This window comes from Bubalus kerabau, chromosome 8, assembly GCF_029407905.1.
Source record: "Bubalus kerabau isolate K-KA32 ecotype Philippines breed swamp buffalo chromosome 8, PCC_UOA_SB_1v2, whole genome shotgun sequence".
Classification (NCBI taxonomy): Eukaryota; Metazoa; Chordata; class Mammalia; order Artiodactyla; family Bovidae; genus Bubalus; species Bubalus kerabau.
The window spans coordinates 90,758,617-90,902,795 of record NC_073631.1 but is presented as its reverse complement, the minus strand read 5'-3'; the positions used below and the strand labels follow the sequence as shown (position 1 = coordinate 90,902,795).

At 38.9% G+C, this 144,179-nt stretch overlaps 1 protein-coding gene across 1 annotated transcript; it reads left to right on the top strand.

Moving 5' to 3' along the window:
* The first annotated feature begins 57,582 nt into the window (after positions 1-57,582).
* On the top strand, positions 57,583-134,484 carry SLC13A1 (solute carrier family 13 member 1). Its single transcript, XM_055589511.1, has 15 exons — positions 57,583-57,681; positions 79,065-79,193; positions 81,172-81,308; positions 83,500-83,687; positions 84,278-84,335; positions 84,414-84,462; positions 102,761-102,918; positions 115,915-116,034; positions 120,812-120,910; positions 121,288-121,389; positions 124,498-124,604; positions 126,818-126,927; positions 130,598-130,759; positions 132,550-132,687; positions 134,347-134,484. The coding sequence occupies exons 1-15, from the start codon at positions 57,583-57,585 to the stop codon at positions 134,482-134,484; spliced, it is 1,794 nt and encodes a 597-aa protein (XP_055445486.1).
* Positions 134,485-144,179: the final 9,695 nt, after the last annotated feature.

Below are 144,179 nucleotides of genomic sequence, written 5' to 3'. Positions count from 1 at the left end.
TGTCCCAAAGAACCATTTTCTCTGTGTGAGAATTCTGGCTTATTTTACACTAAAAAGGGAGGGGATGTGATTGGCTGTTGCCAATGTCTTTGTTCTTGAAGCTGTCCTTGTAGGTCTGGTTGCAGTGTTCTTTTAAACCTCCAGCAAGACAAATGTTCTGTTTTGCAAGTTTTTAATATTTATGTGAATTGTGAAGTGTTACACCTTTAATGGTCTAGCCTGGTTGGCAGAGATTTGAGAATGGGTTATTATGTATATTTCAAGTTATGGGCAACCTTCTTTACAAAAGTGCAGAGCCTGAATGACTAAGCACAGACAATGAGATTTGACAGAAAACAGCAAAATTCTGAAAAGCAATTATCCTTCAATAAAAAATTAATTAAAAAAAATAAAAGAGAATAGGTCCAATATGGAGTCAGTTTTGTTCTCTGTTACAAGAGGAAGATGAAGTCAGAAAGCTTTAATTATTACCAGATTTGAAAATAACATTGTACCCTGAGATATGGAGTGATACAGTAAGTTGAAGGGGAACTATCAAGAGATCTGGGTGCAGGTACCTATATTTGCCACTTTTTCTTGGGCATATTAGTCTCTTTGGGCTCTTTGTGCTATTTATAAGATATGAAAATAAAACCATATCTTCTCAGGCCACTAGAGGCTGCATAAATCAAATAATATAGCATATGTGATTATAATTTTGTGAGTTGCAAAAATACTATTAAATATTATTATTAGTAGGATTTATGTTGAAAATAAAGTATTTTTCAATAGATCTGTCTTCTCCAAATATAACTAATATTTTATTAAGAAATTTATGACCCCAATAGCTTATCTTCACTATTAAATGGAAAATGTGATACCTATATTTTATTTCTCAAAATGAAAACATGAGAAATGTCTGAGACAGGCATATTTCTTTTATGGTAAGGAAAGATACTTAGTTGTTTGGAAAATGGTCCATGCTGGTGAACCTGTGCCATCTTTGTCATCTCCATAGCAACAGGCTCTGATGTAATAAGCATCAAACCTGATGGAAAAATCAAAAATAGCTCAGAGATATGGTAATGGGAGTTTATAAAGTTACTAGCAAAGTAAGAAAATTAGTTTATTTTAAATATCCTCTTTCACCTTTGTTCTTAATGTGAAATTCCTCTTTGAAAGTCATTTGTAACCATGGCTCTTAAATTTTATATACCAGTTATTCTTTTTTCTCTCTATTAAATAATTGGCTTTTGCAGAGTGAAGCATTTTGGGGATAACAAAATATAGCAGGCTGATCACTTCTGACTCATTTAAGCAAACATGTAGCCTCCGGTGCAAGGTAATATTCTTAGAGCCCAGCTATGGTTCTAAGAGTACACTCATCAGGGTCTCATCTCACTGCTCTTGGCTCTTTGGCTCCCACAGTTAGAGTACTGAGAAATGAGAGCTACCGATAACTGGACTATGGTGTATGTCCTTGTGTTTTAGTACTTTCAGTATTGATTTAATGATAGTAATAATAATAACAATGAATATTTATGTAGTGCAGTATTCTAGGAGATGTGTATGTGTTTTCATTTATTTTATCATTAACAACACTTTGTGAAATAGGTACTATTATTACTCCCTATTTATAAGAAACAGAGTTTAAGTAACTTACCTCCAATTGCATAGCTGGTAATGTTAACTGTTCTGTTTGTTTTATCTGGCCAATGGCAATTTATTTGGTTTTGTACATAGAGGATCACTATCTAACAATGATGATTATTGTGGTAATATATCACGTTTCCACCAGGTACGAAGAAGCCTTTAATACTTAAGTAGGCACAGAGAAAATAACTGAGAACTGTTTTTCCTGAGTAGGTACAAGCAGAAAGGGAGATGCAGTAGATTTTGGTTCAGGATAAATTCTTCTACTGTAATTTGCAAAAATTGATAACCACCATTTTTAAAGCACTTTCTATGTGCTGGGCAATATAATGCACAATGTATATTGGGTTAGCCAAAAAGTTCATTCAGGGTTTTCTATAAGCACTTAGAAAATCTGAATGAACTTTTGGGTCAACCCAATATGTAATATATGAAAATGAAAGTGAAGTCTCTTAGTTGTGTCCGACTCTTTGCAACTCCATGGACTGTAACCTATCAGGCTCCACATACATTTTATATATATATTTATATATATATCTCACTTAATTCTCACAGTAGCCCTTTATATAGGTGTTAGCTTCATTTTATAGGTGAGGAAATAGGGACAAAAGGATTTTGAGAGAATGATGGAATGATGAAACTGACCAATAATTTTTAGTGCTTTCAATGGAAAATTTATCATATTTGACGTTTGTCTTGCCTCTATCGATGCCCTGGACTGATAATTATTTTATACTTTGTGTATTTTGCTGTATCAAAGTCTCAGAGATTACCAAAAACATATGGCAAATATGCCCATGTGTTATTTTACATTCATTTGTTCATTCAAAAAACACACTTATCTGACACCAACTCTGACCATGTGCCATGGCAAGTAATAGAGATACAGAGGAGAGTAAAATATCTTCCTTGGCTTCAAGTTGCTCACAATTGAAGGGGTGAGATGATAAACAAATAATGACAAATAAAAATGTAGGATAGGCCTCTCATTGGGGGGCTTTAGGAGTTGTCAGGGAAGTAATGTCTGACAGGAAGTATTGGCTGAACAGAGATGTGAAGGGTGAATTGAATTTTTCCGGGCAGTCTGGGAGGGGAAGCTGATTTCAACCATGGGAATAAAAGTGAGATTTTAACATATTATGTGAAGAGAAAATAGAAAAACAAAATTGCCTTGTCTGAAAACTGATCACTCCTCTAAAACAAGTGATTTTTTATTTTTGTATTAGCAGTATTAATTTAAAAGCAAGCTTCTGATTTCTCAAGAGGATATACACTTGCAAGACCTTTTATGGCAAGATAAATCCATCAAGAGAATTGAGGATGATTTCTCATTGTTTTCTGCTTGTCACTCTTAAAGATATTTGTCTAATGAAACTATTTTTCTCTAAGCATATTTCAGGATTTTTTGTCATATATATTGCAAATGTAAGCATTTTAATTAAGAAGGTATTAATAGAAAGCTCAGGATACATTAAAATGTATTGATTGAGTTGCAAATTGACCACTTTTGATGATAAACTTCCCACCCAGGCTTCCTTCAAATTTCAATTTATCATTTTAAGACTCTGCTTAGATATTACTTCATTTCTGATCTTCCTTTTCTTCTTCTTTTTAAAAACTTTTAATTTTATATTGGAGTGCAGTTGATTGACAATGTTGTCATAGTTTCTGGTGGACAGTGATCTTCATTTTTTAATAATTGAAGGGTCTTTAGAAATGTTATCTTTCCTTCCCCGACTAGTGAAAGTACATGAAATACAGTTACTTCTTTCAGTTTGAGAAACACTGTCTTCCAAGTGAGGAATGCAAAGACACACTCAACTTTTTCTATTGATGTCTTTTGATGCAGCCATGTACAGTCCTAATTTGTCTTATTTCCTGTCCATTCCAATCTCTCCTTTTGTCCCCAAAACTCTTCCACTTATCCCTTCTCTCTTATCATTAGGTCTAAATCACCTGTTTGACAATCCTTCTTCTACTCTTGAATGTGGAAATTTATTTTTCCATCCTACCCAGTGCTTATGGTTTGATGGGTAAACTCTTTTCCAGAAACTCTCCCAAATGGCTATTTTAACTGCTGACAAATTTCCTAATCCCATCACTAATTCAGTGTTCCTGGGGATTTTCATAGGTTTGAAATCACAAACAATCCCAATCAATGACACTGTGTAAAAGCCAGATTTCTTGCCTGCTTATGCTTGTGCATGTGTGGGTTGGAGGCAAACAAATTTTAGCTGTCATAGAATCTTTTCATTTTTGAGCCAAAAATAATCTAGTGAATCTTTAATTCAGTCCCTTCATTTTCATAAATAGCATGCTGAAGCCCAGAATCTCATTGCAAGTAAGGGAGACCAGATCGGAAGGGAGGACCACAGGCTCCAACCTGTGCCACCACATCCCAGACTCTCAGTGCCCATCTGTTGAAATCAACTGGGCTTGGCCTTTTGTAAAATGTGTATTTTTTTTTTATTCTTTTAAAGAAATGGCTTGGAAAACACATCCAGTCTGGTATTTGACAGCATCTTTCATTTTGGTCTGATTCTTTTCACTGCAGTGCAAAGAAGTAGTGGAGATTACATTTCAAATTATGTTTACTGATGCCCTCAGTTCTGAAGCACTTTGCAGGTCAGAGAAAAAAGGCTTACATAAAAATTAGATTCTTAAAAGTAATTAACAAGCTATTTAAAATGCATTATTTAATACTCTGTAGGAAAAGGGTGAAACTCGAAAGAAATTGACTTTTACCCCTTCTCTAAGGGAAAGCCTCTTGGGTACCAGGGCTTAGAGAGTGAAATTCTGAATGATAGGGTTTACCTAATCATGATGCTTGGATAGCATCACCGACTCAGTGGACATGAATTTCAGCAAACTCTGGGAGATAGTGAAGGATAGGCGAGTGTGCTGTGATGCAGTCCATGGGACTGCAAACAGTTGAACACAACTGAGTGACTGAACAACAGCAACCACAACCATATTTTCATAGTGAACCCCTGTCATTTCCTTAAATATTTATCTCTTTTACTCTCTCAAGTCCTGTCATTTATACCAAAAATTTGAAGGTATTTTTTTGTTCTTTCTATAATAATTAGATAATTTTTCCTATCCTAGAAAGAACAAATTAACCTCTTTGTGCCACATACTCGTATGAGAATATTATGTAGGATTCCCAAATGTTCTTCTTTTGAGACTCACAACAAAGTGATAGCCTCATGCTGGGTCATTTTGGCTCCTCACTAATGTCCAGAGCAACCTTCTTCCTCTTGCTGTCTCTGAGATAGGAAAGCTGCATTTTTTTTTTTTTTTCTGTCCTCTGTCATCCCTCCCAAATAGAACACAGAAATAGACTTGCTCTCCTCCTCGGTAATTTCCCTTTGGTATAGAATTTCATTCCTGGTATTTGAGCAGTGATGAAGGATTTGGGTTACTCCCTCCATAGCACAATATTTCACAGGAGGGTGCAGGAAAAAAAAAAAAAAGAATCTCATACCTAATTCTCCATAACAGTTGCACGGGGAACAGAAATGCAGAAGTTAGAATCTAGGGAGGAAACTCAATTTGAAGTTTGGTAGGTTGCCTGCTGCTAAGGTGAACCGGGCATGAGTCTGAATGCAAGCTTACTTTTTGGATGTATCCCAGAAATGTATCTGAGGATATGAAAGCACACTTGAAACTCATAAATCAGCTACAATGCATTCATTTAACCACCTTAGTTAAGGAGGTGGGGCTAAACAAGTTTTTTCTGTTAAATGTGTTTTCTTATTTTTCCAATGTTCACTAGGCGTATAATACATATGTATGAACATAAATGCATGCATACATATGCCCCCAAGTGATCATTATGATCGGTTGGTAATTTGCTGCTTTTATGCAGGAAGCTTTTAGAGTGAAAGTGTTAGCTATTTTACATCTTAAGACAAGTCACTAGGGAGGGCTGATACTGCATTCTTTAATAATAATAGCAAACTACTCAGCAGGAGTTTGGAGGCAGAAACATATATAGAAATTATATACCCTCAATATACACTTGGATCTCATTTGGAGTTGTTTTTTTTATGGTGATTATGGAATCTGGACCTTAAAGGCAAGATTTCCAAAGTAGCATGTCCTCAAAAACAGTGATAAAAATGGCCTCATTTACTGTTGAATAAGTAACTTGTCATTTCTGTTCTTTATATTCTGTTCTTTATGTCAGTGAAAGACTAAAATTGTGGGGAAAAGGACTTAAAGAAGAGCGTGTACTTGAGTACATTGTAGACTATACTGTACTGGAGTAGACTGTAACAGCGTTTATCCAAAGATAGTTCAGCTCTGGTTTGCTCACATGACTAAAATACCAGCATCACTAACTGCTTCAGGATCTGAAGATAGTGACTGCAAGTCTTTGGGGTTGATGGAAACCCAATGAATCATATCAAAGTGACCTCCTTGGTACAGACTTCTTTTATGTTTCCTAGTAGAATTATTGGCATAGGAGAATGCAGTACATGTAGTAGTATTGAAAAGAAGAGGGTATGAACAGGTGAGAAGCAAAGTTTCCATCAGAAACTGCTGGAGTGCTCCAGAAGGCCCTGGACAATCTCTGAGGTTGCTGACATGGGGGTAAGGGGAATCATGAACACAATAGCTGACCTTGCAATATTCTAGCTTTTTTCTCCTGTATCGTAATACAGATGGAAACTGATCATGTATAGAGTACACACCAAAATTAAAGAGATTGATATTTTGGTACCTTTGTAGAGCATACACTGCTGCATACTGATTGGGAACTTGGGCTCTCGGGATGAATTACAGTCTTACTTTTAACAGTAAACATGTGGCTTCTAATGTGTTGTGGTTGTTGTTTAGTTACTAAGTCTTGTCTGACTCTCTTGCAACCCAACAGACTGTAGCCCACCAGGCTCCTCTGATCCATGGGATTTCCCAGGCAAGAATACTGGAGCAGGTTACCATTTTCTTCTCCAAGGAATCTTCCTGACCCAGGGATTCAAACCCACATTTCCTGCATTGACAGGCAGATTCTTTACCAGTGAACCACCAGGGAAGCCCTTGGTTTCTAATGTATTCAGTTCAGTCGCTCAGTCTTGTCCGACTCTTTGCGACCCCATGAATCACAGCACGCCAGGCCTCCCTGTCCATCACCAACTCCCAGAGTTCACTCAGATTCACGTCCATTGAGTCAGTGATGCCATCAAGCCATCTCATCCTCTGTCATCCCCTTCTCCTCCTGCCCCCAATCCCTCCCAGTATCAGAGTCTTTTCCAATGAGTCAACTCTTCACATGAGGTGGCCAAAGTACTGGAGTTTCAGCTTTAGCATCATTCCTTCCAAAGAAATCCCAGGGCTGATCTCCTTCAGAATGGACTGGTTGGATCTCCTTGCAGTCCAAGGGACTCTCAAGAGCCTTCTCCAACACCACAGTTCAAAAGCATCAATTCTTCGGCACTCAGCTTTCTTCACAGTCCAACTCTCACATCCATACATGACCACAGGAAAAACCATAGCCTTGACTAGACAGACCTTTGTTGGCAAAGTAATGTCTCTGCTTTTCAATATGCTATCTAGGTTGGTCATAACTTTTCTTCCAAGGAGTAAGCGTCTGTATAGTCTTTGGATTTTATGTTGGACACCCTTCTGCTGGGCCACCCAACCTCTGCTGGGCTAGGAGGTTGTCAAATGTGGACTCACTCATTTGGGAGGCCTTCATCAGGGAAATCTCTGGGTGATCCCATCTTGCTATTAGCATCCACCTCCTCCTCCCAGGGAAGTGGAAATAGTAGGGGCACAGTCTGAATACGTGATAAAAATAACAATTATACAGCTTTAGAAACTTTCACCAAGGAACCCCCTATGGGTGCTGGCATTTTAGCATGTCTGAAATATTGGCCAATATGATAAATTTCAGAGATTTCTGAAGGTGAGGGCTAGAGGTTCTTTAATGGATGCAAGTTTGAGACACTGAAAAACCTGCCTAGTTGGGAGGAGAAAGGGGAGAGAAGAGGTCAGGCTTGCAGAGGAAAGCAGGGCTGTGATAAAGAGGTTGGGGTTAATTCTAAGGGGAGAGAGTTAAGCAACAACATAATTAGAGCCAAGATCACTTGACTACTGTGTACAGAATAGATTGAGGTGGGGGAGGGAGGCTGAAGATGTGGATTAAGAAGACCATCAATAAGGAAGCCATGTTAGCAGTTCAAGCAGAGTGGTGACTTAGACTAAGGTGGTAGCAGTGAAACTGGGTAGAAAGGACTGGAACCAGGATATACTTCAGATTCAGAGTGTATTATTCAGACCTTAAAGGAAGTGTTATGACATTATGTTGGGAAAAATATTCAGGTTATTCAATATAACTGGGAGCCTATAATCTGACATTGATGCTTTCAAAATGTGGTGCTGCAGAAGACTCTTGAGAGTCCCTTGGACTGCAAGGAATTCAAATCAGTCAATCCTAAAGGAAGTCAATCTTTAATATTCATTAGAAGGACTGATGCTGAAGCTGAAGCTCTAATACTTTGGTCAACTGATGAGAAGAGCTAACTCATGGGAAAAGAGCTAGTTCTAACCCTGATGCTGGGAAAGACTGAGGGCAAGAGGAGAAGGGGGTGACAGAGGATGAGATGGTGGGATGGCACCCCTGACTCAATGGACATGAGTTTGAGCAAACTCCAGAAGAGAGTGAAGAACAGGGAAGCCTGTATTGTTGTAGTCCAAGGGGTCGAAAAGAGTTGGATATGACTGAGTGAATGAACAATAACAATAAATCTGACATTAATCACATTAACCCAAGACAAGAGGCCCTAACAGTCATAGCTGAGGTATACATAGTACGGTGATCTTGGCCACATTTATAACTTTACTTATTTATTTTTATTTCTGGCTGTACTGAGTCTTCACTGCTGCATGGGTTTTTCCATGTGGGCTTCCCTCTGCAGTGGCTTCTCTTGTTGCAAGTACAGGTTCTAGGGCACGGGGACTCCAATAGTTGGGGCACATGGGCTCATTACTTGCAGTTTCTGGGCTTTTGAGCGCAGGCTCAATAGCTGTGGCCCACGGGCTTAGTTGCTCCATGACATGCAGGATCTTTCCAGACTAGAGATCAAACCCGTGTCTCCTGCACTGACAGTGGATTTTTTTAGCACTGAGCCACCAGGGAAGCCCTCTTGGCAATGTTTAAATCAAGACTTATTGCCTTTCCTCAGTGCTACAAGCTTAGAATTGGATCCCCAATAAAGCTGGGGGATATCCACCCCCTTCTGCCTCATCCTTCAGAATGTCCCTTCTCCTATTGTTCAGAGTACTGGAGCTCTGACTCTTATGTGACCACTCAATCAGAGCAGACAGATTCCTGCCTGCCCTAGGCTCTGGTGTGAATACCTATAACCTGTGAACCCTTCTAGAAAAACTTGGAAACCCAGTAAGAGTGTTAGCATGTGAATCTTGACTTGTAAAAAAAATTTACAGTTTTTTATTGAATTTATCCTGGGCACAGAGATCTAAATGATGCCATCTCAAGCCTAAGAAAATCTGGACCATTTGGTTAAGCAAAACATACTTCATATGTTTGAATTTCAATTCATTTGAATTTCTGTTTGAAGCAAGAAAGGATCCAGATATTGAAATGTTGATACAGGATTCTTTGACCTAGGCTATGAGCATCAGATGCCAAGGTTCCCCCATCCAATTGACATTTTCTGGCTAATACTAACATTTATTTTTCAAATATATGTTTCATTTTATTCTTTATAGAAATACCTCAGAGGAAGCCTGGTTTTTCAAAAAGCCATAAACTTTTTACATCTAGACAGAAATTCTTTGAGTTCTATACAAGCTCCTGACTTCCTGTTTATCTTCATATTCCCTTGAACATCAGGGTTTGAGGCCCCCTTTTAAGGATGATAACCAAGGCTGATAAATCACTCACTGATCACTATATTAGAAGTAAGAAGAAACTAACTACCAATTGGTAAATTTAATCATTTTTCTTCCATAAAATATTCTTTCCTTATAGGCAAATAAGTAAAGAATTGCTGCTTTTTTTTCACCTCTAAAAATGATAATCACAGAATGGTAACAAGAAAGAAAACTTGAATATCCTTTCTAAATCTCTTTCAAATAAGCTTAGATTGATTTTTTTTAACCTAAGCAAAAATCAAATCTTTTCCCTTACCACAGTACTCTTGAACAAATTGACATTCACAGAGAGTGCTATTCCTGCGTTCTGAGAATTTTAAGTAAGTAATTAGGTCAGTAAAGTAGCCCATATACATGTGAAAAATCAGAGCCAATGGCCAGAAGATGATTCAAGCACTGAGCTCCTATTGACTGAATGACCTCTAAGTCTCTTGACTGGAGGAGTTCAGCCTTGGTTGGACATGAGATTCATATGGGAAGCTTTGAAAAATGCTGAATCTTGGGCTATACACCAGACCAGTTTAGAAGAACCTCTGGTTTTTGAGGTTCTCAATGGCACCCCACTCCAGTACTCTTGCCTGGAAAATCCCATGGACGGAGGAGCCTGGTGGGCTGTAGTCCATGAGGTCGCTAAGAGTCAGACACGACTGAGTGACTTCACTTTCACTTTTCACTTTCATGCATTGGAGAAGGCAATGGCAACCCACTCCAGTGTTCTTGCCTGGAGGATCCCAGGGACGGGGGAGCCTGGTGGGCTGCCGTCTCTGGGGTCGCACAGAGTCGGGCACGACTGAAGCGACTTAACAGCAGCAGCAGCAGCAGCAATCCCCAGATGCAGCCATGGTGAAACCACTGATGCATCAGAGTTACTTGGGTGTTTTCTCCAAACTTACATGAATTTGAAACTCTCAGGATGCGAAGTTATTTGGTGAATTTGCACAGAAAAGTTGGCACTATTTACTGCTTCCTGTCAGTAAGCAGGTGTGAACCAAATGATTGCTTTGAAGACCTGGGTGAAAAGAGCTCAGCATTATCTAAACAAAGCCTTCTTCTAGATAGGTCAAACCCACCCAGTTATTAAGTGGTGCTTCTTAACTAAAAAGAAGGAAAGACCTTGGGAGGACAATGAAAGAGGAAGCTTAGTGATTACTTACCTGTTCCGCCAGGTGCCAAGACACCTATGAATCACAGTAAGTGGATGAACAAACACTGGCCTCTCCAGAACTTGGCTTCCATACAAAACCCAGGGCTTCTGTAAACCGATAATCACAGGACAAAAGGAGGAAGCAGGAATTGTCTCTAACTGAAGACAAAAATCCACTCCCAACAGAAAGACCCTCCCACTCCAACACACACTCAAGACTGTTTCCATCTGGGGAAATGGACATGTGTGCACAGGAGGTAAAAATATTCTTTATAAAGGAATAATTAAAAACTATTTGAAGATGAAGGTCACAACTGAATTTGTTTTTCTCAGTCTTTCTGGAGTAAGCCAAATTATGCTGTGTTAACTGAGTAAATAGAGATTCATTTTAATAAATGAATAGAGAAATATTATTCTCCCTACCACCAGCAATGATTATGTGTTTTGGCCTCTGCTCTGTAACTACCCAAAACCTTTCAAAGTTATTATTCAAAGAGCACAGGTTAGCAGAGGATCTGTGTGGTTGAAACTGGTAAACATCTGGGAATCCAGGTGCTCGACATTTAAATTCTCTGTGGCAGAAGTGTTCCTTCATCATATGAAACTGTCACATTATTATTTTGCCTAATGATACCATCATTATCATATTCACTTGACTGACAAAATGCCAGATTCGCGCTCATCAATTTTCTGCTGTGCCTTTCCAAATCAAAGACCTTTATCTTTTTAAATCTATCAAATTAGCATGGTGGGCTCAGACAACAGAGATGGCGTTTCAGTTGTGATATTCAAAAATTATATTCCATCTTAGTCCATCACCATAATTCATGCGTTAAATTTAATGCTGCCAAGATTTAGCCATTTAAGCTTGAACTGTTCTGAATTTAATTCTGTGTGTCAAGACAAATATTTAAGTGTGACAATTTCAATCACAAGAAATAAGAAAAAATTTAGAGAGGAAGGATAAGAAATATTCTTATTATACCAATTGGCTAACCTACCTATATAATTATAATTTGTTGACCAAAGTAAAAGATTAAATTTGCTTTTCATGTAATTTTAAATGGTGCTTTGTCCACAGACACTTTAAAAGCAAGCATAGTCAGTAGGAAGTACATGAAAATAGTTGCTGGAGTTGAAGAGTCTCAAGTACTGTAACAAGTGATTTGGAGAGACCAAATACAAAGAGAAAAGCAAGATGCCTTTGTTGTTAGGGGTTTTGGCTCTGGAATCAAATAACATGAGTTTAAACCTTGGCTCAGTTATTTGTATGTGAACTGGGCAAGTTATCGAACTGTGCAAAGCCTTATTTCAGCAGCACTTAACTCACGTGTTTGCTGTCTGCCTAGAAGTCGACAACAGGTCTGGCACACAGGAAGTGCTAAACAATGATTATCTATTACTGTTAATAAAAAGATGTTATATTGAATTATATTACATGAGACTAAATGATATTTTATTCTTATAAAGTAATTTTTATTTCCGTTTATTGACTGGTACCCAAGAGGGATGAGTGGACAGACGGTATCTAGATTTCGGCTAACTTTTGAGAGATGCTTTCATAATATTCATGTAAATTAAATGAGGGTGATGAACTTATAACTAGATGAGTAACTACTTGACATCAGTGAATTTGAACTCAATAAACAGGATCTGCTTCAGCTCAACTGATGGCACCATCCAGACACCCACCAAGAGTAGAATCCTCTTGGCCTCTGAGAGACCTCAAAGTCCCTCCTTACTTCTCTCCTCAAGTTATTAACACAGATTTCTCCTAGTTATAATTGTTGGAAACCTCTCTAAGCATTTCCTTCTCTATTCCTCTCTCTTAGCAAAGCACTACATTTGCTTGGGTCTCACCCTCCCATTCTCCTGCCAGTGTAATCTGTCAAGTTTCTGGTTTAAGAGCTCCTTACTTTTCTAACAGTTTGCTTTCCCTGTCATCCCTTCAGTCCATAAGAAGCTTTTATCTTTCCTCCCGGTACAGAATGGCTGACAAATACAATCCTAGTATGAGAATTAACTAGTTAAAACCACGTTTTGAGCACGGATTTGATAAATTCCCAAATCATTAATTTTGGTTCCCTGGTTAAGTGTGGTATACACAAATCAAGAACAAGCCACATATATGCAGACCCTCTAATTGCTAATGATTCTTCAGCTCCACTGCATGAGACAAATGCAGTGGACTCTTGCTATGTATCTGAGAAGAGATCTCACACATGATGAAGACTAAAGTAGGCATATGGCAGTTAAAGGGGCTTCCCTAGTGGCTCAGATGGTAAAGAATCTGCCTGAAGTGTAGGATACCCAGATTTGATCCCTAGGTCAGGAAGATCCCCTGAAGGAGGGCATGACAACCTACTCCAGTGTTCTTGCCTGGAGAATCCCATGGACAGAGGAGTATGGTGGGCCACAGTCCATAGGGTTGCAAAGAGTCAGACATGATGGACGCATGAATGGAAGTTAAAAGCATGAACTGTGGGGTCAGACTGCCTTGTTCAAATCTGTGCTAGGTGTAACTCTGGGGGAAGTTATTCACTCTTTACTAGAGATGCTATTGAAACATCCATGTAAATTGTTTAGCACAGTACCTACTGTATTTTCAGCATGCTATGATTGGAAGATCAAAGTGAAGATTCTGTTCTATATCTCTGGGAGTGTTTCTATATGGGGATATGTATGTATGCTTTAATTTTCCCTTCAAGGGTGATCTCTAGCACAATTCCAAAGAAAGCATAAAACAGATGTGGGGGCAGGTCCTTTTAAAGTGTGGGATGTCTGCATATAAGGATTTATAAAAATCTAATTGCTAACGTGTTGGCTTCCCCCAAATTTCCATTCATAAATCATATGTATTCATTTATTTAAAATATTTTGACATATGTTACTGAGTGTCTACTATGTCTACTGTTCCACGCACTGGAGATAGAACAATGAACAAAACACAAAGTTCCTAGGGGAGGGTGGCAGGTGGTAAATAAACCAGTAAACATACAGTGGATCAGACTGCGATGAGTGGAATAGAGAAAAACAAAGCAAGATGAGGTATGTTGAATTTCCTCTTGTCCTTTTATTTCTTAATTAATTAATTGGAAGACTCCTGCCTAACTCATGTTTATTAGTTCCATCAGAAGAGCAGATCAGCAGCAGGTAACAGGACATCTCAATAAAATCAGCTGGGATGGGTATAGGATAATCTTGGACTGTCAGGTGGGACACATAGCAAAAACAACAGCCTTTTGCTTGAGGAATTTCTGAGAATATAGCAGTGTACTAATGAAATACATAAGAGACACTAAGTGAGGTGTTAGTCACCCAGTGGTGTCGAACTCTGCGACCTCATAGACTGTAGCCCACCAGGCTCCTCTGTCCAAGGAGTTCTCCAGGTAAGAACACTGGAGTGGGTTGTCATTCCCTTCTCCAGGGGATATTCTCAACCCAGGGATCAAACCCAGATCTCCTGCATTGGAGACAGATTCTTTACCCACTGAACCACCTGAGAAGCTCAGGGAAGACACACTAAAGTGTAGTAGCTAAAGAAAGAGCAATGCTAGAAAGGAATTTAGAGGAATGAACTGAATTGTGCCCTCTAGCACTTCCTAACACAAAGTTGCTTTTCCAGATATGAAGCTCAGCAGAGTCAGAAGGAAAGAAAGACAACTTTAAGTTTGCGTTAGAATGGACACTTAGGAATTGATTGCATTGAATAATTATGTAAAAGAAGTCCTGGATTTTACATAGGATGGTCTATCTGATGAGGCCTGACTATAATTTGGAATGAAAGCGGGAAGCCTGCGGAGGGTTTTTGAGTGGAGGAGCGGTGTGATCTGATTGCTGGATTGAGGGTCCCTCCACAGAGTACTGTGGAGAGCAGACTGAAGGGAGTGGGCAGGGGAATTGGGGTGGGGGGTGGGGGGATGGGAAGCAGGGAGCCTTATTAGGAAGTAATGGCTACAATCCAGCCAGAGTTGATGGTGAAAGCCTCTGGAAGTCGTGAAACAGGATCAGATTCTGGATGGGTGTTTTTTTTTTTTTAATTAATTTATTTTAATTGGAAGCTAATTACTTTACAATATTGTAGTGGTTTTTGCCATACATTTGCTGACGTGAATCAGCCATGGGTGTGAAGGCAGAGCTGACAGGATTCATGGCTGGATCAACTTGTCACAGGTTACAAAACTTCATCTGTGTATTAGTAGGTTGTCTCATTTAACACTCTTGAAAGCTGGGAGACAGCCTCTACAGGGCTGCCGCGTGGCTTTGAACTTGGTGTTATTACTCCCAGCTTCCTCTTCTTATAAGAAGTCTCTTTCCACAAGAGTTCTCTTAAGGCGCTTTGATCCCGTGCAACATCTATTTAAGGTCAGAAGAAACATCTTAATTGAATTCGTAGTGCCTTCCTATTACATACTCATTCCTTTGAGCCATGAGAAATTTCCCAGCCTTCTTATAATGTGGCTTCATAGTGTCCTGAGGAGAAAATTTTAACTTCTGCAGAAAGCTCACCAACTTCTTTGTCATTTGGTGATAGGTAATTTCTGCGGCTTTCTAACTCCATTGCTGGCTGGACTCCTCAGCTTCTACTCCTTACCTCCACCCCCGCCTCATACCTAGACGACCAAACACACACATACCCTCCGATATATCATCGCCTCCATTCAGAAAATTAACTTAACCACTTTAGGTGTAGTTTCCAGGTTAACAAAACAAATCAAGTGTATATTTTCTGAGCTGGAAGGATAAAGAGAGCAAAATATGGCAAAACAAAAAAAACCAATTACTCCTCTCAGAATATTGTCATTAAAACCTCAAATATCACATGGATGTCCTCTTTTGGTTTTACCTTTGTCTTCTCAGCATCAGAGAACTTTTGTTTTGCACTTTAAAAACACTTCTGGGATAGGGTTGGTGGGGAAGGGATGTGTGATGGAGTGATGGAGTCAGAGAGATTTCTAAGTAGGCAAGTTGTTTCCTTGAACATAATTAGAATTTAAAAAGCATGATGCCGATTTTTCTCCTCATTCTCCTCACTGAGGAATAATTGAAAATTAACAGCATCTTTACTGAGATCAAATATAAAGTGATTTCGGCTTAGTCCCTTATAAAATCAAGGTAATATCCATCCCTGGGATAAACAGTCCTCCAAACCCTGTGAATGAAAACTCAAATATGAACTTTTGCAATTTTGTTCACTTTAGGTCCTATTTTCTTTTTTATAACAGCAAGAACAGTGTGGGAGGGGTAATTGTTTAGTCTCCAGACAATCTTTCCGCTCACTCTGCAGCTCTGAGGCTCTGGCATGTCTTGTGAGGGGAGCCACAGAAAGCTGCTCCCATGCTGGATCTTGGCACATGGGATGCCTTTCTCCCTGAGCCATCATGGCACCAATATAAGGCAATTTGGCTGGATTGACTTCATCAGGAATAGAGCTGTAAAGTATTTTAGTATCCTCAGCACCGCCCCCCACCGCAAATGGAGAGTGGGCACAGGTCCCAACTCCTTAATGGTTATTACTTATGTGTGCAACTCTCTATTTTTTCATTTCCTCCTCTGGGAAATGAGTCTGAGTGGCTGCCTTGAAGTTACAGACAGGCAAGTTTACACAACCACCTTCCTGATTGTTCACCTCTCTACTTGGTTTCTAGAGACGATTAAATTGATGATGACTGATTCAAGATGATGTATGGCAGAGACCACCAAATTGTAAAACAATTACTCTGCAAAAAGAAAAGTTACAATGCAAAGCAATTTCCAACAGTTATAATTCAATAAAATCCCCTGAATATTAAAAAAAAATTGTTTCTGTTACTGCAGTACTTTGTTTCTGTTGGCCTAGGCATAAGTCACTACTGGAAAATGCCAAATCCTACATTTGGATCAATCAACAAAATGATTTTCAACCTCAGTGGTTCTATAATAATATTTTTTAAAGAAAATACCTTTCTGGTAGAAATGGAATAGAGTACTAATTTCCAAATGTATAAAACAAATAGATTGGGGGTGTGGTCAGTCAGCTATCGAATAAGAAGCTGTTCCTTACTCTGTAGCAAGTATTTGCTATAGATTCCATTCATTTGTTTCTGTGTGTTAATAATAGTCTTGTGGAAACAGTGGCATTCTCGAGTAAGGTAATATATTAGGTTATTATCAGCCACAATAATTGTGATAGATTATTTACAATATTTACATACTAGGCTTAGGACTCAGGGTGGGCAGAATATAATACCCTGCTTTTTAGTTTTGGGCTCAGATGATGTCTTGCTTTGTCCAGAGGGTTATCAGCAGACTTGAACTGTGATTGCATCATTGGCCTTGATCTCTTACTGTCATTGTCAAACTAGCCCCAGGAGGCTGCTGTCCCTTCACCCTGGGCCCCAGAATAACATGTGTGGAGACCAGAGCCCAGGAGCAATGAAGTCTAGCCTAGGCCAGCCACCTTAGGCTGTAAGTTGTTTGTATGTTTGTAAGTTTGTTGTTAAGCTTTTATGTTTCTAGGTGGTTTGCTATATAAAAAGGGCTAACAAATATAATAACAACATGGGTTGCTCAGTGGTAAAGAATCCACCTGCAATGGTGGAGACTTGGACACACAGGTTTAGTCCCTGGTTAGGAACATCCCCTGGAGAAGGAAATGGCAACTCGCTCCAGTATTCTTTCCAGGAAAACCCCATGGATAGAGGAGCCTGGTGGGCTACGGTCCATGGAGCTGAAATAAGTTGGGTACTTCTGGCAACAACAACAACAAAACCAATAACAACTGTTAATTGGACATTGACTGGTTTAAGGTGCTATACACATATTGTCCCACTTAATTCTTACCTTAAGCCTCTGGGTTAGACATCTAAATTTCGGAACAGGATATAGTTAATGTCAGAGACAATATTTTTTAAAATGTGTATTTTTAATTTTTTTTGGTTGTGCCACAGGGTGTGTAGGATCTTAGTTCCCCGGCCAGAGATCAAACCCATGTCCCCTGCATTGGAAGGGTGTAGTTTTAACCAGGGGACCACGAGGGAAGTCCAGAGCAAATAACTGAGCCCAGCCTTTTATGACTTCAAAGCCAGTGCTCTTAAATGCTTTCAGAATTAAGTAATTCAGTACAATTAGTAGATGAGAATGAGACCCTAAATCTGACCTTCTGGCCAAGACCCAGGGACCTGTATGATTTACCCTTCTCACTTCGTTTTCTCAGTGTGGTTCTGGCCACCTTGATATTCTTTGGAACCCTCAAACTTGCTCAAATTTTCCTCTCTCAAGCCTTCAAATGTGTCTTTTTTTTCCTTTTCTGTCCTTTTATGGCTGGCCATTTCCCATCCCTGGGATTCAGAAAGATCTAACAGACCATCTTAAGGTAGCCTTCTCTTCACTATTTTCTCTCTTCATCCTGTTTGTTTCTCTCATAGCATCACAGCAGTTTAGTTATCTTGTACACTTGCTTTTGCTGTTTCCTTCCCCCAGTGCAAGTCCACAAGGCAAGGCCATGCTCTTACAGACTGCAGTATCCAGAGCATCTAGAGCAGTGCCTAGGTGCTCAGCAAATATTTGGAGAATGAATGAATGAACCTATGAGGAATAGGACCCAGAGCATGAAGAGCAGGCTGGTGAGCGGTGAACTCCAGACCTATGTTGGACAACATGGAGGGCAACCGTGGATAACTAGAGGTAGAGTTAGGGTTTAGGGGGCATAGGACAGGAGGCAAGGCTGCAGAGATAAGGAGGAAGTGTCAGACAAACATTGCCTGCTTCATAACCACACACACACACACACACACACACACAGAGCTTACACTGCTGCTGTTGCTGCTAAGTCGCTTCAGTCATGTCTGACTCTGTGCGACCCCATAGACGGCAGCCTACCAGGCTCTTCTGCCCCTGGGATTCTCCAGGCAAGAACACTGGAGTGGGTCACCATTTCCTTCTCCAATGCATGAGAGTGAAAAGTGAACGTGAAGTCACTCAGTCGTGTCAGACTCTTCGCGATTCCATGGACTGCAGCCCACCAGGCTCCTCTGTCCATGGGATTTTCCAGGCAAGAGTACTGGAGTGGGGTGCCATTGCCTTCTCCGACAGCTTACACTAGGTTCTCAATAGACTTTATTCCTTGAGACTCTTTAAACCAGAATATATACTATTGAAAACACACACTAGCACGTGTATCATGCCTTTTCAATTTGAATTCTATCTTTCATTTCCTTAGGTTAGAGAAAGAGGTTAACATGAGAAACAAAAAGGAGAAGCCTCACAATAACCAATGCAAGGGGAACAACGCACCACATTGAATAGGACCTTGGGTGATTCCCTGTTACCCTCACACAGGATCCTAAGATGTGAGAGTAAAGTTCAGGCTGGAGCCCCACAACGCTGATGCTCTCACTGGTGATTTCCTTGGGGTGGGAATGGTAACTCTCATCACATGAGGAAGAAAGCAGAGCAAGATCTTGATAAGATGATGTGTGACAAAGTTCTGAAAGGGTTGGTTTCAAGCTGGAGAAGCACAGCAGGGTGAAGCTTGACTTTCAAATCTGACTGTGGGATGAAGTACAGATGGATCCTCAAGGATTATATTTTAAATGAAACCTCACTTCTGTTACCTAGCTATGTTGTTATTTTTTAGTTTCTGTGTAGCCCACCAGGCTCCTCTCTCCATTTTCCAGGCAAAAATACTGGAGTGGGTTGCTGTTTCCTTCTCCAGGGGATCTTCCCGACCCAGGGATTGAACCCATGTCTGCTGCATTAGCAGGCAGATTCTCTACCACTGAGCCACCAGGGAAGCCCCTACCTATAGCCCCTATACTAGCCATGAATTTCTTATTCCAAAATGCTACAAATTATGATTGATGAGGGTACCAGTTAAGAAAAACAGTTTGTTCCTGTTTTTCTCCTCAGAATACAAGGTTGTACTTACCGAATCTATTCATTTATTGATCTAACAATATTATTCAGCTCCTACTATCTTAGGCACTAAAATACATTATGATGGTTCAAGGAGTTGAGGACTTATGAGAGAGTACTGGAGAGTCTGTAGGGGGAGCATCTCTTACTTGACTTCTTAAAAGAGGGGAGACCTAGAATATTCCACTTTATTTTCCCCTAAAATAACTTAACAACTGTGGTGATATGAAGCAATATAAGAAGGGAGTATGATAGTTAAAAAAAATAAAGAATGACAAAGAATATTTTAGGATCTGCTTGTGGGTATTTTTAAGTATCAGAAATACATAGTACGAAATACTCGTATGGCACTTTTTACTTTGATTGACTCATTTCATCCTTATAGTCATCAACTTTTTATTAGCCCCGTTTTACAGTTGAAGAAACTGAGACACAGGAGTTTGAGGAGACTGTCATTATCACCCATCTAAGAAATGGAAGCACCACGGCTTCATCCAAGGTAGACCGGCTTCAGAGTCCACGCTATACCAGATGGTGAATTGACCAAGCCCTAAGGAACAGTACTTATGAGAAAGTTCCAGCATCCCCAAGTGGACAAGGAACACTCATCTTTTGACCCCCCATACATGTAAATCCCACTACATGAGATGTCTTGCTCTCTTTGCCTGGCATTATCCTTATGACACATCCCAGTAGGCGGCAAGAAGCCTCCTTTGTCTCCTCCAGTCTGGATTAAGTGTCATTCTATGTTCTATCATTTCTTATGCCTGTGCCATTCACCTTCAACTCACCTTCTATAGTTTATTTGCGTGTGTTGCTTCCTCTGGATATGAACGTCTTAAGGGTAAGATTTATGTCTTTGTGCTAGCTACCTAGAAGTTTCCTCATAAAGACCAGTTGTGAGGATTATATGGGATGGTACCTTTAAAGGTACAAGAAAGTGAAATTATTAGTTGCTCAGTTGTGTCCGACTCTTCGTGACCCCATGGATTATAGCCCATCAGTCTCCTCTGTCTATGGACTTTTCCAGACAAGAATACTGGAGTGGGTTGCCATTCCCATCTCTAGGGATCTTCCTGACACAGGGGTCAAACCCAGGTCTCCTATATTGCAGGCAGATTCTTTATGTCTGAAGCACCAGGGAAGCCCAAAGGTACAAGACGTGAGGGATGGTACGGGAGGAAGGTGGGAGGGGGGTTCAGGGTGGGGAACACGTGTATACCCGTGGCTTTGATGTATGGCAAAACCAAACAATATTGTAAAGTAATTAGCCTCCAATTAAAATAAATAAATTTATAATAAAAAAAGATTTCTTATTATTATCTCTCCAATTTGATTCTCTAACACTCTGTTTCATCTAAGAAGCTTCTTTACAACTGGTCTTTCAGTCTGGGAGCCCTAAGAGCTCTGGTCCACACTCAGGTCTTTGCATAGTTGCCTCCCTGCCGGGAGTGCCCCTGACACCCCTCTTTCCATGGTTCCAAGTAGACCATGTCTGACTTCTTATACTATAGACTCCACCTTATCTAGTCTTCCATTGAAACCACATTTGTTTCTTGAATTTTGTATCAGAATGAGCTGTTGTATTAATTTACATTTTCTTTTGCTGGTATAGAAGAAGCAAAATGATGAGATCTAGTGTGGTTTTGTTTGTTTGTTTTTTAATGTTTCTCTCCAGGTTGTTTGCTTAATTTCAAAGAGGATATTAAGCTAGGTACTCCAGAGGGGAGAGAAGAGAGGCTTATGCCTGGGAAGCTGGGGATTGGAGGATGGAAGAAAACATTTCCAAGCTTGGGATAGAAAGAGAGTATGAGTCCATCGGCAGGGGTCAGGTCCAGTTTGCTGGCAGTATTTCAGAAAAGGTTCAGAATTCTACTGTATCTCTGGAAATGTTGATACCTTGGAACTGGACTTGTTGCCTCAGCTAAGAGTTCAGGGTTCAAATGTGGTATGGGGGCAGCCTGCCCATCTAGGACCATATTGGATCAGTGACCACAGTGACCTCAGCAAACCAATCCCAGCCATGCCGACCCAAAATGAAGATTCCTCCCCATATTCCAGATCATTGAAAAGCTTCCCTGGGGATTTCTTTGTAACCTAAGGAAGAGAAAGGGGTGGCCCCTCAAAATGACTGTGATTGATTTTTTTGCCAGTCTGATAGGTTGGAAATTCAAAGGTAGGTTTAATTTTGTTTGAAGAAAACAAATTAATCTGACATTGCAGGCTTACCTGATTATAATTCAGATCTGCTATACTAATTTTTATCATTATTTGCAGCTAATATGTATTAGTTTTTTTCTTTACTTGTTTATAGTTTGTCTTACAAGATTGTACTTTCTGTGAGAGCAAGAAAGGGTTCAAGTAATTTTCTCAAATAAGTATTGAAATAATGAATTCTGCATATAACATGGTAGCTGTTCACTTAGCTTATCAGTGAAGTATACTTGCTAGACTAGAGTGTGAGGTGTTCTTCCTCTGATGCATCAGGAAAAAAAAATATTCAGAGGAAGAACAATAAGCTTCCTCTAGTTTTTATTTCTACTTACTAAGAAAAATGCCTACCAAATGACCTCTTCCGAAACATTGCTTAGGGCCTAAAATGTAACAGTCATTGTGGTGTGTGATCTGTTGTAAATGAACAAAGGAATAGTGGGGGGTTGGAAGGATAAAGAAGACATGGGCCAGGAATGAAAGAGCAAAGGGGAGAGGGTGAAAGGGCAAACTAGGGGAAGGATGCTCAATAGAAGCCTGAGAAATTCCTGAGGAATTGCCCAAGAATATTTTAGAAGAACAGAGTGAGTGAATTTAGGGAATAACTCCACAAAGAGTATACTCAAGAGTCCAGGAGCCTTATAGAGGCTAAGTCCTTTTCCACCTGTACCCAGGAGACAGTGGCCTATCATCTACCCTAAGACCTATGCCAACAAGTTCCCTGGCTGACACTGTTACACCAATATCTCACCATAGCCTGGCCAGTGGGAGCCAGGCCTCTGTCCAGCTCTCCTTGAAGACCAGATGAAGATGTTGAGAGACCCCTCAAAATAACAAGATTTTGATGTATCCCTTTAATGTAATTCTAATCAAAATATTTTAATGACTCAAACTTATACATGTGCTGAATCAGAAGATCAGACATTTGACTGTAAAATTCTAGATAATTGAATTGAAGTTGAACTATCTCTGCCATGTGACCTTACTTTGTTCATGCCTTTAGTAGTTCCTTAGTCTTCTTACTAGATAATCTGATCATCTAAATACAAATTATACACCAGGGCACCTAGGAGTCTAAAGGAGAGAACCTGAAAATCAAGTGGGTAGTGAGTGAAGAAGAGCCATACTTATATTTTTGGGGTCCCTCATCTGAATACTTCTGAGATGCCTGAGCTATAATAGCCCTGGTGGTTCCACAAGGAATTACAAAGAAGGGGAGTAGGTAGTATATTGAAGCACATAATGGAGTGACTGATATCTTGGTTGGGCTTAGGGAAGACTTCCCAGAAGAGGCAATATTTTAGCTCGAGCAGGGAAGATGAACAGGAACTGGTCAGAAATAGCATGGGAATGTGGGTGGAATCTGGTTTAGGGGATGTCCTAGATGGGTGTGAGGTCTTATTTTAGGTCATTATACACTTTTCTGTGTGTGTGTATATGCTCAGTCATGTCCACCTCTTTGCGACCCCATGGACTGTAGCTCTCTAGGCTCTTCTGTCCATGGAATTTTCCAGGCAAGAATACTGGAGTGAGCTGCTCTCCAGGGGATCATCCTGACCCAGAAATCAAACCAGTGTCTCTTGCATGTCTTGCAATGGCAGGCAGATTCTTTAACAATGTGTCACCTGGGAAGCCCACCTATCTCCACCTTAATATATACTGTAGTCTACATGAAGGGTTGATTGTTTAAAGATGCAGAAAAGGGATTTCCACTCTCAACAAGAAATTATGCACAGGATCAGGACTTTACAGTGCTCAAAACAGAAAATTAGAGGATGTAGGTGCCTATCTGGATTGTTTGTGTTTATTTCCCCTGGATTTGTCAATTCAATTTCAGTATCACCTGCTCAGATGTTCTGTTCTTTACAAATTATTAGTGTTGCGGCATTCAAGTTCTGAAGTTCTACCATGAGTACAGTGAGTTATGAGCTGTATCTCTAATACTGAGATGCCTCTGTGCAGAGTGGCCTTAAAACTAGCCGTTATCCTTGGATGCTCTGCGTTCAGCCACAACAGAGCCCTGAAGAGAAGCTGTTGGTGGAGGACCATTATTTCAACTCCAAGTAAAAATGACTCCAGGAACAAGACTTTCCATCCATTAGTAGTTAGTAGTGGGTTAATAGTTTGATCAATAAAAACAGGGAAAATATTTTGCTGTTGATTAAAAATATCTGAAAATGTGCATTTTATTTTTGATGACAATCCTAAACACTGGTCACAGAAGCTAGATCTATTTCTGCAAGAAGTGAGTGAAAAAGCACAAGTCATCCATCTGTGATTTCATTGTAATGAACCTGCAACTCTCTCTCTCTCTCTTGCCCCAAAGAAAGCTTTAAGTAGGACCTAGGGCAGCACTGGTTATGCGGAGGAAAATTACATTTTCCCCCTGTGTTAACAGTAAAAGTAAGGACAAGAATCCAAGAATTGTCAGGAAAAGGCTACCCCTCATTGGCTCCCCTTTTTTATTATTTTGATGGTGGTAAGACTGGAATCAGGACAAAATGGAGATGTGTGGAGAGGAAGGAAATTTTTCAAAATTTACAGATTACTAGTTAAGCTGAAATGGTCTTTTGGCACTCTCTGAAATGAGCTGTTGTAAGAGAAAAAAAAATCATTTGTTTTGCTTTCACTTTTGGCATTGCAAATGAATATCCCTTTAGGAAAATTGTACGTGGAGGGAGACTCAAAGAATCCATTGCTCTGTTCATTCAATGTGACAGGAATGAAAATGATTCTCCAGAAAACAAGGCAGGAGGAGTTGGATGGTATTTCTTGTTGCTTGTAACCTAATTTTTTTCCAATGACAGGATGATGGTGTCTGTTAACAAATATTTATTAAGTCCTCATTGTGTCTTGTGCTTAAAGTAACTGGGCAGGAATGGAAAGGAAGGATATTGGAATAAAGACGTAGACCTAATAAGACTCGATATGGTATCAACCCACCAGTGCTTTACTCTTACTAGAGAGCACCTGTCCATGTTTTTTTTTCTTCACGCAAGATCTGGCTTTTACAATCAGGTAGAATTTACTCTAAAAGGAAAGGCCAGAAAGAGAAAAAAAAAAAAAAAGTACCAGAGGAACGTAAAAATAACATGTATATACCTGGATGTTTCCAGACAGTCCATAGGAACCATTATCACGTATGGATTATGACAGAAATCTGGACCTCCCAGTACTGGCTAAGGAGTTCACCTTTTGATTCTTCAGATACTTTGGCAAGGCTTTCAGTTATAAATAAACATGCATAAACAACTACCCATGATGAGAACACCAAGGAATATATAATTGAATAATTACTGATTTTAGAGTTAATAATTTGGCATCATAATTGATATTGGATAATAAAATTGTAGGCAATGTTAAGTTCAGGCCTGCTAGTAAGTTGTTATATCTTTAAAATTAATATGGAAAATGAGGACACAGAAGCATTTAGTAGAACTATGGTGAACCATTTCCAAAGGATATTATTAACCATTACCAGACATTCTGGTTTTCAGAGAACAGAATCAGTTTATGACTGCTGTCCCGATATGATATTAATGGATTCTCCTTTAACTCTCCACAGTATACCAGTTTGAATAAAAAATTATACCTAATAATGGGTCATCATGACTACTGTAGAAGACGAATCTGAGGCGAGATGAATAATTTTGCATTCCACCTGGGTTGTATTTATTGAACAACCATTGTAGACTCACCAATGATGATGATGGTAGCAATGATAATAATAAGAACAGCAGTAATTTTAGCAGGTAATATTTATTTTGTGATTACTATGTTCTGGGTAATACACTAGACACTTTACATAATTAACTCATTTAATTTTTACAACAACCTTACAAAACACTCTTACTGTCTCTATATAGATTAAAAAAAAAAAAGAAGAAATAGAAGCACAGAGTGATAAGTAACTTACCTAAGGTCACATAGATAGTGTGTGTTGAACCAGAATGTTCAACAGAAACATTTTGATTCAAGAGCCTATTTTCCTAACCATTCCTGTTATTAAGAAGCTTCCTAATGCAATAGTTATGTTAGGAAGTATTACACAAGCATATGAAATAGATAACAGGATAATTAATGAGACAAAGTGAATAGTATTGTCTATTTTCCAGTGGTTTTTCCATCTGTGGAACTCAGAGTTACTGCAAGAAGTTTAAAAAAGTTATATAAAATATAATATATTGTCTAGAAACTAGATAATATGTTTACATGCATTTCTGCTATATTTTTGTGATTCATAAGTTGTATCTTAAAAGCAGTACAGAATTCAAAGTAGTTTCTTTTCTCAATCCAAAGAGATATTTCTTAAAAACCCACTAATTTCAAGTTTCTGTGTGGCCAGAAGCAAGGAGGATACTAGAAAATCAATAAAAGCTGGAAAAATGGATTTGCTGAACAGCCTCAAAGGCCCAAGTGAGGTTGGTGAGAGCTGAACAAATGTATATATTATTCTATTTGGGGGTCTAATCCTGTCCAGCTGATATATGGCTTTACAGTAGCACCAGGCTTGGAATGCAGAACATCAAGAGCAGACTATGTGAGAGGCTGGTGATAACAGCACTGGAGGATTCAGCCATGGAATAATGTGTCTTCCAAACTGAACCAATGGAATCATTAAAGGGGGAAAGATAGAAGAATAAGAGGTTTGAAAGGTAAACCTAGAGAGTACCAATTTAAGAAAAAATCAGATCAGATCAGTCGCTCAGTCGTGTCTGACTCTTTGCGACCCCATGAATTGCAGCACGCCAGGCCTCCCTGTCCATCATCAACTCCCAGAGTTCACCCAGACTCATGTCCATCGAGTCAGTGATGCCATCCAGCCATCTCATCTTCTGTCGTCCCCTTCTCCTCTTGCCCCCAATCCCTCCCAGCATCAGCGTCTTTTCCAATGAGTCAACTCTTCGCATGAGGTGGCCAAAGTACTGGAGTTTCAGCTTTAAATAGATTAAGTTAAAGGCAACTCAAGTTGGAGAAACATCAGATTTAAGATGAGGGGTACTATGAACTGAATGTTTGTGCCCCCCTACCCAAATTAATATGTTGAAACCTCAACCTATAATGTGATGGTATTTGAAGATGGAGCATTTGAGAGGTCATGAGGGTGGAGCCCTCATAAATAGAATTAGTGCCCTTATTATAAAAGATATGACAGAGATAATCCTTCTCTCCACCATGTGAGAATGCTGCAAGAAGGCAGCCATCTGACATCTAGGAGCCCCACCATGCTGGCACCCTGATCTCAGACTTCCCAGGCTTCAGAACTCAGAGATATAAATGAATATTATTTTAAGCCACCCAGTCTATGGTATTTTGTTACAACAGCTCAAGCTGCTTAGATCCAGTGTTTAGCTTGGGGTGTCAAGTGGCTAATGTGGCATGGAGATAAACAACTGCATCTGTGTAGAAGAATCAAGAATGATTACTTCAGAGATGGGCTTCCCTGGTGGCTCAGATGATAAAGAATCTGCCTGTGCTAAGGGTATTAATAGTAATGTTAGTCGCTCACTCATGTCTGACTCTTTGCAATCCCATTGACTATAGCCTGACGGGCTCCTCTGTCCATGTGATTCTCTAGGCAAGAATACTGGAGTGGAGTGCCATTCCCTTCTCCAGAGGATCTTCCTGACCCAGGGATTGAACCCGGGTCTCCTGTGTTGCAGGCAGATTCTTTACTGTTTGAGCTACAGGGAAGACCCTCTAAGGGTATTGCTGCTGCTGCTGCTGGTGCTAAGTCACTTCAGTCGTGTATGACTCTGTGCGACCCCATAGATGGCAGCCCACCAGGCTCCCCTGTCCCTGGGATTCTCCAGGCAAGAACACTGGAGAGGGTTGCCATTTCCTTCCCCAAGGCATGAAAGTGAAAAGTGAAAGTGAAATCGCTTAGTTGTGTCCGACTCTTAGCGACCTCATGGACTGCAGCTTACCAGGCTCCTCCATCCATGGGATTTTCCAGGCAAGAGTACTGGAGTGGGTTGCCATTGCCTTTTCTGTCTAAGGGTATTAGCACACAGCAAATGCTTGTTGAGTGGTTGTTTAACAAATGCTACTGAGGAATGTGACATGTTGATATTAGGGTGTTAAATCATGATGGAATTTGGAGATGCAAAACTAAGTTTGAAGATAAAGAAGAAAAATATAAATGAGTAGTTGAAGACATCTAGAAGACAAAAGTGAGTCTAGCAGAACAAGCAGGAAATAGTAGATGGTGGTGGTCACAGTGACTGGGAAAGGAGAATTCAAATGTTGCTTGAAAAGGAGAATAAATTTCTCCAAAGCACTCACAAAATCCTTGGGAGGTTTGCTTACTTCTTTTCTGCTCTTGCTGCAATTCAGTTTTCCATAACTGCTTTAGGTAATACATTCATCCTTTTAAAGCCAAATTTTATGCCTGTTGAATCATATATACTAAAAGGTAAATGGTGGGAGTGTTTATATTAAGTTCAAAGAATAAATAAATGAAGACATTTTTGTACATTTGTATTCCATTGTGCATTTATATTCCTCATTATTTTGTGGATGTTTTGTGATCATTCTCCACTCTGTTTGCAATGAGACATGGTGAATGTTCTTAATTGTCGTCGTCAGAATGATGAAACAGTTTCATATCACAGGTGTTGACGGCAGACAAATCTGTGGCTTCAGAAAAGGAAGTTCCAGTTTGAAGACAAATGAATGTTTACAAAAACAGAATAGATATTTCAAGGGTATTACTCTCCAATTTATAGGGGGAACAGTGCATGTCATTTCTGCAGGCCAGATTTAGGACATATGATATGAGAAATGTTTTCCATTTTGATTTCAACAAGAGCATTAATTGTTCTCTTGCCTTGTGTCTGGTGCAACAGCACAACCCTTCTTCCCTTAATTAGATTTCAGAGGGTTCAGAAAGGGCCCACGCCTGATCTGAATCGTTTCCCTTGGTGACATTATTGGATTTTATGTCAGCAGCCCAGAGGCGAAACCCATCAACCAATCAGCAAGTTGATACAGCATCCCTACTATGCAGTTGGCTTTGTGTTAGGTGCTCTCCAAGTGCCCACGATTGAATTGAAAACACAAAACCTACACATATGAAATAATAAGGGAGCAACAAAGGCCAAACCGGGTGGAGCTGACAGCACAATAGAAACTCAGAGCAAGGAGAGATCAGTGTGGGCTAAATAGCCAAAGGTTTTCAAATTATTATTATCAATGACTATCATTATAGCAGCAATGGCCAGCTTTTATTGAGCATTAACTGCTCACCATATGCCAGGTACTGTGCAAAGTACTCTGTGTGCCGTCTCTGATTTAATCCTCACAACAGCCCTTTTAATTATTCCCACTTAAAGGAGAAAACAACATACTCTTATTATTCATATTTTATACATGCAGATACTGAATCTTAAAATGGTTACACAAATTCAACCATGGTCACAGAGTTAACAGGGCCAGAATTCATACTAGACTGCAAATTTGTCTGACCCCCAACCAGTATACATATTAGCACAATATGTATTGCCATTCTTTGTAGAAGGAGGAAGTCCATGAAGTCAGTCTTAAAAAAATATATGTTGATTCCAAAAGGCAGCAGAGAATGAGGGAGGGCATTTCAACAGGAGGAATAACATACACACCTAGCTAAATACAAGAAGGAGCATGAGGTCTATAAGGGACAGAGGAAAACAGCATGTCCAGAGCAGAAAGGCGGTGGCATAAAGGACTGTGAAGGCTGAGTGGGTCTGCTTTGCATAGCGCTATGCTGGGAATCTGCACAAACCAAGGTGTGGAGATTGAAGTTGAGTCAGACAGAAGACAGGTGGTACTATTAAGAAATTAGAATAATGTTAGATAGCAAAAACTTTACATCAAATTACCTGACCAAGAGGCTCAGGTCCACAAGAATCAGAGTAACAGAACAAGAATAGAGTAGGTCATGCGTTCATTCACACTCTCCCTTCATTCACCCACAGGGTTGTACCCACAACACTCAAAACATTACACAAGGCACTGTGGAAATTAAGGAGATGATAAAGGCAGGCTTTCTTTCCTGAAGCAGTTTGCAGTCTAAACAGGGGTGTCTTGAGCTGGAGTTGTTAAAGTGTATAAGAATCAGGAGAAAATGGAATGGGAGAAGTTCTTTTTTTTTAATAGAAATATTTATTTATTTGGCTGCATTGGGTCTTAGTTGTGACACACAGGATCCTGGTGGGGAGTGTGGGATCTTCCGTTCTGGCTCAAGGGCTCTTCATTGCAGTACTCGGGCTTAGTTGCCTGATTTCATTTGGGATCTTAATACTTTCCTGACCAGGGATTCAACCTGTGTCCCCTGCATTAGAAGGCAGATTCTTAACCATTGAACCACCAGAGAAGTTCCACGTGGGAAAAGAACTTTGAAGGAAGACTAACGCATTCTGAGTGGACTGATGGCTCAGTCACAGAAATTATTTATTCATTTATTTATTCATAATTTATTCATTCAGTTCAGTTCAGTTGCTCAATCTTGTCTGACTCCTTGCAACCCCATGAATTGCAGTACACCAGGCCTCCCTGTCCATCACCAACTCCCGGAGTTCACTCAGACTCACGTCCATCGAGTCCGTGATACCACCCAGCCATCTCATCCTCTGTCGTCCCCTTCTCCTCCTGCCCCCAATCCCTCTCAGCATCAGGGTCTTTTCCAATGAGTCAACTCTTTGCATGTGGTGGCCAAAGTACTGGAGTTTCAGCTTTAGCATCATTCTGTCCAAAGAAATCCCAGGGCTGATCTCCTTCAGAATGGACTGGTTGGATCTCTTTGCAGTTCAAGAGACTCTCGGGAGTCTTCTCCAACACTACAGTTCAAAAGCATCAATTCTTTGGCGCTCAGCTTTCTTCACAGTCCAACTCTCACATCGATACACAACTACTGGAAAAACCATAGCCTTGACTAGATGGGCCTTTGTTGGCAAAGTAGTCTCTGCTTTTGAATATCTTATCTAGGTTGGTCATAACTTTCCTTCCAAGGAGTAAGCGTCTTTTCATTTCATAGCTGCAATCACCATCTGCAGTGATTTTGGAGCCCCCCAAAATAAAGTCTGCCACTGTTTCCACTGTTTCCCCATCTATTTGCCATGAAGTGATGGGACCAGATGCCATGATCTTAGTTTTCTGAATGTTGAGCTTTAAGCCAACTTTTTCACGCTCCTCTTTCACTTTCATCAAGAGGCTTTTTAGTTCCTCTTCACTTTCTGCCATAAGGGTGGGGTCGTCTACATATCTGAGGTTATTGATATTTCTCATTAAGTGATATTAACTAATATCAAATTGCCAACATCCACTGGATCATGGAAAAAGCAAGAGAGTTCGAGAAAAAATCTATTTCTGCTTTACTGACTATGCCAAAGCCTTTGATGATGTGGATCACAATAAACTGTGGAAAATTCTTCAAGAAATGGGAATACCAGACCACCTGATCTGCCTCTTGAGAAACCTATATGCATGTCAGGAAGCAACAGTTAGAACTGGACATGGAACAACAGACTGGTTCCAAATAGGAAAAGGAGTATGTCAAGCCTGTATATTGTCATGCTGCTTATTTAACTTATATGCAGAGTACATCATGAGAAACGCTGGGCTGGAAGAAACACAAGCTGGAATCAAGATTGCCAGGAGAAATATCAATAAGCTCAGATATGCAGATGACACCATCTTTATGGCAGAAAGTGAAGAGGAACTAAAAAGCCTCTTAGAGGAGAGTGAAAAAGTTGGCTTAAAGCTCAACATTCAGAAAACTAAGATCATGACATCTGGTCCCATCACTTCATGGCAAATAGATGGGGAAACAGTGGAAACAGTGGCAGACTTTATTTTGGGGGCTCCAAAATCACTGCAGATGGTGATTGCAGCCATGAAATGAAAAGACGCTTACTCCTTAGAAGGAAAGGTATGACCAACCTAGACGGCATATTGAGAAGCAGAGATATTACTTTGCCCACAAAGGTCCATCTCGTCAAGGCTATGGTTTTTCCAGTGGTCATGTATGGATCTGAGAGTTGGACTGTGATGAAAGCTAAGCGCCGAAGAATTGATGCTTTTGAACTGTGGTGTTGGAGAAGACTCTTGAGAGTCCTTTGGACTGCAAGGAGATCCAACCAGTCCATCCTAAAGGAGATCAGCCCTGGGATTTTTTTGGAAGGAATGATGCTAAAGCTGAAACTCCAATACTTTGGCACCTCATGCGAAGAGTTGACTCACTGGAAAAGACCCTGATGCTGGGAGGGATTGGGGGCAGGAGGAGAAGGGGACGACAGAGGATGAGATGGCTGGATGGCATCACGGACTCGATGGACGTGAGTCTGAGTGAACTCCAGGAGTTGGTGATGGACAGGGAGGCCTGGCGTGCTGTGATTCATGGGGTCGCAAAGAATTGGACATGACTGAGTGACTGAACTGAACTGAACTGGTTTAATAACTATTTTATGAGCACACACCTCATACTACATGTTGGGGAAAATACAAAGTTCTTGTTAAACTTCAGTTCAGTTCAGTCACTTAGTCATGTCTCACTGTTTGCAAACCCATGGACTGCAGCACACCAGGCCTCCTTGTCCATCACCAACTCCTGGTGTTTACCCAAACTCATGTCCATTGAGTCGGTGATGCCATCCAACCATCTCGTCCTCTGTCATCCCCTTCTCCTCCGTCCTTCAATCTTTCCCAGCATCAGGGTCTTTTCAAATGAGTCAGCTCTTCCCATCAGGTGGCTAAAGTATTGGAGTTTCAGCTTCAACATCAGTCCTTCCAATGAACACTCAGGACTGATCTCTTTTAGGATGGACTGGTTAGATCTCCTAACCCTAATTGTTAAACTTAGATATGGATAAAGGATAGACTTTAATAAGATGACCTCACAGTGTAAGGTCAGTGCATGCCTTCCTGAGGAAATGAGTTGATATTGAGGTTCTCCTGGGAAGCAGCCCCCTCCTCAGGAGCTTTCAAAAATCATCTTGTTTACGTAACAATGTATATTTGTCACTGTTCTCAATTCGAAATCCCAAGGATTTTAGGAACTCTGTGCCAGAAACCAGAAGGGAGACCAAATATATATTTCTTATTAGAAATCACAGCATCCCAGGACTTTTTGTTCACTGCTAGAGCATACCATAGTAACTCCATGCCTCCATGACAACATTCACCTTTGCGCCATGGGTAATACAGCTATGAATACCAGCTGTGTGCAAAAGCCAAACTCAGAAACAATGATATTGGAAAACAGAGGAGGAATTCCATAGGGCAGAAGCACTGAGACTTGGCTCCAGAGTCTGGAAACTGCAGGCAGTGTGGGAGAAAAAGCTTCCTTCTCCTGGAAGTGAGGAGCCATGCAAGGGTGAGTGTAAAGGGGGAATGAATGAATAGAAATGCAGAAAAAGAGCAAATATTACTCTCTTTAGGACTTCAGAGATAAAAGGGTTGAGTGCAATAGAATGTTGATTTTAAAAATTAGCTTAAGGTTTGAGAGAGGCAGGAGTGAATTAAACATGTTTATAACTAGATAAGGAAAAGGCTGGAAGAAAGGGGGCTGACCCCTGTGACCAAGACCAGTGGTGAAAGCATTTTCTCTAGAAAGAACAGGTGTGTCTCCCACTAACATCAAAGGGGAGGAGTGTAGATGAAGATAAATATTTTTGAAGTGGAGAATCAGGAATCTTTATTTTCTAGATATATTTCTACTATTGATTTCCCAAACTATGCTTTATGGACACTGTGCTTTGCTACATATCACTCTACTAAGAACAATAAACAAATCATCTTTAAAGAGATTATACAATGAAATACAAACAAACACCAAAATGGACTTTTTTCCTCATGTTGAGATATTGTTCCATCAAATATCCGGTCTTGCCTCTAAATATTCTCCTCCTTCAGCCTATAAAGGCCTTCTATCCAAATAAATAAGTCCTCTAAAGCTGTGTGCTCTCCTTCTTTCCTCCTTTTCAGAGATTACCATCTCACTGGCTCATCTTCCACCCACCCTTCAACCTACTGCAATTTGATTTCCATGCCCTCATCCCCAGGAAAGTGCTCTCATGTGAGGTCAGTCATGACCTCCATTCAAGGACACATTCAAGGACTAATCCTCTTGTATCTCACTCTGCCCTTGACACCATTCTCTCTCTATGCTTATTCTCCAGTCTCTCTGATGGATCCACCTCCATCTCTTCTACATGATCTTGTCCCATCTTCTCAACAAAAGCCAGTGTCCCCAGGAGTCCTGTTGTGGCTTCAAGCTGGAACATTTTGCATATATTATGAGCATAATTCAAATGAAGCAAGCTTGAAGAAAGAGACTGAAATGGTCAGGAAATAAATGCTAATGAAGAGATGATGAAGAGAGGGTCGTGTTGGAATGATGACAGTCCTGAGACCTTTTAATGAAATAAAGTTGATTTAAACTGAATAGAGACATGGGAAGGCAGGCTAATTTGCAGGGTCCCTGTGTGAGTGAACAAGACTGTGGACAAGGCCATAGATTCTCAGGTCTGCCCATGTTGGGTCAGGAGAGCTGACCAGGTTTCTTGGCACACTCAGGGTTTTGCCACAGTAGCCAGTAGGGATCCTGAACTCCCTCTGATAGTGATCTTTTTTGGATGATGAACTTTCAAGAATATGATGAAAGTTATGTTCTGTCTTCCTAGGGAAACTCATACATGTCCATAGACATGAATACAAGAAGTTCACAGATCCTTACCCTCAAATATGGAAAGGGACTTCTCTGGTGATCCAGTGGCTAAGACTATGTGTTCCCAATGCAGAGAGCCCCGGGTTTGAACCCTGGTCAGGGAACTAGATCCCACATGCTGCAACTAAAAAACAAGAAGTCTTGTGTGCCACAGCTAAGACCTGGTGCAGTCAAATAAATAAATGCTTCCCTCATAACTTCCCTGGTGGCTCAGGCAGTAAAGCGTCTGCCTAGAATGCAGGAGACCCAGGTTCAGTCCCTGGGTTGAGAAGATCCTCTGGAGAAGGAAATGGCAACCCACTCCAGTATTCTTGCCTGGAAAATCCCATGGACGGAGTAGGCTAGTAGGTTGCAGTCCATGGGGTTGCAAAGAGTTGGACATGCCTGAGTGACTTCACTTTCACTTATCACTTTCCCTCATAGCTCAGTTGGTAAAGAATCTGCCTGCAATGGCAGAGACCCTGGTTCAATTCCTGGGTCTGGAAGATCCACTGGAGAAGGGATAAGCTACCCACTCCAGTATTCTTGGGCTTCCCTTGTAGAAAGACCTGGGCTCAATTCCTGGTTTGGGAAGATCCCCTGGAGAAGGGAAAGGCTACCCACTCCAGTATTCTGGCCTGGAGAATTCCATGGGCTGTGTAGTCCATGGGATCACAAAGAGTCAGACACGACTGAGTGACTTTCACTACTCACTTAAAATTTAAAAATCAATTATGGAAAGCACCAAGCTTTGCAAAAAGTAAGAACACCCCACCCATTAACCTATTTGTTTGTACTTTGGCCAGAAGCCTTCACTAAGTCAATAAGTATAGTTCTTAATAATCAAGTTTTACAAAAACTGAACTTGATTATTTTTTATTTTTTCCAAATACTATCCTATTCAGCTGCTCTACACTTACTGTTAAAAAGAAAGCACAGTGATTGTTCTACAGGCATATGTTGGTCTTTTTTGTCTGAAATTTGTACACGTGGCAGCATCAATTCACAGTAGTTCATCCAGTTTCTCTCTTCCAAACAAATACATTTGGAAAGCTGTCAAAGTGACTTAAATACTGTTATATTATCCAAGAGGGGAAAAACGCATCTTGAATTTTGTCAACAACAGGTTACTATAGATTTTTCTCACTTAGCAGAGAATGCCTTGGTGCAATACTTAGAAGTCATTGTCTTTATTAAAACATTCCCTTAACACTCATGTCTTCTGTAAAAGTGGTCTGATAATGATGTGAGCTTACTTCTATTCCTATGGTATATATTCATCTAACCCATTCAAAGATATTTTTTGAGTACTCAGTAAAATACTCAGTTCTATGCTAGATCTAGAGAATTGGTAAGATGAATAAGACAAAGTCTTAGTTAAAATTCTTATTTCAAAGTCCTGAGTCATTTGGCAGAGATAGACATGTCAATAGATTAAAGATATGGTATAATAATCAGTGGTCCTCAACCCTGACTTCATAATAGGATCCCAGAGAGAACTCTCCAGAAATGATGATTCTGGTCTCTGACCAAGAGATACTGGTTTAATTGTTCTGAGATAGTGCCTGGACAACAGCATTTTTTAACAGCACCCAGGTAAATGTAATAACATCTGTGATGAGGAAAATATAGAGTACTGTGGAAACATTTAGGTATTATATAGGACCTCAGTTGTATGTCTGAATTGATTCACTTAGTGAAAAAGGAATATTTAATTGAAATAGGGAGAAGGCTATCCCAAACAGATACATCAGTAACCTGCAAAGGCATGAAAGTGGGAGGGTACAGGATGGGTTTGTTTATTCCCTCACTCACCAAATACTGAGCACCTTTCTTAGAGCAGACACTATCCAAAGGCCCCAAGAGCTAGGTCATAGTAACAAGACAAATCACCCCAGCTCTTGTAAAAATATAGTATGATGGAATCAACTCAGTGGACAAGAGTCTGAGCTAATTCCAAGAGATGGTGAAGGACAGGGAAGCCTGGTGTGTTGCAGTCCATGGGATCCCAAAGAGTTGGACACTATATAGTGACTAAACAACAATAAACAGTGATAGAAATATTAGCATCATACTATTAACTGTATAAATGATTGTTAAATTACAATTCTGAGAAATACTGTAAAGCAGGAACTATGAGGGTAGACCCCACTCATTCTGGAGAAGCCAGGAAGGTTTACCTGAAGAATTGTTATCTAGGCTGAAATTTGAGGGATGAGCAAGATGTAGTCAGCAGAAGTAAGAATTCAATGCAAAAAAATCTGCTGGCAGAATAGCTGTGAAAAAAAGCCCTGATATAAATGCAGGGTCATTGAGTGGTCAAACACAATGAGTTAGGGGAGGGTGATTGGGGACTGTGAAGAAGGAGAACATTTCCTCCATGTGGCCAGACCATCCAGAACTTTGTGGACCGTGCTCCTGAGGACTTCACATCCTTTCTTTCCTGTACACCATCAGCAACTCACTGGTTTGTATCTCTTGGAGATTATCAAAACGTCTACACAAAGATTCTCAAGGTCCTGAAGAAGTCCTGTCTCTTCGTTAATGTCCAGAGTTGCTAACTGACTTGTCCAAGTTTGCATCATTTAAAATCAATCTGAAGAGCTAAGTTTAGAACCCAAGGCTGGTGACTCCAAACCTGAGCCCCCTTCCATCACATCACAGAAAATATTTTATGAGATGTCGTGTTTTATGCAGCTAAGATTGTGCTGATATGTCTAGAATCACTTGTCTAAGTTTTATGACAGTACAAAGATGTCAGGAGCGCTTGGTGGTTTGTTGTTTGTTTTTGTAAGAATAATAAAATCAAAAGATGGAAGGGCAGACTTTTCAGGCCACACAGCGGTAGCTAGGGAGAACTGTCTAGATGACAGGAAACTATGAAGATAGATCTTTGTTTAGAGCCGGAGGTATGTTATTTACTCAGTAAATGTGTCCAAGAAGAAATGAAACCTACATTCTCTAGGATGAAATGTGAAGAAAAGAGAGGCTTCTCACTACCTGCATTCTACTGATGTAAAAAAAAGAGCTCTGGTTTGTCAAACTGAAGTTCCAAGGAACCTGTGGGAGCTCAGAGAACGCAGCCAACATATCTGGGCGTTCTTTGCCCTGCTCAAGGCCCTCACGCTTCGTGTATCCAGCCAGGAAGAAAGCTGTGTCTGCTAAAGTTGCCTCCACACACAGAGCATGCTAACTGGCTGCCATTTTGCTGGTGGGACCACTTCCCTCCAGTGACACCCCCAAGGAATCTACAGAGTACCTGCCTGAGTGGAAAAGATTCATGGTAGAGAAGAGACATATAGCAAGTTATCCTTTTTGGCACTTTTCCTCCAGACGGGATAAACTAAAGCAGCTATCACCACAAAATGATTCAGAGAGAAATGTTCCCTATTGATAGGAACTTGGGACATAAACTATGTATTTAACTAAGCAAACCACTAACTAGTTAGAACTAAATGCCAGGAAATGTAACATCTGATGACTTGCTAGAAATATCAATTATTTCATATATCTCTCAATCTGTATCCTGAATTTACAATAATATAATACATACATATTTCAGAGAATAGAAGCCAGATTGTTTTGAATTTGGGTGAGCCTTTCAATTGCTTGAATACATTCAAGGGTTTTATAAATTCATGATTATCTCATTAGGTCAGTATCGTTAGGAAACGAAATATCCAAAAAAGTGAATTTCTGATCACTAAAAGCAAAAACTTGAAATGTCAACATATATATTCCCCTATTTTCACATTTACCATCCTTTATATATTTCTCCTTCTTTTTACCCTGTCCCTCAAGGCAGACTCCCCATGGCTCTTTGTTTCTCAGATCTTTTATCCAATCTGTCTTCTGGTTTGATAGATTCCACCTCCTCAAAGTTCACGTATCTAGTTTTGATTCCTATTTTCCCTTCCCACTGTTGGTGTCAGAATTTACATATCCCCTGAATTATTGCAAAGTGTTTTGAACTCTTTACAGGGTTGACTGCTTCCAACTCAACATTAACTCTATTGCCAGATGACGTGCCATCTTCCAATGACAACCCAGCACATGGGGCCAGGCTTACTATGCTTGGTGAATTTCCAACATTATGGAATCCACCTTCCTAAGGTAGACGTCCAAAATTGACCTTTCTGGTGCTTGGTAGCAGGGGCACAGGTATGAGCCCCGGGCTCTGTGAATTAGGTTCACCCGTGCAATACTTGGATTCCAAAGAGGGTGATGGAGGAAGAGACTCTGTGTGAATTCCATTTCTCTAGTAGATGTTGTGGCCAAAAATCTTAGCTTCCAGTGGCAGCAGCAATTCATGTGGTCATCTTCTGGGGAGCCAGTTTTGTGTGTGATGCAGAGTGTCATTCTTAAAAGTACTCTTGAGCCTATTTCTTCACCTCTCCAGGCGTCCCGTGCATCATCCAGTATCCTGTAAGTATCCTGCCAGGACTCACTGCCCAGGTGTCTCAAGCCTGGCTGAACATAGGGATACAGGTCCGAGGGCCTTGCAGCAAAACCCCCATGCAGGGCTTGTTGTGTTTTCAATTTCTACAGTGGTATTTTTACAGAATTCTAAAGAGAGCTTCCAAAGAGTTCATTTGAGCATCTGCAAAGATTTCAGTCTGAAATTATTTGAGTTGAATGATTCTGTCATTGGGATTTCAGTCTGTTTTCTCCTTTTCATTCCCTGTTCCTTTTAAGTTGAGTGACATGGGCAGAACAGTTTCCTCTCTAAACTCCTGGTGGCATAGGGATTTCATAGATCACCTCACTCAGATTCTCCTGTAGGGACTAGTTTCAAAGCACTGATCCTAGTTGATAATCACATTCACTGGCCATCTGAGTCTGTCTACCTCCCTGAAGTAGCTGCATCCTACTGTTGCTGTGATAAATACTGACCTTCGAGAAAGGAACATTGTGTTCCAGGTCCTAGATCATCTGGGAGAAATGATCAGAACGGCAATCTTTGGACAAAGTCAGTGTTGCAGAAGGTTTTTTTTTTTTGCTACAAAAAGTAGATTATTCTGTTTGTGTTTTACATAACAATGGGATGCTATGTTACAGTGGAATGCAGAGGTAAGAAAAGCATTGTCTTAGGGTGTCTATAGCTTAAGTTAGCTTTCATCCATGGAAGTTCAATGGCTCATCTCTGATACCAGGATTTGAATTAGAAGATGCAAGTGTCCAACTTCAATTTGGTTTCTAAAACATGTGGTTAAGGCACCTTAAAGCTGCAATAATAAATGCATCTTTAAGTATGTCCTTCAAGCACAGCTCTTGGGAGATTCATTTCATATTCCAGAGATTACTTAGCTACAGTGTACAATAAACAGTGCTCCTCCTGGGATACGAGGATGCTTTGACCCTCAATTAGATAGGCCTTTGATTTTTTTTTTTTTTTTTGATTAATGGGGCAGATTTGTGCTGTAAGGCATCCTTGTTTTTTGTTGTTGTTTAGTCACTAAGTCATGTCCAACTCTCTGTGATCTCTTGGACTGTACCCCTCTGTCCTTGGAATTGCCCAGGCAAGAATCCTGGAGCAGGTTGCCATTTCCTTCTTCAGGGTATCTTCCCAACCCAGGGATCAAACTTGTGTCTCCTGTGTCTCCTGCATCTCCTTCACTGGCAGGAGGGTTCTTTACCACTAAGCCCCAGGGAGGCTTGAGGCATCTGTGCTTCCTGTGATATGTAGCTGGCTAGTGAGTGGCTTCACTTTCACTTTTCACTTTCACGCATTGGAGAAGGAAATGGCAACCCACTCCAGTGTTCTTGCCTAGGGAATCCCAGGGACAGCGGAGCCTGGTGGGCTGCTGTCTATGGGGTCACACAGAGTCGGACACGACTGAAGCGACTTAGCAGCAGCAGCAGCAGCAGGTTTAGACTGATCCTGTGCTATGGGTTACAGGATAGAATTTTGATTGGAAGAATCACAAACAGGATCACATGCATGCCTTTAATTCTATTAGTATATTGAGTCTGTTGCAAATATTTAAATATCAGGAGATTTCACATAAAATAATATGTATCTGACTTTTTTTTGAAAGAGCTAAAAAAAAAAATCAGAAAGCTTGAGATTCATCACGTCTCATGCCAGCTGGGTCTGAGGATGGCTGCCTCCTTCAGAGGATCAGCTACTTTTACTTTTACTGTGGTCCCCAGCCTACCCTTCCCTTCCATATCTAACTGTCTGGTGTTGGAAAGCATTTGGTTTGCAATCCCTGCTTACAGGCTGTTTTATTTATTATCCATGGAAAGACATTGGCCTTAATTAAATTACTTCCATCCAGTGGTCCTCTCTGATGGAAGAGGCACAGATTTCCCAGTTATTTTCACCAGAAATGCATTTTATACTCTTACTGGGATTAAGCCCTGTAGCTTGTGAATCAGCAAGTCTATTAGGTTCATAGAGAAGATCTGTCTATATCAAAGACATTCTTGTAACTCAACTAATTTTTGACACTCAGAAACTAATTTTTGACACTCAGAAAATAGAGTACTTCAAATGATTAAAATAATTAGTAAAATTCTTCATCTTAAGATTCTGTGGACTCTCAGGATTTCTAAAGTCTTCTCTACTGTGAGCTAATCCATCCATGTCAGCCTCCACTCCTTTTGCCATGTCATTCCTCCAAGCAGGACAGTCTCCTTGGGCCCTCTAAATATTCAGAATCTTTCTTTTTAGACAATCTTTCTCTTTAGACTCAGTTTAATTCTCAGCTTTTGCCCTGGCTAAGGGACAACATGATTCAATTTGTCTGTGACAATCCCAGAGGAATTATTAACAGCATTTCTATTGTTCTCAAAAGTGTCCATGTTTGAGCCCTACCCCTGGCAACCTCAGTCCATAGTGATACCTGTGTTTGTGATGATCATAACACAGAAGGGCCCATGTTCTAGAGTTAGCAATTACAATTTTCTTATTACATATCAGATTCTTTGAGTAGAAAGATTTCTTTTTATCAACATCAAATATAATGGGAAAAAATAAGAATACACAGAAAAGCTATACAAAAAAAGATCTTAATGATCCAGATAACCATGATAGTGTGATCATTCACCTAGAGCCAGAAATCCTGGAATGCAAAGTCAAGTGGACCTTAGGAAGCATCACTATGAACAAAGCTAGTGAAGGTGATGGAATTCCAGTTGAGTTATTTCAAATCATAAAAGATGATTCTGTGAAAGTGCTGCCTCAATATACCAGCAAATTTGGAAAACTCAGCAGTGGCCACAGGACTGGAAAAGGCCAGCTTTCATTTCAACTCCAAAAAAAAGCAATGTCAAAGAACGTTCAAACTACTGCACAATTGCACTCATCTCACACACTAGCAAAGTAGTGCTCAAAATTCTCCAAGCTAGGCTTTAATAGTACGTGAATTGAAAACTTCCAGATGTTCAAGCTGGATTTAGAAAAGGCAGAGGATCCAGAAATCAAATTACCACCATCGGTTGGATCATTGAAAAAGCAAGAGAGTTCCAGAAAAACATCTACCTTTGCTTAATTGGCTATGTCAAAGCCTTTGACTGTGTGGATCACAACAAACTGTGGAAAATTCTGAAAGAGATGGGAATACCAGATCACCTGACCTGCCTCCTGAGAAATCTGTATGCAGGTCAAGAAGCATCAGTTAGAACTGGACATGGAACAACAGACTGGTTCCTAATCAGGAAAGGAGTACATCAAGGCTGTATATTGTCACCCTGCTTATTTAACTTATATGCAGACTACATCATGAGAGATGCTGGACTGGATGAATCACAAACTGCAAGCAAGATTGCTTGAAGAAATATCAATAACCTCAGATATGCAGATGACACCACCCTTAAGGCAGAAAGCAAAGAAGAACTAAAGAGCCTCTTGATGAAAGTGAAAGAGGAGAGTGAAAAAGTTGGTTTAAAGCTCAACATTCAGAAAACTAAGATCATGGCATCTGGTCCCATCATTTAGTGGCAAATAGATGGAGAAACAGTGGAAACAGTGACAGACTATATTTTGGGGGGCTCCAAAATCACTTCAGGTGTTGACTGTAGCCTTGAAATTAAAAGACGCTTGCTCCTTGGAAGAAAAGTTATGACCAACCTAGACAGCATATTCAAAAGCAGAGACACTACTTTGCCAACAAAGGTCCATCTAGTCAAAGCTATGGTTTTTCCAGTAGTCATGTGAGAGTTGGACTATAAAGAAAGCTGAGCACTGAAGAATTGATGCTTTTGAACTGTGGTGTTGGAGAAGACTCTTGAGAGTCTCTTGGACAGCAAGGAGATCCAACCAGTCTATCTTAAAAAGTAAATCAGTCCTGAATATTTATTGGAAGGACTGATGCTGAAGTTGAAACTCCCAACACTTTGGCCACCTGAAGTGAAGAACTGACTCATTTGAAAAGACCCTCATGCTGGGAAAGATTGAAGGAGGAAGGAGAAAGAGATGGCAGAGGATGAGATGGTTGGATGGCATCACCGACTCAATGGACATGAGTTTTAGTAAACTCCGGGAGTTGGTTATGGACAGGAAGACCTGGTGTGCTGCAGTCAGTGGGGTCGCAAAGAGTCGACACAACTGAGTGACCAAACTATCTGAACTGAACTGAATATTCTATTGTTTTTATATGCCATATCTGCTTTTTTTATATTTTATATTTTATTTTTTAAATTTAAATTTATTTTAATTGGAGGCTAACTATTTTACAATATTGTATTGGTTTTGCCATACATCAACATGAATCCACCATGAGTGTACACGTGTTCCCCATCCTGAACCCCCCTCCCACCTCCCTCCCCATACCATCCCTCTGGGTCATCCCAGTGCACCAGCCCCAAGCATCCTGTATCCTGCATCGAACCTGGACTGGTGATTCATTTCATATATGATATTATACATATTTCAATGCCATATCTGCTTTATCTGTTCCTCTGTTATGGACACTCAGGTTGTTTTTTTAACTTGGCATTATAAATAATGCTGCTGTGAGCATTGGGGTACCTGTGTCTTTCTGAATTAGTGTTTTTGTTTTTTCAGATATACACACAGGAGTCAAATTGCTGGGTCATATGGTAGTTTCTATTTTTAGAGAGTAGGTTTACTTTTGCCTGATTTTTTTCTTGCTTCTAAGTTAGTCTTGACTAATTGTTCCTTTTACCCAAGTTCAAAGTGCACATTCCCAGACTAAGCACGGGCTGCTATATAATTAGTGAAAACATATGACACAGAAGTCAATCCTGAGAAACAGTTCTCTCAAGGTCTATTAAAACATCTTCCAGATGAGTGTTCACAGCAAATGCTTGAATATATGAGAAGTTGAATGATTCTGTGTAAAATTATCTTAAAGTTTCCTGTGTATTATTTAGACTGGATTTCTTGATAACAATAGATTGTGCTATTTTAGGTAGCAATTAGGTATTATTAGGTACCTATTTTGGTAGCAAATCACTTGAATACTTATTTAGGTTGATTTTGGATAGTTTCTTTTATTTTTTAATGGTATTTTTTGTTTTGTTTTTAGGGGAAGCATAGCCTCAAAGGTTAGAAATCTCTAGGTTTTTCTAGAAATTTCTGAGGCTTCAACATTTTTTCAAAGGAAAAAGTTAACATGTGTTCTGAAAAGAAACTCTAAATCAGGACTGGAGATATAGGGAGATAAAGAATGTAATAGCTGGAAGAGATATGAGATCATGTAATATAAACCTTTGACTTTTAAAGGATGAATAATGAAGCCTGCAAGGCCAAGTTTACTTATTTGGAGGTTGCCCACAGAGAATTCGTTAGGCAATGAGGAAGGATGAGAGGCTCTAGTCATAGTCATCTGGGGCTTCCCATATGGCTCAAGTGGTAAAGAATCCACCTGCCAATGTAGGAGTCACAGGAGACTCGGGTTTGATCGCCGGGTCAGGAAGATCTCCTGGAGGAGGAAATGGCAACCCATTCCAGTATTCTTGCCTGGGGAATCCCATGGACAGAGCAGCCTTAAGGGCTGCAATCCGTAGGATCACTGAGAGTGAGACACGACTGAGCATTCACACACAGCCACAGTCACAAAAGAGTTGAAAAATGGAAGGAACTTTCAAACTTGTAGTAACTATGCAGCTACAATACATATTTAGTAAGCAACTGGAGTGCTTCTCTCAACATGAAAAAGTTGACCCATCAGCTGTCTCAATGACATATTAACTAAGCCAACAGGAAAAATTTAAAGAGCAAAGGTAAGATGTAAAGAGTTATCATGAAGCTGCCAGACCAAGAGAGTGTTACTAAAAGAGATGAAAATCAAGCACTAGTCTTTTATAAAAGCATGGATAGGGGACTGGCAGATGGCTGCCTTTGATCCTTTAGATATGGAGTGAAGCTTGACATTGAAAGAGATTAAATTGACCATTAAAAGACAAAATTTATATACATCCAAAGTTTAGAATGATGCTCCAAGTAGCATGAAAATCAGATGCAGAGACTTGAAGGTGTAAGAGACCATGAGTTTTATTTCCAATTTTTAAAGGAATCTCCACAGTGTTCTCCATAGTGGCTGTACCAGTTTGCATTATCACCAACAATATAAGAGGGTTCCCTCTTCGCCACACCTTCTCCAGAATTTATTGGATTTTTAATGATGGCCATTCTGAGAAGCAAGAGATGACACCTTATTATGGTTTTGATTTGCATTTCTCGAATAATGAGTGATGTTGAGCATCTTTTCATTGACCCAGCAATCCCACTGCTGGACATATACCCCAAGGAAACCAGAATTGAAAGGGACACATGTACCCCAAAATTCATTGCAGCACTGTTTACAGTAGCTAGGACATGGAAGGAACCTAGGTGTCCATCAGCAGACAAATGGATCCTTAAGTTGTAGTACATATACACAATAGAATATTCAGTTCAGTTCAGTTGCTCAGTCGTGTCCAAATCTTCGTGAGCCCAAGAATCGCAGCACACCAGGCCTCCCTGTCCATCACCAACTCCCGGAGTTCACTCATGTCCATCGAGTCCATGATGCCATCCAGCCATCTCATCTTCTGGTGTCCCCTTCTCCTCCTGCCCCCAATCCCTCCCAGCATCAGTCTTTTCCAATGAGTCAACTCTTTGCACGAGGTGGCCAAAGTACTGGAGTTTCAGCTTAAGCATCATTCCTTCCAAAGAAATCCCAGGGCTGATCTCCTTCAGAATGGACTGATTGGATCTCCTTGCAGTCCAAGGGACTCTCAGGAGTCTTCTCCAACACCACAGTTCAAAAGCATTAATTCTTTGGTGCTCAGCCTTCTTCACAGTCCAACTCTTGCATCCATACATGACCACAGGAAAAACCATAGCCTTGATGAGATGGACCTTTGTTGGTAAAGTAATGTCTCTGCTTTTCAATATGCTATCTAAGTTGATCATAACTTTCCTTCCAAGGAGTATGCGTCTTTTAATTTAGTGGCTGATCATTCAGCTATAAAAAGGAATGCATTTGACCCAGGTGTAATGAGGTGGATGAAACTGGAACCTATTATACAGAGAGATGAAGGTCAGAAAGAGAAATACAAATACTGTATATTAACACATATTTATGGAATTTAGAAAGACAATAACAATGATCCTACATGCAGGGCAGCAAAGGAGATACAGATGTAAATAATGTACTTTTGGACTCAGTGGGAGAAGGTGAGGGTGGTATGATTTGAGAGAATAGCATTGAAACATGTATATTACTATACATAAAACAGATGATCAGTGCTTGCACTAAGTTTGATGCATGAAGCAAGGCACCCAAAGCCAGTGCTCTGGGACAACTCAGAGGGATGGGGTGAGGAGGGAGGTGGGAGGGTGGTTCAGGATGGGGAAACACTATGTACCCACGGCTGATTCATGTCGATGTATGGCAAAAACCATCACAATATTGTAAAGTAATTATCTTCCAGTTTAAATAGATAAGTTAATTTAAAAAAGAAAGGGAATATGGGTTTTATGGGGGGGGGGGGAGAATAGACTGCAGATAATTTGTTGGGAAACTGCTTTACAGAAAAACATCAAAGATGAAACAGGGCAGTGCAGAAAGATGAGGCTGCAAACACAGACTGGCATTCTATTCTGTAAGACCTTTCAAATTATGTATGGATATTGGACATTTTTTTTTCCCCATAGTGAAGAGGCACTGATATGTCAAAACAGGAGAAAAATGTGGTCAGATTCTTTTGGGAAGATCTCTTTGGTGTCATTGTAGAGGATGTATCATTGGAGAAGGTGTTAGGGATGGAAACATAGATCAGTTATGAGGCCAGTGATAGTAAGGGAAGGCGAGTTTGAACAGAGAGCAGTGGTCATGGAGATGAGGCAGACATGAGATTTGAGAGCATTGCAGGGATAGAGAAGAGGCTCCATGATGGACGCAGTGGGGAATGGGGATGAGAGAATAGAATTGACATAATGTCCGGATCCCTGGTTAATGGGGACTGGGAGCCTTCTTGATGCCATGACAAAGTGACCCTATGTTCTAGTTTGGGACTCTCCTAGTTTTAGTACTGAAAGTCTCATGTCACAGAAGACTCTCAGTCCTGGGAAAACGGGTACAATTTGTCACCTTAGTTATGAGCCTGATATGCTGGCCCCTCAGGTTACCACAAACATCTTCATGGCCACTAAACTGCCACTCTGCCCTCAATCTCTGCCAAGTTTTCTAAATTAATGTATTTGTATCACACTCACAGTTCCTGATCCAGGAACGGATTACTCATCTGGGCAGGACAGCTGCCTCAGCTCATGGACGAATTGGCTGTAGACCCTCCTTTCAGTGGCTGCACCCTGTTTACCACATTCCCAATAGAAAACAAGTCAGGATGCTCAGAAGTGACTGGCCCCTGTGTCTTTAGGTGGCCTCAGTCTTGGAGCCCTGTGCCTTCCTCACTGTGTATGTGGGTGCTCAGTGGCTCAGTCATGTCCAACTCTCTGTGACCCCATGGATTATATAGCCTGCCAGGCTCCTCTGTCCATGGGGTTGTCTAGGCAAGATACTGGAGTGGGTTGCCAATCCTCCTTCAGGGGATCTTCCCAACCAAGGACTGAACCCGCATCTCCTGCATTGGAAGATGGATTCTTTACTTCTGCTCAATCATGGTACCCAATTATGCTGTCTGTGGGAAGTCAGATTAGTGGTGACTTGGGGGCGGGGGAAGCACCACCTCTGGAATCACACAGATCTGGATCTGAACTTCATATGAGCGACCTCAAGCAATTGATGTAACCTCTTGGAGCCTCATCTGTAACAATGAGACTATTGTTGGAAATCAAAGGCATGACAAAATATAAAATACTAGCCATCAGTAATTTGATTTCTTTTTCCTTGGTCTTTATAATTTCAGGTGATGTCTCCCCCTGAGGAGAGAGGCTGAGGTTAAATTCATACTGTCAGCCTTGGTGCTTCCTGGTCAAGCTTCTCTATTTTCCCAGCAGACCCTACTGGAATCACTGAGTGGCTGCTGTTGAATCTGCCCAAGAGGTAACATCCCTACAGGAGTAAAGAAAAGAATGAAAAGCCTGGAGGAAATACGTTAGGAGTTTCCAGTACTATTAGGTTCACACTGACTCCACATGTGATTTTCTGGATGTCTATTTATAGAGTTACACATAGGAATTCACACATGTTTAATATTGATAACATGTCCGTTCTAGAAAACATGAGCGTCTCTAATTCTTAAATAATGATTGATGAATAATCCATTTTTCTTTGGTGAAATCAGTGACACAATAATAACTAATGCTTCTTATCCAGACAAATGCATATTTTGAAGTATAGAAGAACTGATTGGTGAAGTTGAAAGTAACTTACACCTTAGAAAACACCATTTATGTCTTTTTTACCATTTATGCAGCCAAGAAGTAGAAAGGTAGACATATTCATATGTGCAATCTAAATTTCTGTGAAGGACAATTTCAATAATTTTATAGGAAATGTGATTTTATGCTCAAAGACAGGAAAAGACCATCCTGATTGTCAACAAGGCAAAAGTCATTACTATTAACTTTATATCAGTAAGTGAGATGTCAATATTGAACCAGATTCTAGGATGGAGACATTCTAGAAAGGGAGACAGTTGAGTAGGCCTGAGTTCATGGACAGTATCCAAAAGCTACTTTCCACTGCAAGAGTGTCAACTTGAAGGAAGGTACTTGGAGAAGGGAATCTGTTGAACACATTATCAATTATTTTGAATAAAAACGTGGAGGACACTATCATTAAATATGTTTATAGCATGCATATGATAAATGGCCCAAGTCATGGCAATTTAAAGTATGTGTAAAAATCTAACAAGATGGAAATTAGTAGGGAAAATTCACAATGTTTATTAAGATGACAAGCTAGAGATTACTTAGCTACAGCACATATCCAAATTTATGGTATAGCAAGTTCAAAATATTAGAAGCTACAGGAAGGCAAATTTTGGCTCATTGTCCAAGGGGAGAAATCTAAGGAGAAGAGTGGGGTTATTTAAATATGGAATGAGGGGTGAATCATCCATCATTAGAGGCATTCAAGAATGGGCTGGGAAAGAATGGGTTTTTTGTTTGTTTGTTTGTTTGTTTGTTTTGGCACTAATATTTCCTGTGAGACTAGAAGAATTTTCCCAACCAGAGATGCTATAATTCTCTAAAAGTAGAGAAAAACACATTTGATCAAGACTTTCGCTGTGAAATTTTATAATTTATTTTAGGGACTATGAACATGGACATTATTATGAAAGACAACAGAGTACTCAGGATTAATTGCTCTCCAATAGCACTTGTCTTGTTCTTGGCTATGTACACACTGCCTTCCCCATTGGATAGCAGGTCCCTTGTGAAGAAAACACAGTCTCTCATTCACATCAATGTGCTCACTCCAAGAGTCCATTTTTATCAGTCCCATTTCTTTTAAAACCTCCTAGAATTCAAGCCATTCCTCACCCGTATTATTTTATATCATGTTTATCCAGGTCAAAAGTGTTAATTAAGCTGAACCCTCATGGTTTGTCCTCTGATGTGGTTTAACTCTGTTGCTGCTGCTAAGTCGCTGCAGTCATGTCTGACTCTGTGCGACCCCATAGACAGCAGCCCACCAGGCTCCCCCATCCCTGACATTCTCCAGGCAAGAACACTGGAGTGGGTTGCCATTGCCTTCTCCGGTTTAACTCTACAGTCCTACAAATGAAGAAGAGAATGTTGTTCTGAAAATGTACCTCTGTGAGTCTTTGAAAAATGGAGAAAGCCTAAATAACTTATCTTCTATTCTTTGCACTGATCACTGAGGAAGGCTTTCTTATTCTTTGGAACTGTGAATTCAAATGGGTATATCACTGCAAAATCACTGCAGATGGTGACTGCAGCCATGAAATTAAAAAGATGCTTACTCCTTGGAAGGAAAGTTATGACCAACCTAGACAGCATATTAAAAGGCAGAGACATTACTTTGCCAACAAAGGCCTGTCTAGTCAAGGCTATGGTTTTTCCAGTAGTGATGTATGGATGTGAGAGTTGGACCATAAAGAAAGCTGAGCACCGAAGAATTGATGCTTTTGAACTGTGGTATTGGAAGGACTGATGCTGAAGCTGAAACTCCAATACTTTGGCCACCTGATGTGAAGAACTGACTCATTGGAAAAGATTCTGATGCCTGAAAAATTGAGGACAGGAGGAGAAGGGGATGACAGAGGAGGAGAAGGGGATGACAGAGGATGAGATGGTTGGATGGCATCATCGACTCAATGGACATGAGTTTGAGTAAACTCCAGGAGTTGGTGATGGACAGGGAGGCCTGACGTGCTGCAGTCCTTGGGGTCACAAAGAGTCGGGTACGACTGAGTGACTGAACTGAACTGAAATAACTTATGAGAATAAACATTGGTATGTTTCTTCATAAACTGTAAGTAGTCACAAGACACATACTTCCTTCCCCTAAGCAAGAAGTTTCCTCTATAAGCAGCTATTTGGACCAAAAGCCACCAAACTCAAATAGTAATGGAGAAGTCAAGTGGTAAAGAGCAGTGACTGCTGTAGCTATGCCAACAGAAATTTACTGCAGGAGGGCACCCTGGCTGACTTTCTGTATTCATGTTAATGACACGCTTAGATAAAAATTAGGTAAAAAATGAAATATTCCACACTTAGGTAAAAATTAATTTCTGAAGAAGATGGGTCAGCTTGACAGTAAGCTGGATTGTGTCAATGCCACTCACTACACTTAAAATGAAAATGCTGTTAGAAACTTTATCTTTTCCTTGTCATCAAGGCCAGGAGATGCATCAAGCTCAAATGGACAATATGTTTGGAGGCAAAAATGAAGGGAGAAATACCAACGTTTTTCCCAAGAGATAAAAATGGACCCATTTGTCTATGAGCAACAAAACAGTGAATTCATAGCAGCACTGAGATTCCTAGGGGAAAAACTTGACCTTTTTAGTTGCTTTAAATTGGTCTTGCTGCTGCTGCTGCTGCTAAGTCTCTTCAGTCATGTCTGACTCTGTGCGACCCCATAGACAGCAGCCCACCAGGCTCCCCAGTTCCTGGGATTCTCCAGGCAAGAACACTGGAGTGGATTGCCATTTCCTTCTCCAATGCATGAAAGTGAAGTCACTCAGTCGTGTCCGACTCTTAGCAACCCCATGGTCTCTCTGGCTTTACACAAAAGCAGTTTCTGATTGCCTATTTTAACCTTATGAAATTGTTATGACTTCACAAAAGGAGCAAACGCTTGGATCAGCCAGGGTCATAGCATGGTTCTATGTGATTTATGTCATTGAATCTTCAGCTTCCATCTTTTTTCTGGAGTCCTAGAGTTATAGCAGTCCTCTCACAGCACCTCAAACTCTGATCTGCCTTCCACTCAGGGACTGACAAGAAAGGCTATATCTGGGAGTCCTGGTTCACCTCTGAATTCCCTGGAAATTCTCATAAGGAGTCCCACACTGTCTCCTATGTGAAGGCTGCTGGAATAGGACTATTACATAATGTAACAAGGCAGGGTGGTGAGGGACAAGCAGGGAGCAGGAGGACTCAGAGTTCTAGACATTTTTGAGTAGCCTGATTAGGTCTCCTTTTCTAACAATGGGCTAAGTATTCTGGTATGTCTTTTCTCTTCCTCTCTTTCCAGCATCCCCTGCCTCCTCCCTCCGTTCCTGAATTTTCCCCTCTCATCCCCCAGAGAACTCAAGATAAAGACATAGTCAAGCTTGGTCAAGAGGAAAAACCTCCCATCCACCCCAGTGGAGGGTGTGACTGGTTGTGTCTGAGCAAGAGTACTAAAGTATTCAGGCAGCTGCTGTTCTTGCCAAAAATAGATCCTCCTCTTGTGGAATTTGCTTTGCTTCTCAGTTCATGGGAGTTCAGGTCACCACCTCATGGGACACAGTTCAATCTTCATCTGTTCAGTCAGGCATTTACTTCATGGTATTAGAGGAATGATTATTGAGGTTGTGGTTAATAATGAATGATACCATTTTAGGAGTCCAGGGAGTGGTTCATGAACTTGGAGTCTCTAGGGTAGATTACCCTATCCTGGATAATGCCTTTATCCTTTAGTTTAGAAAATGAAAATCAAAACTGATACAGTTAATTGATGTGGACCTGGAAATTTCACTTTCATCAAGATAGTTCATCACCTTAAAGAATAGAAAAGTAAGCATGAAGAAATAAAAAATGCTAAAAAGTGCCAAAGTAAATGACTGCTGCTGCTGCTGCTGCTGCCCCACTTCATTCGTGTCCGACCCTGTGCGACCCCATAGATGGCAGCCCACCAGGCTCCCCCATCCCTGGGATTCTCCAGGCAAGAACACTGGAGTGGGTTGCCATTTCCTTCTCCAATGCATGAAAGTGGAAAGTGGAAAGTGAAAGTGAAGCCGCTCAGTCGTGTCCGACTCTCAACGACCCCATGGACTGCAGCCTACCAGGCTCCTCCATCCATGGGATTTTCCAGGCAGGAGTACTGGAGTGGGGTGCCATTGCCTTCTCCAAGTAAATGACTACTGGACGCCAATTAGGAGGGGGAAAATTATCTTAGTTTTCACAGTATCTGAAAAGGTTTTAGGGCACAGCTCACATACAGAACTCAGGGAGTAAACACTTCACAGTGCGGTGTCTGGAAATGATAGAAGTTATGATAATAACTAGAATACATAAATGGGATGCATGATAAGTGAGTTTCAAAAAGAGGAACTAGTCAAGGCATAGAAGCAAATGACTGTGAAGAGAAAATACTTGCATACCTGCCTCGATAGTGTAAGAAAGAGCAATTAAGTAAAACTGGCATGCACTTTGAACTCAACAAATTTTAAGAATGAAAACGGGCACTCATAATTGAAGGAAATGCAATATTTTTATATACAAATATGCCTGACTTCGGAGAAGGCAATGGCACCCCACTCCAGTACTCTTGCCTGGAAAACCCCATGGACTGAGGAGCCTGGTAGGTTACAGTCCATGGGGTCGATAAGAGTCGGACACGACTGAGTGTCTTCACTTTCACTTTTCACTTTCATGCATTGGAGAAGGAAATGGCAACCCACTCCAGTGTTTTTGCCTGGAGAATCCCAGGGACAAGGCAGCCTGGTGGGCTTCCGTCTATGGGGTCACACAGAGTCGGACACGACCGAAGTGACTTAGCAGCAGTAGCAGCATGCCTGACTTCATTCACCAACAATAAAAGCATGTTGATTATTTTTCCTTAGTCAAAGCATACACTAAGTATACACACTTTTTATCTAAGTATTTATGGGTACATTTGCAATGGGGAAATATTCCCCTGTTGCACACACCATATGTAGTTTTTCTTTGAAAATCTAAATACTTAACTGAAGAACTGCTCCTGTAATCCATACTATGTAAGCAATGAGGTTAATTGGTTCCTATTTATCTGTACTTATAGGCCAATATAGAGAAATTTTTCACTGAGTCAAGCGAAAGTCCCTTTGCTTGTCACTTTGCTAGGGACATAAAGTAAGTAAACTAATACCCCGTTTATTCACAGAGTTAGCAAATTTATTGAGGATTTGAGATTGATATGCATTATTAAAATAGTAATTAATGTCAGATTTTCTACTCACAGGCTAAAATGCATCTTACAGGTACTATGTTAATGATTCTAAAATTTTAGCATGCAGGGAGCCAACAAAACATGACCCAATAGGGCAGGGACTCTGAACTCTTGTCAAGCACTCTAGGTTATTTGAATACAGTTGGCTGGAGGAGCTTCCCAGGTGAGTCCATGAAGACTCAGAAATTGTCAGGATGGATTTATAGAAAGCAGCGAAGACAGAGAGGAAACTCTTTTCTTAGAAGAGGGAAAGGCCTGAAGAAGAGCACAAATTTGAGAGTAAATGTGGCATAATTAAGGGCCAACCAGAAAGCAAGCCTAAGAGAAGTATGAAAGTTGGCACTAAAAGCTGGTTTCCACTCCCCTCACATCAATTATCTACACAACTCAGGTGTCTAACGTCTACATGAACATAACCAGAATATATACAGAAGGAATCTTTCTTTCTCTTTATGCCTGAACCTGATTTTCACATATGTGCTTAATCGCTTTGTTATATCCAACTCTTTGCGACCCCTTGGACTGTAGCCTGCCAGGGTCCTCTGTCTATGGAATTCTCCAGGCCAGAATACTGGAGTGGGTAGCCATTCCCTTCTCCAGAGGATCTTCCTGACCCAGGGATCAAAGCCAGGTCTCCTGCATTGCAAGCTGATTCTTTACCATCTGAGCCACCAGAGAAGCCTGATTTTCATGTGTTATGCCCAATTATAAGGCTTGATGGGCATTAAGAATGGAAGCTCTAGAGCTAAGATTGCTAAGGCAACCAAATTGTGTACCTGTAGACAAATGCTAGATTTGATGGATTAATGTTTAGTGTCAAATTAATAGTTATTATGGCAGAAGAATGGCGTAGTACCCTGTCAAAAAAAAAAAAAAAAAAAAACCAAACCCACATCTTAGGTGCCAGAAATAACTGAATTTAAATCATTGTTATACCACTTACTAGTGAAGACATTAAAGTTGGCCTCTTTGGAATTTTAATTTCCAAATCTGTTGAAGAGAATTATAAAAGCACATATAATTCCTATGTATTGGATTTTGAAGACTGAATGGATGGTAAATCTGACAAAGTAGCTGGCAGTGAATGAATGAACAATATTTGTAATATTTTCTATTTATAAAGATGTTTTAAATGGATTAATCCATGGTTATACAATGATATGATTTGTTTTAGATTAGATAGAGAAAACATCACAATTGTGATATAGGGCTTCCCTGGAGGCTCAGACAGTAAAGAATCTGCCTGCAATGCAGAAGACCCAGGTTCCATCCCTGGGTTGGGAAGATCCCCTGGAGAAGGAAATGGAAACCCACTCCAGTATTCTTGCCTAGAGAATCCCATGGACAGAGGAGCCTGACGGGCAACAGTCCACCAGGTCACAAAGAATTGGACATGACTGAGAGACTAACGCTTTCACTTCACTTTCATTTTCAAAAGAGATTTACGCTTTTCTGTGCAAATAAGAGGTGAAATTTACAACTGTATAACTGTTTAGCAATGTGATGTGTTGTGAAATACACCTTAAGATACGTTTCTAAAGGGCCCAAAGTCTCCCACTAGAGCTTCACTCCCTGCTGGTGCTCACAGAGGTATCCAGTCACATCAGTCATTCGTGGTTAGTGTGAATTGTTTGGTCAAATCTTTTGACTTAGTAACGGTGGAGAGAAAACTCCTGAAACAGGAGATTGGCTGGATGTAAAGAAAAGATAGAACCATTCTGTAATAAGGAGCGGCCACAGAAGATGAAGCTGGCTAGATCCTCAGGCCATCATAGGGGAGGTCCTGCAAAAACTGGTCTGGTGAGAAATGGGAACCAGAATAAGAAAATGACGCAAAGAATGAAGGCCCTGATGAAACATCAAGTGTTTTTCCTGTAGCCTCCTTCTCACGGGAGTACCACCGTTCCCTGCATGCATAGGCCTTCATTTCTATTAAATATCACACAAATGCTTTTTCCTTTTTGGTGTCATCTCACAGAGCAAAATCTTCTATGATGAGAAAGTGAGGCTCAAATGGTCTCATCAGGTGGCCAAAGGAAATCTGAGAACAGAAATTATTTCTCCAAAAAACATATATTAAAAAAGCATGCAATGAACTGCGCAGAGTATGATATAGGAAAAAAAAGTATCAAAGGTGTTTGAAGTAACTCATTCCTTTCACGTGATTTTTAACACTATGATTGCTGCTCCTTTACTCACTATTTACTATATTATTTATAATTACTCTCCTTTTTTTTCACCTGAGAAACTCAAGATGTAATGTGCCTTTCTGGTTTGCAAACTTTTTTTTCTGTTTACTATTCTGATTTTCCTGAATCACTATAGATGATATATCTTTAGAAATTTAGACTTGTAGAGGGAAAAGGTGTTTTCCCATCTACATTAACAATACAGTGAGGTGAGTTTTGTTGAAAGAATTCTCTTTCTTGATGGGAAAAAAAAGCAGAGTTACATTAGTGGGGAATTAGAAATAAGATCTACATGTTAATCATAGATTGCATAAAAGTAAAGTTATTTGTCACAAGAGAAATTGAGTATAGGATGGTGCAGTGGTAAATAATCTGCCTGCCAATGCAAGAGACGCAGGAGATGTGGGTTTGATCCCCGGGTGGGGAAGATACCCTGAAGTAAGAAGTGGCAACCCATGCTAGTATTCTTGCCTGGAGAATCCCACGCACAGAGGAGCCTGGTGAGCTACAGTCCATGGGGTCACAAAGAGTCAGACACAACTGAGCGGCTGAGCACACAACACACACAGAAGGAAATGTGTTTGGTTTATACCCAGGGCTAGTTTAGTTGAGGTTCACTGGATGATTAATTTACCAAACAATGAGAAACTAATCAATGACTCCCTAGCCCTAAGGTGTTCCAAAACATATCCTTGCTATTGCTGTCAGAACAGTTCCCATCCACACGCTCTCTCTCTCTCTCTCTCTCTCTCCTTGGATGATCCTAATGACTCATCTCTGTACAAATTTCCTTATAATTATCTAGTCAATCCAGCCAATATATCAGCACAATAGTATCAACTCAATCCTGAAAAAGTCTTACAGGTGAGGGCTGTAAAACTTTATGATAACTTGGTTTCCTATCCAAAGAGGACATAGTGTCCAAGAAATACATAGAACTGTGCATTTAAACAGTGAAAAAATTATTGTGTACCTGGGTGTGGTATTGGGGCTTCCCAGGTGAGATGCTAGTGGTAAAGAACTTGCCTGCCAATGCAGGAAACACAGGAGACACAGCTTAGATCCCTGGATTGGGAAGATTCCCGGGAGAAGGACATGACAACCCACTCCAGTATTCTTGCCTGGAGAATCCCATGGACAGAGGAGCCTGGCAGGATACAATCTATAGGGTTGCAAAGAGTCAGGCACAACTGAAGCTTCTACATAGTATGTATGCACAGGTGTGATATTGGGGATCTATTAGCTATCAGAAGCATCAGTATTTATCTTTTGAATGAGAACAGAGAAGTTCTGAATGAGAAGTCAGGAGCTCTCCTCGGAGCCAAACTCCACAAAGCCAGTGGACTTTCAATATCCTATCTGAGCAGGCCCAGGAAAAATTCATCTGTACCCAAAACTTGCCTTTCACATTGGAATTCCTACTCCTGGGGTTGCTATTTCAATTCACAAACTGAAAATGTACTTCATTGGAAAGGATACTGGAGGCACCCAGTAAAGCCTTGCTCAAGGTGCCACCCAAGGGTGGAGCCTCAAAATCAGGGGACATCAAAAGGTGGGGAGGGACCTCCTTGTGGGCAGACTCAATCCATCTCATGGTTTTGCCTCCTAGACTTAGACAGTTTCTATTCCAGTTACAATATACAAACTAAATAAGGACAGTTTTTGCCTTTCAAGAACCCTAGCAGAAAATGGTCTTTGATTTCTCACAGTCTTGGGCTTATCTCTCCATGTGAATTGTGACAGTAAAACAATAAAAATTGAGATTTAATTTTAACTCATGTTGGTGAGTCTGGGGCAGTAAATGAAGATGATGAGCTAGAGAAATATTAAGCCAGGTCGGTTATTTAATGCCTGCCCTTTATTTGAGGAGAACACTATTGAAGGCACCTGTGCAAGACAATGAAATTCTTCAGTTATATTTTAGTTTATCGCCGGCTTCTCCTTATAGTTTTCACTCTGTTGATTTTATTGCCATTGCCACTCATCCTCCGCTCGAAGGTAAGGGAACCTGGAGAACAGGCTGGTGGGCTTTCTGAGGTATCTAATTGTCCTTTATTGTTGCTATGTAATTATCTGTCTGAAAGGGTGGTGACACCTTGGGCTTGAAATCAGGATGGTTGTACATTGTATTTTGTCCATTTTTCTTCCTTTTAATGATTAATGCTGTTGATTCTCAGTGTGATTAACTAGAATAATAAAATAATATATTCAATCAGAATTGCTCTCTACTTGGCGACCAGATGAGGAGAAGAAAAAAAAGAATCATGACCCTTGAGATCCTGTTGGTCTAGTTATCAATCTCCAGAGAGCATCTCAGGTTAACACAGCCCCTTGCCCTGAGACTAGGCAGCAATGTGGCATTGGGGGAAAGAGCTCAGAAGGCAATCAGAATTCCTAGGGGTGATCTGTGCTATGTGCTTAGCCTCTTCAGTCATGTCCAACTCTGTGGCCCCATGGACTGTAGCCCACCAGGCTCCTCCGTCCATGGCATTCTCCCAGAAAGGTGATCTAGTGCAAATTAATTTACTGGGCATTTCCATGCTTTGGTGTAGGCCATGGAACCCCCTGGAAGTGCTGCAGCCCTTGGGGTCACAAAGAGTTGGACACAACCTAGCAAATGAACAACACAAGAACATGAGAGAAGACACTGAAAGCATAAAGTAATTTTCCTTGTTTAATCAGAAAATCTAACACATTATTGCACATGTTCTGATCATTTGAGATTTTATTTTTTTGTGTGTGTTCTTGTAGGGATTTTTCAGTTTCCTTTAAGTATGGTCAATCTATTAAGTGTGGAAATATAAACCCAATGCATTTTTATTACCTTGGTAAAATGATTTGTATCTGGAAACATTTAGTGAATACCTTATTTGTGACAGGTGTGACAAGGGTCTCTTGGTGGCAAGAGGACAGTCCCCAGAGCCAGGGTCTCTGCTTTAGGTCCCAGGTTTCCACTTAGAAGCTGTGTGACCTGGAAAAATTAATTGCCCTTTCTGTGCTTCTATTTTCTCCTATGTAAAATTGGGATTGTAATGGGCTTGTTGTAAGGATTAAGTGAATGAGCACTCATCAGGAACTTACTTGGAGCTATGGCTGGCACACAGTACGTGGGTTACTGAGAATCTCCCCAAATCTGTTAACTCTACAATGGTGCAGTTCCTACCCTATGATGCCTTTTCTCTGAGTAGAAGAAAACCTTCCTGAGGTTCTTCTCTAACAAGCATTAACCAAGGTTATATGAGTCTGGGTAAAAATAGAATCACAGTGATTGTAATACTCCAGCCTTCCTCAGCAGTCTGCCACTGGTCTGAAGGAAAATTGTCATTCAGTCACTAAGTTGTGTCTGACTCTGCAACTGCATGGACTGCAGTATGTCAGGCTTCTCTGTCCTTCACTATCTTCTAGAGTTTACTCATATTCATGTCCATTGAGTCAGTGATGCCATCCAACCATCTCATCCTCTGTACCCTGCTTCTCCTCCTGCCCTCAATCTTTCCCAGCATCAGGGTCTTTTCCAGTGAGTGGGCTCTTTGCACCAGGTGGCCAAAGGATTGGAGCTTCAGCTTCAGCATCAATCCTTCCCAATGAATATTCAGGGTTGATTTCCTTTAGGATTGAGTGGTTGGATCTCCTTGCTGTCCAAGGGACTCTCAAGAGTCTTCTCCAGCACCACAGTTCGAAAGCATCAATTCTTCAGTGCTCAGCCTTCTTTATGGTCCAACTCTCACATGTGTACATGACTACTGGAAAAACTATAGCTTTGACTATACAGACCTTTGTTGGCAAAGTGATGTCTCTGCTTTTTAATAAGCTGTCTAGTTTGGTCAGCTTTTGTTCTAAGCCTTTTTCATTCACAGTGTGAAGGAAAGTGAGATGAGATAATGAAAAGTCCTTTTTGGCTCTGCCAAGTTCTTCTTTACCAACAAAGCTGGTGAGGGGCCTGGCCTTGGCTGCCCACAGCTTCAAGCTGTCACCTGGTGCGGGGTGGTGGGAGAAAGACCAGGGGCTACAACCTCTCAGGCTGGGTCTCTCTCAGCACTGAGGTCTCACAGCACCCTGAGGTGGGAGGGAAGAACTCCCCTCCCCCACTTTTTATCAGACATTGTTCTGAACCTCCAGATTCTTAGAGAATTTCTAGTGAAAACAGCAGGCAGCCTCCATTGTCCTCGGTTTGGTGGGTTTTGTTTTCAAATTCCATGTGATTCATCCTCCCATCTTTCCTCTGCCCCTCCTACCCCAGCTAGCTCTGAGGACTCCTCTGAGTCTCTGGCAGCCACTAGACGACAAATGTGAAGTACAGACACAAGTCTCTCATCTGAATGCCTCCTCCTCCACCACCTTCAAAGATCATTACTCCTTTTAGTGTTCATGATGGCCTTCTTTTTCCAACTCCCCTGGTCCTACATGTCCCCCAGACCTGGCTGACTCTTACCATGAGTACCTCCTGATTCATACCCGGACCCCTGCGATATTTTAATATTTCTGGTTACTCTCAGCATGAAGTCCTTACTTATGGCTGAGAAAGTAAGTTAAACCAGTCAAGACAAACTTTGTCCATGACTGCGTATCATCTATGCTGCTCCTTTGACATATACATGCTTGACACTTTGCTTATCTTAACATAAATTTTCAGAGAAAATGAATATAAACTCTTTGCAAGAGAAGGGCAAGTAAATAAATAAAAAGCAACGTTCTCTGTGCATGATTCATTAACCAGAAAAAGTGTACTCTTGCTAAGCAATGTAGTCATTGATTTTTTTTTTTTCCAAAGTGCTATGTCAAGAGTACATTAGGTCTGTGGGGAAACCTGGCATCAAGTTGCATTTGATGAACTCTGTCCTCTTTCCTTTCCCTCTAATCAACTCATTTATTAAAACTCAATTAACATTATTGGGAGGATTTTTCCAAGTACAATAACATAATTTCCTCTTTTTTTGCTGCTTTAAATGCATATTTAACCATTCAATCAACTGTTAATTAAACTCGCAGTATATTATTTTAACTGTTGCTTACAATGAAAGCAGAACTTTCTTTCAGAGAACTTAGGACTTTAGAAGGTATAAAATTTAGGTAGAGGCTACTTTGATATGGGTTGAAATCATTGTATTGTAACTTTCAGGCTACCAAACTGTGAAGCCTATACTTCTAAACACATAGTAACAGAACAACTAAAGAGTTCAAGCAAACAAAAAGTCAATTTTGCTTCATAAAAACACAATAAATCTGTATGATGGTGGAACTAATAAACAATAAGTTATTGACTGATTTTTTTTTTTCATTTCCCTGCTGAAATTTGAGTTGCTTTCGTAGACAGGCCTTAACCCTTAGCTTAATTCAACCTTAATTAAAAAATGGAGCTTCAAAGATGAGAGCCCGTAAGTGGCTTTACCATGTAATGTTCAAAAAGGAGGGGAAGGGCTTTGCTTTGCAGAGCTTGCTTCTGTTCCAGGCATTCTACCAGCTGCTTTATCCAAGTTATCTTATTTAACCTTCATTACAAACCAAGAAGACAATCATAAATGTCCTAGCATTTTCATTTTACATTTGCAGAAATTGATGTTCAAAGACATGTGACCCAGTAAAGGCCACAGGGATGGGGTTGAAATGGGATTTGAACTCAGGTTCTGTCAGAACTCAGAATTCATGCTTTAATAATGGTTTGGTTTTACCCTTTTCTGTATTTTGTATTTTTGAAGACTTGCCTTTTATTTTAAATAGTCACAAAATTTGTGGCTTGATACTCATTTAGCAACAACTCAGGCATAACACCTCACCATAATGCTTTAGAGAAGAGGTGTATATTAGCCACTTCCTTGATTGACCTCAGGCAACTCAACTTCTTGAAGGTAGACAAGTGCAGTAATTCTAAACCCTGGGGATGGACCTAGGAGAGCTGGAGGAAGGGTCTCATGTATGTCATCTGCTGAATGTCCCAGAGTCCCAGCTCTACAAGCTGGTGCAATCAACTTCTCAGGATGTGATCCCCCTTCCCTTTACACTGGATGTTTACCATGAGTCATGGCATTAAGCTGGCATCTTAAAATTTTTAGATGGAAGAGATTTTGCAACTGTGTATTTTCATGTTTTCATGGAAATAATATTTTATAGCAAAAGAAAATATGCATCACCCCAGAAACCTATGGGTCTAAGTCAGACAGAAATTCAAATTGAGTCCTTATGAATTAGGTATTATTGGTCAAATTTTGAAGATTAGAATTGGAGATAGAAACAAGTCAATAGCTTACTAATACGTGGCTCTACAGATGTCCAGCCAACATCTGTCTGACTCCAGAGCCATGATCTCAACCACAGCTAAATATCTGTGTCCTTATGTCTTCCAAGGGGAATAAGTATACTCCTAATACATTGGTATAAAAGTCACTTTGCTGAAGGAATTTCATCTTCTTATTTCTTTGCATGAAACATCAGAAATACTGTCCTTTTAATCATCACGTAAGTGTAAAGGTAGTCCCAGTCCTTCCCCAGTTAGTAGTTGTGTGCTCTGTGCTCAGCTGCTCAGTTGTGTCTGACTCTTTGCAAGCCCCTGGACTGTAGCCCTCGAGGCTCCTCTATCCATGGGATTTTGTAGGCAAAACTATTGGAACGGGTTGCCATTTCTTCCTCCAGGGAATCTTCCTGACCCAGGGATCGAACCCATGTCTTTTGCATTTCCTGCATTGGTAGGTAGTTTCTTTACCACTGAGCCACCTGGGAAGCTCCCAATTAGTAGTTAGTGGTCAGTAAAAGAAGCCTGTGATGTAATTGATGTTTATGTAAATGAGTAAAATTAATCATTGAAACTGAATTTTTCTCTCTTTGGAGAGGAGCTATCTTAAATATTTCCAGATAAAAACTTGTTAAAATTGGCCTAGGCTACATGCCTTAGTTCCACTGATATTCTCCTTGCAACATTATTCTTTTACGACTATTTTTAGCAGCTTGTTAATTTTATTCTTCTCAGAACTCTGTGCTATTTCTTTGCTTATTTTTCTAGTTCTTGGCTCTTTGTATTTCTTGTGATGGAACAACATGATAAAAAGAAGGCCAGGTTTGTCTGACGAGTTGTAAGGGAAGAAAGTTGAACAATAATATTTTCTGTTTGCAGAGTGCGTCTCTTACTGGCATGTCAGCCCCCCTGGTTTATGTGTTCATTATGGGCCCCCGCTTTTTTCAGGAAGACAGTCCCACAGATATTGAGCAGCATTCCCTAGTTGATTGTTTGTAAATCCAAGACCAGGTTTCAGGTTTCTGTCAGATACTTCAGGATTTCTCGGGAAAATATTTTATGCCAAGAGAAAGTTGAAGAGAGGAGAGGGAGAGTCAGCTGAACAGAGTCTTAGTACGCTGTACCAGCCCCAGTCAGTGATGGAAGAAACACGGTTGAGAGGGCCACCTCTGTGTCTGTGGCTGTCGTGGGCTGCTTCTGTTTCCTCCACAGTCTATGCCTCTGATGCATCATGAACTCAAAGTTATAATAGAAATTATGATAAGTAAAAGAAATAATACATAAGGAGAGACTTAGGTGCTCCATCTAGAAAAACTAAACAGATGGGAGAAATACAGCACTTGTAAAGAAATGTAAACCTTAAAGGGATAAAGGCTCTGATGGAAGAGGGGAAGTGATAGGTTGAGAAGCCTGACAAAGGAAAGGAAAATGAGTGGGAGAGAATTTTAAAAGACCACAAGTGAGAGAAGAGGGAGGAAAGGAACTCTGAGAAAACATAAAGAACTTCTAAAGGGGCAAATGAAATTGGATATTGTTTTCAATGTTGGCCTAAAATATTGTAGGGATTTAAAATAAAGGGGTGTGTGCATGCTAAGTCATTTCAGTCGCCTCTGACTCTTTGCAATCCCATCGACTGTAGCCCACCAGGCTCCTCTGTCCATGGAATGCTGCAGGCAAGAATACTAGAGTGGCTTGCCATGCCATTCTCCAGGGGATCTTCTGGACCCAGGGATGGAACTCACATCTCTTATGTCTCCTGCATTGGCAAGCAGGTTCTTTTACCACTAGTGCCACCTGGGAAGCCCAAGATAAAGGAGTAAATGCTATAAATGCCAAGAAAATGAATATTTTAGATACAAAAGAGCATCAGAATGATGGAGGGCAAGGAAAAAAAGAAAACATAGAATCATGCTGATGGTAATGTGGTAGGAGATGAACAAAACCAGGAAATCCAAATGTGATAAATATTTATTTCATGAATATTTGATGAGAACTTTTGAGGCCCAAAGTATGGTGCTCAGTGAACAGTGGCATCTTATGCAGCTTAAATTAATGTTTCTGCTTTCAAGTAGTTTGCAAGGTTGCTGAAAAGTTAATATATACCATGGCCAGCATTCATCACAAAATAAGGTTGTATATAAATCCATGCCAGTGATGGAAACAAATCAGGTATTTTATCGGCGTGTAGTTAAAGGGTGAATGTATCTAGGGAAGCAACATTCACCACCCAATCCGTTCCCCTACCGTGCACAGTTCCACTTGCCTACAACGAGCTGCTCCTTCTATGTTCTTTATGTCAGAGAATCGGCTACCCCTCATCCAGGTCTGCAATCTGTGTGTCACGTCAGATCCCTCAGCTCTTCCTAAGCCCACATCACTCTGTCTATGTTGTTTTACCTCCTGAATCCACTTGCCTCCCATTGAATCTTCATTTCCGTTCCTGCTGGCACTGTTCTCCTCTAGGTTGCCTTCATCTCTCTCTTTCATAGACCATTTCATACTGTTTCCCCCGAAGTCTCCTGCCAGAGGACTATTTTTAAAAAGTCAGCCTCATCCTATTGCATTTACCACTGCTCCTAATTCTTCCATGGGCTTCCCAGGTGGCTCAGTGGGTAAAAACACAGGCAGATGTGGGTTTGGTCCCTGGGTTGGGAAGATCCCCTGGAGGGGCACATGGAAACCCACTCCAGTATTCTTGCCTGGAGAATCCCACGGAGAGAGGAGCCTGGCGGGATACAGTCTGTAGGGTCGCAAAGAGTCAGACGCAAGTGAAAGGACTGCACACTCACCGGTACTACTTCTTCTGTGGCTCCCTTTTGTGGACAGGGGGAAATATCTAACAGAACTTGTAGATATGATGGGTCTTGGGATTTTGCCATTTCTTTGTCCTAGTAGCCCTCCCCAAAGCCCCCAATATCTAACTCCTTCATTCACATTTCACTATCTATGCCCCTAGAGTACCCATGACTATTCTTGCCTTTCTGAATTTCATGTGCTGTGTCCTCTTCATGGAGTGCCCACTCCTCTCACGCTGTGCTTGCCAGGAAAGGCAGCTCAGGCTGGGATACAAAAAGAATCATTCTCCATGCTCTCATTGCATGATTGTGAAGGCATCAGCCTCCACTGTACCATGTATTCCATTTTGCCTTTATCTTCACTTCCCCCTCTACACTGCAGATACCTCAAGAGCACGGAACATGCTATTTACTTGTTTCCTCTGGGCCAAGCACAATGCCTGACCTACAGTAGATGGTTGATAACTGTGCTGAACGAATGGATTAAAGATCTCTCATGGCAGAAGGATGAAGATACCTGAGCTAGATCGTGTAAGAAACAGAGGATATAGGAGAAAGGAGATGATGAAAGGAAGGAACTTCAAATAGAGTGTAAGAGCCACTAAGGGTCAGAACAAGAATGTAGGTAGGTGTATCCGGGGAATGGGGATGTGTCTCTTCCACGAAGCTCTTCTCTTCAAGATACACTTTTATACTCTGTTTGGTAATGATAATATAAGTGAATGTCTACTATCAGCCTCCAACAACCATTAGAGTAGTCAATATTATCCCCATTTTACAGATGAGCAAACAGATACTCAAAGAGGTTAATCAATTTGCCCAAAGTCACACGGTCTCTAAGGGGAGTGAGGATTTACAGACAAGCTGTCTGACTCCCAAATGCATCGATGCTATTGCTTCCTTACTGGGATTTACATCAGATTTTTAAAAGCTTGTGTACTGCTGTTCTTGCATTTGTAATTACTAGAACACATGTTGAGATGAGGTCTCCCACTGGATGGCAGAGCAACCATGACACAGGGTAAACAGATCATGTGAGCAAGAAATAAACATTGGTTGTTTCAAGTTGCTGAGATTTAACCTAGGCTGTCCCATCTTATCTAGCATATTCTGAAAAACTCCCTAACTGGTTCTGTCACACTGCCCCCTGGTCCATGTCCTCATCTGTAAATTGAATAAGACTCTTACAAGAGTTTTGAACATTGTCTGTGAATTGGCTGCCCCAGGGTCACCTGAGGTACTTGTGGGTGTGAAGTCCAGGATGCTGCACGGTTAAGACACATCGTGACACTGAAGCAGTTAACCCATGGCCGGCATTTTTAATCACACCCTAGTGTGTCGTCAGGTTGGAGAACAAGGTGATCTCTGGCTGTTTCCAGTTCTGCTGTGTGCGTGGGATGTGAACACAGAACATCTCCATTGCTAATTGGTTTCGGAAGTTAAATGAAAAGGAAATAAAAATTCCCTTATAATTGACATAGTGGAGCCACTAATTGCCTTCCCTTGCTACCCATTGGGCTGAAAACGAATAAGAAATGCTAATTATTTTTCCTTACCTTTGTAGTTGAGCTTCTTACTCTCCGTCTTCCAATCTGAGGCCAGTTGGAGTCACTTTAAGGTTTTCAGTTAATATGGATTGAGTCTTGAGAAATTCTTGCCACAGTCGGAATTGCAAAGCCCTTTGCAAAAATGCAAAGCTCTGTACAGGCTCTGTCATATAATAATAGTGTTTTTCTTGTAGCACACAGATTCATAATGCGTGATTTTTCTTTCTCCCATCTTAATTGCTGTGCGTTCTCTTTGAAAATCAAATGCTGTGACTGAGGCTTGTGATCGGTCCTACTTTTCTCAAGCTGTGCTGAGAGACCGTACCCACCTATGTACTAATTCCACATATGCCAAATTACTCCCTAATATCAGTCAGTGTGTCGTTAAAAAGGAGAAGAGGTGAAAAACTGTATTTTAAAGGCTAATTTATATTTCAATTCTATCCAGAACTATAATTTAAAAGAGAACTGAGGTGACTTTTAAATATAATCAACTACATTTCCCAGGATAATTTGACACTCAGAACTTTAGTCAGAGGGGAGTCATTATCCACATTGCCTTGTCATAGTAGCATTTGCCTTTTCTGCCTCTGTAGCAAGTTCCTGGCTGTACTCACTTGGGGTGGTTAAAACTAGATACAACGATGATATTGTGAAATGAGGAAGTGACCCAGGCAAGTAAAAGGTTTAGTTCCAATTCAAGCTTATTAGCAGAAGAGATGAAAACCTCAGGAGAACTATAAAGACGATTTACCCATCATCAGTTCAGTTCAGTTCAGTCACTCAGTCGTGTCCGACTTGTGGGCATCAAAATATCCAGTAGATATTTCTTTTCTTCAAGTAGAAAAGAAAATAGAAAAGAGAACAAGGAAAAGAAAAGAGATTCCTAGACTAAATAATTTATGCCTAGTAGAATACAGGGATCTTCTATCTAGGGATCAAGGTTTGTTGTTTAGTCACTCAATAGTGTCCAACTCTTGGACTGTAGCCCTTGGACTGTAACCTGTCAGGCTCCTCTGTCCATGGGATTTCCCAGGCAAGTTTACTGGAGTGGGTTACCATTTCCTTCTCCAAAGGATCTTCCCAACCTAGGGATTGAACCCTCATCTCCTGCATTGACAGTTGGGTTCTTTACCACTGAGGCACTGAAAAAGCCCAGGGGTCAGATATCTGAATAAAAACAGTGGTGGAAAAGACACAGAGGAAAAAAGCTTCAATCATTTAATTAATATTACCGGGCACTTACTATATGCCAACCATTGTTTTAAGTGCTTGGAACAGGGTAGTAAATGAAATATAAGACGTGCTCTCATGAATATACTTGGGTAGAACTCTACTACATATTATTAGCAATGTGATTGTTGATCCTTAATTCAACATGGAATTAAAATACCTACTTTATAGAATTTGGGGAAGGACTACACAAAACAAGTATTATACCTGGTATGTCACAGGCATTCATAAATGTTATTGTCCCCTCCTCTTAATTAAGTTTTAATTAAGAAGAACAGATTTGTCTCTTTACTCAGCAAATATCTTCACCTTTGAAATAAGGTTTCCTATCTATAAAGACTATGGTCAGCAGTCTGGATGAAATTTGTACAATGAAGTCCCCTCCATCCTATTCTCCACCATAAACACAACGCTGATAAACATTTCGATAAACCAAAATGGATCAGAAAAGCAAGCAAGGAGAGCAAACATGAGAAGTTGTGATCTAAAGTGCTCCCACGTCATTCTGGGGTCAGAATTAATTTCAGTGTCACAAACTAAGTGCTAGAGAGTGATTTTCTTGGCAGCTATGAATGACCAAACAAAAAACCTAGGCTGACCGCAGTCTGTGGAAGCATTCAGAGGAAGCAGTTTCTGCCCAGCCCCCAGCCAGGACTGACCCAAACTTCCTGATCCAGTGAGATGGCCGGATTTGCATTGTTCTGGCAGGACTGAACCTCAGGCTGACAAAGATAGAGCACATACTGGACTGCAAGCTGGGGACTGGCTGCAGGCAACTGTAAAACTTTTAGGAGTACAGAAGGAAACAATACAGAAACAAAACAACTACCATGCAGGCTCAATCTGAAAACAAAATTTCAAAATGCAGTAAGACAATCAAGAAGATCTAAGGATGAAACCAACACGGAGATGGAAACACTCCAAACAGGATAAAAGTAATAGGGAAATCAGTAGAAGAGAAATGGGGGAAGGGATCCATAATAAGTAACACATTGTTTTTGAAATAGAAATGTATCAATTACACCAACAAATTGAATAATCTAGAAATGGATAAGTTTCCAGAAACATACAACAAATGAAGACGGAGTCATAAACAGAAAATCCTCAACAGAGCAATAAAGAGTGTGAGGTGCTTGAATCATAATCAAAAACTTCCTAACAAAGAAAAGCCCAGGCTCAGAGCTTCACTGGTAAATTCTACCAAATATTTTTTGAAAGAATTAATGCCAATCCTTTCCAAACTCTTCCAAAAAATTAAAGAGGAGTGAACACTTCCAAACTGATTTTATGAGGTCAACATCTTGATACCAGAGTCAGGCAAAGAGTTAATACAATGAAAGACAATCACAGGTTCATATCCCTATAAACATGCACATAAAAATCCTCAACAAATACTAGCTGATCAAACTCACTAGCACATTAAAAGGATCATACAACATGACCAAGTGGGATTTATCCTTGGGATACCAGGATGATTCAATACACACAAATCAGTTAATGTGGTATATCACATTAACAGACTGAAGGAATTTTTAAAAAAAATTACACTATCATCTCCAGCTGCATGCAACAAATTCTGGTAAATTCTCCTTTCATTTTTTTCTGTTACAAATATTTTCTAATTTTCCTGGTTATGACTTAGATACACCCATCATTTAAAGTAGACATTTACTTTCCAAATACATGGGGTTTTCAAGGTAAAAATAATTATCACATGACCATCCCAATAGATGCAGACAAATCATTAATAAAATTCAACATCCTTTCATGATTAAAAAAAAAACTCTCAACAAACTGAGTGTGCAAGGAATGAACCTCAGTATAATAAGGGATGTATATAACAAGCCCACATACAACACCATCCTCAATGGTGAAAAACTGAAAGCTTTTCTATAAGATTAGAAGTAAGACAAGGATGCCCACTCTTACCACTTCTATTTAATACAGTACTAGAAGTCCTAACTGGAGAAGGCAATGGCAACCCACTCTAGTACTCTTGCCTGGAAAATCCCATGGACTGAGGAGCCTGGTAGGCTGCAGTCCATGGGGTCGCTAAGAGTCAGACACGACTGAGCGACTTCACTTTCACTTTTCACTTTCATGCATTGGAGAAGGAAATGGCAATCCACTCCACTGTTCTTGCCTGGAGAATCCCAGGGACGGGGGAGCCCGGTGGGCTGCCGTCTATGGGGTCGCACAGAGTCGGACACGACTGAAGCGACTTAGCAGCAGCAGCAGCAGCAGCAGCAGAAGTCCTAACTAGAGCAATTAGGCAAGAAAGAAAATAAAAGTCATCAAACTGGAAAGACGTAAATGATCTTATGTGTAGAAAACCATAAATACTCTACAAAAAACTGTTAGAACTAATAAACTAATTTAGTAAAGTTGCAGGATACAAAACCAATGTTAAAATCAGTTGTTTTCTACATGTTAACAACTATCAGCAAAGAAAGTTAAGAAACCAATCCTGTGGCGGATTCATTTCGATGTTTGGCAAAACTAATACAATATTGTAAAGTTTAAAAATAAAATTAAATTAAAAAAAAAAAAGAAACCAATCCCATTTAAAATAACATCAAAAATAATAAAATACTTAGTAATAAACTTAACCAAGGAGTTTAACCTTCTACACCGAAAACTATAAAACACTGATGAAAGAAATGAATGGAAACACACATAAATAGAAAGACATCTCATTTCATGGATTAGAAGATTTAATATTGCTAAAATATGTCCATCTACCCAAAGCAATCTACAAATTCAGTGCTATCCACATCAAAATTGCAAATATTTTTTTTACAGAAATATATAAAACACCCTTAAAATTCATATGTAACCACAAAACTTTGAATAACCAAAGGTATCTGAGCAAAGAGAATAAAGCTTGAGGCATCCACACTTCCTGATTTCAAAATACATGACAACACTACAGCAAATAAATATGATACAGTATCATACTGGCATAAAGACAGATACTTAGACCACTGAAACAGAATAGAGAGCTCAGAAATAAACCCATTCATATATGGTCAACTGATCTTTGACAAGAGTATCAAGAATATGCAATAGACAGAGAACTTGAATGCACATTCTCCAAAGATAATATACAAACGAGCAACAGACAAATGAAAAGGTACTCAACATCATTGATCATCAGGGAAATGCAAATCAAAGCCACAGCAAGCTATCACCTCACATTTGTTAGGATTGCTTTTACTTTATTCAAAAAAAAAAAGATAAGTGTTGGTGATAATGTGGAGAAATTGGTACCTTTGTACACTGCTAATGAAAATGTAAAATGATGCTGTCACTATGGAAAACAGTATGGAGGCTTCTCACAAAATTAAAAATAGTTACCATATGTATGATCCAGCTATCTCACCTATAGATATATAGCCAAAAGAAATGAAATCAGGATATTGAAGAAGTATTTGTACTTCCATGTTCATTGTAGTATTGTTAACAGTATCCAAAACACGGGAATAACCTAAATGTCCATGGGCTGATGCATGGATAAAGGAAATGTGGTATGTACAGACAAAAGAATATTATTCAGTCTTAAAGAAAAAGAGGCAATCCTGTCATCTGCAGCTACATGGATGAACTGGGAGGATATTATGCTGAGAAATAAACCAATGATGGAAAAAATACTGCATGATTCCACTTTTATGAGGCATATGAAATAGACAACCCCCTAAAAATATAGGGTAGAATGGTGGTTGCCAAAAGTTGAATGGATGGGGAGTTGTTCAAAGGGGAAAGTTTCAGTTATGCAAGATGAGTAAGTTCTAGACATCTGCTGAACAACACGGTATCCATAGTTAATATTGTACTGTACACTTAGAATTTTTAAGAATGTAGATCTCATGTTATGTGTCTTTAACACATACACAGAAACAAACAAAACCCAAAATGGGGCCTGAGGAAACTTTTGGACATGATGGATATGTTCATTACCTTGATCATGGTGATAGTTGCACAAGTATCCACAAATGTCCAAAACTCAACAAATTGTATACAATATACATGTGCAGTATTTTGTGCATCAGTTAATCCTCATTTTTAAAAGAAATATAAAGCAAGAACAGGCGAATAAAAAAAATGGCTAGTTAGAAATCATGGAAATGAAAAAGTCTTCTCTGAAATTAAAAAGAATTCAAAATTTAAAAACTTAAGATGAAACTGTAAACTTTAACCTGAGTATACTTGAAGACATACTCAGTGAACTAAGAAAGAATACTAGGAATTCACCTAAAAATTAGACATAATAAGTAAACATGTTTTACACGAAAGAATGATTTGAAGGTAGATTCAGAATCCCCAACACACATGTGAAAGGTATTCTTGAAAAATAGAGACTAGAGGAGAGATTATATTCAGAGTAATAATGGCTAAATTTTTCAGAATTAGAAAAGATATGAATCCTCAAACAGACCATTTCCAAGTAAAAAATAATTTAATTAAATATTAGTCCATGTTTAGATACATCATAAAGGAAACTTTGAAGGAGAAAACCATTGAAGGAGAAAAATTTAAAGCTACCATACTATAAAGAGAAAAAAATGTATACAAAAGGATGATAATTAATTTCTTATTTTTTTCAACAGTAATGAAGATATCTAGTAAGGATTCAGTTTAGGTCAGTTCAGTTCAGTCGCTCAGTTGTGTCTGACTCTTTGCGAACCCATGGACTACAGCACGCCAGGCCTTCCTGTCCATCACCAATTCCCGGAGTTTATCCAAACTCATGTCCATTGAGTCGGTGATGCCATCCAACTGTCTCATCTTCTGTCGTCCCCTTCTTCTGTCCTCAATCTTTCCCAGCATCAGGGTCTTCTCCAATGAGTCAGTTCTTCGTTATCAGGTGGCCAAAGTATTGGAGTTTCAACTTCAACATCAGTCCTTCCAATGAACACCCAGGACTGATCTCCTTTAGAATGGACTGGTTGGATCTCCTTGCAGTCCAAGGGACTCTCAAGAGTCTTCTCCAACACCACAGTTCAAAAGCATCAATTCTTTGGTGCTCAGCTTTCTTTATAGTCCAACTCTCACACCCATACATGACTACTGGAAAAACCATAGCCTTGACTAGACAGACCTTTGTTGGCAAAGTAATGTCTCTGCTCTTTGATATGCTGTCTAGGTTGGTCATAACTTTCCTTCCAAGGAGTAAGCGTCTTATAATTTCATGGCTGCAGTCACCATCTGAAGTGATTTTGGAGCCCCCCAAAATAAAGCCTACCACCATTTCCACTGTTTCCCCATCTATTTGCCATGAAGTGATGAGACCAGATGCCATGATCTTAGTTTTCTGAATGTTGAGCTTTAAGCCAACTTTTTCAATCTCTTCTTTCACTTTTATCAAGAGGCTCTTTAGTTCTTCACTTTCTGCCAGAAGGGTGGTGTCATCTGCATATCTGAGGTTATTGATATTTCTCCCGGCAATCTTGATTCCAGCTTGTGCTTCTTCCAGCCCAGCCGTTTCTCATGATGTACTCTGCATATAAATTAAATAAGCAGGGTGACAATATACAGCCTTGACATTCTCCTTTTCCTATTTGGAACCAGTCTGTTGTTCCATGTCCAGTTCTAATTGGACATACAGGTTTCTCAAGAGGCAGGTCAGGTGGTCTGGTATTCCCATCTCTTTCAGAATTTTCCACAGTTTGTTGTGATTCACAGAGTCAAAGGCTTTGGCATAGTCAATAAAGCAGAAATAGAAGTTTTTTTGGAACTCTCCTGCTTTTTTGGTGATCCAATGGATGCTGGCAATTTGATCTCTGGTTCTTCTGCCTTTTCTAAAACCAGCTTGAACATCTGGAAATTCACAGTTCACATATTGTTGAAGCCTGGCTTGGAGAATACAAGACCCTTATGGAGAAAACTACAAAATATTATAAAAAGAGTTTAATGAATACCTAAATGAAAGAAGAGTTCATAGATGAGAATATTTTAAGGCCATTTCTTATTTTATAAATTTCATGTAATTTGAATAAAAATCTAAAATTCCAAAAGTAGAAGCCTAAAACTATCAAGACAACTTTGAAAAATTATAAAATATGGGACCTGAGTTACCAATTATAAAACTGATTGAAAAGCTGTAGTAGTTAAAAGAGTTTAATAATTCTGCAGTTCACCACCTTTTGAAAGGTGGTGGGGGTGTAAGTGATTGAGATACAGAGTCCATAAATGCATGTGTCTGCATTTGTAGAAATTTGCCACAGGAAATATGTAGTAGCATGAGTTAGTGGGCAAAGATGGACCATCTAATTAAAAAGAAATCAGGACATTTTGATTATCCATTTAGAAAAAAGGCATCAGACTCCTATACAAATCAATTTAGGTCCACATTTGAAAAAAAATTTTTTTTTAATTTTAGGAAAAAAATATGGGAATGCAATATGTATAGAAAGAATTTCTCATATAGGATAGTAAAAACACAAAACATAACAGAAAGGACTTTAAAATAACTGAGTCAAAATTAAAATCTTATCACCCAGAAACACAATAAATCAAATGTCATAGATAAGTCAGAGGCTAAGAATAATATTTATAAATATACATATATAAAGAAATATTAAGAACCTAAAAATAACCTCACAAATTCACAATAAAAAGAAACAACAGAAACACGAGAAAACACTATAAACAAGGTAATTTTCAGGAGAGGAACAATTATGTTCAACAACCATGAAAAAATGGTATTCAAGCAAATGCAAATTAAATTAAGAAGAACTTTCCATACTATCAGATTTCAAATAAATAAATTACTCCAATATACCAGTGGCTGGTTAAATGGAACTTTCTCACATTGTTGGTGCTAATACTGTATAAACTGATGCAACCGTCTTCCATAGCAGTTGGGCAATACCGGTAAGGTTCCAATGCATCCTTTCCACTCAGCAATTTTGATAATTACTTTCATATAATAGCTTAGACAATCTCTTTCTTATATTCACATGTAACTAGGTATAAAGATGTTCTTAGCATTATAATAATGAAAAATTGAGGGAAAGAGCCCTAAACAGCCATCAATAGAAAAAATGGACAAATGAACTGTAAGATATTTATAAAAAGAAATGCTATATCTGTTTAAAAAAATTAACAGTAAGTCTATATGTATCAGCATGAACACATTTGAAATCAATAAAACATTGAGTGAAAAAGCAAGTTGAAAAATCACACAGAGTGAAATCAGCCAGAAGGAGAAAAATAAACATCAAATATTAACACATATATGTGCAATATGAAAAACTGGTATAGACAATCTGATCTACAAAAGAAAAATAGATGCAGTTGTAGAGAACAAATGTATGGCTACCAAGCGGGGTGGTTGGATGAATTGAGAGATTGGGATTGACATGTAACACTACTGATAACATGTATAAAACAGATAACTAATTATAACCTACTGTATAGCACAGGGAAGTTTATTCAGTTCTCTGTGGTGATCTAATGGAAAGGAAATTCAAAAAAGAGGGGATATATGTATATGTATAGCTGATTTACTTTGCTATACAGTAGAAACTCACACAATATTCCAATAAAATGCTTTTAAATATGTATGTATGCTAGGTCACTTCAGTCATGTCTGACTCTGCAGCCCAATACTTGGTATTTTTCAGGCAAGAATACTGGAGTGGGTTGCCATGTCTTCCTCCAGGGGATCATCCCAACCCAGGGATTGAACTGGCATCTCATGTCATACACACCAAAAATCTTTTTTAATCTCAAAACCATATGTTGTTTATTAATGTAGTAATGTCTACATGTAATAAAATCATGAATGCATGGATAGAAACCCAAATGAGCAATCAAGGGTTGATTCTGGAAGGGTAAAGTAAGATTTGCAAGGAAGAGCAGGTAGGCAGCATTTTTATTACCAGATATTTTACTCAAATGACATCTAAGGCCAAACAGGGAAGAGAATTCATGAGATGGTGCAGAGGCACCAGGAAAAACTGAGAAGCACAAGTCAGTCTCTAAAGGGGAATTATTGGAGTCCTCAAGTCTGGAGAATTGTTGACCTGGAAGAATATGATCCCAATGTTACCAAAATCCTCAGTTTTTCGAGAGGAGCCAAAAATTTGAGTTTTGTTTCTAATATGAAATCTGCTGGTTTGCAAATCTTGACTCAAATGTACACACGCCACCCCCCACCCCCCACCACACACACACAGTTTTAAGTCAAATAAACTGCATTTTCTTCTTAGATGTGGTCATCAGTTTGCAACTGTTTAGTCTACATAATCAAACTAGGTTTAAAGTGTCCATTCCAGAATATGGTCACAGGCAGGTAGAAGCTATCACTTAAGAGTATTGGAGGCTCACTGGGATGACTACCTGTTAAGGATTAGAGTTTAGAAAACCAGTGTATGAGGAGCAGGGATCAGAATTCATATATGAAGAAGGAATGTAGATAAGACTCTTTAGAAATATTTTAGGAAGTACTGGAGTGAGTCATATTATAGTTAAAGTGAAGGTGGCCTTCAATGCAAGTTTTGGGTTCTTTTCAGTAAACAATTCAAAAATTACTGACATGACCATTTTAAATTATGTATGGGCCAGTTAAAACATGAAAGTTGTCTTAACAAGCTAAAGATTTAACACTTGAAATTTTGCCCCCAAATTTGCCCCATCTGAGCAGACTATCAATGTCTAGATGAAGTAGACCCATGTGGAAATGAAATTTCAACACTATGGCAGTGATTTTGTGTGGCAAACAGAATTTGCTGGCATCATGTTCTTTTTATTTTTCTGATGTTTTAGCAATTCCTTGTAGAAGGGTGCTCCAGACAGTTGTCAGGGTAGCTAGTCCCAATCCAGCCTCATGCAAGGGAATGAAAAAAATGAATTAAATTTTTGGAAAATCAACTGGTTTTGGAGCAGCTTTGCCTATAGTGGAGGAATTGGAGTGGAGGCTGAAGGGCAGAGTCTAAAGGCTGAAGGGCAGAGGTAAAATGACAGTGGGGTATATCAGATCAAGGGACTGGTTGAAAGTGGAAATGTTAGTCGTTCAGTTGTGTCCAGCTCTTTTGCGACTCCATGGACTGTAGCCTGCCAGGCTCCTCTGTCCATGGAATTCTCCAGGCAAGAATACTGCAATGGGTAGCCATTTCCTTCTCCAGGGGATCTTCGTGACTTAGGGATCAAATCTGGCTCTCCTGCATTGCAGGCGGATTCTTTACCATCTGAGCCCCCAGGGAAGCCCAAGAGACTGGTTGGCTGTGATTAAAAGGCAAGATAGTAAAAAGGTCCATTTTATCTTTGAAATCTAGGTCCTTGTAAGTATGATAGAAAACATAGAGTCACAATGAAGAGTTTGGGGGTTATACACGTGTTTTAATAGGCTTCCCAGGTGGCACAGTGGTAAAGAATCTGTCTGCCAATGCAGGAGATGCAAGAGATGTGGGTACAATCCATGGATTGGGAAGGTCCCTGGAGTAGGAAATGGTAAGCCATTCCAGTGTCTTTCCTGGAAATCTCCATAGAGGAGGAGCCTGGCGGGTTATAGTCCATGAGGTCACAAAGAGTCAGAGATACGGCTGAGAGGCTGAGCACACACACGTGTGTTCTAACTAAGAGAAAAAGCAGACCTGGTCTTTCTCCAACACTGGCATTTTAAGTTAAGCACATATTCACAGATTCTCTCCAGAGCAAGTCAGAAAGATTTAGTCAAGGCTCAGCTTTGTTCCACTGTTTTATTGTTTGTCAAGATTATAGAGGTAGACTTTGTATAAAATTGTCAACATCAAAACACCTTTATTCTTTCTCCTTGAAAAAGACAGCACAATAAAGATATGACACAATCGTGTCTTATTAAGAATTTCTTAGAAACTCCCTGAAAGTGCAGGAATGCTGGGTGAGTTAAAGACCAGGCCCAGAGGACTCACCATGAGGTAGACGAATCAGAAGGCAACAAAACTAGAAATGCTACTGCTTTGGGAAAACCTTAAATAAAAGACCTTGTTAAACTCAGACAGCAGTTTGAGTTTTTTAAATTTGTAAATTTTGAGTTTTATAAATTTCTAAATTTTTCAAATGCAGCTCAGAATTTGCAGAGATTAAGCAGTGTGAGAGCAAACATGTAAGATATGCTGCTCTTTATTAATCATTTAGTACATAGTGGTATCATATAAAAATTATTTATGTAAGCCAAAGTAAAAGTGTTAGTCATTCAGTCATGTCCAACTCTTTGTGATCCATGGACTGTAGCATGCCAGTCTCCTCTATCCATGGAATTCTCCAGTCAAGATTACTGGAGTTGGGTAGCCATGCCCTTCTCAAGGGATCTTCCTGACCCAGGGATTGAACCCGGGTCTCTTGCATTGCAGGCAGCTTCTTTACCATCTGAGCCACCAGGGAGGCCCAATATAAGGACAAATTTTAACCATTCCTTAACAATGCCCTAAGCCAGAAACCCACAGATTTATACCTGGCAAAGCAAAAAACTACATTAAGAGCCTCTATCCTATTTAGTTCCCTGTGTCTCCATAGAAGCTCAACTGTCTTTCTAAAAAAGCCAAACAGAAGGCTCTTCACCTCCAGGTCTGCATCACTTAGGAGCAAATTCAGTCTTATCCATGCACATAACTAGGCAGTGTCCTTCTTTCTCTGCAAAAAAGTACACCTAACTTTTTCTTCTGGGTTGACTTCCCTTTTTAGTAGAGAGAGAGGAAAGTTGGTGTGCATGAGTCCCACCCAACTAGAAACCAGGAAATGCAGTTAAAAGGAAGGGTGTGAATTTTATAAGCCACAGGAAAGTAAGGGCAAACACCCATAAACGCTGATATGAGCATAGAAAATTGACTACATGCTGTTACCTAGTTTGAAGGAAATGTGAAGAAAATATAACAAATGAGGATGTTTTTATGTCACTGGTTTTTTATGTGTATTAAATTTTGACTTTTCAGTTCAGTTCAGTTGCTCAGTCGTATCCAACTCTTTGCGACCCATGAATCGCAGCACGCCAGGCCTCCCTGTCCATCACCATCTCCCAGAGTTCACTCAAACTCACGTCCATTGAGTCGGTGATGACATCCAGCCATCTCATCCTCTGTCATCCCCTTCTCTTCCTGCCCCCAATCCCTCCCAGCATCAGAGTCCTTTCCAATGAGTTAACTCTTCGCATGAGGTGGCCAAAGTACTGGAGTTTCAGCTTTAACATCATTCCTTCCAAAGAACACCCAGGACTGATCTCCTTTATAATGGACTGGTTGGATCTCTTTGCAGTCAAGGGACTCTCAAGAGTCTTCTCCAACACCACAGTTCCAAAGCCTCAATTCTTCGGCGCTCAGCTTTCTTCACAGTCCAACTCTCACATCCATACATAGCCTTGACTAGACAGACCTTTGTTGGCAAAGTAATGTTTCTGCTTTTCAATATGCTATCTAGGTTGGTCATAACTTTTCTTCCAAGGCTTAGAGACCCTCAGAAATAACCATTTGCTGCCCTATTCTAAGGTGCAGAGACCTGCAGAGTTTCTTCTTACTTTCTCTATTCAGCAAGTGTGACTGCGATTTGAACAATGATTTCTCAGCCTTGTTATTTCACCTGAGGTCTTGCTTTTGTTCTGTCCAGGAAGCAGAATGTGCCTACACCCTCTTTGTCATCGCCATATTCTGGCTGACAGAAGCTTTGCCTTTGTCGATAACAGCGTTGCTGCCTGGCTTAATGTTCCCGATGTTTGGGATCATGGCTTCCAAAGAAGTAAGTTTTCCTGTGACTGTTTGACTTAATTAGATTCCCTATTTTGTGCTGATACTTCCAGTGAGAAAGTTGTATTTAAAAGGAGCAGCACTCAATCCTAAAGGAAATCAACCTGAATATTCATTAGAAGGACTGAAGCTGAAGTAGAAGCTCCAATACTTGGGCCACCTGATGAGAACTGACTCGGAAAAGACCTTGATGTTGGGAAAGAATGAGGGCAGGAGGAGAAGGGGGTGACAGAGAATGAGATGGTTGGATGACATCATCAACTCAATGGACGTGAGTTTGAGCAAACTCAGGGAGATAGTGATGGACAGGGAAGCCTGGCGTGCTGCAGTCCATGGGGTTGCAAAGAGTCGAGCACGACTTTATGACACAACTTAGTAACTGAACTACAAAAACATCCTGTTGGTAAGGCTTCCACATAAGTCCTCCAGACTTCCAGCTATGCCTTGCCTCTAGAATTCTGCATGTGTGTCCACCTTCACGTGGACAAAAGCAAAACACAGGCCGTGGTTACTTGAGCTGTGAGTGTCAGTAGAAGAAATGCATGTCTGATTTTTCCAGGCTGTGATCTATGCCCGGTGCCTCCCTCCTAGCAAAAGGGCCAGTTCTTTCACATCCTGCATCAGCTTTTTCTAGTCAACAAAATTCGGTCTCATACAGTGTTGGAAAAGTAATTTTTTTTTTTAATGAAGAAAAAGCTTCCCTGTTTGCTTTTCCAGAAACCTGCCATTTCAGAAGATAAAGCCAAATTAACTTTCATGTGTATTTCCTTTTTGTTCTTACTGAGAGGAGTTTATTCATGCTGAGAGGTATTTCTTACCTTTATACAATCTAAGGGTACCCATCTGAAGAAAATGGATTCAGTTTCCCATTAAAAGCATGAAATGCACTGAAGCCAGAATATCTGTCTCCATGCAAGTCTCTGCCACTCAGCACACAACTGCCTAGACCTCAGCTGAAACATTCTCAGGAAAGATGGCACATTCCAATGCCAGGCATGTAATTTATCCCCTGGATTTCTGTCTTCTGCTTGGGTACAGTACCGCTATCATAAAGTTCATCTGTCCAATACTGTGGGTGGAGACTTCTTTAAAAAACTAACCCATGACACAGGTCTCTCTTTTTTTTTTTTTTCGTAGTTGAAATAAAACCCACAGTTTTTTGTGTCCCCTGCCCTCCATGGGAGAGGATTTCAACACAGCCTTGTGATTCAGTTTAAGCCAAGTATTTTGTAAAGTCAGGACTCTTGAATATCACCATGAGGTAATTTAAAATAAGGTTTCTATGATTAGATAAGTTTGAAAACTATGTAGCATAGGGTATCCCCCTCTTTGAGAGTGAGAGTTTACACTGGTGTTTAAAGATTTGGAGAAGGCCTACAAGAAATAAAATTCTAGACTCTTAAGAAATTCTGTTTTCTAAACTTATTCGGCCACAGAAACTTTTTTTGAAAAAGAAAAATATTAATGTACCTCTCAGAGAATTCTTTTGTAAATCCTGCTACAAATGGTTGCCCAAGTGTCTGTAATGCTCTACTAATCGCCATTCAAAATACAGAAGAATGACTGCAGTCTGGGCATAATGAAGATATTGGTGAGCCAGAGTTTGACTTGAGACTTTTCCTCATCATAGCCATGGCCAGTCTGCTATAGGATTGCAAACTAATTAGCCCCAGTTTACAGATGGAGAAACTAAGGAATAGAAGGCACTTGCCTGAGGTTACTCAGGTCTTTAAAAACTCAGTAATGGGTACCCTCTCTCTATGTATATTTTTTCTTTATACTACTTTTTCTGGATAAGGATGTGGAACTGATTTACATTTGTATTCACATACACCTGCATTTCTTCCAACAAAATAGAAAGATTATGTAGTTGAAGGTCAAAGTTAGGAGCAGCAAAATAATGCCTTTCTGGTGCAATGTTGTTTTTCCCTCGTCAGCATAAATACTCATGGGTTTAATTGTAATTTCAGGTGGCATCTGCTTATTTCAAAGATTTTCACCTACTGCTGATTGGAGTCATCTGTTTAGCAACATCCATAGAAAAATGGAATCTGCACAAAAGGATTGCTCTGAGAATGGTGATGATGGTGGGTGTGAACCCAGCATGGTAAGTACTGTGTTTACTGCTCCAGGTTTACATTCCATACAGACCATTTTTGTACAGAGCAAATAACCAGATAAGTAATGCACATCCAGGCAATCATTTGTATGACAGTGTAATTTCATGATTTTTTTTTCCCTCTGCAAAAATGAAGGTGATATAAAGGGTACTTGAATTGGAGGTGAAACAAACTTTAATTTCACTGCAAGTCTAATTACAGGGAGATTGGAATAAGTGCACACAACTCTTCCACCTTTTATGCTCTGTAATAGTCAAAGCTGAGAGAAGCCTGAACCTCAACAAACAAGATTGATAGACTTCAGAGTAGATTTCAGTACTATCTTGTTTATTGGGCTGATTATACATTCAAGACTTGTTCAAGAGTATCCTTGATCATCAGGAAGGATGTTAAGAACCAAAGACAAAGATGTTTACTGACAAAATACAAATATGTTTAGAAAAATTCCGAGGTGAACATTTCTCTTTTTAAATGAATTGTTCCAGAGTAAAACAATCAATTAAGAAGTTTCGTCTATAGAATGTGAAATCACTCATTGGACTAATTTTGCCCACTAAAATAAATTTTGCCCACCAAAATCCATTAAATTAATTGGCCATTTTGGTTTTAATTCTAGCTCTTGTTAAGAACATAGATGGAAACTAAGAAAAAAAAAAAACAAACAAAAAAAATCCAGTGTCAAAATCATTTACAAAATGGCATTATGCTTTAAAACCTTAGGTGATTCTTCCCAGCTCATCTTTCTTTAAACATAAGAAAATTTATTGAATTATGCTGCATAATTCATGTCAGGGTATAACAATGTCTGTGTTTTATCATTTATGGAGCACACTCTTTTGTAAATAGAAAAAGTATTCAATATCTTAGATGAAGCCTATTTCGTACAAAAATCTGTAACTTAAAAATTTTAGAACATGTATGTATTAAGGACGTTTTACTCTTAAAATGAAATGGTGTCCCATGCCTCTTGAAGTGCTACAGAAATGTGTCTCTTTTCCTTGGCCATCTGCTCACTGGCTCCAGGTGGTGGAGTCTGCACAGTGGGACAGGGTCCTGTCCATTATACCACTAAGTGATTTTTCAAGTTAAGGTATTTTCACCACACAAAAGTTTTACCAGTTCCCAATCTTTTTGTACTGAGAGATTTGTATTGAGAGATTGTTTTGCCAATGCCTTAAGTTGAAATTGTTTCTATTTTTTAATTAAGAATAGTTTATTGTTTAAGCAGTTTTCTTAAAAGTTTTGTTTCATTTTTCACATAGAAAATATCCATCTTATCTGTAGGTGGAATGTAGAATGTGGAATTTTTCTTATAGATCTATTTCAAAAGAAAGAGAAATTCATAAATGGTTCTATATGGAAAGACATGCATCTGAATGATATTCTTGGACCTCCTACTCAAAAGAGATCGTGTTTTTCCCCCAGTTGTGACTCTGAAAGCTTATAGACATGGTTTAAAATCCTATAATTTTAGGTATGTTATTTTTTAAGGGAGAAGGATTACTCTATTTGTATGAGGAGACAATGTAATACATCCAGCTCTTGACAACAGGCAGGAATGTCAGATTCAGGAGAGCATGAATAATTGAATCTACAGAAAATTCTGAGACCTCATTTTAGCTAGTGATTTTAACCATTTCCTCCACCCACCATATACTGAACCAGAGTAATAAACAAGTAAAAAGCAGATTTATAAATATTAACCTCCCTCCTTGCCCTTGTTCTTCCTTGGCACATATACAAATAGAGATATGTCTCAAATATAAAAGAAAGAATAAGGGATCCTAAATGCAAAAGCCAATTTCACCTTATTTTACTAGTATTTGAAGATGAGCCATCTTTAAAGGGCATTTGAATATTGGTATAATATTATAAGCTGTTACACCATCTACCAACTTGCAGTTTGATTATAAGTTTTATCATTTTTTCTGGTTTGGAGAGAAGACTCTTACAGTTTCCAGGGAGACAACCTCATCATAAGTCCTGTCTTACATGTGCCATTTGGATTTCTACCTGTCTATCCTGTTCTCAGAGTTCTTTACCTGGGTGGAACCTTAACTGTCTTTATGTTTTGTAAAAACGACTTCTCAACTCACAAACAACATCCTTTACAGGTAAGTACTACAGAGCTGGTGAAGCTAGAGAGCACAATTCATACTGAAGGCCCTCTTGTTTCAGGCTGTCCTTGGGGTTCATGAGCAGTACCGCCTTCCTGTCGATGTGGCTTAGCAACACCTCTACTGCTGCCATGGTGATGCCCATCGTGGAGGCTGTGGCCCAGCAGGTCATCAGTGCAGAAGCAGAGGTGGAGGCTACTCAGATGACTTACTTCAGTGGATCTACCAACCAGGCACTGGAAATAGATGGTACCACATTTGCTTTGGCCACGGTGGGATCTAGCTATCTGGGCAATGGGATAAACTCAAGGATTATATTTTGAATTAATTATCCATACAGGCATGATATGAATTCAACCTTACTCTACCTCTATTTCCCAGTATTTATACAAGGGAATTATATTACCCAAATATTTTACCTTCAATTAATGGTTGAATTTACATTCTCTGACAAAAGGGGAAGAAAAAGAATGACTTTTCTATACTTCAACCAATCTGATAAAACTCTCTTTTATGTCTTTATCAGTAGACTCAGGTTACTCTTTTACCCTGAAATGACTTTCCTGCATAATTTGTGAACCTTTAATTCCTATATTCTATCTGGAGACAGCATCACATTCTACCTTGGTTATTTCTGGTTCTGATAAACTGCTTTGGTTTAGTGAGAAAAATGTTGGGAGGATATTGGTGTTTGTAAAACACTTTATTATGATGAAGGTTATGTCAGTACAAAGTGAATTTGTTTATTTTCAGCCTCTCATAATGCTTCCACCTTCACACACACACACATACACTGATAATCCTTCATTTTAATTTTTTTTCTATTTAATGTTTTGCAGAAAGTATTAATGGACAAGAAGCAAATGAGAGAAAAGAGAAAACAAAACCAGTTCCAGGGTAAAGAATATTATTTTGATTAGGATTTTCAGAATTATATTTTAATGAAATTATAAACTGGGTAAATTTATTTTTCAGATACAGTAATGATGCAGGGAAAATTTCAAGCAAAATGGAGCTGGAAAAGGTATATTAAATTTGATTCTCTCTAAATAATTCTACATGAAATTATATTAGATCTGCAGTTAGCTATGTATGCATTTTAAAATCTGTTACTTGCTTCCTTGTCTAAGAATTACTTTACTTGCCTATGTCAAAGCATGGTGTGATGGTTTGATAAGCCTTCATGGATGGACTGAAATCAAAATCCTCATAGAAAAAGTTTTAGGCTCTGAAATCAGCATCATTTTCTCCTTTTAACAGATACCATAGTGATCGCAGTTTGCATATGTAATTTAAAGAAATATAATGCTAGCCTCAGAATATTGTTTAATTTTCTTATCAAAATCTTGCTGCCTTTTTATTAAGCACAGTCTATTACTTCCAGGTTATGAACTTACAGCAACTCCTATTCGTATAATTACAACCCAGTTATCTTTAGTGTCCTTCTTGCTAGTAAATTCTAGTAGAATTCATAAGCTGCCACCGTCAAATGAAGATGGAGGCATTGTTTGTAGCCATTCTGGCTATTAAAGGAAGGAAGAAGACTTTTGTAAACTATCCCGTAGAATTCATTTTCCCAGAATAGATCAATATAAAAATACTATACTAGGTTTTATTAGGAGAAATATATCTCGAGACCACTGAAAAGTAAACCTGCACAGAAATAGTCCTATGGTAACAATGGCATTAGAAATATGAGAGTGGGGCATATGTTCCTTCCTCAGGCTATAATGCATTAGCATGCAACTGAATAGGAAAAAGAAAACCATCTTGTTATTTACAGAAATCTTTAAGGAAGAGTGATTTTTATGTAAAGAGAAAACTAACGTAGTGATAAGTTTTAAACCACTAGCTACAGTGTATTTAAGAGTTTTTAAGATGAGAATTCAATACATATTTCTGAAAATATTATCATCTTTAGGGAGGGAAATAATTCTTTTAGGACATAGAAAATCAGCAGTCTGCCAGGTGTATTACAGAAAAATGCATCAGAAATGAGCTTTAAAAACTGTTGGGTATACTTGCACTCACTTGGTAACTCTCTTGTGGTCATCTTTAGAAACCCAGTTTTCTGGTGTGATGCTTAAATTTGAGATCAAGACCTTTCCAATGGTTTGGTTATCCAGCACTGTCCCGGGCGTGGTAGGAAAGGCTATGGATGAAAAGACCTCCTCTTTACGGGCAGCTCAGGGTCTAATGAGGAAGATGGACTTTAAAAACAAGAAACTGTGACATAAATACCACACCAAGGGTATACACAGAGACCAGATCTCCCAGAAGCTGAAACAACTAGCTCAGTCTGGGAATATTGCCAAGAGGGCATGTGAGGTCAAGAAATCTGAGTCTGGAGGGAAGATGGCACTCACAGTCAGAGATATGCACCCTTCATGTGTGCAAGGACCAGGCCTACTTGGCTCCCCATTTAACACCCTACCACATTCTACTGCTTGACGGAGAGTAAGTATTCAATAGATAATTATCTTGGCTAATTAATGAAGGAATGAAAAAGGAAGAGGTAATGTAATCAGAGAATACATAAAATTCAAAGACCCCAAAATGTAGAGAGGGGATTTTTCAGGAAGCACGTCCAGTGTAGGTGCCAGGGATGAGCTGTGGAAAGTGAAATGTTTGGAGAGGTTGGGCCAGGTGAAAAATAGTAGTTTGCGCCATGCAAAGGATCCTAGTTTATCTTAAGGGAAATGGAGAGCTTTGAAGCCAGGAGGCAGTATGGTAAATTCTGCCCTTTGAGAAGCTTACTGTGGAAACAAAGTGAAGGACAGAGGGTATGGGCCTAACTGGACTTTCTGATTAATATGACTTTGTGGATGAGAGTGATAAAAGCATGGAAGATGCCTCTGCTACAGAAAGATAGATAAAAGGAGGTTTGTGATGCCACTGAGGGAGGATTAAGTTTTCAACAGGGAAATGTGAGATAACTGGGGTCTATTTTAGGCAGTAAAGATAATAAGTTCTGAGTTTGGTAGAGAAGAGCTAGGCCTTTGAACAATGATTCTATGGTCATTCTATAACTTCATATATAAAATTTTAGCTTGGTGTAAAAGAAAAATTAAGGGACAACTTTTTGCTCTAATAAAGTGCTATTTATAGGGGGTCACATGAAAGTATTTTTCACATACTGTACATTTAAGATAGATTTTTATTTTTGACAATTAAAATCTCAGATATAAACATAGTAGATTATTATAACATGTTGTTATAATAAACTGCACCTGTTCTTTCCCAGATTTAAACCGGATAATTAAAGATTAACTGATTATGTATGTATCTACTTGTATCCACTTAATCTAGCTATAAAATGGAAGGAATATTTATATTCATAATGTTTCAGTCTTCTGCTTTTTTCATCAAGTAGATAAGACATTTTATTGAATTAAATTAAATCCTGTGTGGTTTGGCTTTGAATGTGAACAGCAAGTCAAAAAAGATCCAAATATTACTCTTTTTGAGAGAGGATGGTTTAAAATAAATTTCAAAGAAGAAAAAGAAGAAACAAAAGGGCATAGAGTTTTTTGGTAATTTATACCATTTTGCCATGTTTTTACACATTCAAATCACCATCGTGTTGGTTTGATACACCTACATATTGAAAAGTGATTACCACCATAGCTTTATTTAACACCTCCATCATATTATATAACTACCATTTATTGCAGTGTGAACATTCAAAATTTACTCTCTTAGCAACTTTCAACTAATGTATATAATGTTATTAATTATAATAATCCTGCATTAGATACCTGGAACTTACTCATCTTAAAACTGGAAGCAGGTACCCTTTAAACTTTATCTCCCCATCCCCCCTGCTCTCCCCTCTAACCCCTGGTAAGCAACACTCTACTCTCTATTCTATGCGTTCAGCTTTTATGGATTTCCCATATCAATGATTGTTGTTGTTGTTTAGTCACTAAGTCCTGTCTGACTGTTTTGCGACCCCATGGACTTTGTCCCACCAGGCTCCTCTGTCCATAGGATTTCCCAGGCAAGAATATTGGAGTGGGTTGCCATTTCCTTCTCCAGGAGATCTTCCCAACCCAGCGATCGAACCCACATCTCCTGCATTGGCAGGCCGATTCTTTATCACTGAGCCACCAGGGAAGCCCCTGTAAAAGTGATACCATGCAGTATTTGTCTTTCCCTGCCCGACTTATTTCACTTAGCATAAAGCTATTATAATGATTGCCATTTCAACAGTTTGAGATGATAACTCACTGTGCTTTTGATTTGCATTCCTCTGATGATTAGTGATGTTAAGCGCCTTTTCATGTACCTGTTGACCACTTGGATGTCTTCTTTGTGAACCTGTCTTTTCAGTTCCTCTGCCTGTTTTTCAGTTGGATTGTCTAGGAGGTTATTCTGTTTGCTTGTTCGATTGGTTGGTTGTTTTTGCTAGTGAGTTGTATGAGTTCTTTGTAAACGTTATCAGTCCTAAAATTCTTGTTACTAGAATTGCAAAGTATTGGTATAGATGATAATGATAATTTGATGATAATTTTCCTATTGCTGCTGCTACAGCAGCCAATGGTGATGATTATATGTTAGTTTTGAACCTGATGGATATTCACCAGTTCCTCAGATTCCAGAAATGATTCAGGAGCACTCCTATCTGAGTCTCATTCCTAAGCTGCATATGTGAAAAAGATTCACAGTGTTCCCTTTTCACCATAGGCAATGGCCCAAACATTAGCAGAGCTCCCTACGTATGCCAGAATAAAAATGATAGGTAGGTATTTAGCCCATAAATTCTTTATTACTCCAAAAGTACCTGAAATATTTTTAGAGAAGAAAAGGAACAAGAAGAAAGGAAGATCCCAAAAGACACTGACATATATGAGGGAATAATTTGTCAAGTTCCAGTGGAGCAGTTGGAAGACCAATCATCACTCATATTATTTCCATAAGAAATGAATTTCAGGTATCCAGAAATCAATTTTTACATACCAAAATAAGAATCAAGTTGCTATGTTTTTTCCTTTTTTCAAGCACTGGTATTAATCAAAGAAATATCTCAGGTTTTTACACTAGCTCAATTTCTAAACCTCCAGGCATCTTTGAATGAAAGGAATTGGAAATTCAGTATGTTTTTAATGAAAGGCCTAAAATAATTGTTTTCCATTCATCTTATATAATTTGTAGTTTCCCCAAAAGGAAAAGTTCAAAGGAAAATTTCCTTGAACAAATTGAATCTTGCTTTTAATTAGATGTTGTTTAGTTTGGTGGTGAAATCCTTATTATTCGAAATCGAGTTCTATGAAACAGCACTCTCTAATATTCTCTAAGAATTCTAAGAGCGCTATAAAAGTAATAAGCATGGTTCATAATATCATGGACTAGGGGTGTTATTTCTGCCAAGTAGGGAGATACCAATTCTAGAATATCTGGCCCCTAGATCAAATGCGGAAATGGCATTTTAAATTAGGTCAGGTAGGTGCTACAAACAAAAGTTCTAAATTGCTTTCCCCTTTTCCTAGACCAGGCGAAGTTAGTTGGCCAGCAGAGCCAGTTTTTAGCACTGCTGAGACCTCAATTGACACAACCTACTATGGGTTTCCTCTACCCATCCAGCCAAATTCTGCAGGTTATAAAGATGTGAGCAGAGAGAAAGAGAAAGGCTATCACATACCCTTTAGGAATCACAGCATCACCAAAAGGCAAGAGATAACAAGGGTTGTTGAAGAAAAGGGAACCCCTATGGATTGTTGGTGGGAATATTAATTGGCGCAACCACTATAGGAAACAATGGATCAAAATACTAAAACAGGATCTAGCAATCCCACTACAGGGTATATATCCAAAGGAAATGAAAACAGGATCTTGAAGAGATACCTGCACTCATACTGTAGCATTATTCACAATAGCCAAAATATGGAAAAAATGAATGAATGGATTAAGAAGATGTGGTATGCATATACCATGGTATATTATTAAGCCATGAGAGAAAAAAAAAAGGCAATTCTGCCATTCCAATTACATGGATGAATTTTGAGTGCAGTATGCTAAGTAAAATAAGCCAGGCATCTCCTCCTAAGTCACTTCAGTTGTGTCCAACTCTGTGCGACCCAATAGATGGCAGCCCACCAGGCTCCCTCATCCCTGGGGTTCTCCAGGCAAGAACACTGAAGTGTTGCCATTTCCTTCTCCAATGCATGAAAGTGAAAAGTGAAAGTGAAGTCGCTCAGTCATGTCCAACCCTCAGCGACCCCATGGACTGCAGCCTTCCAGGCTCCTCCATCCATGGGATTTTCCAGGCAAAAGTACTGGAGTGGGGTGCCATTGCCTTCTCCGAAACCAGGCATAGAAGGACAAATACTGCATGGTTTCATTTATATATTGAATCTTGAAAATAAAAGTAAAACTCATAGAAATAAAGAATAGAAAATTGGTTCCCAGGAGCCAGGGGGTTGGAGTGGGTAAATAGGGAGATATTAGCAATAGGGTATAAGCATTTGGCTATAAGATAAATAAGGTCTAAGGACCTAATATAAAACATGGGGGCTAGAGGTGATACTATTACTGTATGGTTGAGATTGGTTAAGGGACTGATACTTGAATGTGTCACGAATGAGAGAGAGAGAGGAAGTGGGGGACCCATGCTGTAACTGAAGTATTTAAGGGCTGGGTGGAAATAATCTTTTCATAATGCATATGTAGATCAGATCATCATGATGTACACTTTAAATATCTTATGATTTTATTTGTCAGTTATACCTCAATAAAGTTGAAAGAGATCATAAGTTATTTAAAGTATGCATTGGTGATTTGAAGAAGTATTCATGGTGAAATGGTTTCCCCTATCTGCTTGATTGGCATATTGATTGCCTCACATATTTATCTTTTTTTTTTTTTTTTTGAGAGCATTTAAGTTCTACTCTTGGCAAATTTCAATTGTTGAGTGTAGTGATGTCAACTCTAGTCACCGTGTCTAGTCAATGGCTTCTCAGTCCTTACTCATAGCTGAAAGTTTATACATTTTACTTGTTTTTTTTTAACTTGGCAGTTTTCTGCACCTCTGGGAACACAAGATGAAGTTGAAGTTTTAAAAGAAATTATAACTATTCTACTCACTAATCCAATTTATGAGAACTCATGCCATTCAGTTGAGAATCTGGAACCCTCATTATCAATGGTATTAAATCGGAACAAGGGATGATATTTCTGACATATAGTGGGATTCAGGTGGTGCTGATTCAGGTACTGGGATTCACCATGCAAGTGGTGCTTTCCTGGTGGATCAGTGGTAAAGAATCTGCCTGCAATGCAGGAGACTCAAAGATCTAGGCTCAATCCCTAGGTCTGGAAGATCCCCTGGAGGAGGAAATGGCAACCCACTCCAGTGTTCTTGCCTGGGAAATCCCATGGACAGAGGAGCATGATGGCCTACAGTCCATAGGGTCACAGAAAAGTTGGGTACAACTGAGAGACTAAATAACAACAATAAACAATAGGTGGTGAGGTGAATTCACTTCTGAATAATTTATCTTAACATTCATAAAAAAAGAAGAATCAAAGCAGCAGCCTGTGAGCACAGCCTCACTCAAGATTTTAACGTTTATTGTAGTCAAAACCCTAGCTGGGCTCCATTGGTTTACTTAGCTGGGTTTCCACAAGACATTTTGTTATTAAAGAAATAATTGACTATTGATAATGCATTTTCTTCTATATATCATTTAATTTTGAACCACAAAAACATGGTTCTTCACCTTGTATATTGTGGAAATATTATCTAGCAAGTAACATGAACTTAGCCATGTTGGAAGCAACTGTACTTTCCCCTAACTGTACAGTAACCCTCCATAAAATAAACCTCCCATAGAATTTATTCTAATACTGTGTTTGTTTTGTCTCCTAAAATTCTCAACAATATTTTTCTTTTCATAGTCCAATGATATTCCCTAACAAAAGGGTACATTTATTTTGTTCCCAAATTGTTTTTCACGTATCTTGATTGTGAAATATTTTAATATATATATATATTTAAAGAATGTAACAAAAATTTTAAAGAAGGTGATAACATGGTTTATATCAACACCCCAGCTTAAGAAAAAGGACATAACAATTTCTAAAAATCCCCATAAGCTCTTCTTTGATTCCATTTCCTTTCCTCACACAATCATATCCAACCCCTTATGGAGGCAGCCACAGTCTCCAGAATTTCAAGTTAATCATTTTCTTGTTTTCTTTTCAGTATTACCACTTCTATTAATTACTTCTTCATCTCAACAAACACCCAAAATAACAATAGTTTTAATAAGATAGAAATAGGCTGGTATAATGGTTCCACAATCATGATGACCTTGACTCTTTCTATTTCTGCTCTGCCGTCATCAGCACTTGACGGCTACCTCATGCTCAAGACGGCTGCCTCCTTGCCCTCTGTCCATTCTCTGTTCCAGATACTGGGAAACAGAAAGGAGAATGCGAAAGGCATAACAGACATATACTTAGCAATTCTTCCATTACTTTCCTGGGTTTAGAATTAGTCACATTTCTAATTTCTCCTTGAGTTTTGGTTGTATTTTTCTAGGAACTTATGCAGCCATCTCAAATTTAGTTGCATGTTGTTTTTAATAGTCTCTTATTACCTATTTAATTTCTATATGTTTTTAGTTATATATCTTTTCATTCCTACTATTGGAATATTTTTTTCCAAAGGTGTACATTTTATAAGTCTGCCAAAGAACCAACTTTTGGCTCTTTTGACTCTATTTCATGTTATACATTATTAGTTTCTTCTTTTTATTACTTTGTTCTGTCTACTTCATCTTTCCATTTAGTTTCACTACTTTTAAAATATAAATTTGCATTATTTGTTTGAACTTTTTCTTCTCTTCCAAAGTAAAAATTTGAGGAGACAAACTTTCTTCCATTTCTTCCACTTTACTTGTATTCTATATTTTTCAGTTTTTTGTGTCTTCTGATTTCCATTATATTAGTCTTTGATCCATGGGCTGCTTAGATGTATGTTTTAAATTTTGAAATAAATGAAACGTTTGTAGCTACTTCTTGTTGTTTATTTCTAACATAAATTCCCTGTGGTCAAAAGCTTGTCTGTATGACATCAGTTCTAAACTTGCTGAGGCAGATTTGTGGACTAGCCATGGCCAATTGTGATAAATATTTCATTTTACTTAAAAAGAACTGCATATTTTCAACTTATTGGGTGCAGTATTTTCTAAGCCTTTTAGATCAAGTTTGCCAGTGTGATTTTCAAGTTGTCTGTGACCTAACAATTTTTGTCTGGCTAGCCAGCAACGAATGCAACTGTTTTGTTAACATCTCCCTCTATGATGTGAATATGTCTATGTCTCCTGATCTGTCAGTTTTGGTTTCTGTGTAATTTTAGATTATTCAGATTATGTTATTACATCCCTATCAGTTTAGAATATTTATATATTCCTGGCTAAGTATGGCTAAATGGCTTTTACCATTTTGCCTGTCCCTTTTAATCAATGGTTGGAGAAGGCAATGACACACCACTCCAGTACTCTTGCCTGGAAAATCCCATGGACATAGGAGCCTGGTGGGCTGCAGTCCAAGGGGTCGCGAAGAATCGGACACGACTTCACTTTCACTTTTCACTTTCCTGCATTGGAGAAGGAAATGGCAACCCACTCCAGTGTTCTTGCCTGGAGAATCCCAGGGACGGGGGAGCTTGGTGGGCTGCCGTCTATGGGGTCTCACAGAGTCGGACATGACTGAAGCGACTTAGCAGCAGCAGCAGCAGTTTAATCAATGGTAATATTATGGAATCTTAGCGTTTGTCTGATGAAAGTGTAATAGCAATACTAGCTTTCTTTAAGCTAGTGTTTACTTGGCATTACTTCAGTCCTTTCAGTTTCAATAGGTCTATGTCCTTATACTTTAGATGTTTCTCTTATAAAAAGCATATTATTGGCTTTTGCATTTTTATTCAGGTTAGAAAATTTTGCCTGACAAGATTGATCCACTTGAACTTTCTGTGACTTTATAAGTTTAGAGTAATTTTTAGTGCCAGATTTCTATGTTTTTCAAGTAATTATTCTTTCCATCTCTCTTTCCTGCATTATTTTGCAGTTGTTATCTTTTTGTTCTTTGGTTTTTTTATATAATCCTACACAGACACACACACACACACACTTGTATTGATGTCCTGTGCTGCTATGTTATTTATATTTCAGTCATTTTTTACCACTATAAAAGAGCAGAATCTTTTTTTCAATAGCATGTATGTTTTGATTTTTTGTTCTTCACTAAGAAATTACAAAGGAAGTTTCTAAATACTTAAGAGGATATAACATTTTGTAAAATAAATAATGGATTTAATTGATTTTCAGCATTGATGGAAACAGAATTTTTATGAAAAGTCCTGTTTTGTGTGCTAAATTTTAAATATCTATTCATTATACTATTACTATTCATGTATAAACTAACATCTTGATTCACACTATGCATCATAATTCTTTAATAACTATAATGGATAGAAATCCACATTCAAGGAATCTTACTGATAGCTTCAAATTTGTTACCAGCTCTTCTGAGTCATTCAGGTTATTGCTGATTAGATCCTCACCAGATCTTCATGAAGAGTTTACATCAAGGGCAGGAGAAGGATGTCCTCTTACATTTTCTTGTGTTGTCTTCATTCTTGGGTTTTTTTAAGTAACTTCCTGTAGAAATCACTTAAAGCCAGAAGCACATTGTGGAAGGACTGGTTGAATTAAAGCTAGAAAGGATCATTTGTCATCCCCTCAACCAAGACCGTATAAACTCAGCACATCAAGAGTGAGCAGGGTTGCGTGGCCCTGCTGCCACTGTCTATGCACTCTGGGGCTTTCCTTTCCTTTCCCTGTTTTCTCCATCATCCCCCAGTGTGGATCCCATGGAGCCACGACGGTCAATCTGTGCAAGAATTATTAGTCAAGAATCATTTATTTACTTGTATTTTAAAGTTAAAAGAGAAATATCGCCTCTTCCAATAAGATGGCAGATTAAATAGGTCCATTTACCTTCACTCTATCCTGAATCTCATTAAAAAAAGAACAGACTTTTTAAGGTAAAGTCACAATTATAAAAATGTCAAGTGAGAAGATGACAGCAAAATCACTTTGGAACCTGGAAAGTTAAAGAATAGGTGGGAAATGCCTCAATTAGTCAATGAAAGTGGAATTCTGGTCAACAGTGAGGAAAGAAAATAAGCAATCTAATTTACCTACCAGTAGCCCTCAAAGTTTTTAAAATGTTGAGAAGTGAGGGTATTTAAAAAATTGTTTAAGAAACAGTTAAATACACAATTTTCTTCCCCAAGTCTCCATGGAAGCAGCTGTTCCTCCTCCACCAAATAGAAGTGTAATCTTTAGACAGGTGACACAGAGGGTAAGGAGAACTCGATGCAGTTTCGAATCGGCGATAATTTCATGATGAAAACAGAGGTACCGACTGACCATTTATATGTTGAATGGTGAGAAGCCTGCCTTCTACGCTGCTAGCCCCAATAACCAGACCTATTCCCTCCTCGTGTCAGTAGGCAAGAGAACAGGGAGGTTTTTCTTTGGGCAATGCAGCCAGCATAAGAGAAAAAATGAAAATATATGGCATTGGGTTTTCTCCCCAAAACGCCCCAATCAGATGATACTAGATATGAGCCCACATTCACCAACAAATCCCAAAGCACATGTACAAGGATTCCAGCCAGCTTTTCACTGCTTTAAATATGAGCAAAGCACCAAAGTTCCTGGATATCTGAAGACAGCCTCAGGCATGGAAGGGAGAGACTTAAAGAAAAGGAAAACAGAAACTTGCAGGAAACAGACTGTGTGAAAAAGATGAAAACAGAAGAAAAGAAGCTATCATTAATATATTCAGAGAGGGAAACAAAGAATCTGCATTCATGAAATATGAAGGACATTCTATAATAGAGGAACAAGAAGAAGAACAAATATAAATAAAATAGGAAATAAATTTATAAAATCCTAAATACAATGTAAAGATATGAAATATATGTAGAAACTTTAGCATAAAAAGAATAAGCAAGATGAGAAAAGATAGGAGTTTCAGAAAAAGAGTAGAGAAAACTGAGAAGATTCTATCAAAATTCAAGAAAACTTCCATAATGGAAAAATATAATTTTTATGACAAGCTCCCACTGGGTACCAGCAAGATGGATGGGACAGATACACATAGGGAAGGACATTGAGAGTTCAGAATACAGTGAATGAAGAGAAGACCCTAAGAGTTTCCAGAAAGAGAGAAAAACCAATTCATTTGGATAGAAAACATAAATAACAGAAGACTTCTTTTGAGCAACCCTGGAAATTCACAGGCAATCAGGGGAGAATGCCTTCAAAAATCTAAGTAACATTGTTTACAACCTAGAAATCAATACCCAGTCGAACTATCAATGAAGGAAGAGAGTAGACTTAAGTCTAGATCGCTCCTTGCAGGTCTAGAGGAAGAAAGTGACTAGATGTAGGACAGACAGGAAAGCCCTGAGGAGATGTCTCTAAGACAATGGAATTGGTAGAATATCCGCCTGCAATGCTGGAGACCTGGGTTTAATCCCTGGGTTGGGAAGATCCCCTGGAGAAGGGAAAGGCTACCCACTCCAGTATTCTGGCCTAGAGAATTCCATGGACTGTATCATCCATAGGGTCACAAAGAGTCAGACACGACTGAGCGACTTTCACTTCACTGTGTTGTAGATTAGGTATCGCATCATTTTCTTTTTCGGAGAAAACATTTAAGCAACCAGGGAATATTTTGGGCTGATTTAGTGGTATCCACTTAGAAAACTAATCAAGTAAGCAGGGGGCACAAAACAGGAAAAGTAGTATATATCTGATTTCTCAGTTGTTAGTAGATCTCTAGACAACATTCTGAATGCTGAACTCTGCTCTAAGCAAAATTATATGATAGCCATAATTGGCGGGTGATGGAGACTTGAGAAGTGTTAAGTGTGTTCAGTGGAGGAGGCTGTGAAAGAAAGCTTAATTCTCATCATGTAACATAGTCGAATTTTAGCTCTAATACCTTCAACTGAGAAATTAAGAAATGGTACCATAGGAATAATATTAAAGTGCAAAAAATGTTCAAAAAGAGCTGGAAGATTTTAAACTTTCACAAGCAGAAAATGATTAGCAGGAACTAATATTTTGTGCAATTAGCCCTGCATAAACATTTAAATATAAATATAACCCATAATGGTTTTTTACCACACTCACCCAGTTGAATTATTTTGTACAGAGCAGTGGAGACTGGTATGCTGCTGCTAAGTCACTACAGTCGTGTCCGACTCTGTGCGACACCATAGACGGAAGCCCACCAGGCTCCCCTGTCCCTGGCATTCCCCAGGCAAGAACACTGGAGTGGGTTGCCATTTCCTTCTCCAATGCAGGAAAGTGAAAAGTGAAAGTAAAGTCGCTCAGTCTTGTCTGACTCTTAGCGACCCCATGGACTGCAGCTTACCAGGCTCCTCCGTCCATGGGATTCTCCAGGCAAGAGTACTGGAGTGGGGTGCCATAGCCTTCTCCTGGAGACTGGTATAGTCCATAGTGATTCCCTTACGCATTATTTTTTTTTAATTTTATTTTCTTTTTAAACTTTACATAACTGTATTAGTTTTGCCAAATATCAAAATGAATCCACCACAGGTATACATGTGTTCCCCATCCTGAACCCTCCTCCCTCCTCTCTCCCCATTCCATCCCTCTGGGTCGTCCCAGTGCACCAGCCCCAAGCATCCAGTATCGTGCATCGAACCTGGACTGGCAACTCATTTCATACATGATATTTTACATGTTTCAATGCCATTCTCCCAAATCTTCCCACCCTCTCCCTCTCCCACAGAGTCCGTAAGACTGTTCTAAAGCACCTGGGGTCGGTGTATAACATGCCCCCGGAATCCACAATCACTGCCACCAGGTGGCAATAGTGAGTTATATCTGCACCTGCAGGATTTCTGTTCTGAAAGGTCCCTAGAGTACTACCCATTTCGCGGTGTCTTAGGATTCTGAATTTAGTCATGTCCTGGACAAAATGTTTTCAGTTACTTGAAAGAAGTTGTAGAAGACGTACTCACAAGGTTAGTCTTAGATGTTATATATTGTGGGAACTACAAATGTATGATGACAGACTTGAGATTGAATAAAAATACACTAGGTTGCAGTTGCTGTTGTGAAAGCAATATGAAAAGCAATTAGAGGTAAAGTTTTGGGTATAGGTTAAAAAACTCAACATAAATGAAAAGTGTGTTCTGGAAGGCAAGATGACACAAGGGAAATCACTGAAAGGAAACTCAGATACACAGAAATCTGCTTCATTTCTGCTGTGACCGTTACGTCACATTGAGACTTATTTTGTTCTTCTGAAAATGTAGGTCTTTGTACCAGATTATCTCTAAATATCTGTACTCTATGATTCTTTTATATATTAAAAAAATTCTTTATTATTGTGGAAGATACAAACAGCATCAAGAAAGTAGCAGGCACTCTCATATCTTGATATATTTCATTTCAGTATAATTTCTTGGCACATGTGTATTTGTGGATAATTTTTTTATTTTTAAAAAATTACATCATTCTATACATTTAGTTTCATCTACATCTCTCATCAAGAAACATAAAGTAAGCCCTTTCCTGCTCACAATATATCCTTGTCTCTGTCCTTTGTCACCAGCGTGAGTGGTTTCCTCTGCCCACTTCATCCCTGAATGTCTCCAGCTTCATACCCTAGATGCTTTGCTTCTCCCTTCTTTGCTTTCATTTTTTTCCTATCCCAATTTGGAAGAAAAGATATCTCACACCACATAAATTCCTGCTCCTCTCGTAGATAAATGTAGTGATTAGTTCAGATAAATCTGCAAACATGTACTCCCAGGGTCTGAATCTTACTGTCTACCCTGAGTGACTTATTCCAAGTCATTTTAAGATTAGGGTCAAACACTCTAAAATTAGGGTCGAACACTCTTGAAACAACTGTCTTGAGCAGGTCAATTTGCTAAGGACTCTCCTACTCCTTTTTAGAGTTTCTGTACCAATCATTGTCTTAATTAGTGGCTCATTTCAGGCTTTCTTAACAGCTCTATTTTCCTGCCCATTGCTCTCTACTACTGTCCCTATGGTTCTCAATCTTTGCACCTTACTACAGTATCATCTTTTCAAGCTTTTCCTCCCACCTTCAATCTTTCAGGTATCAGAATCTTTTCCAGTGAGTCAGTTCTTCGTGTCAGGTGACCAAAGTATTGGAGTTTCAGCTTTAGCATCAGTCCTTCCAATGAATATTCAGGACTGATTTCCTTTAGGATGGACTGGTTGGATCTCCTTGCAGTCCAAGGGACTCTCAAGAATCTTCTCCTAACACCACAGTTCAAAAGCATCAGTTCTTCGGCACTCAGCTTTCTTTATAGTTCAAATCTCACATCCATACATGACTACTGGAAAAACCACACCTATGACTAGATAGACCTTTGTTGGCAAAGTAATGTCTCTGCTCTTTAATATGCTGTCTAGGTTGGTCATAGCTTTTTTTTTTTTCCAAGGAGTAAATGTCTTTTAATTTTATGGTTGCAGTCACCATCTGCAGTGATTTTGGAGCCCCAAAACATAAAGTCTGTCACTGTTCCCATTGTTTCCCCATTTATTTGCCATGAAGTGATGGGACCAGATGCCATGATCTTAGTTTTCTGAATGTTAAGTTTTAAGCCAGCTTTTTCACTCTCCTCTTTCACTTCATCAAGAGGCTCTTTAGTTCCTCTTTGCTTTCTGCCATAAGGGTGGTGTCATCTGCATATCTGAGGTTATTGATATTTCTCCCGGCAATCTTGATTCCAGCTTGTGCTTCTTCCAGCCCAGTGTTTCTCATGATGTACTCTGCATATAAGTTAAATAAGCAGGGTGACAATATACAGCCTTGACATACTCCTTTCCTGATTTGGAACCAGTCTGTTGTTTCATGTCCAGTTCTAACTGCTGCTTCATACAGATTTCTGCATACAGATTTCTCAGGAGGCAGGTCAGGTGGTCTGGTATTCCCATCTCTTTAAGAATTTTCCACAGTTTGTTGTGATCCACACAGTCAAAGGCTTTGGCGTAATCAGTGAAGCAGAAGTAGATGTTTTTCTGGTATTCTCTTGCTTTTTCAGTGATTCAAGGGATGTTGGCAATTTGATCTCTGGTTCCTCTTACAATAACCCAAATCAGAAATAACGATGACTTAGAGGAAGTGATCGTGGAGATGAGAAAAACCAGCAGAGTCCAGACATTTTTCAGTAGATAGATTGATAGAATTTAGTGGGATGAGAATAAGGAGAATTTTAAGGACAAGTAATGTAGTATAGTGGCTGAGAGTGTTGTGGTATGAGACCTGCATGGTCTCCAAACTTAAGTCTGCCATTTCCAGGCTCTGTGACCATAAGCAAGCCACTCAGCCTCTCTGTGCTTCACATCTTCATATGTAAAGTCGGATAATGGCAGTACTGCTCTCATTATGTTGTAAGAAAAATGTGAATTAAAGCATTTGTTTGATTTTAACTTAAAGCAGTGTTTTTTATATACTCAGCACACTCTAAGTGTTTGTAATCATGGGGGTGGTAATGCTATTATCTTCTGTAGATGATCCTGAAGAAGAGGATTTGAGGAAGGAAAGAATGAGTTCGGTTTTGAACATTTGGGGATTGGAGTTTTATCTGAGACATTCAAATTATGTTGGACAGTCTGTTGGATTCATAGGTAAAAGGAGAAGCCTGGCTGAAAACAAGTTAGGTCGTGTGATTTTCTCTTTCATTAAGCCAGTGAAATGTATGAAAATCCCTAAGGAGAAATATTACTGTGAGAAGAGATAAGCAAGTACCTGTGACAGGGTTTTAGGAAACTCCAGGGTTTGTTTGTTTGTTTTTGGCTGTGCTGGGTCTTTGTTGCCGCGAGGGTCTTTCTCTAGTTGCAGCAAGTGGGGGCTCCTCTTCATTGCATTGCACAGGATTCTTATTGCGGTGGCTTCTTCTATTGCAGAGCACAGGCTCGAGGGCACCGAGCTTCAGTAGTTGCAGCACATGGGCTCCATGGTTGCGGTTCCCAGGCTCTACAGCACAGGCTCAGTAGCTTTGGCCAGTGGGCTGAGTTGCCCCAAGGCATGTGGCATCCTCCTGGATCAGGGATCCAACTCTAGTCTCCTCCATTGGTGGGCAGATTCCTTACCACTGAGCCACCAGGGAAGCCCAGGAAACTCCAGTTTTAAGGATGGATCAAGGAGAATGAACAGACAAGGGAGACAGAGGAACAGGCAGAGATGAAGAAGAAAAACCAGAAGACTGAAATATCACAGAGCCCAAAGAAGAGTTCTCCAGAGAGAAAGTGAAAGTGAAGTCACTCAGTCGTGTTCTGACTCTTTGCGACCCCACGGACAGTAACCTACCAGGCTCCGCCGTCCATGGGATTTTCCAGGCAAGAATACTGGAGTGGGCTGCCATTTCCTTCTCCAGGGGAGGAGTCATCAGCTCTTTTAGGTGCTGCTGACAAGTCTCCAGGGACTTTCCAGGTGGCGCTAGTAGTAAAGAACCCGCCTGGGAATGCAGGAGACCTAAGAGACACAGGTTCGATCCCTGGGTCTGGAAGATCCCCTGGAGAAGAAAATGGCTACCCATTCCAGTATTCTTGCCTGGAGAATCCCATGGACAGAGGGGCTTCATGAGTTATATGACTGAAGTGACTTAGTGTGAATCCACAGGAGAAGTCTACAAACCTGGCACTGAACAATAGCTACTGAGTTTGTAATATGGAGGTTATAAAAAATCATAGCAAGTGCACGTTGAGTTGATTGAAGAGAAAGAAGCCAGATTAGAAAGGTTAAAGAAATGGGATAGGTGAATACAGGCAATTCTTTTGTGTAGCTTGACAGTGAAAATGGACTTTTGTAATTAAATAGAGGAGTCTTCATTCCAGCTAATGAAATGAGGTTGCTTTTTTTTTTTTTTTTAGCTAAACGTGACTGAAAAACTCTTGACTAAATGAAGTGACCCAAAAAGTTATAGATTCTATTCCAGATTTCAACAATCTGGATAGCAACAATCAGACCAAGAGAGTGTGTTAAATGGGGCACAAGTGAGAGAAGGAATGAAGTTGCTTTTGTCTTGCACCTTAAGAAGTTCTATCCTAAAAATAAAAAAATTAGAAAGAGTGATTTTTTTTCAGATGGAGCCACTGTAAGATGTGATGTCCAGGAATTAGAGCACAGGCTGACTGAGGAAGAGCAGATTGAAGGTCTCTGAAAATGAGATTTTTAAAAAAAATCTGTAAGGCTGGGATCTCTGAGGGGTATTCATAAAGATGGTCCAGTTATCCAGATGCTTGATAAGATTTTCAGGATGGAGGAGTGTTGTGGGCCAGATGGGAATGTCATCTTAATTGATAGCAGTGGGTGATCAGGAGATCAGAACATCCTATTTAGAAGAATGGGCAGGGAAAGAGATAGCCAAATGACATGAGCTTAAAGAAAAATTGATTTATTCTCATGTCAGTAGGAGATTAATGTTCTGAAAGAGGGTGGGGAACAAAGAGGACACTGACTCCATCTCTCAATGCTGAAGCATAAGGGGTTGAAAACGTTCAATTTCAGAAGTAGTGGTATCCTCTGGAGAGGACCAGTTAAGATGCCAAAGTTGAGAAACACTCCCAAAAGAGATTTAGGAATTCAGTGATCATGTACCACCAGTTCAGAGGGAAAACCCTGGAAAGATTTGGGAGCACTGGTGAGAAGGGAGGAAAGTAGGTAAGAGCTGGCTCAGGAATAAGGAAGAAGGATGAGTGAATGAAACTACATAAAGGTATTTATTTCAGTGGTTACGCGTTTTTTCTTGTTAACATTTCTGTTGATGGAAAGATAAATGCTGCATTATTGGGCTGCTCTGACAAAATACCATAGACTGGGTGACTTAAACAACAGGAATTTGTTTCTCCCAGGTTTAGAACCTGAAAATCCAAGATCAAGAAACCAGAAGGATTAGTGTCTGATGAGAGCTGTGACCTTAGGTTGCAGACAGCTGCCTTCTCTCTGTGGTCTCACATGGCAGAAAGAAAGAGAGAGAAATCAAGCTCTTTGGTGTCTCCTCTTGTAAGAACTTTAATCCCATCATGCCAGGGCCCCACCATGATGATTTCCTCTAACCCCATTACTTTCCAAAGTCCCAGTCTCCAAATACCATCATATTGGGAGTGAGGGCTTCAACATTTGAATTGGGGGTGGGATGGACATAAATATTCAGTCCATAACAAATGCTATGACTGCTTCTTATGATCACAAACAGAGCTCTTCTCATGGTACATTTTGTTGTTGAACAGAATTTAGACACAAATTCTGGAAACAAGTATCGAACAAAGAAGGACCACATGATGTGTAAACTTATGTGCTTGTGCATTGCTTATTCTTCGACCATTGGTGGACTGACAACAATCACTGGTACCTCTACCAACTTGATCTTCGCTGAGCATTTCAATATGTAAGTAAAATGATTGGGTTGATGATTTGGTAAATGGACAGCACACAAATTATAAGAATTATTCTTACCTGTTTCAGAGAATCCAGAGAGAGAGAGAGCTATGTTGAGTTAATCCTCCTTTGATCCCCACCAGGACTTCTATAGGTCTAGAAACCTTCCTTCTGCTCCTTCCAATAGAGTTAGATATGTAGGACATAGTGAATTAACAGGTGTTGGTAGATTCCAAGGTCAGCTTGGATAAAATAACCCCTGGGTAATCACTCTCACCAAACACGTGCGTGGGTTCTCAGTTGCTCGGTCATGTCCACCTCAGAACCCCATGGACTGTAGCCCAGCAGGCTCCTCTCTCCATTGGATTTTTCAGGCAAGAATATGGAGTGGGTTGCCATTTCCTCCTCCAGGGAATCTTTCCAACCCAGGGATCGAGCCCACCTCTCCTATGTCTCGAAACACAGAAGACACTTTTTATTATAAATAATATTGCAAATGGTAGTTACCTAAAGTGAAAGGGATTGTTTACATGGGACAATTTGTGTAGGGTTTATCAACTGACATTTAAACTTAAATGATGACTAGTAAACAGGATTGCTCATTACAGAAGATTTGGTGTTGGGATTGAAAAATATTTGAAGAATTGGGCAATTACAAAAAATAGTAACAAAGTATTCTAAGGACAGATATATGAATCTGAATATGAGTGGTGTGATGCTACTTCAGTGCAGAAAATTGAGAATCTTGGACACAGGACACTGGAGTTAAAAATTCCACTTTTTAGTCACAATAATAAGTAGTTCTTCCAAGACTTAATTTTCTCATATCTAAAATAGTCACAGTTCATATGAATATCATAAGAATTAAATAAAGTAAATTATGTAAAAATATTTGGTACTATGTAAGAATCATTGAAACAATAGTTTGAAAGTCCACAGTGTTTTGTGAGAGCTCAATCTGATTCTACACCCAAGGTATAATTTCAAGGACTAAGGACAGATAATTGTCAGAGTTTCTGGGAGGTGGGCAGTGTTGAGGATGCCATGGAACAAGATTAACAAGATTTTTCATAGAAAAATTCAGGGAAAACCATACTCTAGGAAGCAGAGTCACAAACTCTGTGAACTTTCTGAGTTATTTGCAAGATGTTCCAAGAAATTCAAGATTCAAAAAATGTCACCCTCCATTCTGGAAAGAATGAGAACTTATATACAAAAAACAACCCTAACAGAGCAGTTTAGGGACAATGTGACACAGACCACCGTGTGCATTTACTGTGTCTATGCGTATACGTCCATCATGTGTACTCCAATGACTGACTTAGAAAAGAACCTTAGAAAGACATTTGGTTTATAAGTGAGAGACTTCTGAAATTCCCAGTGCCAGAAAGGATTTATTCAATGCATCTCCTAATTCAAGGCAGGAAATGCACTTAATCCCTTTCTGAAAGCTAGACTTGTATCTTTTCTCATGAATCCCCCAAAGAAAGAGATTCTACACCTCAGTCCTCTCTATAAATCTTTTTCTGAAATTTAGACCAAGTTTTTATTTTTACTTTTTTTACTTTGTTGGTGTTAGAGAACTGCTGGTTTCCACCATTCCTGTGAAATTACTTGATATCGTCAAAATAACCATACTGAGTTTGCCCTTGGTCTTTGTGTTCTTGCCCAATGCATCAACAAAATTTTCTTTCTTTTATTTAACTGTTCCCTGGACTCTTTGAATGTATTCATCCATTTTTCAATGACAGATTGAGGGCATTGTAGCACTTGGAGCAAAATGTTTCAGTAACTATTTTCCCTAATTGTCTGATCTTGTAATTCTCCTAATCATGGGAATTGGGCCAAAACATTCTTTTTTAGAAAATGCTTAAAATATAATTAGAAATTTAGTGATTTTTTTCCTTCAAGTTTTCTTTAGCATTAAGAGTTATATGAAAACTGGAAAACTCAAAATATCCCTTCTTGATAGAAAATATTGAAAGAGAAGGGGCAAAACAACCTTATGTATAATTAAGAGCAGATGTATGAATCTGAATATAAGTTAGTGCTGTGATGTTCCTTCAGTGCAGAAAATGGGGAAGTGTGGATACAGTCAGGGCACTTGAGTTAAAAATTCTACTTTTCAGTCACTTATGTTGTGAATTTGAACAATAAAAAGTAAATAGCTTTACAAGTATATAGTAATTTGTATAATAAAAAGTAAATAGTAAATAAACAGACTAAGTATTTAATGAATGTTTTCTTAAATATTGACCCTAAAAATACAATAGCAACCCAAAGCAACATTGGAATGAAATGCATTCAATTTCATTGAAAAAAGTTCCAGAAACTTAAAACTACATGCAATTAAAAAAAAGGTTTATGTTCTATGTTCAGATGTTTGGAGCCAGAGAGAAATCATCCTTTATTTCCATAGCCACTACAATAATCTCACCTTTTCTCCTGATACTTCCTGCCATCTTTTTGAGCAATACCAATGATCATTTGTACAAGTTCATTTTGGGTCTTACCAAACTCTGAAGGGTACATTAGCCTGAGAGTCAATGATTTCCTACCTTTGACACTTAGAAAAAGGTGCTATCTTACAAGTAATCTAAGAGAGGAAGCAACTGGATAATACATTTCAAAGCCTTATCTATCTAACTGTTTATCTATTTACTTAAATATAAAATATATTTATGTTTTATGCATGTACTCTTTTGTTTTCTTTTTTACGTATGGAAAATAAGAACAACAAATTCTGAGAAACCTAAATTTTATCCTGTGCAAATAAAAACAGATCTTCATCCACTCAATCAACAAACATTTGTTGAGAATTGACAATGTGCAAGGCATGGTTTTGAATTCTTTTGAAGAATACAAAAAATAAAACCTACCAGAAAGAAGATTCTAGCTCATTGCCTAGGCAAAACATACATATACAGAAACCATTAACAATTTTAAAACAGAATAACTTGTTTTTTGACATACAGAGAAGAAGGTAAAGTGACAAATGACAAGTATTGAGCCCTTGCCAGATGAATTGCATATATTATAGTGCACACGAACCCTTATATTCTTGCTGTGGAAATGGTATACAGTGGTGATTAAAGGCATTGACTCTAAAATTCAGATGTCTATATTCAAATACCAGCTCTTGGACAAATAATGTCTTTAAGCCTGTTATTTTGCCAGAAAAAAAAATGAGGATAATAATATCTCTCTCTTTCTCTCATAGTTTCAAGTTTTACATAAAATAAATACCACTTAGAATGGTGCCTAACATAAAGCATGTGCTGTATAAATGTTGGCTATTATTAGTAGAGTTGAAAATTTTGATGTTTAGCTTGGTAGTTTGCAGAGCAGATCAAGATCAGTCAGACCCCAAAGTCTATCTTCCTAAAATATTACCTCCCTAGAAACTTTTGAACATATGTCTTTGAAGAAGACTCTAGTTGTGTGCAGTACCTCTAATCACTAGAGAAAATTCGTCTGCGTAACCTGGCTCAGTCTTAAACAAAGTAAACAGTAAACACCATGCTTATGGAGGAAATGAATGCAAATAATCCAGAAAATCAAAGTACATAAATTCTTTAATCAGTTTTTCCAGGAAGTAGTAGAATAGCCTGTGCATGTCTTTACACAATTGAGAACAGTGTGCAGATTGATTGGCATTCTAAGAACCTGGGGACAGGAGACCAACTAGGAGTCTATGACCAACTTGTTGACAAATGATGAGAGGCACAAGCAGGTGAGTCATGAAGTGATGGGTGGATTTAGACTCAGGGTGCCATACAGTCAGAAGGTGGTGAGTGACTAGGCATGAGGATTTATAAGGGTAAGAAAGGGTTAAGGCAACTCTAGGAAATTTTGACGCTAGGGCTATATGTCAATAGATGGTGATTTCATAAAGTTCTAGAGAAGACTAGGCACATTCATTAGAGAAATAAATAAATTTTATTTTGGATATAGTGAAGTGAACTGCTCAGAATCTATCCACAAGGAGATTTTCAGCAGGCATTTACAAATTCATTGTTCCAGTTAGTTATAAATTTGGGACTATATATATGTATGTGTGGGCTTAGTTGCTCAGTTGTGTCTGCCTCTGTGACACTTTGGACTGTAGCCTTCCAGGCTACTTTGTCCATGGGATTTTTCAGGCAAAAATACTGGAGTTGGTTGCCATTTCCTTCTCCAGGGAAGCTTCCAGACCCAGGGATCGAGCCTGCATCTCCTGTGTCTCCAGCATTGCAGGCAGATTTTTACCTGCTGAGCCATTAAAGAAGATATATATATATATATATACATACATACATACACACATGTGTATATATATATACATAGAAATTAAAATCTTGAGTGTAGCAAGGGAAATATAGGGACAAAAAAGATAAGAGAATTGAAACATGGAAATATTCTTAGGAAATACTGACAAAAAGGAAGATGAGAAAAGTTAATCAAGGTAGGTGAAGAACCAGGAGCATGTGGGATTTTGACAGATGGAGGGGAAGACCATTTTCCAAGCAGAGAATAAGTCAGGAGCTCACAATGTGGTGGAAGGGTCAGGTAAGATGATGGCTGAAAAGAGGATTTTAGTTTTCATCAGTGACCTCCAGGAGGGCAGATGCAGGGGAACAATGGGGATTAGGGCAGAATTCAGACAAAAGAGAGTGAAGGAGTGAGGCCATAGTGAGAGAACAAGGCAGCTAGTTTAAATGATTGTTTCAAGTTTAACCCAAAAAAAGAGAGAAAGAAAGAACAAGCATGGTGTAACCAGAGGCAGAGTGTTCCTTTAGAATAAGGGAGGTATCAGTTTGGTTTTACACTCAGGCAAAGGAGACAGTAAAAACAGCTTTGTGAGGTTTGCAGGGAAAAGAAAGAGAGAGAGAAAAAAATTATTAACTGGCTAACAGTCAATTAATGGAGGTGGAATGGGATAGAAACAAGGGTAAAAATGTCAGTCTTGGAAAAGAAAGATGTGTGCTCCTGAATGATAATGAGAGGGGACAAGTGAAGATAGAGATATTTCAAATCTTGTATATACACACCCTTGTTTCACAGATGAGGACACCAAGGCTCCAAGAGTTTAAACGATGATCACCAGTCAGTGGAGGCATTGGGGGGTGTAGGCAGATGGCCTGAATCCTGGTTCCATTTTTGCTCTGCAGCCTCATTACCTCTCCCACCATCTGGGAGGGGGCCATGTTGGCAAAATTTTTAAAAATCAAGTTTGCTGCCAGTGACAAGTAAAGACTGCATTGGTATTTGCATTCAAGTATTGCACTTTCTCAGAGAATGCAATGGCAGCCCACTCCAGTACTCTTGCCTGGAAAATCCCATGGGAAGAGGAGCCTGGTAGGCTGTAGACCATGGGGTCATACAGAGTTGGACACGACTGAAAGCAGCAGCAGCAGCATAGCACTTTCTTTTTATAAAATATAAACATGCACACATAAGAATTATTTGAAAGAGTTGCAATGCTGAAAACATGGCTATTTTGACTGAACCATCTCTTTGTTGTTCTGTGTGCTAAGTTGCTCAGTTGTGTCTGACTCTTTGTGATCCCATGAGCTATAGCCCACCAGGCTCTTCCATCCAGGGGATTCTCCAGGCAAGAACACTGGAGTGGGTTGCCATGCCCTCCTCCAGGGCATCTTCCCAACCCAGGGATCGAACCCGGGTCTCCCGCACTGCAGGCAAATTCTTTACCAACTGAGGAACCAGGGAAGCCCTTGTCATCCTAAGCTGATACATAGCTTAGCAGGTGATTTTCAGAACAATACTAATAAGACTGAGCCAATTATCTAACTCAACCACAAGGTATGAAATTTCTTGCATCCTTAATCTTTGAATCTAGTGTGTGTGGCACCTAGATTCTGACTCCCTTGTGATTAATTCACCATTAGTTTTTGACTTACCCTTGGAATAAAGCATTATGGAAATATTCTTTGTTTTCTGTACTTACTGTTATAATCTTATAGATTCTTTGGGTTTTTATTGGCTCCCATTAAAGAAATCCTGCTTGCTTGCTGTTCTCTACCTGCCCCTTCTGCTGCAGTGATACACTCTTCCAGTTGCCATCCAATCTCCTCCTTTCCTAACATGTTGTTAATAAATATCACCCTGTAATTAGCCCACTTCTTCCTACTCTGGTTCTTTAAAGACCTCCAACTCTGCCAGCTTTTCTCTACTTGTGTGGATGCTGTATCATTTGAAACTGTTCAGTTACTCCAAAACTTACATTCCAGTCCCATCTCTTCTTATCAAAGCTATATTCACATTTCTATAAATTTGTCTTATCCACGCACACCTATAACCAGCACACCTGATTGCAAGCTTGTAAAAGGTTTCATGAATTATTGAATTATAATAATTATTGAATTATTATCTTCTTCTTTTAGCCCCCAAGGAGCACAGGTAGGTGATCAATAAACATTGGTTAAGATGAACTGAACCAAGACATGAATGAGGTGCTGATTGTTCCTGGGAATCATCTAAGTAACTGAATAATCTTTTGATATTAAAATAAATTTATTAAGGGAAATATTATTAGGGACAATTATTACTTTCATAACAGAGGAGTTTTGCTGCATCGATATCACTTAACAAATACACCAGCTATTAGTTAAACACAGAAAGCCAGTCTATCATATTAAGAATACAAGATTATCACAAGTAAAATTTCACAGCTTGCTGATTATCAAAGTATATTATTCAGCTTGTGGGCGTCAGCTGTGAAATGTGTGGGTATACAAAGCAGCTTGGAAGGAAGTTGAATTATCAATAATTAGCACAGTCACTGTTGCTAATTATATGTTAAATAATAACTATTGTTGCTTCACAAACCAAGAAATATGTTTATAGGCGCTCTAAATTCAAAGCCCACCTCCCTAACCTCTCTGCTTAGCTAATTACAGAGGAAGAAGGTAAGCCAGCTACCTAGCAATAGCCACTTTTAAAGCTCACCATGATTTTCTCCTGCAGAAAAGCGTAATATGTGTTTCTAAGAAAGAATTTCTCTGGCAAATAGTACAGAAGAAATTTGGGTATTGCAAAGTTTAGACTTAGTTGATTCAGATTCAACTTTGACATATATTAGTTTAACTTCTACAAATGTAAGTTTCTTCCATCTGTAAAATGGAGGCAAAACTAGAACATACAACACTATTATGAAGATTAAAAGTCATACTGCATTCGTGGCTCTTAGCAGAGGGCCTGGCAGGTAGGAAATTGTCAATAACCCCAGACACTGTCATTGCTGCTGCTTCAACTTTTGCCCTTGCTGTTAGAAATCTAAGTCTGGTTCATGCGTAGAAAGTAATTAATATTTGAAAAGAAACCTCTGGAGGTACATAAATGCAAATCTGAAAAGTGGCTTTGACTCAGAAATAATCAAAATAGTCATTAATCAAAAGGACTGTAATCAGCGTGGATATCAGCTGATCTTGCCCTTAGTGGCCAATACCTGTTTCAAGGCAATAAATATCCACAATCATACACATTCTTTTAAGATCAGTGCTGTGTATTTAATTAGCATTATTTATGATTTTGTACTTGGACTTAAGAACTGCATCTATAGCACTGTCTTCCTAAATTTCAACACTGACACACTCGTATGCTTCAGGTCAAAGCATGTCTCTCCTATATTATCATTCCTGTGGGGTTCTAAAATGTCCTTAAAACATCAAGTCTGCACTCTAGTTTATGGATATTTTGAAATATATATGGAATTTTCTCTTTTCACTTGGGAGGACATTGAGGACACTGGACTTTATTATTTTTTTTTAATTTTATTTTATTTTTAAACTTTACATAATTGTATTAGTTTTGCCAAATATCAAAATGAATCCACCACAGGTATACATGTGTTCCCACTGGGCTTTAAAGAAGAGAGGTTGTGTTTTCAACAGTCCTCCTGGGTTTAAATATCCAGCTTGACTGTACACTCTGTGACCTTGAGCAATCCACTTAACCTTCTGAGACTTTGTGTTTTCTGTGTAAAATAAAAATATAATACATGCCTACAGGAATTTTGTTAGAATTAAATGTGCTTAACTCATTCCTGCCCCTCTGCCTGACCTCTAAGTGCCCTGGTGTATTTCCTTTTCCACTCATCTCCACTGATTCCTGAAATTGACACACCCATTTCCATGGTTTCTAAAGCTACCTGTGTGTGGGTAACCATCAATTTCACATCTCTAACTGCTCTCTCAATTCCAGACTCATCTATCTAACTGACTATCCACCACAGCCACCAGGAAAGCTAAAGGGCACCTCACATGAACACCCTCACAGCAGCATTCCGATCCGCCAACCTGCCCTTCCCTCAGATTCATGTCAATGAATAGTACCTTTTCCTACATTGTATGCCAAATATTTGTAAAATCCACTGCCTTCTCTTCATCTATGTTGCTACGAATCTAAATGAAGCTAAAATCTACTTATCTCCCTACTCCTCTGCAAACCTGCCTTGGTCTTCTAACAGATTCCGTGTATATGTCTCCTACTGCTATGCTACAGATTACCATAAACTTTAGCAATTTAAAACAGCAGGAATTTATGACCTCATCATTTCTGTAGGTCAGGCATCTAGGCACGGATTAGCCAGGTCCTTTGCTCAGTTGAAGTCAGGGTGCCAACGGGATCTGCGATCTCCACAGAAGCTCAGAGTCCTAGTACAGGGTCATCCAGGTTGTTGACGGAATTCAATTCATTGTGTTTGAATCGCTGAGGTGCCCGTTTTATTGCAGTCTGTTGGCATAAGGTCACTCTTAGCAACTAGAGGATACCCCAAGATCCTTGCTAGATGCCCCCCCTTCCTTTGGCATCTGGAAGCCAGCAGGAACAACTCTCTTTTAAGGGTTCCCTTGAGTAAATCAGGCCCTCCCAAGATAATCTCCCTTTTGATTAACTCAGAGTCAGTCTATTGATGGGAACCTCTGCAAATTCTCTTCACTCTACCCATTAAAGAACTTAGCCTCAGGAATAAAATCTCACCGTCTTTACACGTTCTGTCCACACAGAAGGGGAAAAGAATATACTAAGTATGTATGACAAGGGCAGGGTTCTTGGGGGTCATCTTGGAGCTCCGCTTACTACATTTGGCTTCCACTCTTGTTACCATCCATCTTCACAATCCATTTGGCTAACATGTTTTATGAAATTCATAAATTTACATAGACTTTAAATTAGATCATGTCACTAGCTTACTTACTATGTTTCTATTACTCCTAATTGCATTAGTGAAAGTGAAAGTGTTAGTGGCTCAGCTGTGTCTGACTCGTTGCACCCCTGTGGGCTCCTCTGTCCATGGATTTCTCCAGGCATGAATACTGGAGCGGGTTGTCATTCCCTTCTCCAAGGTATCTTCCTGACCCAGAGATTGAATTTGGACTTCCTGCATTGCAGGCTGATTCTTTACCATCTGAGCCACCAGGGAAGACCAATTGCCTTAGTATTAAAATCCAAATTCCTTCTGATGGCCTACATGGCTGTATATGAACTGATCCCTAGTGGCTACTTCTTGGACTTTATTTCATGTGACTGTGAACTTAGCTCACCACACACAGCCACAATGGTCTTCTGTCTAATCCTCAAACATCCCCAAATCATTCCTACCCCAGGGCCTTTGCACTTGATATTTCCTCTGTCTGGAATACTATTTCCCAGTTATTTACATGACTAGCTCCTTCTTGCCATTTAGATCTCATCTCAAATTTCATTTTCCTTGGTCATGCTATGTAAAATTTCTCCCTCCACCTAATCTCTTTTTTGTCACACTATTCTATTTTCCAATTCATGATATGCTTACCTGTTTTTCTGCCTGTGTTCTTCATTTAATGTAAACTGTGAGAGCCTGAACTGTGTCCATCTAATTCATTGCTATATCCCCAGTAGCTACAAGAGTACCCAGTCCATGGTAGACACAAAACATACTGTCAGGTGAAAGAAAAGGATTCCATCCAAATTAAATGTAGTTAGCATGGTTTATACCCACTCCAGTGTTCTTGCCTGGAGAATCCCAGGGACGGGGGAGCCTGGTGAGCTGCCATCTATGGGGTCGCACAGAGTCGGACACGACTGAAGTGACTTAGCAGCAGCAGCAGCAGCATGGTTTATGATAGAAGAAATCTCTATTTGCTTTAGGCAGATACTTGCAGTCCCTTCATTTATGGACTATACATGCATGCATGCTCAGTCACGCCGTCATGTTCAACTCTTGTTACCCTACAGACTAGAGCCCTCCAGGCTCCTCTGTCCATGGGATTTCCCAGCAAAAATACTAGAGTGGGTTGCCATTTCATCCTCCAGGGGATCTTCCTGACCCAGGGATTGAATCCACATCTCCTGCATTAGCAGGCAGATTCTTTATGTCTGAGCCACCAGGGAAGCCTGTTATGGAATATGAAGGAAGTGGGAAAAGAACCACCACTGTGAAACTAATCCCTTCTAGGGTGCCACTCATTCCATTTTCATTCAAAATATTTATACCTCATAGTGTTTACTTTCTTACTACTGAACAAAAAAAAAAAAAAAAAGGAAGAAAAAAGAAAAAAATATCCCAGAGTTTAGCTTTTTTAAACTTTCATTTTTTTAAATGGCCTATCCCTCCAGGCAAAAATTCTGAAAAGCCCCACTTCCCTCAAATCTCACAGAATTCTCTGCAATGGGTGGGGAGAACAAAGCAGCCTGATATCAAGGTATGAGCTACAGATGGTGCAAAATGAAACTGGGTTTGGGGCATTGTTTTGAGCCTAATCCATGCAGCATTTCTCATTGTCTTTAGGCTGAACAAAACAACACAGGCCACTGACCTGTAATCCAAGTCTAGTAAATTGATGGAAGATAAGCTTAAGCCTTTTCTCACTTATTTTCCAACTGAAAACACTGTTTTGCTTTGTTTTTTTTTTTAAGCAGACAATTCTCTATAGAGCCTCATAAAGTTGCTAAAGCATTTTTTTTTACATTCATCAATTTTATGTATTCTTTATCATTTTTTTAAGAATAAAAGCAGCTGTTAGAGAAGAGTTCTGCTGTTATTTGATAAGCTTTCATTTATTTTATTTTATTTATTTTTTTTGGATAAGCTTTCATTTTTAAAGGAAAAAAGGTATACTGGATTGACAGGAAGTTATCCCTAACAGATGGCCTTGAACAATTTTTTTTTTTTACTTTATAAATTTTATTTTATTTTTAAACTTTACATAATTGTATTAGTTTTGCCAAATATCAAAATGAATCTGCCACAGGTATACATGTGTGCCCCACCCTGAACCCACCTCCTTCCTCCCTCCCCATACCATCCCTCTGGGTCGTCCCAGTGCACTAGCCCCAAGCATCCAGTATTGTGCATAGAACCTGGACTGGCAACTCGTTACATACATGATATTTTACATGTTTCAATGCCATTCTCCAAATCTTCCCACCCTCTCCCTCTCCCACAGAGTCCATAAGACTGTTCTATACAAATGGCAAAACTGAGCTTCCCAGGTGACTCAGTGGTAAAGAATCCACCTGCCAATACAGGAGACTCAGGAGACGTGGGTTCAATCTCTGGATGAAGAAGATCCCCTAGAGTAGGAAACGGCCACTCGCTCTAGTATTCTTGCCTGAGAAATCCCAAAGACAGAGGAACCTGGCAGGCTCCAGTCCATGGGGTCGCTAAGAGGTGGACATGACTTAGTGACTAAACAACAGCAGTAACAATGGCAAAACCATATAAGCTAATCATAGGATCTCTTCAAGGTAGATAAAATCATCCTCAAGTTGCCAGTGCTAATTCTAGGACCCAGGGAGATCAGCTCATAGAAATTGCAGACAAGAGAAATCTGCAGTTTTGAAAGCTTAATTTTTTTTTTTAACAGCCTTTGCATTTCTTAGGAACCAGGCTAAAATAGCAGTGTTCTAAAATAAATAAATTTGGCTTATGTTGTGTGTAGCATGAAACATCTCATTTATTTACATGATCTTTTTTAAGTGGCAAAATACAGTGTGATCTAAGTAGAAAAAAATACTGAAAATCTAGCATTTCTATTACATTCTTTCTATTTTGTGATTTCAAATATAATAAAAATATGTGAATGGTGTTTTTTTTTATTAATTCTGTATTATTTTCTATACTTTTCTCATTTCTGACTCTGTGTTACTGCTTCAAGAAGAAAAATTAAAGATAACTGTTTCTTGAATTTCCTTTTCCCCACAGTCATAAAATAGATAACTATATGAGAATTTAGACTACATTTCAAAACAATGATTGTGAGGTTACCAAAGAAACTGTGCTTGTACCTGACCTTTTTTGTTGCTACTGCTTTATTATGCCAGCTAGAATGCTGAAAATAAGAGAGTTAATGGAAAAGTTGATATTTTTCACAGGACTTTTACTTATTTTTATCTGGTCCTGATTTATTCCATTTGAGCCCCAAAGCCCTGTCTAATTCTAGGAAGAAAGGTCTAGAATGTGTCTGATAAGATGGTTGTAGTTGCTTTGGGGCAGAAGAAACAAGAGGGGAAAACAGCTTTGAGGGACAGTGTGGGTCAGATCAGAGTCCCGTCAGAGTCTGCGATGTCAGCTCCCAAGATGCAATGGTGATGGACACATGCAGTTCTCTTAAGTCAATTTTCACCTGTTCCCAGGTCTGCTTGTTTGTCTTTCTTCACTCAGGTACTGATGATTTGAATACAAATAACAAAACACACACACCCATGTGTCCCCATTTCTTGTGCAATTCCATGAGTATCAGGTACTGTGCTAGGTTCTTTGGTAAACACTTTCTTAAAGGGATCAAAAGTCATAACATATCTGCTCTCATTTTTGTGAGAAGCATGAATAACCATGCAGTGACAGAATCAAGAGATGAGGAGCAAAGCTAACTCCTGTATTTAGTAGGGAATACCCCCCCACCACCCAACATCTTCTTTCTTGACTGCTATCTCAGGAAAGACGGGAAGTGCTGCTTCTCACGGACCATCAGAAATGATTCCACTTGTACTCCTCCCGTGAACACTTTTCTGTATTCTCACACAGGCGCTATCCTGACTGCCGTTGCATCAACTTTGGATCATGGTTTATAATGTCCTTCCCGGCTGCCATTATTATTCTCCTCTTGTCTTGGATCTGGCTTCAGTGGTTTTTCCTAGGATTCAAGTGAGTACATATTCCATGTTAATCAGGTCTTTATTTATTGGTGTCTGGGTTCCATGTTCTCAGCCCCTCATCCAGGGCTTTTACATCTATTTCATGCATGCTGCATTTCTGTGTTTTTCTTCCCCACAAAACTGATATGTATGAACACATGCATTATGGATACTCTAGAATATCATCTATGGAAGAGAGTTTGTAGACAGAAAGTCTATCTTGGTCTCCTCTGATCCTAAGCCATTAAGATATTAATAAGCCAGAAGGACATATGAAGCTTGTTACGGTGAGGACCCAGCCCGTCTGTTAAAGCAGAATTTTAAGAAATTTTGCTCCTCTCTTTGGTTTAACGTGTGGATTTCCTCAAGCTATCAAGTAACTTTAAACGTAGCATGCAGAGCTTCCTGTTTCATCCTAACATTGTACTAACATTGACATGCCCTTGAAAAACTAAAACAAAAATCTGAGAGCATGCTCCGTGGAAAGAACATTGGATTGAGAATCAGGAGACCAGGGACAAAGTTGTGGCTTCTCACAAGACAGATGAGTGATCTTTGCAAGTCCTGATCCATTCTCAGTCTCAATATCTTCAACTAAGTCAGTAGAATTTAACCAGAAGACGGGTAAGCTCACTTGCAACTCTGTAATTCTAATATGTATGGGCCCTAGTTGAATATAAAGAAGTCAAAGTAGGAAACACTGATCAATCAAGAGCCAGAGAATTTGCAGATGTTACCTTGGCTGCGACTGAAGTTAGTGGTTCATAAGTACCAATGAGTTACATGACTCAAATGCCTGCCAAGCATTTCAAATTATGCAGGGTTCTACAGCAAAATCTAAAATGCTGCCTCAGAGATTCAACACATATAACAATACCCACAAAGAAAGGGGAAAGGGCTGTTTATCAAATCTTCAGGATTTTTTTCATGAAGAAACAAGCCAATTCAACTTCATTTTTTGGGGGGGGGGCACCCTGAGAGGCATTTCCCCAACCAGGGATGGAACTCACACCCCCTTCAGTGGACATGCGGAATCTTAACCACTGGACCTCCAGGGAAGTTACTCAACTTTATCTTTATAAGGTTTGATTTAAATAACTTCAAGGACCTATGAATGAAACAGCATGTTATCCACTGCAGGGGAGACTGAAGTCAGCTTTCTGTACTTCCTCTGAATAGCCAAACACTCCTGTGGAGTCATGTTCCATACCCGTGCCCACATTTTCCAAGCTTCATCATGTAAGAACTGATATTCTTCCTTCTCCATTCCTCTTCCTGGTTTTTCTCCGGAACTGCCAGTTTTGTTAGTAGTGGGGAGATAGTACTGATGGTTTTTTTGAACAATCTATTTGTCCAGATTGCGGGACCAGCGTGAGGCCGCACTCCCGCTGGAGCCAATGTGTGGAATGTCACTGCCTACGGCAGGTGGGCATCAGAGGGAAGAGGCCAGCTGCATACTAAATGCCACTTCCTGGAAATCCAGGCCTTTGGGGGTCTATTCAATTGCGCAGGTAACATCACAGGATGCAGGGGACTGGAATCCCAGACCAAAGGAGAAAGCATCCAGTCTCAGATCCCAGCTGTTTTGTTCTTTTTTGGCTACATATAATGACTTTATAAAATATGTAGGCGACCTTTATTATCATTTTGAAGTGGCCCACCACTTAAAAAGGAGAAATTAATAAGACAATGGGCAGAGGCACTGAAATGTGTTTCTCCGTGAGGAAAAACATCCTGTAAAGTGCATATATTAGCCAAGTCCATAAATCATGATCAGTGGCATATTGAAACAGTCCCCTTGCTGTCCAGTGTTGGTTACACATGGCACAGATTTATGCTCCCGCTAATTTTTCAGTGTCCTTTTCAATCTGCCAGGGTGTTCACCTCCAGAGGTTTTAGATCAACAAACAGAAATGATCAGCCCCTCCCCTGGCCGGCCACCAGACATTCTGATGAGCGCATTGGGTATTAACACAGTTAACTCACCCATTATAAATGACCCCAACCTATTTGGGAAGTGAAGCTCATCTGTCAGTGCCACAGGATTTATTTCAATGGAGAGGTTGATGCATTGTCATATGCTTCATCAGTTCCATTGAGAAGGCATTAACCTTCATTTGTAGCAAAGACGCTTTGGATTTTGACTTAACTATTGATCGTCCCCAAGCAAAGTGACAAAGAACATAGGCAGTCTACTGGGTAGAAAACAGTTTCTAAGGAGACTCTTCTTTAAATCTACTTAAAAAAAAAAAAATTCTATTGATGGCTCTCAAGGCGGTCCACAGGTTAGTTTCTTTTAATGGTAGAATTTATATTCTGACAAGAGGAAAATGTCAAGACTGGCACTAGTCAATCATTTAATGGAGGCTATAAAAATTAAATATTACTTTTTTGATCCTAAATGCAACAGTGATCATCTAATCATGTTCATTGGGTGGGAGGTACATGTGGGTGATTATGAATGTGTAGGATGGATGACTTAAGAATTGAGGAATTTCTGCCCCTGCAAAGGTAATAACAGTCCAAACATATCTGAGTAACAGAACTGCAGAAAAATAAATATAACGTGTCTTCGTGTGATAACTACCCTCCTCCCCCAGTCCTCTTCCCATCTACTCTTTCATAAATAGCCATGTTTACCCTCAGCAATTTTACAGAAGAATATGTCTTTGCTTCCTTTCTTTTTTTAAAACTGCTTTATTGAGGTGTGCTTGACATACAAAAAGCTGTAGTTACTAAATGTATACAAAACTTCCTGTGTTTGGGAATAAGCATACACCCATGAAACCATCATCAATATCAATGCCATAAACTTATCCATCACTTCCAAAAGTTTATCCCTACCCCTTTTGCTTTTTTCCCCTCCTTTTGTAATAAAAACTCTTCACGTAAGATCAACCCTCTTAGCAAAATTTTAAGTATATTATTGTTGCTGTTCATCATAGTCTCTATTTGTACAGAGATATCCAGAGCTTGGAGGAGGGCATGGCAACCCACTCCAGTATTCTTGCCTGGAGAATCCCATGGACAGAAGAACTTGGAGGACTATGGTCCATAGGGTTGCAAAGAGTTGGACATGACTGAAGCAACTTAGCACAGAGGCATCCAGAGCTTACTTTTTCTGCATAACTGAAACTTCGTACCCTTTAGCCAACATCTCCTCATTTTCCTCTTATCCTAACCCTTGGAATATACCATGTTACTCTCTCCTTCTATGTGTTTAACTATTTTAGATTCCACATAGAAGGAAAATCATGCAGTATTTTCTTTTCTGTGTCTGACATTTCATTAAGCATAATGTTCTCCAGGTTCATCCACACTGTAGCATGTATCTATGCCTCATTCCTTTTCATAGCTAAATAATATTTCACTATATATATGTGGAATAGTTTTTATTCTTTTTCTTATTCATTTGTCCATCAAGGACATTTGAGTTGTTTCCATATCTCAACTGTTGTGAATAATGTTGCAATGAACATTTGAATGCAAATATTTATTAAAAATGTAGATGTCAGTTCCCTTTGGATATATACCCACAAATGCTTTCCATACCAACATATAACATAATCTAACTGAGCTACTCATATTTTCCAAAAGATAATCCATGAGAGTCTGGCCAGTTTTCCATTTGTTTCTTCCTCTGGAGGGATATTTTTAAATCAAGATTTAGAGCAACACTTCACAAAATGCTGTTCAAGGTTTTGAAGACCCTGGACTTCAGGAGAGAAGAATTAGTCACAGGAGAAATGGGTCACTAAAAGTAAGCAGCTAAAAGAAATAGAGACTGACCGTTACTGTTAGAAGTAAATTGGAAGATTATCTGGTTGATGCCATTAGAACATAAGGAGTAAAGACATGCAAAGACAAATGTAATAGAATAGGTTTTATTTCTGAAAATAGACCTAGTTTGGACTCTGTTCATGATCAGTGTATGTGACTTGTGTGCCTAAAGTATAACTGGAGTTTAGCATATTGTGTGAAAATCGATGGATCTAACAACCAACTATCTTGTAAGCCTGACAAAGCTACTATAGAGTTAATGAGTCAAGTATTTACTGTATATGCCAGTGTTTAGAATTACTGCCCACCCCCAAATACATGCTACAGCCCCCATTCTCTAATAATTCTCACTAGTGAGATAAAACTCTTCTATGAAAATTAACAATCCCACTTAAGAAATATATTAAAATATTTAATGGTCAAGTATGTAATAAAGTATTAAATTAGAGATGAGTGGCACATAGCAAAATTCCAGTGATGCCAAAGGACTTGGAAGAGCTTAGCAGATGATGTCATGGAAGTTATGGAATGACAGTTAGGCATCGAAAATTAAGCAAACCAGGAAAAAACAGAAAAGAGGGGAGAGAAAATTCAGAGAAAGAGGCAGAGGGATAGGCAAAAAGCACAGGTTTTTGTTACTAGCGGGGAGCTTTATATTTTCTGACACTTTCACACACATATCTTCTATAAAGGGAAAATTCTTTAACAAGCTTAATTATTCTTTTTAAATTAATTAATTAATTTTAATTGGATGATAATTACCTTACAATATTGTGATGGTTTTTGCCATACATCAACGTGAATCAGCCATAGGTGTACATGTGTGCCCCGAATTCTGAATCCTGGTCCCACCTCCCTCCCCACCATATCCCTCCAAATTGTCCCAGAGCATCGGCTTTGGGCACCCTGCTTCATGCAGCAAACAAGCACTGGTCATCTGTTTTACATATGGTAATATATATGTTTCAATGCTATTCTCTCAAATAATCCCACACTCTTCTTTTTAGCTTTAAGGAGATGTTCCAATGTGGCAAACCCCCAACAGCCAAACAAAAAGCCTGTGCTGCATTTATTAAACAAGAATACCAGAAACTTGGACCAATAAGGTAAGATACACATGCACATAGACACACACACACAGAGGGATGCAGCTTATACTGCAAGTATTTGTTTAAAGACAAGTATGTGCATAATTATCTATAATGTATTTATTATACTTGATAAGGGCCCCAAGTGTTCTAACCTTTATAAATATAGCTCCACATGATAAAATACAGACCATGTCTAACTAAAACTTACCAGGTAGAAGGACAAGAAGCTGAAAGGCCCACTGAGGAGTAAAGCCCCCTTCTAACTGCAGATTCTCTTAAATAATTGATACATCCGGTTTTTACAGAGTTTGCATTCTCCCTGACAACAGTTCAGGGAGCTTCTGCAAATGTTCTGACTGAGAAAATAAATGAAAATTGGAATTTTCCCACAGATATCAAGAAATTGTGACCTTAGTCCTCTTCATTGTAATGGCCCTGCTATGGTTCAGCCGAGATCCTGGATTTGTTTCTGGTTGGTCTGCGCTTTTTTCAGAGTAAGCATTACTTGTTATATTTGTCACCTCCTGTTTTATACTCTGCTTTTCTCCTAAGTGGTTCCTATAACTCTGAAAGACTGTATGAGATTTGCTTTTCTTCCTTTCCATTGAAAAGATTTTTAAAATTCTAATCTTTTCAGGAAAAAAACAGTGATAAAGAATGAAATTTAGGGTAAGGCAGCAAGCCCGGGAACCAAACTGCCCTGTAACTAAGATAAGGCTTCTTCAGACAAGATTATTTTCTTCCTTACAAAATTAGAAGGATGATTTGCAGGAAAGCCATGTTTTAAGATGGTCAGGAGTATAGACCTTGGAGCCGCACTGCTTTGGTTCTATTCTTGGCTCTTCCACTTACTTTGGGCAAGTCACCTACCTCTCAGTTTCTCCATCTGTAAGCTGAGGCTAATAATAGAGCTTAGAATAGTGCTGTATTCTTCCCACAAAAAGTGCAATACAAGTGTTTATTATGTGCACTGAATACCACTCAGTGCTTCTTAATAACCTGATATGAACTCATATTCTGTGATTTTTGCCAACCTGTTTTTATTTCTATGAAGGGTTATTTATTTAGTTCATATTTTGTCTTTTCCTCTGTTGATGTCCATTTTTGTACTATTTCCCTATAAATCTATCCCTGCCTCTATTTTATAAACAAGGAATTCTCTGAATAAGCAAGAAGACTGACTTTACAAGCTACTGTTAGAAGCTGGGTCAGAGTTAACTTTATCTGTCAGTGATTTATATCCCAGCAGACACTGCTGAGTCATGTGAAGTGAGGGGGAAGATTGTAGAATAATTTGCTAAATTAAGGACCATCCTACATGTTCATATAAATACCTTGGTTTGAGATTCACGTTTCCAAATCTGTCTTTCACTGAAGTCCTCTGTATCCTAAATTCAGCAGATCTCTGATTTGAACTTCCTGTCTTACATCCCCTCACAAAAATCCATGTAGTGGGGGTAGAAACTAAAAATGTTTGAGTCAAATCTATTCTACCCACACGGACTGAAGAAATTCTTGCAGCAGAGCCTTCTGGTTATATAGGTATTGCCAACATTTTTTTAAAGCCACCAAGTGTGCGTGCCAATTCCTAGTGAGCACACAAGTGCAACAATGCAGGGTGGTGCATGTTTTCAAGGATCAGCTGCAGCTTCATAGACTTTTTCTTTCCATTAGGGTGAAAACTTTTCATTTCAAGAAGTCTAAACAAAAGGCAATATCCAATCACTTACAGCAAGCTGTTCATAGCAAACTGTTGTTTAATAGTTTGATTTAAACTTTATGGTTTTGTAATAAGACCTAGACCAACAGAAAAAATAATTCTTTCTCCTTTTAAAAACGCCACTCCTATCATTCTAGGTGGGGAGAGTCCTAAACCCCAATGTGTAAAAACCAAATGAAATCAGACAATGGCAAATAAAAACCAGGCAGAAACCCCAATAGGAAATTCAATATAATCAGTTTCTAATTCTCCTCCTTATGGGAGGAAAATGTAATTCCTATGTTTTGTCTGTAGCAGGAAAACAAAGTGTATTTGCTTTGAGGAGGCACCCATGTTGTCTCAAATTCTGAGAGAAAACAATAAGGAAAGAAAAACAGCTTTGAAAGAGGAAAGAATTTGCATATATACATCTAATTGGCAATTATGTTTTTAAATTGCCAGAGCAAATAAAATTTACCTAAGCTTAATATTTTGTAATATTGAGACAACCTTAGTTGATAATAAACTAAATATAAAATGATAATAGCTTAAAAAGTCTTTTAAAGATCAATTATTTCTGTATTTATGGCTTGATTTTATATGAAGTATATATACTCTAGAATATATTTGTAATGTAGAGATTTTAGACATTTAGAGTTTCCAAAGCTAGAATGATAAATCAAGATTAATTGCTACCACCTCATGTTTTCATTCCATCTGTTTGAACCTGGAAAGATTTCAATATGTCTTTTCATATAAAACAAAATCAGATTACATGATGCCTGACCTAATTTGGCAAAAATCCAACAAAAATTATAACTGAAATAAAAGAAATAAGGAACTATAAAATAATATTGGTTATATTTTTTGAATAAATTATACCAAGGCAACATTTCACTCCACAATGAGAGAAAATCTATATTTAGGGAAAAAAGACTGCTTTATAAAATTGTCAGATTGAATAAAATAATGGATTTCCTTGATTATCTAGATTGTTCAAGTAAATTACAGGAATAAAGAGCCTCTTTACTATATGTGCATTGCTGAGTTACAAGGTAGTAAAATAATCTTAGGGTACACACTCTGCTTTTCAGACTCAAAGATTCACTAATTAATATGCTGACTTTTAAAACTGATTTTTAATTATTTCTTCCTGTTTCATTCATATCTGGTCTCCAGGTGCTTTTTAACTGTTGGGGATTCTGGAAACTTGTCTTACTTGTAGGAATGGCATGGTATTTCTAAGACCCCATCTGTTCCTGAATAACTCTTAATTTGTACGGTGATCATCTATGAGCATCTCAAAGCCATTCTGATAATTAATATTCCTGATTGAGTTTCATAGGGTACAAAGCTTCAAATGAGTCTATTTCATTGGTATGATATGGCCAAGGCCTATAAACACAGAAACAGATGTTTTATCTTAGAAAAACAGATCAGTTCCTTTTCACAATTTACAGAAGAGTTTTAAAAGACTTGGGAAACATCCATGCCTTGCCACAATTCAATAGTAGCCTTTTATAGACAATTATATAGGACTTGGCCTATTGTTTCAACCTCAATGCTTTGTCAATATGATTAAAAGAAATAATTCAATGAAGAAATTATTTACCAGATCTGTCAGCTTAACCTGAAAGGGAACTTTTGGCCTAGCATATCAACATGTGTAAACCTGATTTTTAAAAATAAGGAGACCTATGAAAATAATGGGGATGTGGTCTGAGATTTTCATTTTCACTAAGTTTCATTTTTAGTTGTGAATCCATAGACTTTAGAGAGGATTATCCAGAATAAATAACCAATACCACCACTCCTACTTCTATGCTGTTAGCATAATCAGTTGGTGCTTAGTTCATACAAATCCTTGATGGCATTTTTTAATGCACACACTTATCTTTTTTAGGTATCCCGGTTTTGCTACAGATTCAACTGTTGCTTTACTTATAGGACTCCTATTCTTTCTTATCCCAGCTAAGAGATTGACCAAAACTACGTCTACAGGAGAAACTGGTTGAGTATTATTTATAATTCTGAATCAATTTGACAGAAGAGCAAAAGTACAAAATTCCCTTGGTTTCAGTTAACTTGTAGAACAGAAGGAATGGACATGAACGCAGCTGCTGGTTTACATCTCCTGTTTACACACTGCAACCCCTGTTCAGACCACACACTTTCTCTCCTCATACGAAGGACCATCTTACTTTGTAGAAGCTAGAAGTAGATTTCTTTACATACCATGGTTAGTTAGAATTTTACTATGGGTGATACTATTTGGTCTATCATAAGCTCATTGTCCTGGTCATAATCAGAAATAATCTGATTATTGACAAATACAGGAACAAGAACTTGAAAGTTATACTTCAAGATGAGCCTTCGGTAATAAATGCTGAGGATCTAAAAATGTGAGGAATTTCAAGGGAAGAGTATTTACAGCCTCATAGTAGCCTTGGAAAAAATGCAGATCAACCCCACACTTAGCCATAACCTGGTGTCACAGAAGAAAGAAACCATATTCAATGGGAGATTTCATTGTCTTCATAACACATGGACAAGAAAATGTGTCTGCTTATTTGAGTATAAATACACACACACTTCTTCTCATCCATGCCTATGCTTATACTAAAACAATGTTTTGGGTAATCAAATTCCTATGTTGTCAATATGGGAAGATGATTTAAAATTGTTTGGAAATAGGCTGGTAGAGTTGTGGGGTTTTGTTGTTTATTCATTCATTATTCATTGACTTATTTGCTGGGATGGAACTGGTTGCCATGCAGTTAGACTGGCCCACTTGACTTCTTGAGTCAGAATAAATGAGTGACTGATGAGTCAGATTTCCAGGACATGATATAAGTAAAAAGTATAGCATAGAAATAAATGCCTTTTGTTCTTCACTTGAGACTAGCATATCTCAAATGTGTTATAAGAAGGTTGTGTAATATAGAGCAGAGATTCCTATGAGACCCCGGGGTCTCTGACCATTGCAATCAAAGCCCTAAGAGCTTGCAGTAGTGTGTTTTGCATGGCTCAACTTCTCTGACCCCTACTTCTGAGTCCTCCTCTCAGAAAGAGCTTTGCCCTCTCCACCATACCCTCTTTTCTCATTCTTTAACTCCTCTTCTCCCTGATAAACTGATTCACATTAGGTTTTAAAATGCAAGATAAGACATAAAACGGACTTCCCAGGTGGCTCAGCCTAAAGAATCCACCTACCAATGCAGGAGACATGGGTTCAATCCCTGGGTCAGGAAGATCACCTGGAATAGGAAATGTCAAACCATGCCAGTGTGGATCCACTCCAATCCCATGGACAGAGGAGCCTTGTGGGCTACAATCCACGGGGTCAAAAAAGGGTTGGACATGACTTAGCAACTAAACAACAAGAAGACACAAAACAATCAGTTTTACATGAGAAGAACAGTCAGAGATGTTAGTGTTTAACAGGATATATGGTCTTAATTCAAGCAGGAAATACCAAAGTTTCCATCAACAATGAGAGTTGGCTTGGTTTAAGTTTGTGGGAAGGAAACAGGAAGAAGACTTCTTAGTAATCTTAAAAGCTTACGATGTAGAAGTTTGCCTGATACACACAAAAGTTAAATGGGCACAAAATCCATGTTCATGGATGACATTATTTCTAAGCAAATCAATGGAGTTATCAGAACCCAAATATGAAGAGAAATCCTTGCAATTATTACTTTATGAGCATTTTAAGGGTTTCCTGAATAATAAGAAAATTATTTAATCTGAACTTTGAATTATTTTAAACTGAAATTCTGGTGAATCTATCATGACCCTCCTCATGATTTGAAAAAAATAAAATATTCAAATAAATATGAGTGAATGATAATGTTCCACAGATGCTGTTGTATCAATGGTGGATTGCAGATAGCCCAATGCACTTGTTACTCATGGTAGGCAAAGATGTTAGTGTAATGAATGAATGAATGAACGAAGAGTATTATATATGATGTTATCATTTACCTAAATTTTTTCTATAATAAAATGCAAAAGAGTTTTCCAAGTTATGGCATTTTTCTTTTTTTATAAGATAATGTTTTACCTAGGCCAGGTAGAAATTATTCAAAGTCCAGATCAAGTTTCCTATATAAGAATAATACAGAAATATTTAAAACTTTTTATGAGATGGCTATTTAAGATAATAAGAAATGTCATATTGTAATATTTAAGCAATGTTTAACTGTAGGACTTTTGTTTTTCAGTTGCTTTTGATTACTCTCCACTGATTACTTGGAAAGAATTCCAGTCATTCATGCCCTGGGATATAGCCATTCTTGTTGGTGGAGGGTTTGCCTTGGCAGATGGCTGTGAGGTAATACTCTGTGTCTAAGATACTTAGCAGTTAACTAAATTATTCAAAAGAAGGACACAAGGACAGTCAAGCTTTTGGAATGCTCAACTTCAATCTATCATTGTAATGATGCAGATTTCAGTAGCCAAGCAGTAACTATACCACACAAATGAGGTGAGTCCAGAGTTCAAGAATTTCTGTGAGCATAAATCATCACTTTTATGATGTCCCAGCATATCAAAAGAAAAATAAATATAATTCTTAATCCATGAAATAGGATTAGAAGAGAAGCTTAATAAGAAAAATAACATATAAAAGTCACTTATATAGAGATTCCTTGTAAAACATTTTTTTTTGTTTACACCCTTACCTTATCTCATGATGAATTTAAGTAGCTCTCAGATTTCTCTGCAATTATGTGCTATGCTAAGTTGCTTCAGTCATGACTCTTTGCGACACTATGGACTGTAGCCTGCCAGACTTCTCTGTCCATGGGATTCTCTAGGCAAGAATACTGAAGTATGTCATGGTCCTAATATTTCCAAAGAAGAATGAGAAACAATAGAACTGCATTACATTACTTGTTACATATTAAATACATTAAAATTACTTCATATATGCTTATTCAATGAAGTCCAGAAAGAATTTCAGATAGCCATGTTTAATATTTATTATGTCTAATTTTAGGAGGGCTTCCCTGGTGGCTCAGCTGGTAAAGAATCCACCTACAATGCAGGAGACCCCGGTTCAATTCCTGGGTTGGGAAGATACCCTGGAGAAGGGAATGGTTACCCACTCCAGTATCCTGGCCTGGAGAATTCCATGGACCGTATAGTATAATTTTAGGAAGAAATGAAATCATCATGAGAAATAAAGTTGGCTATTTCTTTGGCCCATCATCTATGCAACTGATATAAAGTAAAAGTCTGGGGAAACCTTTGTCCCTTGAAATTGCCCTGGTTATAGGGTTGCTAGAAGAAGAATATCTTCCCCTGAAATTCCATAAAAATTCTCTACTCTTTAATTATTCTGGACTTAGTAGCCTTCCATGAAACACTCAAAACTCATGAACATTCCATTTCCTTATTCAGGCATCAAAGTAAAAGCAATGGTAAGAGAAATATCATGTCCAGCCCTTCAATTTCCCTAAAGTTAAATTTTTCTGTTTTTCAAGACAAATAGGTACCTGTTCTGTCCTATTCTTGACAGTCTAAGGAAAGACCGTGTTTTGCTTCTGACTTTATTGTCAGTTTTTCCGTATGAGATTTGGATACTGAGTTTTCAGCAATTTGGTAATACGTGAAAGTCTTAAAAATTGTGTTAACTCTGTGCACCACTTACAATATCGTTTCAAGTCTAGATTTGATTTGCTTCATAGACTGTTCAAGTACAAATGATAACAAAAGAAGACAAAGACACTTTTCTACTAGCTCAGTAGTAATGAGATCTGGTTTCTCAGAATAAATAACTTCCATTCCTGTATCGGTTAATTTGAATTGTGAGGAAATCAGAATCAGCAATTCTTGTATTGATGTCAACATGTTCATCTCTCCTTCCCAGAATATCTGTCACTCAAAGTGGTTTTAAAAGCATTGGCCAGACCCTAGAATTGCAGTCGAAGGAAATGATAAGGTGTGGACTTAGACTGATTCACTAGATTCTCTCTCTGGAAGAAGTAGGGAAACCTTAGAGGGGCTCTACTTGGCTATGAAAATCATAGCACAAAGCCTCAGATTTCTGTGGGATACCCAAAATCACCCTACCTCTGAGTGGTCAGCTTGAAGCCATGAGCACGATGATATGATCTCAGTGGCTTCCTGAGGTGAAGAACTGTATGTAATGTAATCTTTTCCAACTGCATCTAATCTTACCTAATAAGATTAGGTAATCTAATTTTATCTAATACATAGGTAAAATCAATTCTAATTTTACCTAATACATAGGTAAAATCCATTATTTAAATATTGATGTATTTAAAGAAGAATTTGTGCTAATGTGATTTAAACGGTAAATAGTCTTTTTCAATGGAAAATCAAAACCCCAAACAAAAATATAAGTCAAAACTAGAAATAATATATATAACATCTGGTTATCAGATCTGGGGATGTTTTTGCCAGCTTCTGATCTTGTCATTAGAGCCTTTCTGATGTCCATACTACTTTGTCATGCGTGTACAAATTCACACACGCAGGAGCTCAGTGAAATCTCACAAATGGAGGATTGTCCCTTCCATTTGTAGGAGAAAAACAGAATAACGTATCTGTTCATCTGAGTGTGACTGATTTTCCTGTATTATGTACAGTGTATCCAAGGTCTAAACATCAGACTTCTAAAGAACCCACTGGAAGCCACAGGAAATGGAGCAATAATTATTTGTACATCCAGAATTCTAAAAAGGTTGATATATCAAAGTAATGTGAAAAGAAAAGAAAGAGGTTTTCAGACATGCAGAGAGTAAAGAAATTTACTTTCCAGGCACCGATTATCAGGAAGTTACAAAAGATGTGGTCCTGTGGGCCATCAACACAAAGGAGTTAACAAGACAGGATTCCCACAGCAGAAAGAGGTGAAGGGGACCCATAAGTAATCTAGTGAACAGAAGTCTCTTTATAACAGTAAAGTAGATCTAAACAGCAACTAGTCCCAGTGTAGCAAGAGGAGGAAATACTCCAAAATCGACATCTCCATTAGGGAAAATGAAAAAGAACAATTACCTGAAAATCTATCTACTTGTGAGGAGTTTTCTGCTTTTACTGGAAAGTGTACTGGAGGATTAGTGATGGGTGCTTAAAAAACTGAGCAAGCAAAAGAATAGGGAAATCATTTCTTGGAAAAACAAACAAAAACTAAAACAAAACAGCTAAAGCAATCACACTTCACTAAGTGGCTCAGTTGTAAACCATATTCATATGATCATAATGGCAAATTTTAAATATTGATTTAACCTAAAATGTTGATATATGAACTTAAGGGAATGGGGAGCAGGGACAGGAAATATATGTATGATGGAAGGTTTTAGAAAACTGAATTTTCGTGTACATATTAGAACATCAGTGTTTCATCCCTGAGTCAAGAAGATCCCTTGGAGTAGGAAATGGCAGCCTGCTGTAGTATTCTTGCCTGGAAAATTCCCCAGGCAGAGGAGCCTGTCAGGCTATAGTCCAAGCAGTTGCAAAGAGTCAGACACAACTGAGCAAGCATGCTTGCTCCAAATAATGTCTAAATTTGAAAATTTACAAATATGAAAAAGTAGAATTTTGTAAAATAGCTATCATAAACATAAATGTAGGAATAATAGCTAATGTGAATGAAAGTTGTTGCCTCTGAGGAACACAGCTTAAATGTGGGAAGAGGAAGACCAGAAAAGATGCTCTTTTTCTTAAAGCCCTGTAGTACTACATGGCTTTTTATACCCATATATAGTAATTATATATAATTAAAATTTAACTGAAAAAATGGGGGAAGACAATCCAAACTTCTTAAAGCTTGTTAGTAGTGTTAAAATAAGAATAACTAAAAACTTCACAATGTCATAGTCACCTAGATCTAACAAACCACAGAAAAATATGAAAGATTAAAATAATAATTTAGAAACTGAGTCCTTAGGTCAAATAATGCTTTTTAATATATTTAAATTATCTGATTAAATGAATTATTAATGAATAACACATATTGCAAATTTCTTTTTTAGGAGTCAGGACTATCTAAGTGGATAGGAAATAAATTATCTCCTCTAGGTTCATTACCAGTCTGGTTAATAATTCTGATATCTTCTCTGCTCGTCACATCTTTAACAGAGGTAGCCAGCAATCCAGCTACCATTACCCTCCTTCTTCCAATACTATCTCCATTGGTGAGTATTTCATTTACCCTATTTATTCTCTTCATTGAAAGAATAGAGTTCTACTTTGCGTGTTCTCATATTGTGGTGTAGAATCATTTGGGGCCTGAATGGTTCCCCATAGGGAACTTACAAGGTGGTCCTTATTCACATTGATATTTTCTCAGGAGACCTCAACTCAGGAGAACTCTTTTCTTCCATGTTCAAGCAGCAGGATCTTAAGAGAACCCTCTACCTTCTTTCTGACCATAGTTTTCCTTTACAGATAAATGGGAGGGTCAACCCAGACCCTTTCCAGCTCTAGAAGATTTGGGGATTCAGTGCTTCCTGACAACTTTCATATTTAGGTCTCTAACACTGATACTTCTCCCTCCAGAAGAAGTCTTGATGTTTTGAGAAGTACTTCATATAAGTGATTTGCAAGGGGATAAAAAGCCAGGTTTACACCTCGGGCTTCAAGCTTGAATGTCTCCGACACAGCTCTGTACAGCCTAAGAAAAATGTTAAAAGATAAGTAAGAAGCAGATTTGCAAAGAGAGAGAGGGGGAAACTGTCTCTCTTCTCCACAACTGGATGGCAATTACCAGAAATAGCTTCAACTAAAATGTTTTTCTTCCCTGGGCAGATGATTTTGGTGAAAGGAAAACACTCTAGATGCAGGAAGATTGCCCTTCTGGAGTTGTTCTGCTGCCAGCTCAAGGTGCAGACACTGGCATTCTTGAGTGGCTTCAGATTAGAAAAGAAATGCAGGAAGGTGGATATTAGTGAAATACAATTTGGAATTTTTCTGGGGTTTATTTCTCAACAGGGAGCAGTTAAATAATTAAGAATAGTAGTAACTCTTCTGTGATGATCCCTAAGTAAATTTTAAATTATATAACTCACAGAGGCAGTAAGTTAATGGAATGATGAGAAACTTTGGAGCCAAAGGAACCTGAGAGCCTAATAAGCTCTAACTGCTTGCCAGCTATGTTTTTGGATCAGTTTACTTTACAGATTACTTTAGCCTCTATGGACCTCAGGTTCTTCATCTGCTATTTGGGGCTATAATTATCATCTCTTAAGGCCATAGTGAAAATTAAGTTGTATTTACAAATATATGAAGTTATTATATTATGCTATACATTATATACCATTAAACTTTATATGTATATATAAATATATAACTTTAATATATTATAAATAATATATATAAATAATATATTATATATAAATATATAATATAACTGTGTGCATATATATATATATACATATATATTTGAGATTCCCTGGTAACTCAGTTGGTAAAGAATCTGCCTACAATGCAGGAGACCCCAGTTCAATTCCTGGGTTGGGAAGATCCCCTGGAGAAGGGGATAGGCAACCCACTCCAGTATTCTGGTATTCTGGCCTGGAGAATTTCATGGAGGGTCACAAAGAGTCGGACAGGACTGAGCAACTTTCACTTTCATATATAAATACTTACATATTATGTAGTAAAGTATATAAACAGCGTGGCACTTAGCACTAGATAAACAGTTGCTGTTTTCATTTTGTTTCTGAAATAAATGATACTTCACTTTCCTAATGAACTGAATTATAATGCTTAAATGGATACCAATCACCATATAAACAACCAAAAGAAGAAGATACGTTTTCTAAAAAATTTTAAAAAGTGTATTTATGTGTATAATTTTGTCTTTATATTTCAACCTGCTTCTGGGAAATTTATTATAATAATTTTGCAAAAAAAATAATAATTTTGCTCATTTTGATGCCTATCTCAAAATTTTACTTAGACTCCTTTTTATCTTTTCCAATAGGCTGAAGCCATTCACATCAACCCTCTTTATATTTTGTTACCTTCTACTCTGTGTACCTCATTTGCATTCCTCCTACCAGTAGCAAACCCACCCAACGCTATTGTTTTTTCATATGGCCATCTAAAAGTTATGGACATGGTGAGTGAACTGAAAGAATGCTATCGGGTCCAGTAGACATTATTTTGTGATGTCTTGGGTTTTCTATCCTTTTATAAACTTATCAACCACTAGGAAATGTATAGTTTGAGTCCTGCTTTGAATGTGAGTGCATGTGACTGGCCCTACAATTGTTTTTAAGAGTGATAACCTGGAGCAAATATGCCATTAATATTTACAGTCACAAATACAGAGATATTGAATGCCTCAGTAATACACTGGAAGAGGAAGAGAGCATCGAATATACTCAACACAATGGTTTAAGCTTAGGGCTTGTCAAGATTGGGATCCAACTTGACCTGGCCAAATAGAAGAAGTAGGGTTAATGAAATTTAGCAATCAAGCACTATGGTTTTCTATCACAAATATTTACACAACTGACATTTGCTGTGAAGAAAATGTTGGGCTCAGTGCCTGACTGATGGAAAGTCATCTTTCTTTTTCTGATTCTCATAGTGACACCTGAAATAAAATGAAATGAAGTGAAATTAGCATAGCAAGGAATAATAGAAAATGTAAGTGACAAAATGTGCACATTTTGCCAAATACAAAAGTCATGGTAGTGAAGAACTAGTTTGAGAATATCCTGGTCTTCTCTCAAACTTGATCACCCACTTCTGAACCAAACTAAGCAAGAATATAACTAAAGGCTCTTCAGTGAGCCTGCTGTGTAAATGCAGTTCCCACTTAAGCCCCAGTTCCTTCCTTCTACACAGATTGCTGTTCCTAAGCCCCTGTAACATAAAACTTCTGTAAATGCCTCTATGCAGAAGTCACATAAATTACTGTGGGCTTAAAATGCGCATAATATACAATATAAACAATGTGCTAGGTTTGTGAATTTAAAAAAAACAACAAGATTCTAAAATAAATGAGTGGCTTGCATGGACAGAAACTCTATAATATTCATTGCTAGGCATCCCATTTTGCCTTGGGGCTTCATGTTTTAACACAGAGAATGCTGAGATAGGCAAGCTTTCTCTGTAAATATCCAAGGAGTAAATATTTGAGACTCTGGGCCATAGGGGGTCTCTGTAACAACTACTGCATCATAAAAGTAGCCAACAAAAGTATGTACACAAATGGGCAAAATTGTGGTCCCAGGAAACTTGGTTTACAAAGCAGTTTATGGGCAAGAGTTGGCCAATCTCTGCAATTTGATATGGTTTAGTGGATACCAGAATAATGACATCAGAGCTAGAAGATTGGGAACTTTGAGAAAGATGAGTAGAAGAGATATTAGATCTCTGGTAAGAGAATCCTGAAATGAATATGAAGGATTCAGTTTTCATATAGTGACCTGAAACATATTCACTGAAATACCAAACCACAAAACTCAAATCTTGATTTGACCTGAATTGGCAGATTTTTTAAGGGATTTTTCTCTAATTGTAATGACTTCAGTACATTCCTAAGAGAAACTTCTCTGATGCTCTCCAACTAAATGACATTTAGTTGGGAACAGATTCTTTTTTGGCATAAATGGAAGGATTTGTCTTATGAAACAAATAATTGATACCAGTCACTTAAGATGCATGTAAATCTGCATATGCCTTCTGCAACAGTATTCCAATTCTCCCAATTTGTTTTGTTTTGTTTTAGTTTTTTTGAGACTAACATTCAAGCTCTTTCATATTCAAGGTTAAAGCTGGACTTGGCGTTAATATTGTGGGTGTCGCTGTGGTGATGCTTGGCATGTTTACCTGGATTGTACCTATGTTTGACCTCCACACTTATCCTTCCTGGGCTCCTCCAATTAGTAATGAGACAACGCCATGACAAGCATGACTATTCTGTGGTGAGTTTCAGAAACCACTAAAAAGCCTTCACAGCAAACTTTGGCTCTAGAAAATTGATAATTCTTAAATAAGTCCTGGTGTAGTTGCTGTAGTTCCAGTGAACACCCAAAAATCTGTTTTAAGATGCAACCAAGAGCATCTATGTACCTTCATCAAGAAGCCTTCAGTTGAGATTTCGCTTAAGGACCATATGCATCCTACTTAATCACAAGAATAATTTATAACTTGACCTTCAAAGAAATGAGGTCATTTGCTTCATCTTACACTTTGGGTTCAGTATAACATTTCAGATGTCCATTTATTGTTTCAAAAACTTTCCATGAAGCTAGAAATAGGAAATAAAATATACAAGTTAATTAGGTACTTGTTTAAATCATTTCTGTAGTGTTCTATAGTGTTGTCCAAGGGAATTTCCTGAAAAAAATCAAAGCTGTGGTCATCTAGTGGTGCAAAAGAAAAGTTTAATCTAAATAAGGTGTACATCCCATCATCTAAAAAATATTCCAATCAGATTACTCTTGATGTAGCCACGTAGTATAACAATTGAAAGTAAATATATATATATAACTGAACCCACTAAACAACAGAAAACAGATAAGAATTTCCACTTGATTTTATGGTTCATACTTGTATGATCTCAGTGCACTGAGAAACGCATTTTGTTGCTCTATGGCTAAGGCTTGCTATGATTTCCACCATTAGCACAGTATAGTTAGAAAAGAAAGCTAACCAGTACAAAACTGTTAACACATTTGTCTATTTGTGTAGCAGTTTCGCTTAAGCATTTATTTTATTTCATAGTTTTCTGTGATTGTGGGTTTCAGTCTGTCTGCCCTATTTCATAGCAACATAATGTCATATGTAAAAACAAAAGATTCAGAAATTTACATGAATTATCACTGTTTATACAAGTTTAGAAAAAAGTCATATAATTCCAATCCATTACATCAATATTGAAAAGAAATACCAGAGGAAAATTAAAGAATAAAAGTTGAAACTGTTGATATATTCACAAAAGAGAAAAATAAGTTATCTATGGGGAAACCAAAATGGAAAAAGAATGGAACATTTAAACAAAAGTAAGAAGAAAATAGTCTCCTAGCATTCAGGATATGAAAGATCAAGGTCTATTGGCATTCTAAAATTAAACTAAAGGGAAACAATTCACAAAGGCAACAGAAATGTGTACAGTTAGGAAAATATGGAAAAATTAAAACAGTTAGAGCAATTCTCATGTTAAAAATAAAATAGAAGACAAGGTTAAAACACACCTTTAATAGCTTCTTTAATTTTCATAGAAGTCCTCAGGGATGGTTTGGTTTTTTGTGTGTGTAAATAACATTATTTATAAAGTTATTCTTGAAAATTAAATATGATAAAGAGGATCTTTTAAGTTATACATTTTTAAAAAATTATTAAAAAACAAAATTCATGTTAATTATTTGTTTATTAGTCAATGCAAAATTTATCATTTTTTCAATAAAAAATGTGTCCATTTAATCATTACAATATAATATTACTGCTTTGTGTGTATCATCTCTGTTCACCCTATTTATTTGTTCCCTTACCTATCATATGTTGCACATTTATTTATGATCCACAGTATTTATTACTTTTCTGCCTATTGCTAGTCATTCAATTTATCACTGTTGAATTATATGACGAATATATTTTCATTATGAAGAAATGAAACGACTTTTCAAATTATAATGAGTACATTTTGTTTTCAAGAAAATAATATAAACATTTCAGCTTGAATCATTTTAATGAATTGCTTCCAACAGCTGCCAGCTGAGTAAGAAAAATGATACTTAGTCAAAATTTGTGTAAGTGAGCCATATGGTTCTCTTGTTACATCTTTATGTGTAGTTGATATATCAGAAATGACTTAACTCATCCATTTCGCATTTGTCCCATTTATATCAAAGTTCTCAAGCTCTTTTAGTTTGAGAGGTATGCACTGTCTTTGAAAGTTTCCAACTGACAGCCCAAACAGATGATCAAACAAATCTTTGTCCTCCCACTCAAAAATAGATATCATTTTTGTTATTTTCTTGAGCTTTACTTAGAGGTTAACTAGAAATCTTTGTCACTTTAAATCTCTGCGTCTTGCTCAGGGTTTGGATCTTGTCTAGATAATAGGGGCAATTTCACTAAATGCCTATTTACTGTCTGTTTCTGCAAGTGCTTGGAGGGCTCCCAGACACACGTGTTTCCTTTGCTTACCTCAACTACCACTGTAACATGTCAGCACCCAGAATTCAGATTTCCTTCCTTTCAAATGTGTGCACTGTTTTCACCCTACCAGGTCTCCAAGTCTTGGTTCTCTCCTTTTTCGGCCTAGGAGATGGGAAGGTAACTTTTAACCAGTATTATGCACTGAATTTATTAGCAAAACTTGATAAAACAATATCATGGCACACTAATTGTGTCTGGACATGTGTACTATATATTATTATATATCAAAGGTTATTATTATATATTTTATTATATCTTTGCCATGACTAAATATTTAATAAGATTTTTTAAAAATTAATTTATTTATTTTAGTTGGAGGCTAATTACTTTACAATATCGTGGTGGTTTTTTCCATATGTTGACATGAATCAGCCACGGGTGTACATGTGTCCCGCATCCTGAACCCCCCTCCCACTTTCCTTCCCATCCCATCTCTCAGGGTTGTCCCACTGCACCAGCTTTGAGTGCCCTGTTTCATGCATTGAACTTGGACTGATCATCTATTTCACATATAGTAATATACATGTTTCAATGCTATTCTCCCCAATCATCCCACCCTCGCCTTCTCCCACAGAGTTCAGAAGTCTGTTCTTTACATCTGTGTCTCTTGCTGTCTTGCATATAGGGCATTACTACCACCTTTCTAAATTCCATATATATGCGTTAATATACTGTATTGGTGTTTTTCTTGCTGACTTACTTCACTCTGTATAATAGGCTCCAGTTTTATCCACATCATTAGAATTGACTCAAATTCATTCTTTCTTATAGCTGAGTAATGTTCCATTGTGTATGTGATTCTTGGTGATGACACTTTTGTTCCAAAATTTTTTTGATTTAGCTAATGCATGGCTATTATCTTAACTTACGTGTGGATTTTTCCCAGTTAAGCGTTTTTATTTTTAGAAGGGAGAGGATTGTACTAGCAATGAAAAACTAAACTCAAACAAATGGTCAGTTTTATTACTGTAACATAATATACAAATAAAAATAGTTTAAATTGTTACCCCAGGGCAGCATCAGCTATCTTATTCCCAAATGAAGTACTTTAGGCAAAGTAATAATATACGAGGTAAATTTTAAGGCATGCAAATATCAAAAATAAAGGTCCCCAGTACAGAGCAAGATCAGACTAGTCCATGAATAAACACTAAAAACAGCACAAAAATAAAGTAGAAATTGAAAGTTTTTTCCAAATATGAGGACCTTTATTTGTCTAGAAAGAAAAAGACATGGGGTTTTATAGAAAGAAAGAAAGAAAAGGACTTTTCTTAGTGACAGTATGGTGTATTGGAGGACAGAGGTGGGGAAGATCTTCTTAAGAGCAAATAATAATAAATATTTTATAAAATGCATTACTGTGTCAGCAAAATAATAATAATAATAGAAGTCCTTAAGAGACAAGTTTGATTTAAAGAACCAGCAAAAATCCAGATACTTAGGCAAGGACTGAAGACAGAAACTGCTATTCCCTAGAGATCTTGAAATTTTCTTTGAATAAATATACAGGGTACAAGGGATGGGAGACCAAACTAAGACCCAAGCAAGTTAGGGGTTAAATGGAAAATTACGTGAAGATAGGATATCGTCTCAGTGAAAATGAGAAAAAAAACAAACAAACCGACTTTATGGAGGGAAGCATAAGGAAATTTTAATGTTTTGGCCTATGCACTTGGGGAGCAGTAAAATCTCCTTTGAAAATGTATAACCACACAGGTTAGGGGCCTAAAGTCTGAGTATCAGTGTTGTATAGGAGACTTCAACCTGAATTTGCATTTTAAAGCAATCCTAGGTTGATAGTATTCCCAGGTACCTGGCAAAAAAAAAAAAAAAAAGGAACACTTTTTTTCAACTTGAAGCTCAAAGAACTTTTTGGTTTATCATCAAAACTCATAAATTCTGCCAAGACATAAAGTTTTTTGTGCAAGAAATAACATAAACAAAAGAAATAGAATCCAAAGTGCAAAGACAGCGTATATTCTAATCACCAAATAAAGAATATAAAGTGAAGATGCATAATGTTTGAAAATATAAAAGAGGGTCTTGGATCTATATTATAAGTATGGTAAGCAGAATTCTAAAAATGTCCTCTTAAGATTTCTGTCTTCTAATTATTCAGTCAAATATTAATTTATGTACTAATATAAAGGGATTTTGCAGATGTGGGTGATGGTGGTTTAGTTGCTAAATTGTGTCCGACTCTGTCTGATCCCATAGACTGTAGCCCTTCAGGCTCCTCTGTCCATGGGATTTCCCAGACAAGAATATTGGCGTGGGTAGCCATTTCCTTCTCCAGGGGATCTTCCCAACCCAGGGATGAAACCCACATCTCCTGCAGGCAGATTCTTTACCACTGAGCCATTTGCAGATGTAGTTAAGCTTATTAATCAGATGACTTTAAAATAGGGAGATTATCTTAGATTGTTGTTGTTCAGTCACCAAGTTGTGTCCAATTCTTTGCAACCCCAAGGACTGCAGCACCTAAGGCTTTTCTGTCCCTCACCATCTCCCAGAGTTTGCCCAAGTTCATGTCCATTGAATCAGTGATGCCATCCAGCCATCCAACCATCTCATTCCATGTAATTTTATTCAGGAGGGCTCAGTGTGATTATATGAGCCGCCTAAAAACAGAAGAGGAAGGCAGAATAGTCAGGTGGTAAGATGAGACAGAATGGGAAGTCAGAGAGATTTGAAACATGAGAATTGGACGACCCCGGCCCTACACACTGTTGCTGGCTTTGATGATGAAAAGGGTCACAAGCCAGAGAATGCAGGCAGTCTTCAGAAACTGAGAATGGCCCTTCGTTAAAACCCAGCAAGGAGACAGAAGCCTCTGTCCTACAGTTGCATGGAACTGAATTCAGCCAACATGCTAATCTTGGAAATAAATTGCTTTTAAGAGCCTCCAGTAAGGGTCACAGCCTTGCAAACACCTTGATTTAGTCCAGTGAGACTTGTATTGGAAAAATCTGCTAATCTGTACAGTACTGAGATAATAATGAGTATTGTTTTAAGTCACTACATTGTGGTAGTTTGTTTTGGTAACAATAAAAGACAAATACAATAAGGAACAAGAGACTGCAAAAAGTAACCAGATAGATATGCTGCTACTGCTGCTAAGTCGCTTCAGTCGTGTCCGACTCTGTGCGACCCCATAGATGGCCTCCTACCAGGCCCCTCTGTCCCTGGGATTCTCCAGGCAAGAACACTAGAGTGGGTTGCCATTTCCTTCTCCAGCGCATGAAAGTGAAAAGTGAAAGTGAAGTCGCTCAGTCGTGTCCAACTCTTTAGGACCCCATGGACTGCAGCCTACCAGGCTCCTCCATCCATGGGATTTTCCAGGCAAGAGTACTGGAGTGGGGTGCCATTGCCTTCTCCAAGATAGATATGAAAAGTTGTCAAATAGAAATTTTAGATAGAAAAAGTATAATGATTTAAATTAAAAACTTAATGAATAGGTTAAATAGCACTGTACAAACCAGAAAAGGAAATATGTGAATTTGAAGAAATATTTAAAAAAAAATTATTTAGAATGCAACACAGAGATATTCAGAACTCTGAAGGGAAGTTTAAAAATGCAAGCTAGAATGAGAAATGTAAAATATGCTATGCTATGCTATGCTAAGTCATTTCAGTCGTGTCTGACTCTGTGCGACCCCATAGATGGCAGCCACCAGGCTCCCCCGTCCCTGGGATTCTCCAGGCAAGAACACTAGAGTGGGTTGCCATTTCCTTCTCCAGCGCATGAAAGTGAAAAGTGAAAGCGAAGTCGCTCAGTCTTGTCCGACTCTTAGCGACCCCATGGACTGCAGCCTACCAGGCTCCTCCATCCATGGGATTTTCCAGGCAAGAGTACTGGAGTGGGGTGCCATTGCCTTCTCCGAATGTAAAATATATTTAATCATAATTCCAAGAGTAGATCTCAGATGGTAATGCATCTGCCTGCAATGTGGGAGACCCAGGTTCGATCCCTGGGTCGGGAAGATCCCCTGGAGAAGGAAACAGCAACCCACCTCAGGACTCTTGCCTGGAAAATCCTATGGTTGAAGGATCCTGGTAGGCTACAGTCCATGGGGTCACAAAGAGTCAGACATGACTGAGCTTCACCAAGAGTAGATAATAAAAAGAATATGAGAAATGCTGTCACTGAAGATACAGTGGGTGACAATTTTCCAATATTAATGAAAGAAACAAATCAAGTTTTTTAGAAAGCATAATGAATCCAAAGCAGGATTTTTAGAAAGGAAATACGCCCTCACCTACATGATAGTGAAATAGTAGAACACTCAAAAGAAAGAGTGTTTGAGCAAACTCCAGGAGACAGTGAAGGACAGGGAAGCTTGGCATGCTGCAATAAATGGGGTTGCAAAGAGTCAGACATGACTTAGAGACTGAACAACAACAGCAGCAAAGGAAAGAAAAGAAGGACTTCCTTGGTGGTCCAGTGGTTAAGACTCATGTTTCCACTGCAGGGGGAGCAGGTTCAATCCCTCATATGGGAACTAGGATCCCCAGTACAACTAAGATCCCATATGCCACCTGGCATAGCCAAAAGAAAGAAAAGATGATAAAGAGAGAAAGAAGACAGACTACACCCAAGGAACTATAGTTAGACAATTAAACCAAGGCTACATCCTCAAGAACAATTGGAAACAGTTAAGAATCTCCAAGAGCTAGAGAACAAAGAGCTATCAATGGTATATCTAGCTAGAATGGTATATCTAGAAAAATCTATGTTTCAAGAATGAATGAAAACTAAGAAGTTTTCAAACCAACAAAAACTAAGGGAGCTTACCACATGCAAGGCTCATGAAGATACTTCTAAACCATATATCAAAAAGAAAAGAAAAATAATTCAACACTGAAGGTGTGTGGCACAGTAAGAAATGGTGAATAACCAAATCGGCAAATGTGTGGGTTAAGAAAAAAGCTAGAATTAAAGTACTGAAAAAGCATAAAAATGCAAGTTCAAAGTATTCTAACGTAGCTCTCAACTTTCCATTTTTTCTCTAGAGCAGAAAATTTAACTAAATCCAAGTCAACTTAGTCATTTCAGTGGTTTTTTTCTCTATTTCAGTGTTTAACTTAGTCAACTTAGGTTTTTGTTAATTAGATCCCATAGCTTATTCCTTTCTTGCAGTTTTTATCTAAATTCTGTGAACCTTGCATATGAAACTCGCCCTGGATGAGGCAAGTTTGAACATATGTAATATAGGTTTCATAACTTTTGCTGTTCTTGCCTACTAATTTTATCATTTTTGTCATTTCTGCTGCTTCTTATTGCTTGATTTTCCTCTCATTTAAGAGCCATAGTTTTGTTCTTTTTCTTCCTGGTACTGTTTTATTTATTTATTTTTTTGTTTGTTTGTTTTGTTTTCATTTGAGAGCCAGACCTTATTGATTTTACTTTGTTAAATACTAGGTATGTTTAAGGTATTTTTTTATTTCTATAAATATTATTGTGTTATTCTGGGGTACAGTTACTTGGAAACAATTTGCTCTTAAGATTTATTGGGTAAGATGAAAACAACATGTACTGGGACTGCCTTTCCCTCACTATGGAGGCAGCATCTTTCTCAGTGTTTTACTTGATGCTCTGTTACTTTTGAGGTTTTCCACTCTGATTGGAGGGCTTCCCTGGCAGCTCAGATAGTAAAGAATCTGCCTGCAATATGGGAGAACCGGGTTCAGTCCCTGGGTTGGGAAGATCTCCTGAAGAAGGGAATGGCAACACACCCCAGTATTCTTGCCTGCAGAATTCCATGGACAGAGGAGCCTGGTGGGCTACAATCCATGAGGTCGCAAATCGTCAGACACAACTGAGCAACTAACACACACACACTCTGGTTGGAGCATGAATTATTCCCAGCACTGTGTGAGCCCTTGTGGTCACCTCATCTAATAATTTTGTGATTATTTCTTTATCTTCAGATAGTTTCCTGACAAATATGCTTTGATCAGTATTCAACAGAATAGGGGACAGGATTTCTGGAGATCTTTCTGTCTATGCATGTCTCTCCTCTCTGATACTCTGCTCTGCAAACTATAGCCACCTGTCCTCCCCAGACTCCCAACTCCATCTCCTCATCTCAGGTTATCATCACCAGGTTCTGCCTGGATTCCCCCTTCTTTAAGCTGCTGCCTGGAAACCTTCCCTGTGCTATAAGTTGAAGCAATCATAGGGCTCAACTATTTCCTTCCTTTCAGAGATCACTGCCCTGTTTTGCCTGATAGCCAATGTCTGAAAACTGTTATTTCATAAAATTTTTCTTTTTCTTAGTTGTTTCAGGCATAAGAGTAAATCCTTTTCCTAATGTTGCATCTTGATAAGAGTGGAGGTCTCTAGAAGAGCCAAATTTAAATTATCCCCCTTTCCCCCCTAGTAAACTTGGAATCAGAACAAACTAAGTTAATTGGCTGGTTCTGAAATCTCCAATTTTAATCACTGGTGTACAGTGCAATCTTAAATAAGAGAGTAAATGGTAGATAAGGAGCCTCTAAAGTGGCATTTGGAGGCAGAAAAGGTTCTTCTGTGAGAGCAATTTTGAATTTGTTGAGTTTGAGATTTATTCAACACTTATGAGCGAGTCAAGAAAAACTGACTAAACTCACTTGAATAGTCCAAATGTAAAGCTGTGGACTGTGGTCAGACCTTTGCTTTTAGCTTAAAATACAATGTTTCTATAAGATGAAGTGAGTCTAGAACATACAAAAACAACATGTAAGAAACTGTTTTTTCTTCAACTTCAGTACTATGATAGCTACCTAATATTTATATCCTAAATTGTTTGATATTTATTTTAATTGAAGTATATTTGATTTACAAGATGTTAGTTTCAGGTATACAGCAAAGTGATTCAGTTATATATGTATGTGTGTTTTTTTCAGATTCTTTTCCCTTATAGTTTATTATAAAATATTGATTATAGTTCCCTGTGCAATACTATTACTAAATCCAGGTTCAGCTGCTCACTGCTCAAAAGCCAATACTTGAGAGATAAGTGTTAGAAAGGAAAGGTTACTTTACTTTGGAGGCCAGTAACCAAGGAATAAGGTGGACACATGTCCAAAAACCAACTCCCAATTGCCACTCAGGCAGCATGTGTGTGAGTGGCATGACGTTTAGTCATGTCTGACTCTTTGTGACACCCTGGACGGTGGCCTCCCAGGCTCCTCTGTCCCTGAGTTTCTCTTGGCAAGAATACTGGAGTGGGTTGCCATTTCCTCTTCCCAGGGTATCTTCCCAACCCAGGGATCAAATCCACTGTTGCATCTCCTGCATTGGCAGGTGGATTCTTTACCACTAGTGCCACCTCAAGGGCAAAAGCTTTTAAAGGGGAACTTCAAGGGTGTATCGGAGAAGGCAATGGCACCCCACTCCAGTACTCTTGCCTGGAGAATCCCATAGGCGGAGGAGCCTGGTAGGCTGCCGTCATG

What these genes read in the sequence shown, in the direction of transcription:
- SLC13A1 (XM_055589511.1), top strand. Translation starts at nt 57,583, where the DNA reads ATGAAATTCTTCAGTTATATTTTAGTTTATCGCCGGCTTCTCCTTATA. An exon ending in TTCGCTGAGCATTTCAATAT is followed by an intron (nt 102,919 to 115,914) that starts GTAAGTAAAATG and finishes ATTCTCACACAG; the next exon opens with GCGCTATCCTGACTGCCGTT. An exon ending in TGGTTTTTCCTAGGATTCAA is followed by an intron (nt 116,035 to 120,811) that starts GTGAGTACATAT and finishes TCTTCTTTTTAG; the next exon opens with CTTTAAGGAGATGTTCCAAT.